The sequence below is a fragment of the Dromaius novaehollandiae genome, chromosome 5 (genome assembly GCF_036370855.1).
Source record: "Dromaius novaehollandiae isolate bDroNov1 chromosome 5, bDroNov1.hap1, whole genome shotgun sequence".
Taxonomy (NCBI): domain Eukaryota; kingdom Metazoa; phylum Chordata; class Aves; order Casuariiformes; family Dromaiidae; genus Dromaius; species Dromaius novaehollandiae.
The window spans coordinates 40120984-40265162 of NC_088102.1; the positions used below are offsets into that span (position 1 = coordinate 40120984).

The 144179-nt window shown below is 40.5% G+C and overlaps 1 protein-coding gene across 5 annotated transcripts; it reads left to right on the forward strand.

Annotated features, from left to right (window-relative positions):
* The first annotated feature begins 9094 nt into the window (after positions 1-9094).
* PCNX1 (pecanex 1) lies at positions 9095-100927 on the forward strand. 5 transcript variants are annotated; one of them, XM_064512526.1, is made up of 36 exons: positions 9095-9497; positions 18045-18253; positions 22586-22691; positions 25752-25797; positions 26666-26755; positions 28499-30196; positions 41901-42033; positions 46734-46918; positions 54251-54341; positions 56285-56342; positions 58492-58709; positions 59851-60004; positions 60823-60855; positions 61884-62055; positions 63497-63607; positions 64105-64196; positions 65496-65605; positions 67409-67514; positions 70201-70293; positions 71649-71799; positions 73980-74121; positions 75492-75669; positions 76078-76186; positions 76775-76904; positions 77944-78002; positions 78707-78922; positions 79381-79634; positions 80595-80825; positions 82299-82399; positions 83676-83826; positions 85995-86225; positions 86681-86955; positions 88706-88947; positions 90026-90462; positions 91897-92037; positions 95949-100927. In XM_064512526.1, the coding sequence occupies exons 1-36, from the start codon at positions 9345-9347 to the stop codon at positions 96087-96089; spliced, it is 7047 nt and encodes a 2348-aa protein (XP_064368596.1). In that variant the 5' UTR covers positions 9095-9344; the 3' UTR covers positions 96090-100927. The 5 variants fall into 5 exon arrangements, with proteins under 5 accessions (XP_064368596.1, XP_064368597.1, XP_064368598.1 ...); XM_064512527.1 differs by having other exon boundaries at positions 41904-42033; XM_064512531.1 differs by lacking the exon at positions 9095-9497 and adding an exon at positions 19955-20011 and having other exon boundaries at positions 18119-18253.
* The last annotated feature ends 43252 nt before the right edge of the window (positions 100928-144179 follow it).

Below are 144179 nucleotides of genomic sequence, written 5' to 3' on the forward strand. Positions count from 1 at the left end.
ACAATTTGCTGGAGCCAGACCTGGAGCCAGGAGCCTAGCAGCTGCACAAGTCATCCATGCAAGTGGCCCTCAAGAAACAGAGATCCCTCTGGGTGCCTAAAGATCCCTAAGAATCTGCCATGAGGGATTTACAAGCTCTTCTGTGATGGGCAAAATCCCTTATTCCTGAGCAAATGATTAAGAAGGAACTCAGCAATGGGTTGCTCATTGTTGAGCATGGAGTAGATGCCAGTTCTTCCTAGATCTCAATAAGAAAGAATTTCCACTTGAATCTTCAAGGATAATACAATGTTTAATTAGAATGTTCAAAGATAGGAGTCGAATAAAAGATTAGCAACTAAATCTTACATCCCTTCTGATGCTAGGAACCCCAAGATGGTACTGCATCAGACGGACCTCTCAACCAGGACACAGTGTGCTGTGGAGATCCCTGGGCCATAGGGTAAACTTAGCTGGCTAATTGTAACAGAGGAGCCTATAGGCAGCTCCCACTTGGCACCAGTGATTACACCACCTGTGTGTCCTCGTCTTTATCTAAATGTGTAGCAACATGTTCTAATGTGAACATCCTTTTGCTCAACAGCAGGAATGATAAATAAAATTGTTTTTGTCCAAGAAAATCCTATAAGACCAAAACGCTGGTGAACCTCACCATGGGTGGGATCTGCACAGCATGCCATGTCCTCATTGAGAGGTCCATCTGATGCTGTATCCTCTTGGGGTTTCCAACTTCAGAAGAAACCATAGTTCTCCATCCAACATAGTAATTCATTGTGCCACCACTGTTAATGAAGGTCATCAGGCCTTACCTGTATGACAGACCTAACAGGTAAGGGGATAAATGTAAAAAACGAAACACAATCTGTTCTAGAAAACAGACTGAAAACTGTCAGATAATGCAGCTGAAGGATTATTTGCACTATCTCATACATGTGCTGTCCACCTGTACTTCAGCAAACTGGAGGACATGCATTTAAAAAAAAAAGCTATTGGCTGAAAAATTATGCTGTTTCAGAACTTGTGGTATGTATGCATGTACACGTATGTGTATATACATGCATGTGTGTACTCTGTGTTCACGGGGACTATCTTACTGGGTTACAGCAAAGAGGTAGAAAGTAGGTGAAGGTAGAGGTCTGTGGAGAAACTGGGTTGAATGTGTGTGTATATGTGTGTATAGCCATGGATTTCCTTCACCGTAGGAGTTTCCTCCACAGTCAGCTTAATATAAAATGCTGTCTTTGGAGGGTAGGTTAAAATCAGTTACCCCTTGAATAGCTACAGCAAAATCTATTCACCCAACAGGGGAGGGAAAGGATCTTTGAAATTGCAGTTCTTTTTCCTAACGAATAATTATGCCACCTCCAACTGGCTGTCAAAAGACCCTGTCTTTAAAAGCCATATGCCCTATCTAATAAAGCTCTCATCACACCTCCTTCAAGCTGCCCTCATTTTGCTGTACTTATGCCTGATTTCATCAAATATTTCATGCAGTGGTATGGCTTAGGATGATGGCTTCCTTAAGGTAGTGTTTAGAGAAAACGTGGCCTAGAGAAAAAGGAAAGCTTGTCTGGGACAGCCTGGGTCTACACTTCTGTGATTCATGGAATGTTACTCTTTGGGTTTTCTTTTTTAGTAGCTCTTTAAAGGGCTGCTGGAATATGAGTTGCTTTAGATCTGCCATGAAGTGGCAGTGTTTCAGGGCACTCCCCTCAGATTAAGCATCATTTTCACATTCTGAAATCTGGTAACTGTACCTTCAGGCACTGCCAGCTCAAGCAAATATAAAAACAGTAGTCACAACACCTCAGTGTATGATGTCATCAGACCTTCTTAGCTAAGCAGGTCTGACCTGCCCAGTATTTATCTGGGAGACCTCCAAGGAACATAGAGAAGCATACAGGAAATGGCATATCTTGTGGGGCAGCTGAAATTTCTTGCCAGCATGAATCATACAACATCTCTGGGAATCTAAATCTTGGTAGTTTAAAAAATGGTCCTGCTTCTCCTGAGACCGACCCATATTGCTGCTGAAGCAGAGTGTGACTAGAGATGTTACCTTCCAGAAGGGATTTGAAACTGAGATTCTGTAGCTCTTTTCTCAAATCCAGTTTGTTAACTATGGCCACTTTCCATCTCAAGGCAATGAATTACATACTGTTTCCAATAGTCTTGAATGTCAAAATTATGCTTCACACCTCCTACTAAAGCACACAGTCACCACCATATTCCACTTCAGACAAGGCTGTATTCAGTGAGGAGCCTTACATACACAGTTAGTAAAGCTGCTGAGATCAGACAGAAGTATAAAGTTAGTATTTTATTTATTCAGAATGAGCTTAAATCTGGGAAAAACCAAGGGAAATAGCCAAGGCACTAGAGCCTCTGAACTAATCCGCCTGGGCAAATTATCTGCCTTCTACTTGTATGAAATCCAGTCACATGAAATTGTGACTTATACTCCCTATGGCTTTTTCCCCCTGCAATGCTGCTGGTTATTCCACAAATTTTCTCTGTTCTGTTACATGCACATTATTTTCAGCACCCTCCCATGCCCCCACCACAATACTATAGCTTCCTTCATAGTTCCCCGCAATAATCTCCCCAACCCATGTTCCCTGTCTACATATTTTTGGCTGGCTAAATGTGCAAGAGATAGTCCATGCTGCGGATAACATGAAATTAAATACCTGTTAATAAGCCAGCCATTTTATGACTATGCTTCAAATATTGCCCACATTTCCTCTTTGTGGATCCTAATTCCATCCTCGTCCCTGTACCCTGAAATCAGTAGGCATTTAATATTTTTAAAACTTCTGTCTCTCTGATTGTGGTTGAAACTGAAACTCTCTCCTGTGCAGGGACTTACCAATCCTAATGGCTTAACTTTCTTAGAAAAATGCCTAAAAAGAGCCATAAGAGAGAGGAATTCTTTTAAAATGGAGAAGATGGTCTTACAGACTCATTTGCATGCCCTATAGCTTTGCACTTCAGACAGAGAGTTTTAATTGTGAACAAAGATCTTAATTAGGAATTTATCCCAGTGGCACCATGAATCATTGTTCGATAGAAATTTCTTACAGTGAGACACTGCTGTGCTGTAGTTTAAAAAATGTGGTATAGATGCTGCTAAAATACTGTCAGCTCAGTGTTCGGATATTCTAATTTTAGCCTTGTTTATTGTGTTTCATCTCCATGGTGTTTTTAGGAGATTCTTGTACCAGAAATGCTAGAAAATGCCTCCTTCTTCATAGAGACCTTCCAGTCACTGGGACATTGATGACACTTCTGTGAATGATTTCTGTATGGACAAGTTCACAAAATTAGATCTTGTAATGTGAAAGTGAATGCTGAAGTCTACTGTGTCATAATTTTCTTGCAAGAAACACTAACCATACCATCTCTCAGAGGAAAGTTCATCTTAAAACTGCAAATTACCCTCTATCTCTAGCAATGGGAGTATTAAGCCATTCCAGTTGATTTTTCAGCCATACTGAAGCACCTGCAAGAGGTTCCTTTAGTGACACTAAAGGGACTAGGCTTTCTAAAAATGTACAGCAGAAAGCTGTATAGAGATAATTTCTAGACAACAAAGAAAAAGGAGTGGAGCTGAAGATGCTGTTGTTCTAGTGATGAATTGGAAGGTTGCTATCACCAAGAATTTGGTAAGAATCCTTTTCTCCTTGGCTGTCATGGGACTTGTTCGTCAGCATGGATCTAATTTAAAATTTATTCCCCTTTGAGTGTTCCTCAATAATAGCAATCTCTGGGAAAAAATCTGGCTTTGGTCTGCTTATTTTGTCTTAAGAAAACCACACGGCCTGGGGAGCGTGCTGAAAGAGCTTACATCCTCAGTATAGCAGGCGGCTGAGACAGACTGCAAAGGCAGGATTAAAGGTACTGTGAGTTTCATGGTCCAGGTGTGTGCAGATCAGTAATTAATATCCTCCATTTAGTGAATTGAACTCCCACTAAGTAGCACTGTGAAATACTATGGAGAGCTATATTAGTCATAGGTATAGTTAAAAAAATGAAACAAAACAAACCACCCTTTCTCCCCTTTCTTGGTATGTGAGTGCAAGAACTTTGTTTTTCCACCCTGAGAGAGAGGGCATGGTACAGCCCACCCCCAATGCTGCCTGGGCAGGGTGCATCCTGAAAAGCCAGGTGAATCTGGAAGCGCAGGGTGTGTGGCCGCTATGATAAAGGTGGATGCAGGCTGTTTCCTGATACACAGCTGGGACTGCAGCATGTGATGTGAGTGGTGAACCTGCTGGCACACTGGGGCGATGAGGCCTCGCAGCATGCAGCCTTCCTGCTGGTAAAGCTGTGCCTGATCTGCTCTGAAGCACTGGGGAATATGCATACTTTTCCCATTGTTTCTAATGGCTATGTTCTGATCGACAGTAGGGGTAATACACAGGAGTGAATTTCACAGAGTGATTTCACAGTGGTTTATTAGTTTGTGAGGCTGAATCTGGTGTGACTTGTCATGAAAGGTTTTGAAGAATGAGGGAACAGAACTGCTAGAAAGGAAATGAAGTCTGTGAAAGGATCTGGCTCTTGCTTAGGAGCTTGTTAAAAGCTGTGAAAATAGCAGATAAGCCTCCATCAGGTGTTAACATCATGGCAACATGTTTGGCAAATAGTACAGCGCTACAGTTATTGAGAACCATTCTACTGTAAATAAAAAAAAAGACAGGAAAAAACACTGGATATGTTTTATAGGAAAACTAGCTATCTTACAGTGAAACCAGGCTAACAAATATTACTGTAGAATGACTTTCTGCTTTCTTTCCTCCTCGTAAATAAGCCTACTTCTCAATTCTCTTCTCAGATACATAGGGAATAAAACAGTTTTATTGCCATCTATGACAATATTCCAAATTTGGATCACCCTTTTTCTACAGGGTTGCACTTACATGCAAATGGCAGAAAGTAAGTCAAGACTTGAAGCTAAACAATAGTTTCTGTTTAAGACTATTAATGCTCAAGTAGCAAGGAAATATTTCAATTTTTGCTTCTTTATGAAATGAACAGTTAGGTATGCTACTTTCCTAAGCTGATCAGTTATGAAGGAAATCTTTTTTTTGGGGGGGGGGGGCAGGGAATGAGGGGAGGTTAAAATTGTAACTTTGGATACTGTATCCAATTCACAGTAAGAAATATTTGTCAGCAGGATTCAGAAGTCAGGGCTGTAATGCTGCTGACTAGCTATAGATCCTGAGCCAAGGGATCAATGGCAGGAAATAAGTAAAAGTCGGTAGTGAGCTATGAAGGCCTTTGTCAAAGTTTATCTGAAAACAAACACTGTATTCAACATGGAGACAGAAGTGAGACTATCTCATAATTGTAAAGTGAGTAAATCAGTGTTTCTTTTGTTTTGTGCTGATTGTTTTACAGGCTATTAACAGTTTGGGATTAAACTGCGAAGATTACAAGAAAGTGCCAATAATATGCTTGTTTCTGGCCATAATAAATTTCACCCAATTCAGGCAAAAATTTTTTTTAACTTCCTGTTAGCCCTTATGTCTTAATTATCTAAGTTATGCTCTCATAGAGCTTAGCAGTTCTCTGGATAACTAACTTAAAAATGATAATTTTGGGTAGTCCCAGAAAAGATTGCTGGGGGGAAAGTATAAAAACTTAATTTCATTGAATGGAGAGATAAGAGAGACTAAAATGTTTCTAATAGTCCAAAGCATGCTGCAGTATTGCTCTCACAAATGGCAACATGCTGAAGCATTTCTATGGCAGGCTTCAGTGTTTTGTTCCTGTTATGATTAACTTCCTGTTCTTGTGATACTATGCATTTACCAAAAAAAAAAAAAAAAAAAAACAAACATGTGTTCATGAGTCTGGTCAAGAAATTGTGATTAGCTCATCTGAGTATTTTGTAAAACCTACATTTTACTATGTACCATATATAGCATTGCCCTGATTCTGCAAATGCCACACTTGAGTGGGTTGAAAGGGTATGAAGTAAAGAAAAACATTGCTGTATATGTTTACAAGATCATTCTTACTTGGCCAAGTCCAAGTCAAAACAGCCATATCTTTAGCATGATGGCATTCCCTAAGACACCCAAAAAAATTAATTTGCTACAGAAGTTCTCCAAATAGCCTGCAGTTGTAAAGGGGGGTACTTGACTGCGTAAATATACCAAGAATGTGAGGAAAAAAACAAACTGGAATGTTGTTTGGCCAAAATAACCTTTATAGAAGAACAGCTGTTGGAGCATAGAATAAAGTTTTCTTCCTTTGCAACACTGGCTTATGCAGCAGAATGACTTATTTGCCTTAATTTTGGCATACTAAATTACAAGAGAAATGCTGGAGAAAAATGGGTTGATTGCCAATTCACTTGAATTAATGCCCTTCTTCTAAATATAATAATATTTAATAAATTTTTCACTCTTCGCCAATGTTCTGTTCTAATTTTCCCAGAGCATGCTTTCTTCTCTCACAGAGAGCAATATCCATCCTAAAGAAGTATTGGGAGGCTAAAGCAGAGCATGATGGTAAGATAGTTATTTGTTGGACTGCAGAAGCTCAATGCATAGATCTAGTCTACTGCTGTTACTTTCTACCCAGACACTGTTTGTTTGTTTGTTTCCCTTAAAAGCTAATCATGATTTTGTTTTCCCTTACTTTGTTAATGATGCTGACAGCTTGACTTGTTACCATTTTTACCTTCAGGCATGGAGGGATTCCAATATTATTATTTGCTATCTCATGTCTTAATGTTTTCAGCCTGTCTGCATTTAAGTAGCTAAACAATGAAACTTAATTGTCCTCACAAGGACGTTATATTCTCTTGCTTATTCTGCTGGACTCTGAATATGTCTTCCCAGGATGCAGTTCTCTTGAATGGGGCTATGTGTGCTAAACTAGGTTGTGCTGCTTTGCATCAGGGTTGAGCCTGTAATATTCATGCTTTGTTTCCTGGGTTTGTTTTTGTTCCCCCTCCTGCCCCCCCTTCTCAGCTTCCATCACTCCATGACTGGACCAATGACTTCTAGGAGCAGGACCGGGGAAGAGGCCGTAAGCTTCCACAATGTCCATCCTCTCACACAAGGGAATTGTTCAGTGTGAATCATCACTGTAAAGGTTGAGGCTAATCTGTGCAGATTTAATCAATGGCTCCTAAACAAAAGCGAAAAGGTTTCTAAAGCATTTAGGGCAGCCTTTAGACTCATTATTAATGAGTGTTATCCCTCTTTCCTCCTTTTTGTGGAGAGGATGAAGAGCTTTTATGTAACATTCATAAAATAGCTGCAGAAAGAACCTACAAAGAACGTTTCTTAGTCTGGATTGTTACAGAAACACAGTATATTTATGGATAACACTTGCATCCTAAAAACTTCATATTTTAATATGTGTATTTGTAACTTCAAATTTTACAGCTATTTTGGAAAATGATGTAGTTGAAACATAGACTTCACAGGGTTGTTTTTGTTTGTGTGTTTGGGTTTTTTTTGAGCCTACTGTAACTGGTGGTGCTTCTCATGCTTGGCTTCATCCCAAAAGAGGGAATTCCCCTACCCAGCCATAATAATTGTCTACAGGTATTTTGTGTTCCCCCCCCCCCCTTATTCCCTTCCCCATCCTTTTTTCGTATCTCAAGTCTGCTTGACAGATGGAAAAAATATTCCCTTGCTAAATACTGTTAGCAGTCTCATATTCAGAAATGCACTATTTGAAACACTAAATTTAAAGATGCTTCTTTTTTTATATGGGGAGGGAGCCATCGTGATTGGGGCTCTTGTGTCAATCCCTTCTCCGTGCTTACCCATTGGGGAAACAAAAAGCAGATTGACAATATCTGTTTAGAATCAGTCACTTCTCTCTTCTGGTTTTCCAAGAACAGCCAAATGCTGCCACTGGTTTAGCTAATGGAGAAAAACACTGTGGAGACTGTGACATTAAAAGAGCCTCTTGAAAACACAGGTCCAAATGCATGTTCATCATGAGTCATGACTGAGTATTTGGATAGTACGTGCATGCGGTTCCTCCTCAGCAGAGAACCAGAAGTCTCTGTTCTCCCGTCATATATCTGGTGGCGTCAGACGGTTACTGGGTTTGGGGCTGGAAACCTAGGCGGGACGTTCCTGCCACCGCAGTAACAATAGCAGAGCATGCTCTCATAGCTATTTTTTCCCCCAATTATGACTGAAGAGTCAAGTAATTTGGTGAAGGCTTCTTGGCATTACTCCCTTGTACAGTTTGAAGGAGCGGACCTCTCCTTTCCCCTGCTTGGCAACGGTGTCAAAACTTCCCTAATCTGCCTCTTTCGGACTCATGGTTTTTGGGATGCATTTGTTTAAGAGGAAAGTTTGAAAAGCCAAGATTCAATGAAAACTAATGACCTCCTCTTGCTGTTCTGCAAAATTCATGAACAGTTAGGTATGCTACTTTCCTAGGCTGATCAGTTATGAAGGAAATCTTTTTTTTTTTTTTGGAGGGGGGGAACTCTGGGACTTGTGATATACCTGTGGTGTGTTGTGTTGCGTTCTCCTTTGTGAAAGCTGGAAATAAATCTAAACAATTCTGGCTCTGTATGTGTTGAAAATAGTAACAAAACAAAGGCCGTGGCGGGAACAGTGCATGGCTTCACCAAAAGCCTCGAGTGTCTGACAGCAAACTGAAGGGTTATAAAAAGGGAGATGTCATTATCTTGCTTTAATTTTAAGGAACCAATATGTGATGGGGTGATGTCATCCCCCTTAGCGGTGAGAAGAGGATGTCATGCCTTATCAGAAATAACTGATCCAGGAAGGGGAAGGAAAGGCCCCCCGGGGCGGCCCCTCTCCCTCCACTTCCTAGGACCACCCCCGCCAGGCCGCGAGCAGCCGCGGGGTGCGGTGAGGGGCTGCGGCCGCCCCGCCGCAAGCGGGTTTTATACGCGGTCCTTCGCGTCACGGCGCGCGCAGGGGGCCCGGGCCGCCCGCCGGCAGGCCGCTGCCCGAGGGAGGCCGCCGCCAGCAGGGCCTGTGGCCAGCGGCGCGGCGCCTCCCCCGGGGCCGGGAGCCCTGCCCGCGCCCGCCCGCGCCGCCTCCTCCGCGCCGCCGGGAGGCGCTGCGCCGCCGCCGCGCGCATGCGCAGGCGCCGCCGCCCCGGCAGCGCGGGGCGGGCGTCCCCTGCCGCAAGGGCTGCCGGTCTGTCGGGGGCGCGGGGGCGGCCGGCCGGCCCAGGGCCCGGACATAAGATGGCGGCGGCGTTGCTGGGGAGGCGGCGGTGGCGGTTACGGCCGTGTGGGCTGTCGCGGCGCGCGGGCGGTGCGCGGCTCTGCCCGGGCTCGCAGGGCGGATAGAGCGGGGCCGGCGCGGCGGAGCGGGGCCGCCATGGGCTCCCAGGTGCTGCAGATCCTGCGCCAGGGCGTGTGGGCGGCGCTGAGCGGCGGCTGGTACCAGGACCCGCACCAGGGCGCGGGGGTCAACGCGCTGCACCTCTACCTGTGGCTCTTCCTGCTCGGCTTCCCCTTCACCCTCTACATGGTGAGCGCCGCCGCGGGGAGCGGGGCCGGCGCCCGCCGGGCCTCGGGGGCGCTGCCGCCGCGCCGGGGCGGGCTGGGGGCCGGGCCCTGGGCAGCGCCCCCTGCCCGCGGCGCCGCCGCCTGCGCGCCGCCGCCCCGGGGCCCGGCCGGGCGGGGGCGGGGGGGGCGCGGTCCCGGCGCGCTGTGGCCCGCGGCCCGGGTGGCCGCCGTGGGCGAGGCGGCCCCGGCGCTGAGGGACCCCTGAGCTGCTGCGCGGGGATGCGGCCGCCCGTGGCGCTGCGCGGGCAGGGTCGGTGCCTGGCGCTTCCCCCGCGCTTCTGCGGGCCTGGGTTTTCTGTGGCTGTAAAACGGGATAGCTCTGGCTTCTGCTCCAGGTATACTGGTAGTGCAGAAAAACCCCCATTGGAGTGGAAGCTGTCGACTATAACTAGCATTTCTGGCTGGCAGGGGCATTGCGCTCTCTCTTGACCTCTGAGACTGGGAGAGGGAGTTCCAAATGTAGAAGTTGATTTGGCTCTAATGTGGTGTACCATGTGCTGGCTGGTAGTGTGTGTGGATTGTCTGTTAGTGACAAGTTACTTTGTGTTTTTGCTTACAGCCAGACTTTGGTATATTTAGCTTGGGACAATGCCTGCTGAATGTATCTTTGTATCTGACATTTTGGTCAAGGTTTTTAAAATCCTGACCTCTAAATCTAGAAGTTTCTTGACATCTGGACTTGGAAGCTGACACATGAAAGGTACCTTTGGTTGTGAGAGAAGGAAGCAGTTTCCTGCTGGTTGCTGCTTGCTTGTCTTTTTGTGTTAGTTGTGTGTGATTTACAAAATAGTGTTTTTCAGGCATCTCTGCAGTAGAACAGTGTGATTGTTCTAGGTGTGATGTGACCGCTCTTGAGCTAATGAATTAGAATGTAATTTGCAAGTCTGCCAGGTCCAGATGTTTTGACCACTTAAAGCAGAAGCTGGCTTGTGAAAAACAGTGAATTAGAATGAGACCTTGGAGGGAAAAATCTGCATGAGTGCAGTTGCAGAGATCTAGAGCTCTTGGGTCAAGAGTCTTTGTTTTGTTTAAAAAGCAATTTGTAAGGATAGAAGATGCAATATGAGCCACTTCATATGAAGACATGGCTAACGTGGAAGAGGAGGTTGCAGCTCTGCACGCTTACCTCTCGGTTCATGTTACTATGTTCTTGGAAAAGGTAGCTCTAAGGCTTTGTTTTCTGAAAACCCTGGACTGTTGGCAAGGAAACTAAAGGCTGAGACAAACTGTTTTTAGAAGCAAAGTTAGTGTGACAGTAGCTAGATCAAATGTTCAGCTAAACAGAGCTTTTTAAAAACTGAGAATCTATCCATTTAGAGCTCCATTGAATGTGGGGAGAGGATCCTTTTGGTCTTGAATCCACACTTTTTCAGAAGTAGTGCTTTTATGCTTTGACAAAATAGCCTAGTTAACTAGTACTGCTTCCTCAGCGAGGCAGTTCATAAAGGTGTCATCACACCTGAGTTACGCTGCATGTGCAGGAGCCTTTGAAGGGGGTCTGATCTATACCTTATATAGATCTCTGACAACTGATGTATCTTAACTGGCACTTCAGCTTCCTGAAGTTAGGAAGCCCTCAGTTAGGCTTCAGTTGCCCATGCTGTGGCATAAACTTCAGTGTTGCTTAAATTTGTTTCTTTTTCCCGTGCGAAGGGAAGATGGGAAAAAGCAAGCTGCTTCAGGTTTTGTTGAGGTCAGAGAAATTCTCTTGCTTCACAGCTTTGGACAAGTTAAAGATGCAACAACAAGTGCCAACTTCCCTGAGAATAAGTACAGAGATTAGTCACAAGTTAAAGTAGATTGAATCATATTTGGCTGTTGTCCCTCTTTCCACCCTCTGCAGTTTAAGTGTTGTCTAGACATAAACTAAACAGGCAGAACTGTGATGGTCATCTCAGCCTTTTAACATCTCTTAGACTCTCTTTCAGAATAACAGCAATGCAACATTTACTGCTGTCAAGACATATATAAACAAGCAGAACTTGCTAAAATCTTGAGTAACTAATCTGAATTCTGAGTATGGCCCACTGGTGTGGGAGGGAATTTCTAAGCTAGTTCAAATGACTTGTTGCTGGCAAACAACCCTGCATGTTAAAAAAAAAAAAAAAAAAGTGTGTGTGTGTATACATAAAAACTTAAAATGCTGTCAAGTTTTACATTGCATGTACAACTTCCTTGCATAGGAATTTCAAGATCACGCTCTTGCTTTGCTGCATCATTAATGACTGTAGTTATTTATAAGTCTTGTAGCAACAAAGGTAGGTAGGATCACTTAAGCACTCTGCCTGTAGCTAGTTCTCAAGACTGAATGCATCTTACAATAGGCTAATCACTTTTCAAGTATTAATTAACCTCCAATAGTAATGCAACACTTCATCTTATCTGGATTTTTGTAATTCAGATGCATTCATTGCTTAAGGACTTGGTTTATTACACCAGATACTGCTAACTTTTTTCCTGTATACATTCATTGTATTGATTCTGTAATGTCAGAATGGGATCTGGTAGTCGTTATTGTCAGTGAGTCCTATCATAAATCCATGTGCTTTGTGCCTGTTTAGTGCTGTTAGGGCTGAGAGGTAGTGGATGCTTTCTGGGTTTAACGTGTGGTGCAAACCTATTGAAGAAACTAGCAGTGGAATTCAGCTGGCTTTTCTTCCTTGGTCCCTGATTTCCCTTCTTAGCTTGGGCATGTGAAAGCCTTCACCAAGGGTACAGACCCCAGGAGAGGGGAAAAGATGTATGAATACAGGCATCTATGTTACAGATAGAGATAGCTCTCTCTCTCATGCTTATTTATATGCTTGACTGTCCTTGGCAGAAATGTGGCAAAAAAGTCTAGATAATAAAGGGGTTGGGGTGTAGAGGAGAAGAGTCTGGATAAGTGAAGCTGCTCAAGTCTTTACTCTTCAATCTGTGGCTTGGCAGCATGCATGCAAAAGTATTGCTTGCTAGACTAGTTTAATCTATCCTCTTGTAAAATTTGTATTTAGTAATAGGCTCAATTGTGCCAGTTGCTTTGCATGTCTGTTATAAGAGTCAATCCTTGCTTTGGTCTAATCCAAAACTGAAGATGGGAGAAGAAAAATATGCTACGGTACAGGCAGACTTTTGTACAAGACGGTTGTAAAAGCTAGTGACAGAGTTAAGAAAAGCTAAGGCATCCTAAATCCAGAGACCAGTGTTGGTCTCTGAGGTCCAGAGACCTCTGTGCTGCTACTAGGAGGGTAGCAGAGGAGCTGCCAGAGCACTCCCCAGTCGGAATCCTGCTCCATCCCCCCACGTGCCTGGGAGGGGGTGAAGTCTTGGCTCTGGAGTCAGGGGAATTTTGCCAGTGACTGAAGAGGAGCCAGAACTGAAGCTTGCTTTGGATGATGGGCTTGTAGCTACAGAACTTGTCTGTCAAAGTTGAGCACATTTAGGTAACAGTCAGTAGGCATTTGATTTCCTGACTTGTGTACATAGTGATAGAAGTAGGTTATGTAAATGTAGCTCCATGTGAAAGTCTCCTCTAGCCAACTTTCTGATAGAAGTGCTGTTTCTTAAACTATCAGTTTAAGTACTCAGAGGTAAACCAAGAGTTTAAGTACTTGGAAGTGGATGTATGGCAAGAGTCCCTGGTATCTCAGCTTGCTCTAAGCCACATCTAGTTTCTTGGTTACTAGCAGTTTGACTTTGCACACATGAAGCTTCAGTCAAAAACCGAGGTAAGTTAAAACTGAATATGCTTCTTAATACCAGTGGTTCTTTAGGGCTCTATGCATTTGAAAACAGAAAATGGTGACAAAACTAGATCTGCTGCTTCTTCATGGTCTTCTTTCCTCTCCTCCAGTATGAATGTGTCTATAAAATATTGGCCTCAAAATGCTTGAACTTCATAAAATTTTACAAGGCAGTCTTTATTGCTTAATGAATATTTGATTGATACCAGTTTTATGTAAGGACTTGCAGTCTGATTTTTGGGGTGGGAGGCTTTTCTATGAATGTTTTTAGTAGGAAACATCTTTATTTTAAAAAGAGTCAGGAAATTCTTCATTGTATTTGCAGTGTCTAGCTAAAGCATGATATGATTAGCTAAGATCAACTTCATAGTCTTCCCTATTTCTTTTTAAGTATGCAGCACAACCTGTGATCAAGTGGAATTCCCTCTGGTTCCTGGCACTCTTCTATTTGAAACATTGAATCAAGATGTAGAGAGACCTTTGTAGTTTAAATGGATATATCTGAAAGCCCCCTAACCGTTGGTCTGAGGTTTCCCTTGTGTTCTAGGCTGACACTTGGAATTTGGGAATGCTTAAGCTTTCCTACCAGCCCTTTCACAAAGGGTGTGCTGTGATACAAGTGAGCTGACCGAACAGCCAGCTGCTTTCAGAAAGGACAGTCCCACTCTTCATAACAGTGCATTCCTGCATCTTCCTTTTCTGCACCACTTGTGCTCATCTGACCAGCTGTTCTTGTGGCCCCCTCCCAACCCCAGGTGATTCAGGAAACTGCAGTGGTAGAAGACTGGGTGCCTGCTGTGGTGAGCTTTCTACTAGCCCAGTTGGCTATGGGCACTAGTAGCCTGCTGCAGAGTAGGACCATGCTTTCGGCTGACAATGGGCTGATAGTATAGCAGTTTAAGACCACACCCAAATAATGTCTTGCAGTAATGTGCTTTAGAACAGGAGAAACTCAAATTTGAGTGCTATTCTTTGCTTCTTGTATGTGGTTTCTATCATATCATATATCATAGAGGAAAGATGATCAGGAGTGAACCAGATCTGAAGAAGCTGTTGATTACTTCTATATCAATGCTCAACATGTATATTATGGATTTCATAAGTTATCTTTAAGGTTTTAAATTTTGAAAGTAAGTCCTGAAGGAAAGGTAATAGACACCCACCACACAGCCTAGACTTTCTGTGTCTTTGGTTTTTTTCTTCCTCTCCTTAGTCTTTGGAGGTGCTAGTTAATGTTCCTTAAATGTTCAGAGAAATACTCTTAGCTAGGAGTTTACCTAATGATTGGTTTTGTTCAACCATTAGATTACTGAAGTTATTAATAGAAGTTTCTCAATAGAACACAATCAAAGTAGGCGGTTTATGTATGGACAAGTCTAATTTGCTTTTTTTCCCACTCCTCATTACAAAAGCTTCAGTTGTGAACAGTCCTGTTCTGTGTAGTTTTCTTCTAGTGCTAACTGAAGTGGCTACACAGCTGTGCACTACAATTGGATGTTCTCTGAAATGCTGTTGCAGCTGTGGACTTGTGGCCAGTTAGTGTCTGCTAACAAGCTCTAGTCTGAGCTTTTAGTCTGTTGGGCCTAATAAGACTGCTTTATCACTTGTGAAAAGAACTGGAATGAGACCTAATTGCAAACAGGTAGGACTTCCAGGCATTTCTATTAATCTAGGAGATGGTATTGTGTAGGATTCCCAGTTATGTTGGCGAGAGACCTGTTTCTTGCTGAGTGCAATAAAATGTCAAGCATTGTTTAAGATACTAATCTCATTTTAATTTGACTTTAACCTGGGTTGTAGAGAAGAGATCCCAAATGGAAGTTAGATGATTCCAAGTATTGTGAGGAAAAATAGGTTAGGTGCTGGTGATTTAGGTTGGGTTGCAGAAACTCTTCCTCTTGAGGCTGTGATGCAGATTAGTTGCTGGTAGCCTGGACAGTACTGCTGTACCACAGCATCAGATTTTGTGGAAAGTATGATCAGATAGCAGAGTATGCTGGACATGCTCAAATTTCTTTAATTCCTACAGTATGCACACTATCCAGAGAGGAGTAATTACTAATAAATGCTTAGAATTCAAAGTATTGAGTTTGGTTCTTCTATTATTCTTAGCTGTCCGCAATCCTGTGAAAATGGAGTATGCATAAAAGCCCTCTTCAATTCTGTACTGGACTTGCTGCAAGTTGTGTTAGTTTCTTGCCTCTTCCCCCCACCCTCCTTGTTCTCAAAACTTTCCTTTGCAGACCAAGATGTAGAATGTGAAATCTCCATTGGATAGATGGTGTGATCTGATTGCTGATAGAGCACAGGGGAGAAATTGAAGAGCTCTGCAGATAGGAAAGCACAGGCCTGTCTATCACAGACTAACTTTTGCCATCAAATATTAAGGTGACTCCTCTGGTATTGGCCTCTGAACACGAGGTAGTTGTAAGGGAGAAGCCAGTTGAAGTAGTGTTTGCAGTGGGTCAGCAGACTGCTTAGCACCTATAGGAAGTTGATATATTTTGCTAAAGTTAGTGGGTTTGCATATGCCTGGGGGAAGCTAGCTGCCTCCGAGTTCTCAAGGGGTAGCATTTCTTGAGGAAACCCTTGTAGGGGTTGTATAGGTGTCATTATCACTGTTGTGGTTTCTGGCTGATTACTGATGCAGTTTTTTAAATAGCTTTGTTTCCTCTTTCTCTTCCTGAGGTGTGCTTGGTAAATGATTCTTCTTCTGTCAGGGAAAGTTAGGGTCTTGTCCAGCTTAGCATGAATGATGACAGGCAAAATCCAAATTGGCATACCCTGGCTTAGTTGGCCCATCCTCCTTCCAACGTTATATTATGTGTTGACTTGTTTTGGAGGAAACGTAGTAGATTAAGTTTAATCTCTTCAAGAAAAGAATCATAATAAGTAACTTTCCTCTGATCAATTCCAGACTCTATTATTTATCTGTGTTTGGCTTTAGAAATGTTTGTCTTTCTTTTTTTTGTTTTGTTTTTGCTTCCTGCCAGAAAGGCAAGCAAGGTGGATAGCAAGGTTAGGGGTTCATTTTGTTCTGAAGTCAACAGTTGATGTGATATTTAGAAGCGTTTATTTTTTTTATCCCTTTCATTGGTACAATATTTTGTTTTTGGAGATCTCTTCAAACAGTGTTTTTTGGTAAACTCATGGCCTAAATTACATGATGAGCAGTGCCTGTTCTTTTGGGACTAATAAGCTCTTGAATATGTAGAAATCTTAATGTTTTAAACAGATCTCTGTAAATGACTGAAATTAGCTCTGTGTGCAGAATATAGAGGGCTTTCTGTCTTGTTCTCTGGTCATGCTTCTGTTCCGCTTCTGCAAAATGTTTATAGGGCTGTGATCATAAAAATGCTTCTCTGTTACTGTGGTCTGTATATGGAGGGTGACTAGGTATATCAAACAACCCGGAATTAGGGTTAGAATAGGAAGTCTAAAAAGACAGTTCATTTATTCTTCTCATATACTAAATTCATGTTCGTGCTGGATAAAATGCTATTTAATTCTGACTGTATCATATTTCTCTGAAGAAGATCTTAGAATTTGATATAAAACTATAAAACCATTAGTAGGTAAAGAAAAATGATGCAGCAAACTTGAGTACGTGGCTGCTTCTTCCTTTTATAAGGATGAAGGCTGAGAATTAATATCTCATGTTGTTCAGTGACTGTCTGGGGAAATGAAGTGGCAAAAGTATGAGTGAAAGCTGAATTAGGTAAAAGCCTTGAAATGAAAGAACTAAGCTTGTTTAGTGCTCTAAAACTTCTTTAAGCAGCTAGTAGCCTGTGCTTCCTCAATACCTGTTGCTGAAGTGACTGCTCCGTAAAAACTTTTTGGGCCTCAGCAAAAACTGGGGGAGAATTCTTAATTTTGAGTGGAATTTCAAAAATTGAATTCAGGCCTGAGGTTTTTCATGTGGCTTTTGGCCACCTTTGACACATCTGAATCTTTTCAGAACATCTGTTTTGGCTGCCTCTCCATGGGCATGTTATAGTCATACACAAGTAATCCTTGTAGCATGTGGTCTTGCAGATTGACCTGGATCGCTGCTCAAACCTGTGAGCCACAGAATGTAAACAGACTCTTTTTGTATGCAAGTAAGGAAGGGTTAAGCTTTTGTGACTGTTTGGTATCTTTTTGTGCAAAAGTAGCTGTTGCAAGCTGACAAGCTAAGTCAAAACCTCCAGGTTGAGTTGAGCAGGACTTCTCCCCTAGCCATGCTTTCCAACTTGTATTGCTATTTCCAAAATGGAGTCACTGCTGTGTACTGGCTCTAAAACAAGGTCTTACCCTGTGCTTGGTTTTAATTTAAGTTGCTTAAAAATCTCTTGGTTTTTTTTTTTTTTTTTTTTTCCCAGTTCATAACAACAGATTTAAAACATTGGGTATGACAAAAATCATGCTAGCTATAAATCTTCTAGTCTAGGTCTTGCATACTGGTAGCCTGGATAAAGAGGACAAGGACAAAACACGGTTCTTAAACTCCTTTAATAGCTCTACTTAGCATGCTGCTCTAGTGCTTTGGTTTCTTGTAGTTGGACAGAGCACCTTTCTCCTGTCTTGCTAACTTTGTTAACATCTCCCTGTAAGATTTGACTGTGGGTTTTTTGCTTGTTTGTTTTTGGGGGGGTCTGTGGTTTTTTTTTGTTTGTTTTTAGAGCCTTAATTATTGGTGCGATCAGTATCTTCTGTGTGAAACAAACTGTTAAATTCTAGATAGTTGTGTGTATTCTTGTGGACTCTTGACCTTGTATTCATTAACTTTTTTTATTCTCTTTTGAAAGGCCCTTCCTTCTTCCATGATGATAGTAGCTGTCTACTGCCCAGTGATAGCAGCTCTCTTTATCGTTTTGAAGATGGTGAATTACCGTTTGCACAGGGCACTGGATGAGGGAGAAATTGTGGAGAGGAATGCCAATGAGCATATGGACAGAGGTGCAAAAACAGAACAAAGCAGTGTTTCAGCCAAGAGAAAAGACAGTAATGGTCCCAGGTAAGGTGACTGCCAATGCTTGTTCATTGCTTCAAATGATAAGCAACTGTGTTTTCATCAGGTGTGTAACTGGATTGGTGGTTGAAAATAAATACTGAAAAATACAGATGCAGACCTAGGTGGTTCTGAAAGACTTTCAAGTCTGATCTTTAAGAACAGGCTCCTTTTTACATACTAGTTTGAGGTCATGGACTCATGTTATTTCCCCAGTTCTTCACCAGTAGAAATTCTAGAATAATAGTGGAAATGCTGGCAGCATTGAAACAACAGCATGGAAAATGTGTGCTGTTTAGGTCACTAAATACTTAATGAATGCAACCAGTATAAGTAATCTTATCTCAGCAGTAGACTTGGTTTTAAACATCTTGCTGGCAAAGACTACTTACTATGCCCTGACTCTTCTGTCACTAAAGGAGTGTCTGATCTGGGCTCAGTTTGCTTAGTTTTGCAAAAGCAAGAGTCAGTTATAATGCTTGACTCTGGTTGTAGACTTACTTCAGGAGAATGCTGTCCTGTGAATTTGGAAATCCTGGAATTGCTTAACTCTAATGAAGCTGATGCTGCTTACGAATCATCATTAGGATTCTTTTCCAGGGCCGTCTTTGCCATCACCAGCATCCAAAACTAGATGCATTCCCTTCCTTTGACCAGGCTGTTTCCTCAAAGAAGAGGCAAAGATGACTCGACAAGGCCATCCTAACCACTCTGATCAGACTGTGCATGTGTTTTGAGCTCTATTATCAGAGCTTCTGCCTGGCTCCAGATAATTGAAGCCATGATAAGAGTTAGACTGTATGAAATAATCAGTTTTTGAAGAATGCTTTTGTCTTTTCTGTGGGTTTCTGGTAATAGTACTCATGAATAGTTTTCAAAAGCTGCTATACTGTCCTGGAGATAGATATATCTAAGTGCTGGTTTAAAAGAAAAAAACCTTCAAACTGTGAAACTTCTATGTGGAGGCACTTGTATGCTATAGGGAAATGTAACTAAAAGAAGTCTCTTAAATCCATTTATCAGGATGCTTAGAGAAAGGAAGTCTTAAAGCAATGCTCTTTAAAATACTTAGCATAGAAGTGAAAGGACTTCATCGCGTGGATGGAATAGCTTCCCTTGTGGTGGATGAAAGTTCCTCTGTATTTGCTCTCAGCCCAGTCATTGCGCTGTCCATGCAAACCATGTCTTATATACCTTTAAAGCTGATACACAGTAACAACTTGTATCAGTCTTTTATAACATGACCCCCTTTTTTCCATGTTGTACTTGGTAACTGAACCTGTTGATGTTAATTGTGACTCCGGTTAGATCATCCATACACCTTACTAAAACTTTATTAAACTAGATTGTCAGAATGCTTGCCTAAATGTAAATTGATGCCTATTTTGTGTAACAAAATTTATGAAAGTACACCAGCAGTCTGTTCTGTTTCAATGCCACCTTGCTAATGCGTATTTTAGTGATCCTTAGATTTTTAAGCTTCCAAACAGTAGCTAAGACTTGACAAGGGGCTTCTTTGCATTAGTATTGTGAATAATTACTTTTGACTATTTTTAGAAGCTTCAGTCTTTCTGAAGAGCAGTCAACATGGGCCAAGTTGCTACATTATAAGCATTTGAGCTCAGAGGTGGAGGTTAGTTTGCTGTGTGTCCTGCTTGCCAACTAAAGTTTCATTAACTTTTATATGATCCTTGTTCCCACTTTCAGGTCTCTTAACTAGAGCTGGGAACAAGGTCAATGCAGAAATTACGGAGTTACTTTTTGGTAAGTGGGGGGTACAGTATATACTAACCTTTGCCTGGAAGCTAACAAGAACTCTGCAGTAACATTCAGACCAGTGGAGGGAATGTAGGGCAAACTTCCAGTATTGAGCTGTCACTTTCTTGGTCTGTTATCTTGGAACAATAATTAAAAAAAAAAAAAATCTTTAAAGTAGGAAGGGTTTGTTTGTTGGTGACTTCTTATCTGTCCTAGTACAGCTTTAATATAGGAGGAGATCTAAGGGAACATACATATGTTATGGTTGCATAATAAGGATATCTGTTTTAATAGCTTGAGCTATTAAAACAGCACATGATACCTTATTATTATAATTTCTAAAACTGTCTTTCTAGAGTTGTCAAACTTACCCGTCTCCTCCCTTCTAGAGCCTACTTTGGATATGAGTAGTAGCATTGTTGAAGGATTAAGTGATAGATAGGTCTCTATTCAAAAATAATGTTGGGCATTCTGTTTAGGTTTTTAGAACAGCTGTTCTTTCTTTCTGAAGTCTTTAGTTGTTTATCTGCAAAGTGGTGCTTCCAGACACTTGACAAAAGTGATGTACTCCTCTCTGTAGGCTTATATGGACTGCTAATTTATCTTCTGTTCATATCAGTTTCTGAATAGGATCAAACTTGGAGTTTTATTCATAAAACTGACTTAATTAATCAAAGAAGTCAACTTGCTGCGAGATGCCCTGTTTATTTTTGTCTCTTCTCCATAAATTTGCAGTTTCCTAGTCAATGTTTTTAAAAGAAGCCTGTGCAGTTTAAAGATATAGAATAAATTGTTGTTGTCTTTGCTTATGTAACTTCTAGCGAGGTTGATTTCATTCTTGCTTGACAGGGTAAAGTCAGTTAAGCTTGTCTGAGATTTTGTGAAAACAAATATTAAGGAATAGGATACATTATCCTGATCTCCTCACAGAAAAGGTAGAAGCAACAGTGTAAGTGTAACTTCTATCTATGTGGGTCCACTGATACTTGACATCTTAAAATATGTTTAAATTTTCCTCTTGCTTTGGGGTATAGGAACTTTTTCTTTTGTCAGTGACCACTATGGTACAACATAGCATGAAGCATTGAACTGACACTGCTGTTCCTGCCCTATATCAACATAGGGGCCCTGTATTCATATTAATATGTGAACTTACCATGCACTTTGTTACAGAATAAAACTTATACCTGGAAAATGCATTTCATTTGTTGAATCTTTAAATTATTTACAGTCTACTTAAACAAGTATGATCAGGAGAAATAAAGTGTAATCTCTACAATTGGTGCCCCAGCTTTGCTATCCATCCTCTTTGCAGTTTTCTCTGATTAGTAGTTCTATTGCTAAGCTTGGAGTTCTGTCCTTTTGGAGTTACAATCACTAGTTCTAGCTTTAAAGAGAAAATTTCTTAATAACCTGAAATTATCTTGGTCTAGAGTTCACAGTATATGTTGTGGTTCTTCTGTGTTTGCCTTACCTTTGGGAAGGAGGGCAGTGGAGGAGCAGAGGCTGTGAGTGCATATTATGTTGCAGCTAGTTCTGTTCAAAGTCTCCTGGATCAAGTTGGTTGAAGGTAATTGTGTTGGTAGAGATGAGAAAAAGATGAACCTATTTCTCCCTCTTTGAATTCAATGAACAAGTCCAGATTTGATCCAAGAGCTGTAGCCCCCAAGTCGTCCCACGTCCTACATGTTCTACACCTGTCCTAATGGGACAGGCCCAGCTTGCTTTTGTATCCTAAATAGCAGCCTTTGAGCTGAACTGTGTTGAATTTGCTGATGTGATTTGAAAGTGTTCTTAAAAATCACATATTCTGAACAGTAAGTTTTAAAAATATTTTCAAATACATCTATTAATTCTGAAAGTATGAAATTGGTAGGGGATATTTTGTGTGTGCATGTATATAAGTGTGTGTATATATATGTAGTTATGTATGGCACCTTAAAATATTTCTTGATGGGGTTGTAAATTCCCTTCAAGTAGCTTACTTCTGGGCAGAAAGAAGTGGTTTGTGTCCCTTGGGGGATACTGCATCCCTATATGTTTCTGCCATTCCAACAGCTTTCCTTGGTAGCGTGTGGCTACTTGGTTAACCTATCTTTGCAGTATTACTCCTAGATCCAGTCTTAGGAAAACTTTCCGGTCTGGATAAAGACAAGGGCATTCATCAATCTGGGTCCTTTTCCCCTTTCAGAAGTGTTGTTTATCACTTCTTCTGTTTGTTTATTTCTGGGTGTTTCAGTTGGACAGGTAATCTGAAAGTTATGCATCTCAGTGTGTGTATGTGTGTGGCAGTATCTCAAAATTCCACGTAGCTCCTGATTCATCCCACTCAGAGTTGGCCACTGACCATGGAGTGCCAAGGCAGCAGCTTCTGTGCGTTGCACTCCTGGCAGAGTTTGCCCTATCAAATGGGCGGTGTTCACTTGAGATACTGGAATATGTCTGAGCCCCTAACACTTGAAAAGGGGAGAAAATGTTTTGAATCTGGACTCAGTGTAGGCAGATGAATTCTTGTATATTCAACTGGTGGGTTGATATTCTAAGTATAGCTTTTGTTTTGTTTTTTTCCCTATCTTTCAGTGATCCTGGTGGAGGGATTGAGATGTCAGAGTTCATTCGAGAAGCAACACCCCCTGTTGGCTGTAGTTCACGCAATTCTTACGCTGGGGTAGATCCAAACAACCAGGTAAGAATTAAAGCTATTGTAGTTGTTGCTTTAGTGCTGCTGGCTTTCCCACCTGTAGGGATAATCTTTGCTGCAATTAAAATAAAATTGCCTCTTACTGTACGTTGTTTCTTGATTGTATTGGGACCAACAACTTATATTTCTGTATTTCTCTACCGCTTTATTGCAGTGGCATTGCATTTTCCCAGTGGCCTCATTCTAGCTTCTTCCATCTCGTGTTCGTTCTAGTGACTGTGGGATCAACTTACTGTCCCAGCAGAAAGTATTCACTGCTGGGTTAGCTCTCTTCTGATTTAGTAAATCAAAATGGCTTATGGCATTGTCAGACAAGAGTCAAGAACCACTGTGGTGAGGTTCTCTCCTCCTTTTGGTATCAGTTAGCCATTAGATAGCTTAAGCCATAATATACAGCTTCATCCTTGAGTTCTACCTTCCCCCCCCCCCCCCCATTAGTTTTGTTTGATCTCTGTCATTTAGGTGCTTAACTGGTAAATTTCAATTGCGTTGGCTTTGAGGAGGCTCCCTTTTAATCTGTTTTTTAGAATGTATCCACTGCTGTTTATCTCTTGCCATGCTACATGGCTCTCTAAAAGTCATTATTCCTGACAGATCTGACTCTGCCATCAAAAACGTTGATTTGCTAATGTCCAGAGCCAGGTAAATTGCTGGAAATGAAAAGACTAAAATGGTTTATTTTTAGATTACACTGTAAGATCCTCGCTCTGTTGACCCTCTAACAGAGAGGGAACAAGGCACCAAATAGGGGCTGCAGTACAGCAAATGGAAGGGCTGAAGAACTTGGCTTTCTTTGACTTTAATGCAGTTTCATTATGCTCTAGTTGCTTTGTAATTTCACTGGGGAAATTGTTCCATTCCTTTATGTATCCACAAGATACATGCATTGGACTTCTGTAGACCTGCGCATGCTGTCCCGTTTATTTTGGCTGTGATGTTTAGCCAGTCATGGCATCTTTCTTTTCCCAGCTCTTCATAGGGACAAGTAGATTAGCTGGTCAGACTGTAAGGTTATGCTGACAGTGAGCAATGCAGCATTGTGTTAAAGGTACAGAAGCTATTTTTGAATGAAGTAGAAACTCTCAGTGCAGTATTTACAATATTGAGTCCATTCTAACTAGATCTCTGGCAAGCAGTATACAAGGTAGTGTAGTGTTATGCTGATGATGGTGTTCTGGAAGAGCTGACCAATACATCTGCATAATGCTGTTACACAGCATAGATATGCTCTAAGAGACTTTCTTTTGAAGAGAGCAGATATTTTTGTAGTGTTCATAGAAACATATTCATGTACAAGAAATATATGAAGTGATGGTACATATAGGAAGAGAACCTAGCTGGGATTGTGTGTCTCTGCTCTTTGTTTGGAATAGTCGTGTTCCATTACCCCCCCCCCCCCCCCATAACAGTTCTGATGTTAAAGCACATGAAGAAGCTTAGTATCCTTTCTTGTGTGCTTTAATGGTGATGTTATAACAGAACCAAAACTAGCGTTAGGGGAAGGACAGTGTTTAAAACATGTCTATGCTGATAAAGTTAGTGCTTGCTAGCCGCCTGTGATGCAATTTTCAGTATCAAAAGGGTGTTTGAACAGTAAATACCTGAGTTCAGCTTTTTTCTTTTTTTTTCCTTTTCTCCAGTGCTGTGCATTTGCATTCAGCTGCACCATCTAAAGGCAAAGAAAGGGGGGAAAAGTAGTTGAAATACAGCAAAATGACTAAGTGCTCATAACAGAGTAGTAAAAAAATGCACTGGATAATTTTTTTTTGTCTTCAGCTTCTGCTTTTCAGCATTATGTGTATAACAAAGCTACTGTTCTGTAGAATGGCTGAATAAAATTTGCACACTTTTCTTTTTGGTTCACTTCAACTAGATTTCTGAAATACAGTATCCCAAGAAGTATTCAGTAAAGCTGAATTGCTAGCGCTTTTATATCTCTCTAGGAGTCAGATTGTGCCTTTGAACACCCTTCTGCTGTCCTATTTCTGAATAATTTGATTATTTGATGCTTATGTTATTTTGTATGTTGTTCAGAGCTCTTTGAGAGAAGCAATATTGGCCATATTATTAAAGAAAAAACTAGGTTTACTTTAGCACTTCTGCAGAGTATCTACTACAGATTGCAGTGTATATGTAGAAAGGCAAACTGTCCTCATGTGAGGAGCTACTTGCGTACTGGTTGGCCACCGAATGTGATTAAAAAGCAGATAGTATAAATTTGAAAAAAGATTTTAACTAAAATAAATGGTAGATCAAGGAATACTGCACAGTCTTTCACTGATCAGTTTGCTTGCTTTGAGGGAACTGTAGTCTGTGTGCGTGGGAACTGTTTTCAAAAGAAAAGTTGCATTTGCAAGAACGAGAGAGAGAGTAATTATGAACAATATAATGATCAAGTTAAACTGATGTAAGTTTATTCAGTAACCAGCAGGGATCATCCTGCCATGTCCTCTATTTGTGCTCCTGCCACTCTTCATGTGCTAACACTTAAGTTCTTTTTGCTACTTGGTCACCTCCTTGATAGACCTGAAAACTAACCTTGCTAAAAATATGCCTCTGTTGCAACTGGATCGGTTTCTAGGTTTAGCTCAGTATTTACTATGTTCGACAGATAAGTGTTTTATTAACTTGCTTTCCTTAAGCATTTTGGGCGACAATAGGCACTGAAGTAAACATTCAGCTTACTATATAGTAGTTATTAGTCTAATACCACACATGTAGTTTGTTTCCATATTGGGTATTTTTGAGGAAAAATCTCAGATTAGGAACTGCATGTTTAAAATCTGTGTATTAAAATCTCTACATTTGTTGGCTATAAACAAAATAATGCAGTGATGTGGTTGGATGCATAATTTAGATATCATTATGTTCACAGTGGAAACGTTCTGAGGTAGAAAAGACTTTACAGCTGTTGTCAAAAGTTTTTATGCTTTTGAAAATCTTCATTATATGTATAGGCAACTACATGTGTTCCAATAATAAGAAATAACGGCTGTATAACTTCTGAAAATTTACAGCTTTTTAAATGTAACTTCCTGTTTCTAGGTTGGGTCTGGGCTATCTCGTCTGGGAACAGCAGCAACAATCAAAGGTGAGTGTGTGTGTGTGTGGTGTGTTTTTTTTTTTTTGTTTTTTTTTTTTGTTTTTGTTTTTTTTTGTGTGTGTTACCATTTAGGATTATCTTACAGTAGCATTTCAAATGAGTAATATTGTTTACTATGTTGCTTCCAAATAAGGTCTACCTTGTTTATCCTCAGAACTTTCTGAGGCAAGTGCAGCGTTTACTAACTGGAAGAAATTCTCGGAGTTGAGTAGACTTTTTCCTACAATTCCGAGTTCCATGCAACCAGTGACCTTTCTGGTATTGTATTTCAATGACTTGGTATTTCTAGTTACTCAGCATCTAGCAAATTTATTGTCCAGAACAGCCACTGCAAACATCTCTGAGAAGAAAAGATGAATTATTTGCAATATGGAAAGCTGCTATGTTGTAAACGTGAGCTGATGAAATGACTAGTAAGACAAAAGAAAATGAGGTTTGAATTCTTGTCACCTTCCTGATTTTTTCTTTATCTTTTGCATCTTCAGAAGTGCGTAGATAAAATCTGTTCTTCACTTTTATGGGCAGCTGTGCTAAAAGGAATATTCAAATATATTTATCTCTAAGAACAGTCTTTACTTCCATTAGGTTCTGTTTAATATAATTTTCTATTTCTTCATGAAAGATCTGTGTAATTGAACAAAAGTTGGCTTGTATTCAAAATGAAACAAATGGTGTAGACAATTCTTTATCTTTAAAAGATCAGAGAAATCTTGTGTTACTTATAACTATTCTTGTTCGACTCCAAATGAAGAAATAAAGGCAACAGTCTGTCTTGTCAGGTGAGAAATGTGCACTGTCTGTAGATACATGAGTTAATATTTTGAGCAATAATACTCTTCTTTCTTAAATTTTACAGGAGATACTGACACTGCAAAGACCTCTGATGATATCAGTTTAAGTCTTGGCCAGAGTTCTAGCCTATGTAAAGAAGGGAGTGAAGAACAAGGTAAAATTTCTTCTTGCTGAATATTAAACATGGTATTTTATTACCAAAGACCCTTTGTTTAAGATGCTGAATAAATCCATGCAATTTATTGATAGAATCTAGAAAGGGTATTTTGAAGCTCGCTCTCTTTTTTTCCTAATTACTGTTAAGTTCCCAGGATGCATAGATTGAATCCTTTGAGCTTTATTCTTTGCATGTTTCTTGTTCTAGCACTTTCTAGCAGGTAACAAGTATTTACTGTATACATGCCCCCGGGGTTGCTGCTGAAAGATAGCTAGCTTCTATGTCTATAGACTATAGTTCTCTGATACTAGAAGTGGCCTGGAATTCATGGAATTCAGTGTAGGCTAATATGCTTTACTTTCCTGTACAGCCAAAAGGGTGTTTTTTACATCAGGCATGCTTTCCTGCTTTTCCTGTAAATAAGCCTGCAGTGTTCTGTTTTTAGAGGTAGACTCTGTAGCTAGACTATGTAGAGTTTTCTAACATAAAGAGTTTTGCAGTTATGTTTCCTAATATGGAAGGAGGCAGCTACCTTGGGTTCTCTGCTTGTACATTTCTGTTTTTCTGTGCTTTGTGTTTTTAGTGTGTTTTTTTTTTTTCTTTTTAATTTCACATTTAGCTTTGTCATGGAAAAATCTGCTTCAACTATTGTAAAGCCATAGGGAAATCCTTTGTTTGCTGATTTAAAGCACCTTGTGGTGATTAACAGGAAGTTAACTCTGGGAATACTGTAGTTCGTTTTGGCTAATCTCAGCGCTGTTAGATTCCTTAAGTGTATTTGGAGTCATGGCTGCATGATTTAGTGCAGAAAGTATGTTTAAGATTTAGTGTTACAGGTAGCAGTGCTATGGTAATGGGCAGCAGGGTTCTACTTTTGGCAAAGTAATGGAACTGTTTGCCAAGTCTCTTAAGTTATGCATATACTAATACACTGTATAAAAACTTTAGCAATTGTAGGAACTCAATTTGGCCTCCAGACCTTCTATTTTTGGTGACAATACCAAAAAGAAAAATAACCTGACTCTCAATACTACCTTTTACAAGAAAAAGCTTGTGACAAGAAAAAGTTTGCGTTAATAATAACAATGATTCTGAGCAAGAACCAACAATAAATCCTTGTGATTTGCTTTAACAGCACTGGTTTTAGAAGTTAGGACATCAGTTTTGTTAGAGTAGTAAGTGTTTGTTTTTGCGAAGCTGGAATTCAGCACTGCTCAGAAGAATCTGTTAACTTCCCAGGCAGTCTAATTGTAGCCCTGATCAACCTGTGCCAGTGCCTGCAGGTCCTTGTTAACTGTGTGAGCTTATTTGCTGTCTGGTAGAACAGGTTGTTTTTTCTTTTGTACCTCAAATTTGATGTGATATTCTCTTATTTCCTCTAATCATTTTAAACTTTATGTGAGACAAACACTTGCATGCAGGAGACATGACAAAAGGTAGGGTTAGACTGCTTTGTATATAAACTTTGGAATACATAATATCATCTGACACATGTGAGCAAGAAAGAAGATTGAGGGTTTGTCACCATTTGTGTTTTTTATTAGCTGCTAGGTTAAATATATTGTTAACAGTTTCTTTAAGTTTCTTTGCTCAAATGCTAGAAAATCTCTTTTTAATGGTAATTAATGCATAGTACTTCCACATGGATTTATCACTTTATTTTCTGATATAAACAAGCAGTTGTAAAGCTAATTGTGTAACTTCAACACTTTAAGTATTTTCAATTGTATACTTAAACAGATTTGGCAACTGATCGGAAGCTTTTTCGTCTCGTGTCCAATGACTCATTTGTCTCCGTTCAACCCTCGTTATCCTCTGGACAGGATTTGCCAAGAGACAACAGTGACAAAGTGTGCCTCTCGAACAACCAGCTTGTGGACCAGTCTAAGTCTAGTGCGTGTGACACAGAAGTAGCTTCGCTTGTAACTTTGCATTCTCACTCCTATAGAAAGGATCACAGACCACGAGGTGTACCAAGGACTTCTAGCTCTGCTGTTGCTTTTCCAGATGCTTCGCTAAATGACTTCCCTCTGTATCAACAAAGACGAGGGCTGGATCCTGTCAGTGAGTTAGAAGCTTCCAAGCCCCCTGCTGGATCCAAAGAGTCCTTGGCCGAGAACTCTTGCATTTCAGGAGTTTCTCAACTAGATGACATTCTGAAAAGTAGCAGCCCCCAACCATTGGCCAAGAGTGGGAAGAGCAAATCCTTGAAAGCAGACAAAAGTGTGGACAGTCTGAGAAGCCTGAGTACTAGAAGTAGTGGATCAACAGAAAGCTATTGCAGTGGGACTGATCGTGACACTAACAGTACCATCAGTAGCTATAAAAGTGAACATACTAGCTCAACACATATAGAAAGTGTGTTGTCGGAGCATGAGGAGGAGTCTCCTAGAGAAGAAAAGGACAGCAAGAAAAAGGACTGTGGTGTTGACTCAGAGGATGACAATAGCTCTACTACTGACAAAAGGACTAGTAGTGAAAGGACTGCTGTTGAAGTGAGCACTAACAGTGGTGTTCAAGAGGCAAAGGGTTCTAACACATCTGATGAGATGCAGAGTGAGAAAGGTCTCAGTGCTTCTGCTTCTGAAGAGGCTAATAAGAACCCCCATGCCAATGAATTGACTACACAGACTGACAGGCCACCTGGGAAGGCTGCTGAACAACTGGATGAGCAGAGTGAGAAACTAGCTGTGTTAGTAGATTCAAGAACTTCTAAAGAAACAGGTGGAAAACAAAAAGAAGGAGATGTTCGACCAAAATCTTCTAGCTTAATACATCGAACAGCCTCTGCTCACAAATCCAGCCGGAGACGGACAGGAAAAAAGCGGGCTAGTAGTTTTGATTCAAGTCGGCACAGGGAATATGTTTCCTTCCGAGGCGTATCTGGTACTAAACCCCACAGTGCTGTGTTTTGTCATGATGAGGACTCCAGTGATCAAAGTGACTTGAGCAGGACATCAAGTATGCAGTCAGCTCATCAGTTCAGCAGTGATAGCTCTTCCAGCACCACCTCCCATTCATGCCAGTCACCTGAGGGGAAGTACAATGCTCTAAAGACCAAATACATTACTAAAGAACGTGGGGGCACAGATGCTGAAAATACTCACAAAACTCACTTAAGCTCTGAAGGAATTAGCAAAAAACGATCTACACGTCGGACTTCTAGCACAAACAGTGCCAAGAATCGTGCCAGAGTATTAAGCCTGGACAGTGGTACTGTGGCTTGCTTAAATGACCCAAATAGCTTAATGGCACCAGGTAACATAAAACAATTAACCACTTCAAAATCTGATTTGGAGGCCAAAGAGGGAGAGGTGCTAGATGAGCTATCTCTGTTGGGAAGGGCTTCACACTTAGAGTCAGTCACTCGTTCTAGGAATAGCTTACCAAGCCAGGCTACATTTCCTGAAGGAGAAGAACAAGAATCAGCAAGTGGAGGTAAGTAACTGAACTACCAAAAGTAATCTTGCCACATTTTGTTAATGAATCTGGTATGTGTGATTTAAGTTAAAAGTCAAAGTGAGTAGATGACTTCCTGTTTCTTTGTTCTTGCCCAGTAAAACTGACAAAGCATTTCCTTCGTCGTCTTCTGGAAGATCTAGAGAAATGGGAGTTGAATTCAAAGAAATATTATGAAATCTATAGGTAGTGGTGTTACGGATTTGTTACTGGCAGTCTTGGTTAACCAGAGCTGTATCTTACAATTACTAATTGTGATCAAATTGGACATACTCCACTGTACTGCTCAAAAATGTCAGATTATATGTTAACAATAAAATCAAGACTATTTTTGTTTAAAAGACTGTGCGGTTCAGAAAACTGAGAATATAGAAACGATTCTTTGCTGCGTCTTAGATGGTTTCTCTACCATGGCTTGAGATGGTACTAAAAAACTCCTACCATGCTGTCTTGAATTGTGCTGTTTCATGATAGTCTAGCTACTAAACCAAATTCTCCTAGGGATTTGATTTTGCTTAGCCTTGCCATTGTTAAAGTTGGCTGTACAATGTTGCTTACATTAGGATTTTTTTTTTGTCCTCATTATGAGAACTTACCAGACTTCCCGTGCCAGGGAGAAGAATGCAGCTTCCTTTTACTTTCTATAATAATTACTTTGCTTGGTATAACGTGAGGAATAAGCTTACTTGTGGTAGCTGATATTAATACTTGCTTCACTCCCTCAGTTTCCCTTGCCAGGTAGCGAGACTGACTGCCTTACCTGGAAAGCTCTTTCATGTCATGCAAGTTCAGTGGGTTTAAAGGATATTTTCAGAGCAGTATATGATTAGTAATCATTTCAGTGTGACTTTTGAGATTGTTTCTTGGAGGGAACACATACCTGTGAATCTGGATCTTGTTAGCTGAAGGGCACAAACAGTCTATAAAATTGCATCTTCTATGAAGAGACAGATATTTTGAAGAACCTGTAGCCAGTTTACTGACCTTGTTACAGTATTTAGACTGCCTAAACAAAGTATTTTGACTGTCCTGTCGTAGAAGAAGAGTCTTCAAGTCAAAGTGAAGTGAGAAATGACTGATGGTTCTTTTCTGACACTGGTTTAAGGGCAAACTTTAAAAATTAATATGATTACTTTCTGGGAAAAATAATTATAAACATGATACTGTGAAGCTCTGCTGTCTATTGATTACTGCTCAAATTTGACTGGTTTATGACTAGCTCTATCCTCTTCAGGTGCTTTCACTATTAAAGGAAAAAAAAGTAATCTGCATATGGGATTTTTCTGTCTTTGTTATTTCTAGGGGTTATGCAGTAATTTTAATGAAAGAATCCAGATTGCTCTTTCAGGACTAACTTTGCAAGCTGAACATTTGAAATGTAATTGTGCATTCTTAAAATGATATCTCTTTGACATTATATCTACTGGGAGCAAATTTGATTAATAAAAGCGCTTCTTTATATACTTGCTGTTTGACTCTACACTTGCCATAGTAGCACAAAGTTTAATTTCATTTTAGTTTTTGTTATTATAGCTTAAAACTGTTTAGCATCTTTTCTGATACGCAAAGGAGATTAATATACCTTATTTTACTGAATGTGTCAAACTTTATTTGCTCACCAGTTGTCAATAGTCTGAAAGAATTAGCATATGACTAATCAATGTATATTACCAAATATTCTAATTAAACAAAAAAAGAGGGAGAGAGTGATACAGTAGAGGAAAACAGACACACCTTTGTATTTATATCTTAATGATATCAAATCTGTGGCAGCTTAACCAGGGAAGTCTTGCTGTTCTCATCACACTGTTCTCTTAAGTCTCCCCTTTAAACTCTCTTCTTCAGATAAGCGTCGTTTTGAAGTTGTTAGTATGTTTTATATATGGAAAGCAACCGAATGGTTCTTACCTATGAGTTTCAAACTGTATTTAAGAAGCCACCTGAGTTCAGGTTATCCAGACCTGAAGATATTGAATGATTAATAACACTTGCTATAGCTTGTTTCCTATTACTGGTGAGATAAGAAACTTTTCATTCATTATTGCAAGAAATGAATGTCATTCTGCCTTTCTCAAAGGAAAAGAAAGATACCACATACTTTTGTCTCCTGAGTCATTGCTTGATATTTGTGCACTCATGTCTAGCATCAAGCCACTATTTGAATTTCTGTTCCTCTCTATCTAAATAATTCCTTCCTGTTGTCCTTTTTTAAAAAAACAAAGACTACTAGAAACCAAATTGAATTACTTACGAGTTTTTTAATGGCTGTACTCTAATTGTTGCTTTCTTCTCCAGTTCTAACTGCAATACTATTAATCAGAGAATTTTTTTTTAACTTCTTAGAATCTGCTAAGTTACTTTTAAAGCCAGCATTTCCCCCTATTGAGTTGTCTTCACCCTTGGGAGTGTTTTTAAAGCCTTACATATGTGTAGCGTAATTTCTGTACATGTGTATGATGTATATTTATTTGCATGTACAAATTGAGTTTTTTCTTTTTTATGTAGCAGATGAATTGCAGAATAAACTTGATGCAGATTTTCGTAAGATGAGAGGATATAGGTTGGATGAGAATCCCAGAGGTCATCTGGTCCAACCTGTTGCTCGTAGCATTGTTCTATAATTTTTATAAAACATTTTTTCAATTTCTATGGATTGCATATGTTAGCTCTCTGAAATAATGAATTATTCTCAGATGCCCACTGGATAATCAGTACATTGATCTCAGTACCCCTGCTTTTTCAGTCAGCAGCTACAGTTTCCTAATTTTCAAATATGATTCAGCTTGATAATTGTGATCTTATTTTATATTTGGGTCTTTAGGAAAGTAACTAAACAGTACATTCTTACTTGCTCATATAACTATTAAAATGTGTTTAATAATGGTTATGGCCTCTAATTTTTTACTAAGCAGGAGGATATACAAATTTATACATTATCTTACTTAAGCAGATATAACTTAGCAGTTTTGTTTTTATGTTGTTATGCCAGGAAATAGTGAATGACTCATTTTTTTACAAGGTAATGTGTATTTGAATAGAAATTGGAATTTATTAGAGTGTAGACAGACAGGACTTGACAAACAGCACTTGAAAAATTCGTTGGTAAATACATTAAATGTGGTAGATGTATAACAAATCAATGGAAGATGTCTTACAATAGTTAGTGGATTTTCTTAAACAAAGAAAGTACTAAGAGTAGTTTGTGGTGGCCATGGGTTGGATTTCTGAAGATGTTTAGATTCCTGAAAGTTTGGGTAGGTGTCTAGCAATACTTTGAAAATATCACGAAGATTCTCCTGTGCCTGGTTTCTTTCAAATGTGTGCTATTTCTAGATCTTAATTTGTAAAGATTTAAAGAACCAACTTAATGCATCATATGACACAGTGATGTTCTGTAAAACTAGAGCTGAGCTCAAAAGTTGTGTTCTCCCCCAATTCTATATTAATTATAAAAGATGCACCCTTTAACTTTTTTGCTCTCTTTTACAGCTTGCTATAACTTCAGATTTTAACAATTTATATTTTTTTAGATACTTGAATTACACATTATTCTGGAAAATAAAATTGCATGTAATACTATTTTTCCTTTTGTGCCTTGTATATGTATAATACTGAAGTAACAGCTTACCCGTTCTCCTGTATTTTGTGGTTTACAGTGCATCTGTACAGGTGGACAAAACAGACTTCTGTGAATTTGGATTAGAATCTTGCCTGTCCTATGACATATGGAAACCTGTTCATCTTTTCAGTCCGAGTGTATTTGTGTGTGTGTCTGTGTGTGGGAATATATATATATATATATATATATATATATATATATATATATATATATATATATATATATATATATATATATATATATATATGCTTAGTGTATCTGTATGTACTCATTAGACGATACTCGTCTCTAAAGCCAAGAACAGGAGTTAGGAATTCTCTGCTGTGTAGCAATTGATCATGTCAGCAGTTACCAATATATCACTTTTTTCCTACTATGCATATGTTACATAGTTTTAGCAGTCTGTGATGGTTACTTATTTTGCCTGTATTGTAGAGCTCTTCCGTGCTTCTGGCAGCTTTAGGTTCATGTGTTTTCTGTGTGTGGAATTAATACAGTTCCACAAGATGGGGTTTCTGATCTGTTCTTTGTGAATCTAATTATCCACACTCAAACTGCTAAACCAGTTTTGCATAGTAAGTCAAACTCTGAATTTAGAAATGGTAGAAACCATAAAATGTGCAACTTCAATGTAATCTAGTTGCGTGTATGCAAGCTGTCTGTATTCATGTGTCCGAGACCCCTGCCATAACTGGACTGAATTAAGCAGATTAGCCAGTAGAAAGGACTGTTTTGCCTTTGAGGTTCTTTATTGGAACCTAAAAACTGTGTTTCATTCCTGGTTCTCTGAAGTCTTGATTCAAGATGTCTACCAGCAGTGTGCCAAATGGTACTCAGCATTTGACTCAAGACTGAAACAGAAATTTGAATCTTAACCCTTCCCAGTATTTTACTTTGGAAGCTTTATGTTCTTGTGTCACTGCTTCTTTGTGTAATGAAGTAAAAGTCGAGTTTACAGATGCACCTTTTTTTTTTTTTTTTTTTTTTTTTTTTTTTTTTTTTGATCTTTTGTTGTTTACATCTTCAAGGATTGAATGGCTACATCTCAACTCTACTGAGACAATGTTAGCAGTAATGTATAAGGCAGAAATAGAATTCTGCAGTTTTGGAATTTAACACTGAAATAACACTTAGAATGAGTTTTGTATCTAATAAACCATTAATCACTATTTAATAAAACAAAATGCAGTTTAAGTATAGCATTTTGTGTGGGGACTCTGTCCTGCTTGCTGCTGCTTTTTGTAAAGGGATTTGCATTACATAGCTTGTGACTGAAATAATTGTCATATTTCCTGGTCTTTTGTGGTTCCATAAAGAAACTGTAGTAAAATCTGTAGGAACTGGTTTAAAAAGAAAAAAAAAAAAAAAAAAAAAGCCAGGTTTTGCCCAACTCTCAGCAGTGAGTGCCAAGAGTCAAGAATGGGTGTAGTTGCTTGCCAAAAGCCCTGAGTAGTACTGGTAAGAGAATTCCTTTAACTTGATAGAAACATACTCCTTTAGAGTAACAAACAAAGAATAGTAGGTATTCTGCCTAAAATGCTACAGGGCTGTGTGATAGAAATTCAGGATACTAAACAAAAAATGCATGCCACAACATTACTCCATGTGCTAAGGGGAAGCTGAAAATTAAGTGAAAAACACTTCATCTGTTGGGGTGTGTGTGTGTGTGTTCTTTCCCCCCCCCCCGGGGATGTCATTTATAAAATTTGACTGAAATCAAATACTATCAAGGTCCCCAAAGAAGCAATTCTTTTAAAATGCCTTTAATCACTATGAAAGTGAGATATGTCTTAGGCTGGCAGTGTTCGTGCAACTTTTCTTGCAAGTGTGGGGTTTTTGTTTGTTTGTTTTTACTTGATTTGGAAAGAACACTTGAATTTTGTTGACAAATAGCATATATTGTTGATAAACTTCTAGATTATTTGTCTCAAATGAGTCGCATAAGATTTTTTTCACACTTGGTGTAAACCAAGCTGCACCTACAGTTAATTTCTGCATCTACAGTCACTTCTTTCATGCCTCTTTGTAGATGTACCTGGATTTATTGTTATGCATGCAGCCAAGAATAGTTCCTGAGAGCGCCCTGTGCTTTAATGGAAGTGTTGAACATTGCTGCCAAATGTAGCTACAGGATGCAATTGCAGGATATACAGAAGTTGTCAAACAATTAACACTTGACGTTATAGTTAATAGAAGCCCAATCAAAACAAACATTATTTTCTATGTATGATATTAACATTGAACACCTTTTATGATGGAAAGGCCATATGTTCTAAAGACTTAGTCTTTTTTTCCCTTAAGATGAATGAATCAAAGTACAAAATCGGTGTGAAATGTTTCATTAATCTTAATGTAAGATATGAACATTGTCTGCTACGTGAATATATTACTGGCTATTGATTCCTACATTCCTGGATAAAGTGATTCCTGGATGTAGGGACTGTATTGGGCAGGAGATCAGAGTAGATGATCATATTTAAGTTGACTCTGAAGTCTATCAACGTTACAGTCAAGAAGGCTATATAGGTAACACTTGCTGTTTCTAATAGTGAAATAATGCAACTGAAAAGTTAAAGTAGTAGAATAACTGAGGTTCATAATTATCTTTGGTATTAATAGAGAAACTTGTCTATCAGATTTCAAGCTAGCCTATAAAAATGTTTGATTTGATATTCAAAACAGATGGTTTCTCATGGTCATAGCTATTCCCTGCTTGAAAATGTTTTCCTTAACAGATTGTTGTAGCAACTGTGGTTTAATGTAATTGTAAATATTCCTCCAGTCTCTTCTTGAACTTGTTTTTTCATGCATCAACCACAACAGTGGAGTCTTGGGCTTTACTCCCCATGTTTCTTTTCTAATTTTCTTCTGTGTGACTAGCTTTTCTTTCTAAACTGTGTACTGTTTTCCTCTGCCCTGTTTTCCAGCAAAAGTTGGTATCTTAAGGAGATGTCTCTCTGCTTTGCAGTGCTTTCCCCTTTGCTCCAATGTTTTCTCAATCTCTCCATTTTTAGCTTTCTTCAGAAATTGTTACTAGGTATATTTATTAAATGTACACAACAAGTTATTGCTATAAGCCAATACTTTATTGGGAAGAATAAGAAATCTCTACAATCATAGGTTATATACTGATTTATAATTCATGGTGATCTAATAACTGTATATTGAAGATATGGACGGAACTGCTTGTTTCTTTCTGCTCAGAAAGCTTCTGCAGTGGCTTAAATGGAACATCTTACAAGTATGATTTTTTTAAAATAGAGTTTTAAGGCATGTGAGAATCCACACAGATGATAAACTTACAAATGCTTCAAGTATGAGAAGAGGGTTGTTAACCTATAAATACATGTGTATAGGAAACTAAGCTTCATTAATTCTGACAGTCACTGAATGTTTTATTTTTACATATCTCCATCACTGCTGAAGAAAGTATGGGTTTTCTCAGATTTCCAGCCCAGAGGAGACCAGATGTAGGTGCCTGATCAAGAAGTGCGAATATTCAGTTATTTGGTTTGGCAAAAATGTGTTCAGTGTTAGACAGATTTCATTGCTTTTGTGGATGCATGAGCCATATGCCATTTATTTCAGATCTTGCTGAGAATTTGTGGGACTGGTCGTTACAAGGAGTTGAAAAAAGTCAGATAAGAATTCCCATTTGATTCAGAAATAGAATATCCAAAGGTCATTCATTCAGGTTTCATGCAGAAGTTTAACTATGTTTAATCTGAATAATGTTCAGAATGACCTAGACTTCAAGTAATGTGACGTCTTCTTTCCTGAGAAGACTGTGTGTGTGTGTATGGGGGGGGGGGGCGGGTAATTGCACTCTCATTTTGTGTGTGTGTGTGTGTGTGTGTGTTTTCTGTGAAAAGTCTGCAATGTTTTGTCCTTAGATTTCTGGCTTTTTGCATTAATACTGCATCTGTCTTACCCCCATACTGTATCTTCACAAGAATCTTCTAACTGGGGAAGAGTTTATCTATATTTCAGAATATTTTCAGAATTTTCAGAATAATTTCACTGTGTTCGGCATGTTTTGCTTAGCGAAAGTTAAATGGGCCCTGTTAATGCAGTACAACTTAGAAAATCTGCTTTTTCATCTCATACTTCAATTTCAGTTTTCAAGTTTGTGTTGAAAACAGTGATACATAATGTGTGATGCCATTGTAAATGTCTGTTTTGGCTATTAAGTGTGACTGTGCTTCTATGAAAGAAAACACTTGCATTTTATATTTCTTAAAGCTTTTTGTATTATATATTGCAGTGTATGACTTAGTCTTCAGGTCTGCCTCAAACTTTGAGGAACTGTAGAGGTTTTCATCAAAAACACTTGTGTATGTGTTAAAGAATGAAGTTTCAGAAAGCTATAGCCTACAGGCAGAGTTCAGTCTGTGTTCTGGTCTTTCCAGCTGTCCGATAGAAGGATGTGAATCACAATTATTGTTGAACTTTCTCTGGACTAAGTTTTAGTCCTTTTATTGGGAAAGTATCATCACAAATGCATAATGATGAAATGATAGCCTCGTGACCTTCTGGATGCTAGTTTGGCCTTCTTCCAAGCAGAAGTATAATGAAATAAAAAGGGAAAAAAAAAGGGATTTTTAACTGATCCATGTCTGTATACATAGTTGCACTAACCAATAGAAAACTTGGAACAGAATTTTTTCTTCTGATATGGTAGTTTAAATTTTTGGTTGGGATTTGTTACTTAGAGTAACTTGCATCTAGTTTCATAGACGTGATAAATTTCCCCAAGAATTAGTTTAATTAAATTGGAAGCTGTTCACACTCCAAGCCCTAGTAACTAGTATGGAAGCTTAAGTGATCACTTGTTTAACTTCATCTGTGGATAAAACCTGAGTACGGATTCATTCATAGCTTTGGACTTTGTTTTGATAAGGGGGGGGGTGGGGGGAAGAAAAACAAAGCAGCAACAGAACTGTTTCCAGAGAAGGCAGGAATAAAATATGGCCAAGTTTTAAAGGGGAAGAAGTAGTAGAGAGTTAAATAGAATAAGTCTACCTTGTCCCATGTTGTCACTTTTTTCTCTTTCTTTCTTTCTTTCTTTCTAGGGGTTTGGGGAGGGAGATGAGAGCTATCCCTCTGAGAACAGTGACAGTTTCATGGCTAAAGATTCTGGGTGAGGGAATTGCCAAGCAGTTGCAGAGGACCGTATGGTGTTACAAGCCCATTATCCTTTATTTTTCCTTCTAATAGTTGGGAATGGGTGTCTGAGGGTTAAGTTTGTCACAAAGTTGTCATTAGGCCTCTACCTGATATATTATATTAATCTCTGTGAATGAGGTTTGTATTTCTAGTGTATGTGCTTTATGAACTTCAAATACCCATTTCTTTTTTTTTCCTCTTCTCAAGAACAGATAATAGAGGGGTCTCAATTACATATGAAAGTTGAAGTGCAGAAGTAATTCATACTTAAATCTCTTAATACTAGTGAAATGCAGTGTTTAAACATAAATCAGAATAAAACAGAAAAATCAGAACACAAAGAAAAAAACATCGCTTTATGACATAAAAGGCTTACCTTGCTTAGCTGGTTTAGTTTAAAAAGCAAGCAGGAACTGTCAGGGTACAACTTATGTTATTTGTCCCTATTGGATCTAAATTTTCTATGGGAGTACAGGTGTTGGATCTTCCATTTCTGGAATCTAGAGTAAATGGTTGTAAACAGCAGCATTGGGTAAGTGTGAATGATACCAAGTCTAGAGATTTATTTAAAAGAAAGAAAATCCTATTGAGATACTCTTAACTTTATTTTTTTAAACTTATTTTTTATCATATTTTGTAAATGTAAAAAGAAGCTTACATATGTAAAAGCTATTTCCCTAGCTGTAATTAGCCGTAAAAGCTAATTTCCCTAAATTGCTTTTAGAGCATGATAAAGGTTGTTTTAGGAGCTGTGCCTTGTATCGCACTTGTGAACCAAAGTTAGGTGTACTGCTGAGGAGTTACTGTTAAATCCTTCTCATTAAAGACATGTAGAAACACAAACAATACCTTTAAAATTGCTTGGGTTTCCATACTGGCATAACTCTTTTAAAATCTGTATGTTCTTTAGAATGAATGAGTAGGTTGTTTGGATTTCTTTTCCTTTTTCTACCCCTCAGTTTTGTGACTTTCCATACCGGTATATATGTGGCCTTTCAAACAAACCGTAATCCTTTCTGCTCAGCTGGCTTTTTTGACTTTCTCAATCATGGTTTCAGCATGTAGCTTCTTTAGAGGTTGCATAATGTTTGCAGACTTGGAGCTATCGGGGCTGAAAAGTTTTGTGGTCTTTTCAGAAGAACTAATAGACTGAGTTAGTAGTCCTGAATGTCACCTTCTGCATTCAGGAGGAAAGCACGTAGAAGATGTGTATTGAACAAAAGTTTTAAAGGCACCCTACCCCCCGCAGGTTATGTGGAAAACTTTATTTAAAAAAAAAAAAAAAGATAAGATTAAAGTTGAATAATAAAAAGCTAGGAAATGCCAGAATTGTTTCCCTGGATAGTTTGAATTCAGTCCTGAAGTGCATATGAATTTTGATTTGAAATATTTTTCTTTTTCTGGGAAAAAAATCTTCAAACGTGACTGAATTAAGGATGTCTGTTATAAACTTTGACATTTTGGTAATGAAATGCTTGTAACCTTTATATTGGTCTTAATGTAATCTTTTCATGTAGCTTCCTAGATTTTAAAGAAAATTACAGATTGAAGTTTCATTATACAGTATTCACTTGATAACCTATGGGTAGAATTAGACTCTAGCTTGTCCAATGTGGTCTTTATTGCTTACGCTGTGGGAAGCATACATAGCAGTAGTAGGTTGTCATTCCCTATAGACCAGTGTTAGAGCCAGGTGATGTTCTTTGCTAGTAATTTTTGCAAGCTTAAATGACAAGAATTTTGTAACTTGGGAAATGTGCTTAAGTCAACATGGACTATTCTGACTGTGATCCTTTTGCTCCTCTATAAAAAGTTTTGTTCCCTCAGGGTTTCTCTCTTCCTTTTGGCTTGACACAGTCCTTAGTTTTCTCACTCTAGGCTTCTTGTCTACCAAGGTGTGATTTCCACCCCTCCCTCCACCCTCAAGATTTTGTTCTTATTCTTGCTCTGGCTTCGGTGAAACTTTTCCCTCCTCCTCCACTTGCCTGCCAAGACCTGTTTTCCTTCTCTTTGTGACCCATCCATTTGAGCTTGCTGGTCCTCTGCTTTTGAAGTGGATAGTAACCTCCTTGGCTCAGAGAAGACTCTTTGGGAGCATAGGCACACCACGAAGCAGTCCAGATCTGAAGTTGCAGAGAAGGTCCTGTTTAGACTCAGGTTGGGAGCACAGGGGGAATTTGACTGTAAAGAGTCTAAGGTGACTCCCCTGAGTATATACAAGCTGATTTTTACAGTGTCACTTTACAAATGGACACAACCTGCTGTATTTTTTTTTTTTCTTTTTAGGGGCGGGCGGGTTGAAATAATAAGAGAAAAGCCTTAAAGAGAAGTTATTCTCTTGCTTAATCTCAATCTGGTGCTCCAAATGAGTGTCGCTAGCATAAAAATAAGCACCCTATTAAGCACTAACGCTATTTTTGTCAAATTTGTGCCTTGAAGAGATGCAATGTAATAAACTTCAACCCTACCACTTCAGCAGAATTGTAAAATTGAGAGCAGATTTTTATGGGGAGAAGTGGCAAACAACCTTACTAGGTTGTCCTGAATCTTTCCCTTATCTGTTAAATGAGAGAAATGGAGAGATCAGTCTGTCTTTTCCTGCCTGGTGTAAAAGGAAGAGTTTTGGGATATCTAACTCTTTTTTGCAACTTGGCTTTTTGGATCTGGGAAAAACAAAGTGGGCTGTATATTCAAAGCAAAATCTCCATCTTTACTAACAATTGTTCTTTGTAGTCTTATCTGAGGCAGGTTACTTGAGTAGTCAGTGCATAAGCTACTTTCTTGTTGCAAGTCAAGTTCATTAACTTGGGGAGGGACAGGGGGAAGAAAGGAGTCTTAAGTTACTGTGTACATAACTAGGATGGGTTCTTATTTGACCTAAAGTCTGTCTTGATGCAGCAGCACAAGCCAGCGAGGAGACTGTCACATTTCGCCGTGAACGCAGCACATTTAGGCGTCAGGCAGTACGACGCCGGCACAATGCAGGGAGTAACCCTACCCCTCCTACATTGCTCATCGGATCACCCCTCAGGTAGGGTATCTAAATGTTCCACCATCTTTAGCATGCATGCAGCAGACCACTTCCCCCCACACCCACCAGTGTTGCCAGAAAAGCACTTTTTTCTTCCCTTCCCACCATAACTTCCTTGAGCTGTCACTGCATGTCACTGTGGGCTTGTTGAATTGTGCATGTATATGTGGCACTATTTTGAAAATGAACAGGATAGCTGATCTCTAACATGTTACAGTTGGTTTCAGATTGATAACAAAATGAACTAATGCTAACAAACTTAGACTCTGTTTTCTCAGTTTTAACAAATACTTTAGAAGTTCTTACTTTCCAGCAAGAAGGTCCCAGGAAAATACTGTTGTTCATTATTCCTCATTTTGTTTTTCTCTTTCCCCTAGGACAGTAAGCGTTAGGGACTAGTAACATAATCACCTCTCAACTCTGTAGATGTTGAGAGATGAGCATTATAACAAAATGGCAGACCATTATAATGAGCTATATCATACCTGGAAAGCTCCAAATCTAAAGTACAAGTAAAGCGTTGTATAAACAGCCTGCAACTTTTTCCAGCAGAAAAGAAATAATGAACTAATATAGTGACATTTTTTTTAAAAAAAGAAAGATATTGTTCAATATTAAATCTAATTGTGTAGCACTCTGCATGCCTCAGCAGTGTATACAATACGCACATATCCCAGGGCTCCTTAAGCTTCACTGGTTCACTTGGTAACAATATCGAGCCTAGTGATATGTTGCAGACAGCAGCATTCTGTGTTCAGTCTGTCAGCCTGAGCAGTAGAAGCAGCAACCACAGTAACGTAAAAAAAAAAATCTTTCAGTCCCGTGGTTGCCTATAGTGTTGGAGAATGTCGCAAGCAGAATATTGCCCTTAGTCAAAGGAGCACTCCCACATCCATATCCAAGTAACTTTTCCTCTGGTTACATGATAAATATGCGCAAATAAGAATATACACCATATATTCTTAATCATCATCCTTCTTATGTTAAGCTAGCTCTTAATAACAGGAGCATTCTGGTTTTGCTTTTTGGCAATATTTGTGCCTTTTTTTAAATGGAGAAAGCCATAGAAATTTGAGCAAATGAATTCAGGAATCCTGCTGTAACAAAACAAAATACTTCAAAATACAAAAATAGAGGATGGAGAGGAGTTTTGTTGCCTGTGTGGTATCACCGAAATAATCAGGGACTGAATTTCTACATTGTCCTTGGGCAGGAGGATTGCAAGAATGGTACCTAAGATCTATCAGATCAGGGATTGACTTTGGCCACATCATGGACTGAAATTAGTAAGATGTATTTTTATTGGTTAGTGCAGTATTTGGTAGTAATAAATCAATTCATTTCAGATAAATCTCCTTTAAACTTCTGATCTTGCTTAAACATTTTAAGTTAGTGAATTACTTCATAGTAAGGGATGTTGCAATAACTTTTGCATTCTCATCAATTTTCTCTCTCTCTCTCTCTCTCTCTCTCTCTCTCTCTCAATAGTAGCACAGTTCTGTCTCTTGGTATACAAGAGGCTGTACAAACTAATCAGAGAGAAAGTAACGAATTTTCTTTCTCCTAGACAGGCAGAAAAGTGAAGTAAATGAAGGACTGTTTTAAACCAAGATTGACCCCTGCCCCCTTTCACATGCTAGTTTCAGTCATTAAGATTCCCCAGGTCTAAATTGGACTTCATTGTGAGAGCATGCGAAAGTTGAATTTGGTAAAGTAACTTCTTATTTGGATGAGATATTTGAGGATGAAAAAAGGAAGTAAATGTTCTGGCCAAATATCATCTTCGTGCATCTTCCCATTATCTGAATTTGTTCCTTTCTAAATAAAAACAAAGCTTAATACTCTATGACCAGTTTAATACTTTATGACCAGCTTAGAGACGCATATTATCATGAATGCTTACATTATAGACATACATCCAGAGTCGCCTACTGACAGAGGTCAAAGCATTGTTTGATTCAGCATTGTGGTGCTGAATGACTGTCCCTTGGTGTGGAGTTTGTCTTAGTCTGTGTCAAGTTTCCAACCAAATGCAAAAATTCTTTCAGATTTGACAAATTCCATTTGAATTGCAGAGTGAAATGTGTTTGAAAATCTGGTTTTGTTTAGATTTTTTCCAGAATACTCATCTATAAAAGTTTGCATTATATGGGTAACTTAATTTTAATGGCTTTTTATGTGCTGCTAGAAGAAGAAACCCTTCAGTATCAGTAAGGTATGAATTTAGTGCATAAGGAAGAAATGTGAGGTAGTACAGGAATTTGTAGCTATTTTGAAAGGATTTTATTAGATGATTATCACTGCAAATATACAGGCATTTCTGGTATATGCTAGTGTGAACTGCCTCAGTCTCATTCCTAACATTGCTAATCCATATGACTTCAGATGTTAAACTTCTAATGTTGTTAGATTTACTAATCTTTATTAGACCTGATATTACTACTTTCTTATTCTTGCCACAAAAATTTAATCTCCTAATTTCTTAACTCTAGCATAAAATTGGATAAAATCAGGATAGCCTCTTAGGGCCTGTTGAGTTTCACTTGAATTTTTCTATCCACCGTTACAAATACTCTTCCCTTCTATGAAATCTTTACTAAAAGAGATGATGGTATCATATACCTATTTGTTTGGCAAAGAAGGACACTTTAAAGTAAAACATGGTCTAGTAAATTCTGCTGGTTTGACACTGAACTAGACACAAGTGTACTTAACTTAAAAAACCTGCTTTCATCCTACTTAAGTATCAACAGTGTTTTGGGCACTTCAAACATAAATATGCTTTAGCATCCCTTGTACTTAATGATGTGTGCATGTGTGTCTGATATGAGAACTGAGTGGACTGTCTCAAGTAGAGTTTTATTTTTAGAATTACTTTTGTAGTTAGGCAGAGAATAACTCTCTTTTTGTGTGTATCCATGCAATCTGTTAACAACAATGTTCTGCCTCTCTTCCCCCCCCCCCCCCCCCCCCTTATTGTGACAGATATGGATAACTAGTGAAAGGACAACTTGTATTTACCTTGTGATATTTAGCTATTCTTTAAGGGAAAGCTGTGTTTAGCATTGTTGTGTTGCTGATAATACTTAAGGGAGACAAGGAAGATTGGTGCGTCTGTGAGCTTCCTTAGGGCTTTTGTTGCCATGCAGCTCACTGAGCTTGTCTATAGCAGCAAAATACTGAATTAAGGTTCAGATTCAAATATATTAGAATATGGTAATGATGGCTTGCAGTTTTGTTACCTCATCAGCTGTGTGCATGTCTATTTTATCTTGCATGAGCTTTTCTTAACACCTAATTCTTGTACATATTTTCATGTTTTTTTCTCCCCCAGTGGTATTCTAACCAAAGAACTGAAAAGTAAATGTTATAGAAACTATTCTATTGTAAGCAAGTAGAACACCAGATAACCCTTCCCCCAACTCTTAGTAAGATCTCGTTTGTTTAGTTTCCTGGTTTGCCCGCTGTAGAACAGCATCATGCTGTAGTCAGTGAAATGTTAAAAGCAATAGGTGATACAGTTTGTTCTTTATCACAGAACACAAAGGGAGTGTTCTAAGATATTTTTCATAATAAAACCACAAAAGAGAAATCCTTTAGTCTTGTATAACAAGATTGGTTTTTTGATTCAATCAAGTATCCCCAGAATGATGTGTGACATGTACGAAATGAAAGATAATAAAACCACTGATCTGACTAGGTAGATGTAATCTTCAAGTGTAAATGTCACTTATTCTGAGACTTTGCTATGTTAATACTAAACAAGCTATTTTTTAAAAAAAATATAAAAAAAAACCCCATTAGCTGACTTTGTTAAATAGCATAGTATATTAGTTCTGGAGTGGAAAGGAGGTAAAGAGGAAAATCAGCATTTTCAAGCATTGTCTACTCACATCTGTAAATCTGTAAATTTCTCTGAAGCCTAAGCTGAATTTTAAAACCTGTTTTTTGGTGCAGATACGTGTTTGTGTATAGAAGAATTTCTTTGTGGTAGGAATACTGAAATCCTAAGTTTTTTGCAATGCTACCAAAATAAAAGTTTAAAATAAGTTGAGCTAATAAGTAGCTTAATCTGATATTGCCAATTAATAATGTAGTTTAAATATGCTCAGAAAAGAATTCTGGATCTACTGACTTGCCTCCAGTTAACTATCAGGTCTGTGACAATGTATGGCTTCTATTTAAGCTTAAAGGCATTTTGTAGTGAGAGTGCAGATTGATAGTAAGAAAGATGGATGATGGTCCTGTTAGTCTGATGAAAAAGCCCCCAACCTACTAAACAGCTGAGCTAGCCATACATCGGCAGGCAGAAAAGACCCAAACTGTGCAACCACTGGAATAGCTGCTATTGTATATAGGTGGTACCTCAGTCTGCACTTAGAATGATCAGCAGCTGCTTGCTTTTGTGCCCACGAATTAACACTTACAGAAAAGGCTTGGGGGACTTGGGGAGAAGCTCAAATGCAATAATAATCTTAAAGTAGTACAGGAACTGTATCTCTGAAGTTATTATTGTACCTGGATAAACTAAATATTCGGTTGTGCAGAACTCATGGGTTATTGTAACCCTAACGAGTGGCTTCTTAATGCTATACTTTCTTTTAACTTTGACCTGTTTAGAAAAAGGTTTTGTGTTGCTTCACTTCTAGCTATTTCCTATGCTTCCCAGTAATGTCTCCCCAATCCATGTTTTCTCGTAGCCTTCAAGATGGTCAGCAAGGCCAGCAGCCCTCCTCCCAGGCCAAAGTGCAGTCCCGCCCCCCCTGCCAGGCCGCTGGGCTCAGCGCTAGCACCTCCTTGCTGGTGAGAAACGGGAGTGTCCACTTAGAAGCCTCACATGCCACTGCATCTGCTGTAGGCGGTAGCAGTTTGCACGATGACCTTGGTATGCAGGCCTTATGTAACCTTGGTGACATGGACGTTTTAATGCGGCAGATGTATGGGTAATAATGCGCTGAAAATCATTACTTAGCTTCCTTTCTGAATCTCGTAGGTGCGTTTCTGAAGAGGCAGTGTTGCTCGTTAATTCCCTGTCTTTCAGGATGGTTTTTCCATGCACTTTCTCTAATAAATGCACAAGGAGAAACATTTTAAAGATTCATGAATACAAATAACGAAGTTGTAAGATCTTTCATGACTTGAACGATATAGCACGTGTAACGCATAAGTTCCTGTCTTAGTCTGCATTGTCACAGATAGCTGGGCAGAGATTGATATCGGCTTTGGGGAGCTTCTGGTTCTTGGGGGGGGTGGGAACGGGCGGATGACACTTATGCTCCTTAGAGGTTTCTTAATCTTACTCCCCCCCTCCCCCCTTTATTTTTTGAGTTGTGCTTGGCTGCTGTTTAAAAAAGAAATTGCCATGTGAAGGAGGATAGTTTCCATGTGCAAATTAATTTAGCAGCTGAAGATCAGAAGAAAATCACGACTTTCTTGTATCAAATATCTTCAGTTCATTTAGTGCCCCATGGTAGTTCTTGTTTTTTCTGTATAGTGCTTCCATTTTATATTAAATATCTTAACTGTTTATTAACTCATCTTTTTCTCTGTGGTCAATAAAATCACTATGGAGAGGGAAGGTTAGGATGGTTGTAATAAGTGACTGATTCATGTGACCCAGTAAAGTAGGGGTAGATATGGGGAAAATTCCTGGCAGGAGTGTTTTCAGTAATCCATACATGACCTGAATTGCTTGTGACTTTTGGCATTAACATAGAATTCCTGCTTAAAATATTAATGTGGCTGTCTTTAGAACTGATACTTATTAGTGACATAGTATTTTGGGCAGCTGTTGGCTGTATATTTTGAGTTACATAATACTACAGGCTAGCTCAGAACACTGATAACACTTCTGACACCCCTTACTGTAATCTGCTACTAAAAGATAACTGAATATAATTTTACTCTGCCAGTGAGGAAAACTTCAAGAATTGCTGTGTTGTGGTGACCCTTAAAATATGAAAATAATCTTAACTTGTTAACCAAACTACACCTTCTAGTTGCAATATAAAAAAACTGAAAACAGCCCAGACATTCTCTGATATGTTTTATAAAATTAACTACAGATGTGGAAAATGGACAGTCAATTTACTGTTGTGTGTTAGATTCTGTGGTTCTAGAAGTTTCTAGATAGACAAATCAAGATTTAGGATTATATAACTCTGAACTATGAAAGTATGCCAGTTTTTAAGCATATTAGGGCCTTTTAGTTTAATTTGGAGCCTTGTGTTTCTTGTTTGAAGGCATTATTTTAATATAACTTGCATGAAATTCAAAGATGCTTGTTATTTCTGTCCGAGGTTAGCGTTGAGTTTTATGCTTAAAGCCATCATTGTTATTTCTGAAAAATATGCTTCATCTTGCCCAAAATAATACAGTAAAGGTTTATACAATTCAAAATATAATACAGAATCCAGTTTTCAACAGTCTGAATTATTTAAGAACTTTGTGGTACTGTGTCTTTCTCAAAATTAAAGTGGATTCTTTAAGAAATTTGATGTTTCTTTCAAGCTGTCTGAACAGTCACTAGGAATGCAGTGCAATGGAGTCTTGAACTTTTCACAATTAAATTAATCTGAAACTTTGTATTTACTGTGCTTATAGTAGGATGGGGTGATACATTGCAAGTGGGAGGCACAAAACTACCAGGATCTGCTTGGTTAAAAATCTGATGTGTAATAGAGATTTATTCTTGACTTAAAGCTCTTTAGGAGCTTGAAACATCTGTTTAGAAGTCTTCCCTGAGTGAACACAGTTAGTATAGGCAAGATTGTGCCCCCCCCCTTTTTTTTTTCTTTTGAAATTAAATTTTCTGTTTGGTGTGACAGGCTTCCTGAAATTCAGTGGTGGGAGCAAATGTGTTTTCAAGGAGATGTATGTTTTGTGTGGCGGATATCCTCTTTTGTTAGGCCAGCTAATACAGTTGGTAACATGGAGCAAGCTTTCACATGCACAGTCTGTTCATCAGGCCTGACAAGGGACAGTGTCTGAGGATAAAAAGATGCTCTGGTCATAAGGAAAGAAAATCAGGGCTGAAACAATAACGCTACTGCTGTATTTGCCTTAACTCTACAGGCTATTGGTTTTGTTCTGTTCCAAATTACGTTAGAGTGAAAGATGACCCTTTTTTGTTTTTAATTCTTATGCTGCTGTTAAAAGCAATGTAGATAAAAGGATCGGGTGTCCCCCCCCCCCTTCCCTCCCCCTTACTGAGATCCTATTAGCCTTTTTTCCAGCTCCTCTGGAAGATAAACAGAGCATGTGCTAATGTATGTGAAAAATATTAGGACTCCTTTTTTAGTGTACAAGGGCAATATCTGCTTCTACATTCTTTCCACTATTATGTTGATGTCAAGCTGCAGCTCTTAAGAAAACATGCAGAATTTTTTGATTTGAAGGTTCATGTCTATTAATTTGATTTTCATGGCTTATTTTATGAAGGGTAAACCTTGCTGGGTTATACCTAGTCTACACTCAGTCCAGTCAGGAAAGCAAGAGTGGATTAATGGAGAGCATGGCCAAACTTTAAGCAGCCCCAGAGTAGAGGTTGTAAGTTAAATGGTCCTGAGCTATTAATGCTTCCTGGTTAGGTGTAAAAGAGGCAATGAAGCTTCCCAGCAAGAGCAGTAGTCTGGTAATGACCATGTAGTCTTCTTTAAGACTTGGTGGGCATTGTCCTGCCAGTAAGAGAAGAGATGCTTTGAGGCATTATCTCTGGCCTTCCAGGTTTAAAGTAGAAAGAGCTTTATAAATTACATTCTTGCTTCATGAGGGATGAGGGGGGAAGAACATGAAAGGGTGGAAAAGGAAGCTTCATGTGGAGCAATAAATGAAGAAAATGATGGGAGAAACACAGGACAGATTGGATGCCATGATGTATTACAGGCAGAATTAATGTGATATGAATCCAGAGAAGGGGACTGGGGGGGGGGGGGGGGCAACAAGCCATGACTTAATTGAATTACGGTCTTCGGAACATAGTCTGGCAGCCCTGATAACCTTTTATTCTCACTAATATCTAATTCTCGGGGCATGTAGATGATGAGCAGAGTTTTTGAATCCTTGTGGCAAAGGCTGTGGCTATAACCATTTGTGAAGGAGTTTGGAATCCAAGTACTGAATTATCAGAACAGATGCCCAGTTTCTGAAACTGGGATGTAATAACAACCTATTATTCTCAGCTAGCTGATTTTTTTTTTTTTAATGTTGGGATGTATAACTGGAGGAATATTGCTCTTGTGATTAGAGATCTAGTTATTCGAAGCTCTGCAATACAACTACTCTGCCATGTCTGGTTGTATCATATACAGGTGATAATCTCAGATTTATATATTTCTATTTATGAAGTTGGTTGGATTTTCCTGTTGAAGATCGAAATTTCCCATATTGCCTCTAAATATTAATCAAACGATTTATTTGAGTATATATTTAAAAATTCAGTATCAGTTCATCAGTATTTTTTTTTAAATGACTTTATTTAGGATGGATGGGGGAGTATTTTCAAAGGTACAGGTAGAAAGAAGATAAATACTTGCTTCTGATTGTCCCCATTGAAAATATTCTTCTTGTAGTTTGTGGGATTCTTCATAATAGGTAAGCTGTTCATACAGAATTTAAAAAACAAACCTCTTTGAAGTGTCCAGACTGCAACTATGTAAGTTTCAATGCTGCAGCTAAAGATAAATTTTTTGACCTTTGAAAAATATTTCCTTGCACAGTAGAGAGTCTTCAAATTCTGATGGCTTCACTGGTTGTCCTGACTAGGTTTTAAAGAAGTACTGCAATAAGTAGTAGATGAGGTTAGACTTCAACTGTTAGCAACATACAGAACTAGTCCATGAGAGGTTTGAAACAAAGTAAGACTTCTATTGAGCAGAAAACTGGAAGATGTGCTGAAAATAGCTTGGCTGAAGAAAACATCAGAAACTCCATTTTAGTTTGATGCTAAGTCACTTAAGTCTCTGCCAGGTTTTATCTGTATAATCTCATCAGTCTGTTGCTTTCATTGATTCCCAAAACTGCAAAAGGCCAATTCATAGTGTATGTGAACTATCACGCTGTCTTTGGACTCAGTGATGAGATTTCTGTTCTTTGAAACAAGTGCATGCATTCTTCTTTTCCTCTCATCATGTCAGGATGAGGTTGTAATCTGGATCCACATTCCTGAATATCAGTGACTTAGTTTTGTCATTTTTCTAACTAGTCTAAATGGAATATTACTTGGGTGACTTTAATTTGCTAAGAATTCACAGCTCTCCCTTTGTGAAAAGTTACAAGCATTTCTCTTTAGTGGCCAAACATGCTACTGGCTGTATTTCTTTATTTGAAAAATAAACTTTGAGTTTGCCTTTTGTTTACACCCTGATAAAACTATAGTCCTTTAAACAGTGATGATAATTCTTGCTCAAACATATTCAATGTGATGCTATTAAATATTTCAAAGAGAATACTGTGGGAGAATGAGGAATGGGAGGAAGAAAAGATTACCAAGATAGCTGTAAAAGTCTCTAAGTAGATCCCTAAATATTGAATCTTGTGAGCATTAGGATCCTTCATTAGAGTGCGAGAGTGCTGTGAGGAAACTGTCAATAACCTTACACAGATTAAAAAATATATATGTTTGATTGATTGGGCTTTGGAGCTCAGTGACGGAATCTCAAGTTACACCATATGGTTAGCTTCCCCTCCAACACTGACTGGTTCCATAAGTAACTTTGGCTACTTCGGATGACGTCAAGCTCTTCTGGAGAGCCCTTTGATTTACAAAAGGGCAATTGTATTTTATTGAGAACTTGCCTGAGTTAGAGTTTTAAAGTCACATTTTTCTTGTCAGTGAGCTCACTCTCATTTTAGTAGAGGAATGCATGCAAGTGTGGCATAACCTGAGTTGATTTTGTAGTTCATGTGCAGATAATCTGACATTGTTTCATCTGTTTGTTGAAATCATTTAATATATCTCAATTTACCAAGTATGTTTTATCCCACTGCAGTCATGCAGTACTTATATCAACAATGTAAATACAGGAATTTGTAATAGACTTAAAGATAATTTGGGCATGAGGGAACTGTAGGTATTTCCTAATGTGAAGTTATGCTGATTTTTTTTTTTTCCTGTAGTTATAAGCTCTTCTCAGAGATGTTGACGTTATTGTGTAACACAGTTCAGTAAACTTCTTTTGAGACATATTTATCTGATGCCTTATCTCAGTCCTAGAGAATGAGAAGATATTTCTTCTAAGTAGTATGTTCCAATTTCTGTGACCATCGCTTCCATAATTTAAAAATCAAAGTTTCATTGCCAGGATCTCAATTCAGCTATATAAAAGCACAAAGAACTTGAAGTATCCCAAACTTACTTTTTTCTTTTAAGAACTGGTTAGTCAGAGGATTTTTTTTCTTTAAGTTACAAATAATGTTGTCCACACTAGAACTTGAAATATATTAGCCAGTATCTTTGTGTGTGTTGCTGAAATTTTATTTTACTGATGCACTTATGAAATATCTCTGTAACTGAGATTCAGTTGTGGTGACAAAGCTGACTAAGTAGTGTGCTAGTTTAAATCTAAAACTTTGCTTTAGTAACAACTGTTGCTACGCTAACCAAAGGACACTTAACTAAAGGGCTTCATTAGGAGATTAATTATTCTAAAAATAATACTAACAAGTGAATTTTCTACTTGTGTTTCCTTACAAGTATCTATAGTAGATATAATTAAATACTGAGGGAAGACTGTTATGTTGATGAATTCTGATGCCTGCTGTCCATGACTCCTAAGCTATGTAGCTGTCCTGTCAGAATGGTCTTTTCTTTCTGAGCACAGCTGTGGTATGCATTTGCTTGGGCTCCCTACCCCCCCCCCCCCCCCCCCAGTGATGATAGGAATTTTTATGAAGATATTTTCATGGTACCAGTATTTTTTCCCTTAGTTTCACTGATTTTTATCCTTTCAGTTCTATTTCTTAATCTCCTCATTTCCAAATGCCTATAGAGGGAACTCAATTTCCTGAGGAACTGAAGAGAAGTCAGGGTAGGAGACAGGGAAAGGAGAGGGAGAGAAAAGAGGGGGAAGGGAAGAAAAGGCTGCGCTCTCATGGATGGAGGAAAGAGGGGAAGCGCTTATCCTTTGTCAGCATGAGGAGAAAGCAAACTCTAGGATGTGCAGCTGAGAAGTGTATGCAATTTTTGCTTCTGATGCTCCAAAGTTGGGTTTTTGTTTTGTATAAGCAGATCTTAAAACATTTCATGTTTCCATCATGGCTTAAAAGACTGGTTGTGAGCTAGAAGAGATGCAGAAATTGGCAGGGCATTTGACATAAAAAGATTTCGACTTTAAAATCTGCTTCCAGTGTTGAGCTGAAATATATTGAACCTGGCCTTCAGGGGATATTACAATGCTTATCTCTCTAATCAGACTATTGTGGAGGGAAGGGCACTATAAGAACATAATATTGCGAGTAAGGTAACCTGTCACTTGGGTTTTCATCTGTGGCTACTTTTATTTTTATGCATAGGCTTGATATTATTCATTCAAAATTAGTTTTTAATACCAAGTTTAGGAAGTTATGGTTAATGGATTTTCAGTAACTCCAAATGGTTTTGCACACTTCTGTTCTTACACTGAAGTGTTTTCTTCTGGTTTGAAGACTAAATCTCTACCTGCTGTTTTTTACTTTTTCCAGAGGTGAAACTAATGAAGCATCTCTGGTTATTTCTTTGACTCTATTTCTTTCTAAATAGACATGTACTTTTTTTTTTTTAAGAAAAGAAAAAACACTTGAGGAATCTCTGCTATAGCTAAATGCCATGGTTCCTAAATGCTGATAGAGAATGATTCACTGATTGCTCTACAGGGGGGGAAAAAAGCATGGAAGCAGTTGGTCATTGCAAGTTATTCACCTCCTTATTCTCTAAGGAAAAATAAAAGCTTCTGTTGTGCTTCTGTTGCATTAATGACGATATCTTTGTAAATATGAACTCAGAGTTTAATTTAGTGTTACAATTTACACTATCTTGTAAACTGGTATGAAAGAGAATTGAGTAGCTAATTTCTTACTCTGTGCTGGTAACATATTACTGTGTTATCACATTTTATATTCTGACATTGATATAAATTTAGGTGTTTAAATAAGTCTCTTTTAAGTTAATGTATAGAAACTAGTGCCAGTGGGATGAAATGTTATGGAATTTTGACCTGGTTCTTGACCTTTTCTTTAATAGGTAAGTTCAGTTCTACGCTCTACGAGACAGGGGGCTGCGACATGTCACTTGTGAACTTTGAGCCAGCTGCAAGAAGAGCATCCAACATCTGGTGTGTGTGAAGGCCAGTCAACAGTGATGGTTCTTGTCTTACTGCAACAAAAACTCTGATTTTAATTTTAAGAGGCCATTTAGTATGGACTACAAAAAACACTTTTTTTGTGTAAAATATCTGTGTATTTTTACTTTTAAAACCTAACTGATTTTTATTAGAAGATCACATTAAATGGATAAATAATCATTTCTACTTAAGCTAATATTAGTCTTTTCCAAGATTTGCCTAAGTAATAAATGTCCACATAGAAGTGCATTTGTCAGGTTTTCAGACTGGCTTACAGGAATTCTTTCTTAATGAATTTAACTTGGGTTTTGGGAATGGAAGGCACTCTTAATCATAATTACTATTATTTACAAATTAACTTCCAATTATGAAGCGAGTGTATACCTGATAAGTTTGTTCTCAAGTTCATAGATGGCATGAAACAATACAGGGTTAACAAGAGTTAACATGCTTGAGGTTAAAATTTGACTTACAGTTGAATTAGCCGGCTATATATTTGAAAATTCACTTGCTTTGAGAAAGATACCCTTTCTTCCTTTGAAGGGACAAGGAGGCAGGCAAAGGAAAACCACCCAAAACCTCCCCACAAAAATCCACTGCATTACACAGAACTGCTCTGAAGCTATTATATCATGCTGAATGCTACTAAGCCCCACCACATGTTGGTGGGATAGCTATTGGATTTATGGAGCAATGCATTTTAAAAACTGTCTTCAAGTCCTTCCTGTTACAGTGTGCAAGTACCTCTCATAGAGCTGAGCTTTGACATTGAGTTCTGTATTCCTTGCACACAGCTGCTGATGCCTGCCTCTGCTGCTTGCGTGCTCCAGATACAGTGGCTTTGGTGATGGCTGCTGCTATGAAGCTGCATAGGCTAGTGAAAGAAGCAAACTGGGCACATCCAAATACCGACATCTCAGCTTTTCTAGGCAATACTTAAAATTTAAGTAAAATAAAGTTGATAACAAAGGCAGCTTTTAGCTCAAGACAAGGAACTGAAGGAAACTGGTTTAAACTTGATACAAGTCTTGGTTGTGTGATATGCAGGGAAAACATATTTATATATATATAATATATATATTATTTATATATATAATATAATTTTTATATATATATATACACACACATGCACACACATATGTATATATAAATAAAAAAGCTGCCCAAAACTGGGGAGAAAGCAGTGGCTGGATATGGACTTTACTAAGAGAAATTTGTCCATATCTCTAAGAAATGGTAATTGCAAAGTAACTCTGCTCCTCTTACCAAAGGTTTAAGAGTATTTAATGTTCAATTTTCAAGAGCGATTTAAGATTAAGAATATCCGTATACTTGTGTTAAGTGTGTAGCATCTTCGGCAGTTTTGAGACTTTGGTAAAATGATATAAAACTAAAAAACTGTCTGTGAACTGACAGCAGACGCAGTGTTCTTTCAGAGATATGTGGTGCATGTCTACATATTAGTAGCTAACTGTTTTTAAAAACAGAATTGCATGTGGGTAGTGCGTGGGTGTGTTCGTGGGTTTTTTCATTGTTGTTTGTTTTGTTTTGTTTTTTTTTTTGTCAAATTATTTCCTTTGCAATAATCCTCATTAAACAACTAAGGGATCTCTAGCTGGTCAAATCATGCATTGAGGAAAATTATAGTAAGGGTAAGGGTAAAAAGCTACCTGCTTTACTGTAGCTACAGAACTTACTGCAATATACAAGCCTGACATCAAGATTTGTTTCCTTGCTTGGTTGTGTGTAAGGCTTTAAAAAAAAAGAGGATACCTGTGTCTTAAAATGTGTGATTGAAGGGGGAGAAAAAAAGTAAAGTTTTTAAGCTGAAATTTGGAAGGAGTCAAAATTGATTTAGATCACTAGTAAATTAGAATGGCTTGTTGAAATCAAATGTACTTTTATAATCTGAAGTCTTTTCCCTGTTCTTATAGTGACACGGACTCTCATGTATCGAGTTCTACCTCAGTTCGCTTTTACCCACATGACCTAGTAAGTTTTAAAGTTTATTTTTAAAGCATGCAAAAAATCAGAAGACTGTTTTTTATAGCATTGATCGTTCTGTGTTTGTTCTTGAGAACTTTTTTGTCTGTGTTCAAATGAAGATAATTATTTACTGTTGCAGTGTCTTCCTATATACATACAACTTCATCTTTTTTGCAAAGCACTTTAAAATCTAAATATAAAGGGTTTCTTCTGAAACTTGATAATTTGAATATAAATTATGTGGAAGTAAGATGTGCTGAGATATCCTATAAAGATTTCCAGAGACTAGATAACTGTCCTTCGGCAGAGTTCTGTTCCTGTGCACAGCTAAGAACGGCAGGTGGCAGAAAGAATAAATGTCATGTTTTTGTTCTGCAGTTTTCTGACCAAACAAATTCAGTAATTCTTCTAACAGGAATTTAAGAAACTGTCATTGGAATCTCTTGCACAAAGTTTAATTCCTATGAAATGGGCTCTTGAAAAAAGGCAGAGGCTTACACGCCTTCATCCTGCAAATAACTTTATAATTCCCTGGTTTTGTGATCTTGGGCCTTTTAAACTGCTGTCGAGTCCAAATGTACCTGTGCTTGTAATTTGGAAGTCCAGTATTGCTGTGCCACTAAAACCCTGCAAATGATCATGGTTCTTAAGAAAATAAAGCATATTAAGCTGTTACTGTTAACAATGATCACCTAATTGAGAGGGGAAATGGAATTTTGATTGTGCGCTTGGCAGAGTAGCAAGAAATCTCCATTTGCCTGACCATGCGTTTTCACAATAATGTGATCCTCAAACCAGATGTTTGCTAGGGGAACTTTGATTTTTCCAAGGGATGCCAGCCTTCAGGAGAGGGAGGCTGGATTACCTGTTATGTGCTGTTGGCTTATCAACGTGGTCTCATTGAGGAAGATGATTTTCAAGAGTTTTCCTTAAACAAAGCCCATATGCCTAAATGGGAATTTCCCCTTGGATTTATTGTTAGTGTCATGAATGTTGCATCACAGTGATATTTTACTGGTTCAGAAAATAGGTTTTTTAAAAATTCTCCAAAAAACCCGTTTTGTGACCCAGCTCATCTTAAATGGTGTAGTTTTTGTATTTTGAAATACCTTTAGAAAGTGAATGTTCCTGATAGTGTGCTCGCTTCTTTTTTAGTAATTTTTTTCTGGAAAGGAAAAGCTGTCTGAGCGTAGTTTCAGTATACTGATGCCTTAAAGAATCACGAAAAAATGTTGAAAAGTTAGAAATTAAATGTTAAAGTTTAAGATAATTGTAAGATGTAAAACTGTACTTTTGAAATTTCTAGGTGACATGAGTACTTAAATTTGACTTTGCTTTAGAACGTTATAAAGAATTTTCATTAAATGACATCTTAATTGTAGTATTAAGAATAAATGGGAATTTGCTAAGATGTTTCTTAGCCTGTTAATGAGACTTTATAAATCTGTCTGGGTTTGACCAGATGTACATGCTTCAGTGACTTTTTTTTAACCTTCTGAGTACCTTCCTGAAATGTCCTTTGTGATTATTAGCATTACTATGATTTCACGAGAACTATAGGGGAAATAATAGCAAGCTGAGGAATAAGTGAGGAATTATAAATAATACTTGATTGGTTTGGGCAAGGTTTTTTGCTCATGTCTGAATATATTCAGAATGTAGTAGTAGAACGTAGTAGTTAAATCACACCACTGATACAGGCCTGTGTTGCTTTGTCTTGCAAAAATCAACAATTTAGCATGAGTGTGCCTGCAAGTTAGCTGACTAATCTAAGAAATGTGTTGTCATTTCTTTGAAGTCAGGACTAGATTCTTGTACTAAGCATTGCTGCTCACCTATCAGTTTACTTGTCTTCAGACAGGGAGTTTCTAGAGTAAATGGAATAATTTGATTAGACAGATTGATACTTCAAATGAAGTAAGTTAGATGATAGAATACTAAACAATTGTGTTGCATACAAACTGTTATTGATGCTGGTACCATTCATTTGCTATGATAAGGGCAGAAAGAGTAAGTAGAAACCTCAGAACTAACAGTGTGTATAACTTCTCAAAACTGAAACTAAGCAATTCTAACCATTATTTTCAAAGTAATATTCAGTAGGATACAGTGATATAACATAAATAGGCTTTTATTAATACAGTCTTTCTTTTAGCTTTCTCTTCCCCAGATCAGATTGAACAGGCTGCTAACCATAGATACAGATCTGCTGGAGCAGCAAGACATTGACCTGAGCCCTGACCTTCAGGACCACATGCAACCTCAAGAGGAAGCAGCTCAAAAAGTCAAGCAGTACTATCGCTTTTGGATCCTGCCTAAGCTTTGGATTAGCATCAATTTTGATAGATTAACTCTTCTGGCTTTATTTGATAGGTGAGATCCTTGTATGTTCCTAGACTTCAGAAAGTAAAGATTAAAAAATGATAATCAAGCTGACTAATACAGATAGAGGTATCCTTAGAGAGCCATACTTACTGTACTCTGAAAGATGAAAGAACAATACAAAATACAATTTTTCTAATATAACGAAAGTTATTCTTCTCTAGCTATGCTAAAATGAAAAAAACCCTCACTTTGTGTGAGTGAGGCAATAACATCTCTTCGAACTGTCAAGAAAGAGATTTGTTGCAAATCTTTAAAGCTATAAAATAAGTGTGTCAAAAAAAATTGAAAGTTGGCTGGGACCTGACATACACCTATAGTGTTTCAGCAGGTAGAAGAAAACTTACCAACTATTTCAAAGCATTTTTCCAAAGGCAGAAAGCGTTATAAAACAGTGTAATGTATTGTCCTTATTTACCTATTGGAATAAAGTGAAAGTGACCCTCCTCTTACCAGCTGTGAGAGTACATACAACACTTAAATTTTAGCCATAAACTTCCTTAAGATGAGCTGTGTAGTAGTGATTCTGTCTAGACGGAAATACTACTAGGTGTCGTTTAGTGCTACCATACCATATGGTATGGTACACATAAATACTGTTTAGTCCACTTTAGATCGTTTAGTGTAGATTGTGAGAGAATACTTTTACTGTGTAGATTGTGAGAGAATACTTTTACCTTCTGTATTATAAAATCATGAATGACAAGTTATTTCTAAGTAAGCTATCATGCATGTAGTTTCCTCAGTCTCTAAATGTGAGGAAAGGCTTGTAATAATCCTGCGTGGAACTCAAATATAGATTTATATTGCAGACCATGCTTCTTCTAGCTGAGCATTTAAATTATTTCTGAAGCTATCAGTGCTGCTTCTTAAAGGTCAGTTCCACAAGATACTAATTGCTTTCAGCTGTCATTGAAATCCTGGTAGCTTCTCTCCTAGCTTTGCTAATAGGCAGTGTGCTAATATAGTCTATGCAAGTTCAAATTTATTCTTAACTACTTTGCTACCAGCAGTATATTTTATTTGTTAACATCTGACCCTAGCTGCTGCTTTGCAAATTTTTCTAAACATAGTTAGCTATTAATGCTATCTCTCTTTTTTTGTTTGTTTTGTTTTTTTTCCCCTAATACAGGAATCGTGAGATCCTTGAAAACGTGTTAGCTGTCATCCTAGCTATTCTAGTTGCATTTCTGGGTTCTGTACTTCTTATAGAGGGCTTTTTCAAGGATATTTGGGTCTTCCAGTTCTGCCTGGTAATAGCCAGTTGTCAGTACTCACTGTTGAAGGTATTTTTATTTCCATCTTCACTTTTTATAAACAGTAGAAATAACTTAATTTGTTTGTGTAACAAACTTCCATGTTCCAAAATGTTTGGAGATTGGGTATTGTCTGCCAGTTAGGGCTTTAAGGAGAACCCTGGGTGTGTGTTTACAATGAAATGAGCAAGCTTCAGCTTCTGGGAAGGTTTGCTGGATGGTCATACAAGGTCACTTAAAATAGTTCTGCATGTTTGTTGCACAACCCTTTATTTGTTGTTCTCATGGACTTTGTTTTCCTAAAGAGGAAAAAAAAAATTCTCTTTGGTTGAAAACAGTCCACTAACTAGACCTGAAATCTTACTGTTTTTCAGTGAATCCACCTGAATACATTCCTATTAAGTAAATATACATCTAAGCATATTTTTAATAAAAATCTTACTTCTCACATTTTTATTAGACAACTGTCAATGGTGTTTTTATGATTTAGGAATGATTCCTTTTTTCCCTTCTTGTGATTATGGTTAGGCTATTAGGATGGAAATTGTATTTAAACTTGAAATGCATAACACATTTTCTAAAACAGTGCAAAATGTTTTACTTTAGGCATTTTGAATAGATAAAACTTTGATTTCTTTAAAACTTTGGCGGTAGACACATACTCTTTGAATATATTTTGTGATTTTAATGTTTTGCTATTTGGAGGCTGCACAGTGGATCATCGTCAATTGGAGAAATTCATTTTAGATACTATTAAAAGAGCTTTAATTAATAAACTGGGGGGAAAAGGAAGGTAGATGAACTTATCCATAAGGTGGATAACTTTTGTCTCTGCATTTTGGTTTCAGAGTGTTCAACCAGATTCTTCTTCCCCTCGACATGTAAGTCATAGGCATGTTCCACTTCAGTAACACTGCAGACATAGACCTTCTGCCACAGAGAACTGATCTTGGTTTGAGCTTTTGGGTTTCTCATCTGAAGTGCTGCTTCAGGCACAAGAGGTGTATGCTGTTTCAGTGCGTGAGAAGTGAATGGAATCGTCTTTCCCCCATACGGTTCTTGCATGTGTTTAGCGTATCATGGCCTCCCCGTTTAGAGCCTAGCTTGTGCTATGGAGTTCTACCGTCATGAGTTTGTCAGTGCAACGCTAGTGTTCAGGCAGTTATACTGAAAAATGTTCTTAACATTATAACTTGCTTTGCCGATGTTCTATACTGCCCTTGTAGACTATTCAATTATTCTAAGTGTGGACGCAGCCTTATTTTTCTGCTTTCTAAAACCATGAGTAGTTGCCACAATGCTCTAATGAACCTTAACGTTTGAGCATGGGAAGGTTAATATGGTAGTGTTGCATAATAAAATACCGACATGCTGTTCATCTGCTAGATTACCAGGACAAAATATTTTTATGTTCTAAACAAGATGCGAGAAAACACTATTCCTCTGCAGCAAGTTTATTTGTAGTAATTTAGGTAATGAGTCATGTTTTAATGAATGCATTCAGCAGCAGCCGTATCTGATCAATAAACCTTAATTGCTGTTTCTTCAGAATTAATGTATTCTTCTCTATTGCTTATGAAGCCTAGTCAGAGCTTCCTCTGATGTTTAGTATTGTAGGAAAAATACTTTAAAACTCAGAGGAGAATAGGGTAAACATAGCTTTAGTCTACCTGCTGTGTATTCATTACATAAAAGCCACAAAACGCATGGATCTATAGCACTGAAAAGCAATACACTGAGGATTTTATGATCTAAATTTAAGGATGTGGTAGGATTGCAGCACATTGTGGGAGTCTAGCTGATGAACAGAAATTAAACTTTAATTATGAAATGCTTTTCTGGTAATAAAACTTTCTTTTGACAATAAAACAAATGTCTTTTTGTTTGTTCTCCCCCTTCCCTCCCACAGGGTCATAACCGTATCATAGCCTATAGTAGGCCTGTATATTTCTGTTTATGTTGTGGTCTTATTTGGCTGTTGGATTATGGCAGCAGAAACATATCTACAACAAGATTCAGGTTGTATGGAATGGCTTTCACCAACCCATTGCTGCTGCTGTCAGCCAGGGACTTAGTTATAGGTGAGTGGCTTTCTTGTGGGCTTGAACCATTTGTTTCACCACAATGGAATGATTTTGTATTTATACTCTATATTTCTGACACAGTTGTATCATCACCTTCTAACTGTAGTTTATTTAGTTTTCTTTGGGAGGAGTAACTTTAGATTTGCTGGTGTTTGTAGGAAAGTTTTTGTTTCTTTGCACACTGTGCATGGCCCCCTGCCCCACGCACACAATTAAGCCTTGCTGTCACAAGCTGCTGGAATGTCAATGTCAACTAAAATGCTGTCATAGTTAAACTAGAAATACTTTTTTTTTTTTTTTCTCTTCCCCCCCCCCCCCCCGCCCCTTCTTCTCTCCCCACTACCTAATAGCTTGATGCTTGGCCCTAAACCCTTACATTCTTTGTTCTTTACTTGGACTGGGATATGTTGTCCTGTGCTTGGACGTAGCTGCTCAGTACTTAAGCATTTCAGATTGGTCTTTTTTCTATAGTCCTGCCTAGAGGGACTTGTCACATTTGAACAGGAACCCTTTTAAGGCAGGTTATTTATATTTAGCAGTTGGGCAGAACAGTAGAGAGACAAGAATTTTTAAATATATTATAGATAAGACATTAAATGAGACTTAATCTATCTCAAAGCAGGCCTCCTATCAATAATACTGAAAGTGTAACTTTGAGCTATGGATGAGGTGCTTTCATGTGAAAGTGCAGCTAAACTACTGACTGCTTGTGTGAAAGGCAGAATTATTTTTGTGTATCTTATTCCTGAAAACATAAAGTAAGGGATATGCACAGGTCTGGACAGACCATTCTCTATGTTAAAATTAAGTGGTATTTGTTTATATTTGTATTCTTAGAAAGCCTGTAGTCTTTAGTGATCTTAGTGGCTCATACCAAGTCACTCTTTTTCAATTTGAAAAATGTCATTTAGATCTGAACAATACAGAATTTTTCAGAACCAGTATGGGAAAATCTGGGTAAACTTGTCATTACTGGCAGCAGAAAATCTAGGAGTGAAGTGCCTGGTGCCCCTTAAATCAGCAGGGCTGGTGTTAGCTTGCTCACTTAACTCTCGGCAGACACTTAGGTGCATAAGAGCCTTAGTTATAATGAAGGAAAACTTGCAAAGCTTTGCAATCTGTAAATACTCTTAGCTGATCTTTGCTAAAGCCTTATACACAACTGCAGCCATCCTGAACTGGCCTATGCCATGTTTTTTATAGTGATTAAAATCAAAATGAAAGAAATAACTACTGGTCTATGTAATGACTCAGCTAGACTAAATAGAGATTAAAGTATAGATTTGCATAATGGCTATTTTCCTTAGAAATTATAGTAGAAGATCTTTAGTGCTGTTGAATTATATGTTGTGTGTTACCCTAGAACTTGAAGGAACTGAAGAGTACATTACAATGCTGTATTTTTCCCAACTCTTTCAACTTTTCTTTTCCTCTGCAGTGTTTACACTATGTTTCCCCATAGTATTCTTTGTTGGTCTCCTGCCTCAGGTGAATACGTTTGTGATGTATCTCTGTGAACAGTTGGATATTCATGTCTTTGGTGGCAATGGTGAGTGTGGTGTTTTCACGTCAGTGACAAAAACTTTTGATTAGGGAAAAGCTATTAGATTTCAGATCAATTTAATAGGATAGCTTAAAATTTAGTGATTATATCATTTGTATTCCTATCCTCTATATTCAGAGTGCTAACTGTATTTTTAAAAAGACTAAAGGTCTTCTGATTGATTACTGAGAAATATAATTACTGTGCCAGTGAGTCTGTCAAAAGTATGGTTTCTTCCTCTTTTGGTTTCTGTGTTGCAGCTGTTAACCATTCCCATGATAATGCTGCTGGGTAAAGGAGGTAAAGCCACATAAATCGCTGTTTTAAAAAAAAAAAAAATTGTAGGGGAAAATGCAAGTAGTTGCTGTGGGTTGGCTTTTTTATATCAGAGGAGTGTTGCAACTGGGCACTGTCATTTTTCTGCAGCAACCTTGAAGTCTTTTGTATTCTAACTTAACTAATGATGTGTTGTTAACTTTTCCTTTCTTTTCTGTGATGTACAGCTACCACAAGCCTGCTTGCAGCACTTTACAGTTTTATCTGTAGTATTGTGGCAGTAGCATTGTTGTATGGACTGTGCTATGGTGCCCTGAAGGTGAGCACGCTTATAGACACAATATACATGAAAGTTTTGGGTTCTGTTTTCTGCTTGTCTTGCATCTTAGATACTTAAATGTGCAAAAAGGTGAGTTAGAAATACTCCTCTGATTTGGCACAGTCTTATACTTGTTTTGCTCCAGGGCAAATGAAAAAGATAGAAAGCAGGAACAAATCAGATGTATGCTTTTAAAAGCGCTATGATTTATTTCAATGAAACGCATGTGCTAACAGGCGATTCGTTTTGCCTAAAGCACGTGGCACTTACCTTCAGTTATGCTCTATATTGGCTTTTGAGAAAATCACACAGCTGGCTTGTTTCTTGCACAGTCTCGATGTATTAGTGTTTCCCTGATATTTTTTTTTCTAGTTTTCAGCACTGGAAAAAATATGTAAATGGACCTTTTGGAGAGAAAGTGCTTTCAAATTAAGGATTACTTAAAAAGAAGGCAAGAAATGGATTGTAGCGTCAAAATGAAATGTGTGCCTACCTAAAAGTAGATTTAGCTGGCAAGAGGACAAGAAACAGCTTTTCCTTGCTTAAAATGTCATTTTGTTTGAAAACTGACCATGGTGTTGGTTCTGTGTCTGTGTTAGTTTCGGGTACATACCAGTAATCAAATATGCTCAGCTGACAATTAGTCTTAGGGTGTGCTCCTTCAGACTCAACCTAGACTGGCTCTTTTCCACTCTGTTGTAGATGGTAAGAAGTTTTTTAGAGGAAATATTCCCATGATGCCATCACCCACAGAACATCATTAGTGTTCTGTGAATTTGTACAGGTGTAACTCATTAGCCTTTTGTAAACACATCTGTCAAAGATAAACAAGCTTTAGCAAAGAATTGTCCCCTCATATCTGAAGGTCCAGTGCAGATTATGAGACTAAAAATTGAATATATATCAGAATTCAGCACATAAGAAAAAAAATAATTGAGTAAGAAGGCAGGCAATTTTTAAAATATAAAGTGACTAAAAATGTAATTCTAAGGAGCTGTGGTCTCAAAGCATGCAGGAAACTCTTGCCACTCCTTCGTAACCCTCATGAGGGTTATGAAAACTGACCATTTAATGATTAAGAAATATAGGCTTGACATATGCTGTATTAAAGGTTCTGATTTCTAGTTAGACATAGGTTAATACAGAATAATATTTTTGTACTGAAATTACTGTTTCATTTTTGTTGAATTGTAAAGTTAATTTTTCCTTTCTTTTACTATTGTATATATAATCCTTTGATGTCAGATAATTGTTATATACCTTGTTTCCTAGTTATTAACACCTCATTTCTGTCTCCAGGATTCTTGGGATGGGCAGCATATTCCAGTTCTCTTCTCCATATTTTGTGGTTTGTTAGTGGCAATATCATATCATCTCAGCAGACAAAGTAGTGACCCTTCTGTACTTTTGTAAGTGTCTCAGTTTGTATTGGTTTCCCAATCAAGAAGCAAGTCTTAACAGAAAAGTATTGGTTGAGGATATGAGAAGTACTATTCAAACCAGTAGTCATCAGCATTATCAAACAGTGTGATGTTGGTCTGGTAACTAGAGGGGGGAGAGTAATTCCCAGATTTTGGACCTCGTTTGGCCTTTCTCTGTGACTTCTGGCAAATAACTTGCATCCCAAAGTCTGATTTAAGTGCCCATTAATGTTCTGAAAATTGCCACTCAGCTGGCATCTTTCTGCTGATGTCTTTGTGTTGAACTCCCTGAATGGTTTAGCCATTCTGTACCTAAAGAGCTGCTGAAAGCACTAGTGTAAGCTGAAGCTCACATGTGGGTTTTTCAAATTGTGTTTTCTCACTTCACTATTGTGTTCTTATTTTGAATGTGTGCTCAAACCTCTAATTCAGATAGACCAATCCCAGATGCAAAAAAAGTCTATTTTGGTGATTGGAGGTCTTATCTAGCATGAGGAAACATGTATTCATGTTCATCTTCTGTCTGAGTTAGAGCATTGATCTGATGATGAGAGTAATTCTGATTCAGTTAATTATTATTTGTGTAAAACAAAATACTTCTGGTAGGAGAAACACCTCCCGCAGAATTGCCAGTCACGGCTCAGTCATGTAACTTGGTTAGTCAGAGCTTGAACTTGGATTCAAATTTAGCCACAGTGCTGGGTAAACTTGATAAGCAGTGGCCTGTTGGATAGTTGGAGGCCTCTTCTGTGGACAGGAAAATATTTGATTGCTGTCTGAGTGCCCATGCAGAAGGGAAACTTGTATCTTTGGCTAGCTAAGTTAGGCAGCTAAACCTTTTCCTGTTACTCTTGGTTAGTTTAGGTAGCTTCATACTCAGTTGGTACGAGGTCCTTTTCCTTAGGTGTCTATTCCTTTCAAGTCCTATATCATGGATGGTTGTCTGGCCTGTGGATTCCACTAGTCAGCAGGCTGTGTCAGAGTTGAGCATTGCAATACTTTGCCTTTGTAGATCTGGGGCTTTGTTCTGTAGTCAGTTTCCTGACTGTAAATTTTTTTATATATGTGAATATATATACATACATATTTACATACACACATGCATATATGTGTATATATTAAAAAAAATTTTCTTTACCGCATAGGGTATTGTAGGAAAAATTCCATTGAGGGATTGTGAGGCATTTATATATGGCTAGCAGTGTTGCATATGGTTTTCTAAAAGCCTAGATATAAGTTTGAGTTTTAGCACCAGTAAGGTCTGCTAAGAAATTATTACTTAGGTCAGCATGGCCCATTCATGAATTAACTGTGGTAGCACAGGTTTTTTGTTTTTTGTTTTTTGGGTGTTTTGAAGCTTGAATTAAACCAAGGAATTCTTGGTTCTCTGATTTATGTATTGACAAATAGACCCCTTTTGAATTTGGACCAGGTTACATTTTTATTTATGCAGTAAGGCTTTGTTTTGTAAGTGTTGTGCACGCCATTTGAAAATTCAGCATTTGCACAGTTACCCCTGTTGATACTGGGGAAAGCACTGTTTGAATAAGATCTGGCTACTGATGTTAAGTTCCCTTTAATGGTAGTCATTGTGTGCAACCAGAGAACAGATTCTTTTATGAAGCTGAGATCTCATCTTTATAATTTAGCTCAGCCTTGTGAAAGTACTTATCTGCCAGAATTGTTTTTGCTTGTAATAAACTCGTAATAATCTTTTGACTTTTTCTTACTTTTCTAAAATCAAACAATGCATGCTTTTCAGTGGATTCCTTTTGTTTTTTTTTTTTTAAGCTCTTTAGTGCAATCAAAATTTTTTCCTAATTCTGAAGACAAAAACCCCGAGGATCCTCTGTCTGAAGTGAAAGATCCTTTACCTGAAAAGCTTAGAAATTCTGTGGTAAGTAGGCTTTTTTTTCCTTCCATTCTAAGCATTTGCTGTGTGTTGTATATGTATTTACTAGTACTGTATCAGTCTAGGTATTACTTCGTTCACAACAGTTGTTAATTACCATGGTGTTGATTAGAGCTGTATAGCAGAGGGGGAAAAATATTATATTAAAGTCTCAGTTGCTTTAAGAATTCCAAGTGCAGTGTATATCCCTTTCTCAGATAACCTGCAACACTTAAGAATACTTATTTGAAAACAAATGCTTAGATTATCTGTATCAAGGGAAGGAAACCCATTTTATATTTTGGGGGAAAGGGTCTGCTGTCATTGGTATGGAAGGGAAAGAGGATGCTATTCCATGTTAAGGGGGAAAAACAGATTAAAGGACTCCTGCTCAGCTCTTTGCTTTGGGAAGCATGTTCCAGTTCATGAAGTTCTCACCATCTTATGCATATGTCACTATATAACCTGTACTGCTGCTGAGCTGAGACATTTTGGACAGGCAATTCATGAACCAAATGCAGGAACATGCAGTGGCTGTATATAACACTGGAGGGAAGAAATTCTTAAGAATGGAGTTAGTTTTAATACGTTTTTGAGTTAGAACTTCAGCATTTGAAAGATAAACTGCAATTGTATGCTTCCTGCTGTTCATCCAGCGTGAGAAGTCTTACTTGGTCTATCTCATACTCTTTAAAAAAAAAAAAAAAAAAAAAATGTATGCGTCTAACCGTTCTATTTTGTTGTTCATCACAAAGTTAAAACTTGGTGTAAACTGAGAACTTACCATGTTGTATACAATGAAACTTCAGATCTTCTGAAAATTTTGGACTTGTCATCTATGAAAACTATAGTTATTTTAAATCTGTAGATAAACTCATGCATTATACTAAGAATATGCTCATAATACAACTTAAGTTATTTAAATAGAGGCATGTGAGAAAGTGGGTGTTTCCCCATGTTACGCTTGGTGATGGTTCATTGAGGGTTTTCTTTTAACTCATGTCAATAATGTGAGTGATAGTTGCTTTTGTGTGGAAGTTCAAGTGGGAAAGATCAATGTCAGTAAGACTATGTTAACTCAGTATTTGTGGTAATTGTGAGGAAAAGCTTCATGTGCTCTGTTCCAGAAGGGGAAAATAAAAATGGTGGATTGGGCAAATGTAACCCGCTCCATTTATTTTAGCATACACTTTGAATCCTTGGTGCAAATTCACTCTAAGTGGTTATGAAAATAGTAATATTTAAACATTATTCTTTTTCACTTAGTAAAGCAGCAAGTATAATGCTTCAGAAGCATAGTAAGTTTAGCTTACACAAAAGGAGGTTGAACACTTAATCTTTTTAGGGCCTGGCTCTAGGGGAATAACTATATAGATAAATTTCTCCTAGTATAGCATTCCTTAGTCTAGCAGACATAAGCATGACAATGTGCAATGTGTGGGAAGTGCAGGTAGATATTTAAAACAGAGAAACTGATCTCTTTAATGGTGCTAACACAACTTGTCTTTCCTCCCTAGAATGGGAGATGCTGGCACTATTTTCATTCTCAATGCAGAGCCATGGCTAAGGAGTGGGAGACAAAGACCAAAGGAGCTGGAACCTCCTCCTTAGCTCTTGATCCCCTATCTTGAGTTGCCTGCTTGGAGGGAGAAAAATCTGAGAAATACAATGTATATTTTTCTTTTTCTTTTTCTTTTTTCTTTTTTCTTTTTTTATATCAAGACTTCTTGTCTTTCCAAAAATAGGCTGCATCCCAACAATTTAAGAGCTTGAAGAAATAATTGTTGTGGGTAATTGTTTGGCCAGTATTAGGGTAGTTAATCCAATAATGCCTTTCTGATCTGGAAATACTAATACTGTATTTACACCGTGTGGGAAGATACCTAAACTTGGAAGACTGACTATAAACTCAAATGGCTGTAAGTCTGTATCGCCCCCTTGTGACCGAGTCTGGCATTAATAATTTTGTTATTTTTTGCCCATTCCTTAAAAAAAAAAAAAAAAAAAAAGCTTGTTCCCCCCCCCCAGTCATAACAGAAAAACTCAAATTCATTCCCCTTGCTCAGCCCTAAGCTGCTCTTCAGGTTCAGGGTCACTGATCCTTAGTACTAAAGCTTCCCTCTCCCATTCTGCAAAGGAGAGACGGGATAAAAGAGAGTGAGCCTGTTTTTTCTACCTGACAGTTAGCTTTGTCTAGGCAGCTGTCATCCAAAGCCCTTTGTTGCCTCATGTTTCTAAACAGTTCTTTGATTGTAACTGGGAGAATCGGTTAGCCCTTCCAGCTCTTTTTTCAGTGCTGTTAGATAGGATCCTTATATCCCTTAGAGAGAAAATATATTGGGTATGTTAGTTTTCCCCATACCACTTCAGGTAGGTGTCTTTCTGGTTAACTCCCTTGGACTAATGTTCTTGGCTGTAGGAATTACCCTGCATTTGCTAATACTTACTATAGGTTTCCCTTTGTAGCTTAGAAATAGGGGATTGAGGAATGGGATTTTTCAAAAGCACATAGGTCGGTCTCCCCTGCCAAAATGGGATGTGAAATTTCCAGTAACTTCAGTGGAAGTAATTAATACTGGCATCATTTGAAAATTCTGTAATTGGTTTGGATGTTACTGGTGTTGAACTTAGAGTTTGAAGAAGACAAAGAGAATGGGCATTTTCTAAATACTCTTAATTTTTTTATTTCCAGAGTGAACGGTTGCAATCTGACCTGATTGTGTGTATTGTCATTGGTGTACTCTATTTCGCAATTCATGTCAGTACAGTATTTACTGTTCTACAGGTAAGATGTTACATCATGTTTGTTGTTCTTTTTTTCTATATCCGGATGCTCTAATGTTATGCCACACATTCAGGTAATGCTCCAGATCTCCTGAATAGTTCTAGAAGATCTTTAAACATATAGTGTGACCAGTGTCTGAAGATCTTCACACTTCAGTTTTACATGCCCCAAACCTCTTCTCTGCCTTCTCTTTCCTACTTTCTATTCAGCTTCTGGATTTTTTTTTTTTCTCAACTAATTTAGTATCTGCCGCAAAATGCCCTCTTTTACTTCATCTACCTCTGTTAACTAGTGTTAGGATCATTGTGCACTGAGGAAAGATGAAACTGTTTGTGTGGTTTGGGGGGGGGGGAGTGTTTGGGGGTTTTTTTTGAGGGGGGAGGGTTGTTTTTGTTTCCTACTTGATAGTGATGACTTGGGACCAGACCTATGCTTGGATCTATTTAAGTAAAGGCATTTCTCCAGTTCTCAGCTGCTGAATTTTTTATTCCAGTATTCCTCAAATGGAGTCACTGGCTTGCTTAAACCACATTATTTCAGGCAAATGAAAGGGTTTTTTTGCTTGGTTGGTTGTTTTTTTTTCCATTTTTGAAGGGTTTTACCATCCTGCTGCTGCCTATAGTTAAAATAAGTTACTCATTTTACAAAGTAGATGCATTTTGGTGATGTCAAACATTTAAGTTTTCAGATGAAGAGTCTTCCTTGAGCAGGTGTGATAGATTTTTCTGTGGGCAGTATCTATTCTGTTGTGTGTGGACTTCAACACTCCTGAATGTTGCTCTTTCCCATGTTTGAGAAACTTGGCTATATGCTCTTCACCAGTTGTAGTTTGGTAGGCTTGGGCTCCCAGTAATTTCAGAATTGACAGTTTGTAACAAAGTAATGCAATCCTGATTTTGCTGTGTGGCGTCTAAATCTTTAAAGACAACTATGTATAGAAAGCGTTACTGTGAAATTCAGTCTTCCTACCATGCAAATATACTGATGTTTTCTGATTTTTGTGGGAGGATATGGTCTTAGTGGAAGGCTTCTTATTCAGCTCTTCCTCAAGAGAACACAAGAGCATAATGATTTCTTTGTCCTTACGCTTTTACCTCTTCCTTCTTTCCAGCAGATGAAAAAGTAAATCAGGTTCAGCCCTTAAAGGATAATAGCCTTATCATTTAAGAAACAAAATGCAGATGGGTCAGAAGCAGCTGACTATGAAATAACACTAGTAGACTATTTTTCCTCTACGGAAGCTGTTCCTTCTACAGGAACAGCTACATAGATGCTGGAAAAGCTATTACTTTATTAGCTAATGATCTTGTTTATAAAATACAAACCTTAATTTGTTCAATTCTTCTTTTGTTTAGCCTATCTTAAGTTATGTTCTCTATGCATTGGTGGGTACAGTAGGCTTTGTGACCCATTATGTTCTGCCTCAACTCCGAAAGCAACTTCCTTGGCATTGTTTTTCTCATCCATTGCTGAAAACCAAGGAATACTATCAGTTTGAAGTCCGAAGTAAGTATCACTAATGATACTTTTTTTTTTTAACTTGCAGTAATTGCTGATCAGTTTAACTACTAGTGTTCCTCACTCTTTGCTTTATTATCATCATCGCTGAAGTATTTCATGATATCCAATTTAGCGATATATTAGTTTTAATTCCTTGTCCTTTGATTGCATGATGTTTTATGTATTGTTTAATTAATGATGGTAATATCTTGGATATGCTAATATTATCTCCAAGCAGCTCCATTAAAGATTTCTCAGAATGTAATGATTCTGATAATGATTGCTTTGATAATTTTTGGTAAAGCTGCAATGCTTTTTTACTAGATATTTCTTCAAGTTAATTTTCAAATGTCGTAGAGGATTAGATATGGTGAATGCTGCCGAAGCTTTCGACTTGGCATAGCTTTGATTCTTATTAGTATCGTTGACATGTTTAACAACAAACATGTAGTGCCCAAAAATCTAAGTGAAGAACTTTTTATTTCATTAAACACTCTTCTGATGAAATTTGTTTTTGAAGAATTTCTGTACTGAAAAGTAGTAAGTATATCAAAGGTCAGTAAGTACTGATCTGTTTACATGCAATAGCATCTTTTCTGTTAAGATCTTAAGTATTCTACTAGTGAAAAAACAGACTAAGGGACCAGTCTTGCTAGTTGATATGCATGGATAGACACTTGCACCTTGTGTTAAAGTCTGTGTCTTCCTGAAATCTTTCCCTGGCAGCTGTAGAATATATAAACATCCTGCTGATCAATTTGCTAACACTGGTAAATGTCGTAGAGGTAGACTGAGGTGTCTTCCTTATTGGAGCTTTTTTATTTTTCTTAAGAGCAAATTGAACACATTTCTATCAAGAAAGGCTTAGATACAGCTGAAGCTGTTTTGTTTTTTCTCTTCAGTTTTTAAGGCAAGAGACAATGGCAAAAACCTGTGTAGGATTCTGCTTTGTCTCTAATCCCTGCTTTAACTTTAAAACAGTACTGCAAAAATATATCATGGAACAGTGCAATTTTGCATGAAATAGCTGCTTCACAAGAGGCCAGATCTTTCTTGTTAAGAACATACCAAGGAATCTTAGCCAATTCTGAAATCCCTATAACTAGGAATTACAAGATAACAGAGCAGTAATGAGGAGAAAGTTAAAGTAGACAAGTATTTTACTTCTCTCAAAAACATGGAATTGTCAGAATGGATTCTTAAAAAACTCTATCTTCATACCAGCTATGCAGTGTGGTCTTTTCAGCAGTGTCTAAGTTGCATTTTTCTGTGACTGGGTATACAAATAAATAAATATGAATACTAATTGTAGTATCATGCCAAACTGTCTTTGGAGGGGAAAAAGTGAAAAGTGATTAGACTTTTAATGTACAAAATTAGAAAAGCTACGGTATTAGTTCCCTTTGATTCCTGACTTCAGTTTCGCCTTATGTGATAGTGTTTTCATCTTAATAAACTTAGACAAGATGAAAGAAGAAACGTCTGACACAGGCTCTTTCACCCTGTATTTGTACTGCCTTGTAAGATTTCCCCCTCGCACTCCCTGTTATCTTCCTTTGCATTAATTTGAAACATAGCAGTCCTGTTGCTTTTTTTACAGTTCTAAAACATTTAGAAGAAGTTCTTAGCTTTCAGAAGTTTGTGTTGGAAGGAAAAGTATGCTCTTCGAGATTGTTGAGGGGTAAACCAGAAATGTTTTAGTTTAAATATCATTGGAAAACATCCTTTTACACCAACTAAAATGTATAGTGTAAAACAATTTGATTGGTATCAATGTTCATGTCAACTTATTGTGTTACTGGCCACATGCAAAAAGTGTGTGGCTAGCAAAATGATGCTATATCATAGTAAATCTTGTGTGGATGCTTACCAGTGCAAGCTCTCTACTGGGCTTTAGATACAATAGCTTAGAAAGATCTTCTTATCTACTGCAGTTAGATGAGAGTATAAAGTCCAGTGTGCGAATTCAGTTAGCGTTTGGCTTCCCGACTGGAACTTTTGAAGGGAGTGAGATGTTAATATAGAAATATCTAACTTGCTATTAAGTACTTCTGTAGGCAAGCTGATAGAGATGTGTGGGCTTTTTAATCACAAATATCTTGGATCAAGGATCTGTATTTTTAGCAGTCTCCTGAGTTTAATTTGATAATATAATCTGTGATTATTTTTTTAATGTGTCTTGATAGATGCTGCACATGTTATGTGGTTTGAAAAACTTCATATTTGGCTCCTTTTTGTAGAGAAGAATGTTATCTACCCGCTAATAGTCCTCAATGAGCTTAGTAGCAGCGCTAAGAATATTGCTAGTCCAAAGAAACTGGATACAGAGTAAGTAGAAAAGGTTATCAAGTAATCTGAGTATGTCCAATATGCTGTAAAATGGAATAGTGAGTTGTAGTCTCAGTGGGAAGACAGTTAATGCTATTTGCTTGAAACTAAGACAAGGAATAAATAACATTTTCCTTTATTTGCAAGCTCTTACAGCACTGAATTGGCTTTCTGGCTTGAAATGAATGGAGTATTTCAGGGTTAAATTAGGTACCCTTGCAAAGAAAATCTTTCAAGTCATGGCATATACAGTAAAGATTGTAAGTTGCAGAATTATCTAGTAGTGTGAGATCAGAATTTCTTCTCTGATCTTCAGAGTCTATAGCATGACTATCCAGTCTGCATAGTTAAGATAGCTACAGTACGCTCTGGTATTGTGTTAGGTGTAAAGTTAAGACTTTGTGACATTCCCTCACTGATGATGTGGTAGCTTGCAGCCCCTCTGCTGCTTTCTGCTCTCATCAAGGAATTCCTCAGGCCTTCCAGCTCCTTCCTAGGTGTAACTTGTGTCCAGACAGAATTGCACAGTGCCTCTTAAATTGAACCTTGGCTATAATTCCCAAGCAGTGTATCCGACTGTTTCAGTAAGTGTGAATTCAGTAATAGGCCCTGCAGTTTATCCCTCTAAGAACAGTGACTAGGTGGCCTTTTTGAATTTGAAGTTCTAATGACTTAAAACAGAAGTGTTGCAGAGAAAATAAATCTATCATTGTGTGTTAAGATTTATTTAGCTGTTCTTTCAAAGCTTAATAGTTCCTGGATCTAGGAAATTCTTGCTTTAAACTTACTGCTCTTCTTGCTCCAGAGGGAGTTTTGGGAAGAATATCACCATTGTGTTACTTAGATTGAAGAGTTATAAAACAGTTTGTTATTAGCTCTGAAAAAGAATACCATCGTATTATAAGTTTGTCGTTAAACTGCAGCACCCCCAATAGAAGTCAGAGCAATATAGTCAGGCAGGAGATGCTGATAATCCATTATTCAGAAACATCCTCTCACTGAATAATATAGATCATTCTTAGTATTTTTGCATCTCAATATTCATAACCTGAATTAAAGATCAGGTTTTTGTTCAGAATATGGGGATGATTTCACCCCTAATTTTTTTAGGGAGACTGTTTTACAAATAATGCTAATGCTTTGAACATTGTTTTGGACTGCTGATTGGGCTTGGCATTACTGATTGAAAGCTTCTGATAGTAACCTTAAAAAATCTGAAGTCATCTTTAAGCAGGGGAGGAGAAAAAAAACCCTAAATCCAAACTTTGAGGTTTTAAAAAATTGGCATCACATAACAGCAATGATTTATGTGGTCTTTAACAACCCTTTCAGATAGATAAATAACTTTTTTGTATGAATTTCTTACACAGGTTGGGTGCTTTAATGATCACAATAGCTGGCTTGAAGTTGCTCCGTTCATCATTCAGTAGCCCAACATGCCAGTATGTCACTGTTATTTTCACAGTGCTTTTCTTTACTTTTGATTACAAAAGTTTTACTGAGACCATGCTGCTAGATCTCTTCTTCATGTCCATACTCTTCAGCAAGGTAACTTTAACTCTCTCTATTTCTGGGTGTTTCAGGTCATCCAAAAGGGAAAACAGATTGAAGTCCTAATTGATAGGTAATCTTCCAAGTCATCAGTCCTATCAGTGCTTTAATCCGTATGCTATAAGACAACTGAGACTTCTCCTTCCCAAAGCGCTTACGATCTTTGCTAGAGGAAAGGATATGTAACCTTCAGAATATGTCACGAGTTTCTGTTAGTAGAACAATACAGTGCATATCATGTTAGTTGTTTCATCATTCCATCCTTTTGTAAATCTAAAGGCTTCTGGCAGACCTGTAAGAACTGTAGGAGGATCAGTAAGCCCTTCGGGATATTTGCTGTACTGCAAAACAAGTTTATTTTTAGCCAAATCACTAAATCGTTTTCCTTCTCTTTCTTTCCTGTAGCTTTGGGAACTCTTTTATAAATTGAAATTTGTGTATACCTACATTGCTCCCTGGCAGATCACATGGGGATCTGCTTTCCATGCTTTTGCCCAGCCCTTCGCTGTGCCACGTATCCTTTGCAAATGCAGATTTAGTTTGTCATGTGTATTTATCGTTTCCGAGTGTTACATTGTAATGGTTTATGCATTATAGGCTGTTTAGTGTATGAGCATGCTTGTCCAGTGAGTATTTATGAAAAACTATGTATACTTGCTACCATGATCTGAATTATACCATAGTAGGAATATAATTCTAACACAGAAGCATAGAATAAGGGTTATTTCACTGCAAAAATGACACAGCTTTTCTTCTGACAGTCATTCCCTTTTTCAAGAGTCACTAACTCTGGTTGTTGGTTCCCGAGTTAGCATTGCATTTTTAGTTTGTGTGTAGACTGTTTTGAATTGTATTGAATTAATATTCTTTGCAGAAAAAATTCCAGAAAAGGAATTGCCACAATGTCTAGTGCCAGACTGTTCTCACTAACTTCTGTATTTAAAAGCAAACAAAAAAAATCGCTATTGCTGAAGATACTGTAAAGATACTTGGTATGCTACACAGAATTTTTGTTCTTATTTGGTGCCACTATCTACTTAATGTACTATTAAAGAACCTTGAAAAAGTAGTTGTTGCTTTCCTTAACCCTGTTATCCTACAGATTCTGCGATGTTGTTTGTCCAAGCAGCTGTGTCGGCTTTCTTCTCCACTCCACTGAATCCTTTTCTGGGAAGTGCAATATTCATCACTTCATATGCCAGACCTGTCAAATTCTGGGAAAGGGACTACAAGTAGGTGACATAAAGCCTTTAAACATCTGTGAGGTAGTGGTGTGGGTGTTAATAATGTAGCTATGGCTAACTGTGTGTTTATCTCCAAGTGCTATTTTTTTCGGGTAGAAACCAGTTTATAGCTCTGAATGTTTCAAAAACCTTGTTTCTGAAATAATGTAGCAGCTGTGGGGTTTTTTTTTAATACTGACAGTATTTACCTTATTTAATTTTTATTTATAGAAATACAGAGTCTTTTTTTACATACATGAAAATCGTAATACTTTAAAATGAAGTTTTAATTAGAAGGTGAATTTTAGGTACAAAAGCTGCTTTGGGGGGGGGGGGGTTCAGAATCGTGTTTGACTTATCTTTGTTATTGCTCATTTTGCAGCTAAAACTGGTTGTCCTTAGCGCTAGCACCAAAACTCCGTTTGAAATCATTCAAGTAAATCTCTTCTGATCAAGAAGCTATCAACAATAAAAGCTTCTTCGTATCAGATTATACCTCCCTTAGTTTTGTTTCTCCAGTATTCCTGGAGTATCAGACCAGTGGAACATTAGACAAACAGCGTAGGGCAAGATGAGCACAGTAGAACAGTTGTAAGTACCATTTTCAGAATTTAGGGTAAAGAGTTAGGGTTGTGTTTTGAGCCAAGAAAATGATAATTTGCCGGAAATTGTCCTTTGCTCAACTGGAATGTTAGCCATGCTTTTAAAGTGCGGTTGTCCTATCTAAAGCTTTATGATATCCACCTAAGAAAATAAATGTATTTATGATATCATGTCTAAAGCTAAAGATTGTTCTATGACTACCTATCGTGGGCAAGTTTTATTAGATATTGGATCATAATGCTGTTATAGCCAGAAAGTACTTTTACAAATCTGAATAGCAAATTAGCATGTAAAAATTATATATATACTAACAAAAAAAAAACCTTTGCAAACTACTTCAGTGGAAATACTTTTTTCAATTTTTGTTTTGTTAGTAGTTCCTTCCCTTAAATTTTATTACAGTATGAAATTTTGTGTTAAGAACACTTTATTTTGTTATTTTCAGCACAAAGCGTGTGGATCATTCAAATACAAGACTGGCTTCCCAGCTTGATAGAAATCCAGGTAGCTTTTCTAGTTTTTGTCTGAAATTGTTTTAAAGAAATAGGAGGAATGGAGATGTGAATGGTTTTTATAGGGTGTGTGATCAGTTTGCTTTCTGGCTGTTATCTGCCTCTCCTCTGGTCATTTTCTTCCCCCACCCCATCCCTTCTATCTGCAGCTGTTTTTCTCCCTTATCATCTTTTCTGCTTAGTTCTTTAAACTGTCATATATAGCTTTTTCTTATCTCTCCCCCCACCTTATGTGTCTATTTGCTTTACTTTCCCCTCTTTCATTTATAATCAAAGTATGCATAAAGGTGTTTTGCTTTTTATTCTTCTTAAGTAGCTAAAAAGAGGCCAAACATTATTTGAGGATATCTCAATGGTATCATGAAGACCAGTACAATTACTGAGATACTTCTGTGCTCATTTGCTTTTGTGCATTATTATATGCAATAGACTGGTGGAAGATACGTGAGTGAAACTGAAGAAATAACTTGGTAAATGGAGGAGTGAGTCAGTAAGAGGGGGAAAAATGGTCAAACTATTAAACTTCACCTAGCATTTATTCAGAATAGTTGTCCCTGAAAATAGAGATGGGACCTTGAAACAAAATTGCTGTTAAGAAAATAGAGGACTAAACGTGAAGCAGTAATTTTCACTGACATTCAAGCTTGAGGTTTTTCTGCAGATTCAGATGGTAACCCAAATCCAATCTTCCTGCAGGTTCGGATGATAACAACCTGAATTCAATTTTCTATGAACATTTAACCCGTTCCCTTCAGCACAGCTTATGTGGAGACTTGTTGTTGGGTCGGTGGGGAAACTATAGTACTGGGGACTGCTTCATCCTAGCCTCTGACTACCTCAATGCACTTGTACACCTTATAGAGATAGGAAATGGCCTGATCACCTTTCAGCTGAGGGGGCTTGAATTCAGAGGTGAGTATGTTATGCTTTCAACAACTGTCTGTCTTGCAAAATGGACTTCTGCTCTGGAAACTGAAGTTACTTTCAGTTCCATTCTGGAAATCACTTGCTTTGAAAATGAGCTGTAGATCTTCTGTGTACCCCCTCACTTAAGAGGAAAGCTATTTTTTTTTCTTGCGGAGTTCACGTTAAATCTCTTTCCATTTTAGTGCTACATGGCTACCATAATTGTTTCTTACCTTCACCAAATTATTGTGTGTCATCCTACAGTGGTAAATTAAGCTACCCAATTTTTTTTATTAGGACAGTGAACTATTGTTAATTGACAGATAGTTGACTTGCTATTCACAGAAATGCAGTTTGAGACTTGTGTGATTCTAAACACTTGTAAATATAAGTCATCTTTAAGTCAGTCATATAAACTTTTCAACTTTCTTCAAATTTATTTTATTTTCTCCCTTTCTCTGAAGGAACTTATTGCCAGCAACGAGAAGTAGAGGCCATCACTGAAGGCGTAGAGGAAGATGAAGGTTTTTGTTGCTGTGAACCAGGCCACCTTCCTCATATGCTTTCCTTTAATGCTGCCTTTGGTCAGCGTTGGCTGGCTTGGGAAGTACTTGTGACAAAGTATGTTCTGGAGGGTTATAGTATCACTGACAACAGTGCAGCTTCCATGCTTCAAGTCTTTGATCTGCGAAAAATCCTCACCACTTACTATGTGAAGGTATGATTCTGATTAATACAAATGTTGGGGTATGTAGGCTGGATTACAGCTAGGAACTGTTTAAACTTAGTGTCTTTCATCAGAAGATCAGAGAATGTTACACAAATTATAGACATATGGACATTTCATTAAAGAAGGACAGAGTTTACTGAGCTAATAGGTAACTGATATCTGGTGTGTGAGCAGGAAAATGATCATATAGTCTAGAACAAAGGGAGGACGCTGTTCCCGGCTGCAACTGGAGTAGAAGCTCAGAAGGTTGTTATCCAAATGTAAAATCTGGTGAAGTAAATGAAAAGATACGTTTATCTAGCCTGTTCCTGTTGGAGAAAGCTGAGCTGATTTGTTGTTTTAAAGCTGGCCAAGCCCATTTTTGTTTAAAAAAAACTGAAGTTGTTACAGGACTCTACAGGCTTCACATCTCCTCAGATAATCAGTTTGCATACTATTCCACATCTCTTATAAGCTCCCATCTTTCAGAGAGAGTAGGAAAACTTCAGATTGAAATACTTGCCAGCTGTTTATACACACATAAAGTTGTGGCTTTTTTTCCCCAAACACACATGCTTTAAACTTTCCTATCTTTTAATTTACCTTAGAAAACTAAATTTAATTTTAGAAATGTACTGAGTGTCCATGTTCAGTAGGTTAAAATTCCCATTTATTTGATATATTTTTTCTATACAACTACAGTGAGAATCCTGTCCCATCCTTTTTTCCCAGTCCCTCAGCATGTGCTTTAGAACTCTTGATACCGCTCTAAGTTTTGAAAAATGTACCTGTATGCAAACCCATTGTGTTTTCTGAGCACTCAAATTCATTGCGTCTGTAAGCTAAATAAACACTACTGCATGCTACTCGTATTTTTCCTGGTAAGGAACAAAAGTGAGTTGAAACAACTGAAATTGTTAACTCTTATTGCAATACGGTCTCATGTATTTTTTACTACTACTGTTTCAGGGAATCATCTATTATGTCACAACGTCCCCTAAGCTAGAGGAATGGTTAGCTAATGAGACAATGCAGGAAGGACTGCGGTTGTGTATGGACCGCAATTATGTTGATGTAGACCCAACGTTTAATCCCAATATTGATGAGGATTATGACCACCGTCTGGCAGGGATCTCAAGAGAGAGTTTCTGTGTGATTTATCTGAACTGGATAGAGTATTGTTGCTCTCGGAGAGAAAAGGTAGGTATAAACATGTGAGGAAAGCTATTCACTGTTCTAGGATGGTCTTATATGTTTTTCTTGTTGGTTTGACTTGCAGGATTCTTTAGTATTCACTTCAAAATAAAGATTTGTAATCAAAACATTAGTTTGTAGTTCACTGGGTTTGTTGTGTGTGTGGGGGGGGTGGTTTTGTTTTTTTGCTCTTGAGACTGCCATTTAAATAACTAATAAAGTACTGTATGATGTAACCTGCTTATTAACGCATTTTCACTTACCAGCTCACATGAGTCAGCTGAATCTTAATCAGGCATTTATCTGCATGGAGAAGGTTGTATTTATAGAATTGTTGTTGCATGTTTAGATATTCCTTTTTATAAATCAACTCTAATTATACCAAAAAAAAAAATCTGTCTCCAGCTTATATAAAACAGAATGCTTGTTACTTAGTTGTCATGCTGTGCCTCTCTTTTGGATCACTGGAACTGCTGGTATGTGATAGTGATCATTCCATACCCAGCCCTTTTCCTCTTTCTGGGTCCTCCTGCATTTTAAATAGGATTATGCAAATTTTTATAGAGGACTACGTGACTTCTTGCTGCTTACCAAAAATCAAATGTGACATAGCTAGTGTGGCCTTTTGAGAATGAGCAAGAATTGATTGAGTTTAAGAGGACAGGGATAAAATTTAATTTCTCACATTTAATGAAGGATCTGAGACTTCAGAATGAAGGTTTATTTTGGAGTGAAAAGATTAGCCCATTTTAAAAGGTATGAGATCTTAAAGCTTTCTGCAGTCAAATGACAAACAACAGCCAAAGATAATCATTTCACTCTAAGTGACTGTTTTGTGAAATATTTTGTGCAAGTAGTGAAAATCAGACTTAATCACTTGGATACATTACCTGTTATCTAGGGCATAACGTATCACTACACATGGCTTTAGTTGAGAGTGAGTTTCCGCTAAGTAAAGCTATAATCTATAGAATTTTTCAGTTAACTCAGTTATACACTTCTAACTATGAAGTGAGAATCCACTTTATTCACTAGAAGTATTTTTCATCTTAATAAAAACACAATTTTGCTAAAAAAAAAAAAAAGCTGTTTGCATAAAATACACAGTATACATGAAGAAAGCTTATGTGTCTGTACAGCTTACAACTTATTTCAAATACAGCTTGATATGTCTGTGTTTGCAAGTATGTAGAACATACATTTTTACGTCTTTAAAATAATTCCTAATGAAAGTCTGAGCAGAAAATACCTGGTGTGGTAGGTACATGTGCACACTTAAGTTTGTGTACCTTTTGTGTGTGTTGGGCTTGTCTTATTACTCCTTCTGGCAGAATGTTTTTTCTTCTGCAGGGGTATATATGTATATTTTTAAACTCTTCACCAGACTGTTCTTCCCCTCCCCCCCCCCTTTTTTTTTTTTTTTTTTTTTTTTTTTTTTTTTTTTTTTTTTTTTTTTTTTTTTTGCTTTGTTGCTACAAGCCACTGGATTCAAGTAAAGATTCATCCCTGGTGACGCTGTGTTACGGACTATGTGTTCTGGGGCGGAGAGCCTTGGGGACAGCTTCCCATCATATGTCTAGGTAATAAAATGTTGTTGTTGTATGTTCCACTTGTCCAGAATCCCTCTGGGCACCTGGTTAGGTAATGGATGAGTACCTCTTCATTTAAAAAAAAAAAAAAAAAAAAAAATCCATCTTTCCTTAAACTAGGCAGATATGCTACATAACCTATTTTCATTATAAGAGCTAGTGAAACTTCACTTAAGGAACAGCAAATGAAGGAGAACTTGAATTTGAGCATTTTATTTTATCAAACTAATGAAAAGTGAGAATTCTGATGTGGGCAAGCATCAGCAGCAATAATTGGTGGAAAAACTAGATGGATTGAGTTCAGAAAGTAAGCTTCATTTCTTGCTCCAAGTATGTGCCCTGTGTGTCAGTAGGGGGAAAAGAGGACAGCTTGTTAAAATGAAAACATGTCTTGATGAAAGTTAGATAGGACCATTGTGTTAAGTTTCACAACTTAGTTGGATCTGTGGCAAGCAGTCTTGCTTCATACAGTTCTCCTTGAACTGAGCACTGCCATCATATGGGAACCACTGCCTTGCAGGCTAACAGCCTCAGCTTACTTTAGAAAGCCAGTGTCAAAACGTGGCTGTATGCTTCAGGAAATCAAAGTGATGATTTATAAACAGAATGAAAAGCGATATAATCAGATGTGGAAGCTATTGGTCAGCTGGATGCCAGCTGCAAAACCTGTTTTACTGCTTTCAGGGAAACTAATTCCTCTAAGTGACAGCAGGTTGCCCCATGAAGATCTTGCAGGTATACAGGCACAGGCAAGCAGTGAAAGTTTATTTGAATTTCACTAGAAACATTAAGTTAGTTTAGTAAAAGGAAATGATGATACTAAGAATGAGAAAGTTGTCAAGATTTTCATTCTGTGGTAAAATGTCCACAACAGAAGCTAAATTTCCTTCCTAATTGTTCCATTGTGGTGTTACAGTCCCTGAAAAATTTTCTCTCAGAATAAAATCGGGCATTTCTCAGAGTTCATGTTTACTTAAGTCCATGTAAATACATTAGGTCTGTTGCATATAAGGTTTAGTAGTCAGATATTTAGTGTACTTCAGCATTTAGTGTCTTGGCTGTGTTACACATGTGCTTGCTTGTATGTTCTTTCTCCTGCTCTCCTTCTGTAAATTGATTTTATAGAGAAGAATTGTGTGCCTTTCTCTGCAGCTCACTGTTAGTGTAAATCTAGAATTTTCTGCTGTTGTCAAAGATGATAAATAATTGTGGAAGTGTTTGTGTTAATGTCTGGGGTGTGGGATTTCTTTTTTTTTCTCTTCAACAGTAATCTGGAATCCTTCTTGTATGGCTTGCATGCCTTATTTAAGGGTGACTTCCGTATATCTTCAATTAGAGATGAGTGGATCTTTGCTGACATGGAATTGCTAAGGAAAGTGGTGGTTCCTGGAATACGCATGTCACTTAAACTACATCAGGTAAGACGTTTGACAGGAAGTTGTCTCCAGTTCTTGTCTTACTTTTGTTTGTCTTGAAAGATAAAGTGCTGCAAGGGAATCATTTAGACATGTGGTTCTTTCTGCTTGCTTTGGATGAATCCCACCTGCCCCCAAGATGTCTAAAACAAGATTTGTAGGTAGAGGTAATGCTGTATTGGACCAACTGGAATAATTGAAAAGATTATCCCAGCTTTTGGCTGTGTGTTCTTCAGGTCACTCCGCCCCCCCCCCCCCCCCCCCCCCAAAAAAAAAAAAAAAAAAAAGTAGTTGGTACTTGGTAAAGTAGAAGGGGGTTTGAATATGAAGGAGACAACAGTGGTATGGTAGTTATTTCTGAGGGGAAATACACATAGAGAGAAGCAGTTTAGAGCTTGCGGATCACAGAGGTTAGGGTTGGAGGGGTAGGACAAACTACAGTATTCTTAAAAACCTTTCTCCCCCAACATGCTGCCTGGTCTACAGGTGTCAAATACCTTTCCTTTTTTTTTAAATGTCTAACTAATATATAAACTCTGAGCTATGGTTCTCCATTTGCATTTTGCTTCTGTTTTATACCCGAAGGTCTTGTGTGTTCAAAACCTTGTCTGATTTTTCCAACCATGCCAATTGCCTAATGAAAGACACCCAACAAGCCTTGTCTTGCCTATGTTGTCACACCTCGCCGCTGAGGCATCTGATTCAAGCCTCAAGGGAAAGTAGGGAGATGATAATACTCAGGAAAAGAGGAGGAAAACAAAAAGGGATGGGGCATGCAGCAGAGATGGACAACAAAAAAAAAAAAAAAAGAAAAAGGGGGGATAGGCAAAAATCATGTGTCTATCATGCCTTGCCCTGTGTTCTATTACAGCTCATCTGTAGTGTTACATAGAGGGAAGGGAATGCACTTTATGCCTAGGGCTAGAAAGTTTCCTCAAATGTAGAGGAGCAGAAGTTATGTCAAGCAGTGTTTCATGTTCTTCTAGAAATGGTTCCCTTATGAGTAGCCTTCTTAATATTCTTCCTCCTCCTTCCCCTCCCCATATATATGTAGTTGTCTTAGGACATCATGCTATTCAAAGCTGCACAGCTCTCTCCAGTTGCCCAATGGGAGTTGTTGATTTTCTTTGTTACAACACTTCAAAGAAAATAGACACTTTAGCATGACTCATTTATCCCATCAGTAAGGTTCCAATTGAGAATGAGAAGCTTGCAATTCAAAAAGCTGAAATTGGGGTTGGTCTTTTTAATGAAGTTAGGGTGAAGATGAACAAGCTCAAATTCTGTCCAAGGAGTCTGTTTACTAAACTCAACAAGTACAGGGAACTGTGTAGTGGGTGATAAGCACCCTGTGAGAAAAACGTCAGTACTCCAGAAGAACAGACTGCTTGAAAATCATAACTCAGTAAATCTGAGTTGTATTTGTTAAGTAATTTAAATCACATTTCTTCCCTCACTGCAGAGTCTGGAAGTCCCCCAGATTAACAATGCTTGAATCAACTCCTCTGCTTAATACAAAGAACTCCCTTAATTTATCAGAATGCATATAAATGTGAGAAGTATAGAATTGGGAACTTAAGCTATATCAGAAGGTTCTGTGGCTAAATACAAAACATGCAAGTTCAATTCAGTATTCATACACAACTAGCAAGTTTAAGTTGTGTTAAAGTATCTGATGCTGCGACAGGCTGTTATCAAGTATTAATTTGCATTTTAATAGAAAATAGAGAGAATTTTTATTATATGAAAATAACTGTAGAAAGGAAGTCCCAGTGAATAATAATGCTTTACTTAAGTGTGTTACAGTTGGAGACTTGTGAGTAATTAAAGAAGCTAAAACCAGAATGCTTCTACAGGCAGTGTGAATAGATATAATATAAAACTAGTGTAAAGCTTCACCAGAAATGTACTTGAATCAATAATAAGCAAGTCCTTTCAATCCTTTCCTTTTTAAGTTAAAATGGAAACAAATCCATGCAAACAAGAATGGATCTGTTGGGTAAGAGGTCACCCTTAACTGTGTTTTTTAGTAGGTATTTACTATTTTTGATGTCTAATTTTGGGTAATATGATGAGCTCTTCATGTGTTTGAGGTGCAAGATGTTTACTTTCTGTATACAGTTTATATCTGAAGTACTACCCATTTTTTTAACCTTTGTTCTTGGAAACAGGATCACTTCACATCTCCAGATGAATATGATGATCCTTCTGTCCTCTATGAAGCCATAACAACCCATGAAGAAAACCTGGTTATAGCACATGAAGGGGACCCTGCTTGGCGAAGTGCTGTTCTTTCCAATTCTCCCTCTCTCCTTGCTCTGCGTCATGTAATGGATGATGGCACCAATGAATATAAAATCATCATGCTGAACAAACGCTATCTCAGTTTCAGGGTCATTAAGGTAAGCTTTATGTGTACTTTCCACAACATAATGGTGTGTTGTAGTATATTGCAATAACTATAACAAACTGCTATTTTTGACTCAAATAGTTACTTTTTGTTACTAATCTGTCATTGCTGGGGCATCTGCTTTTCATGTAGCAGAAGTATTTTTATCAGAAAATTAGGTCCTACCTTCAAATATATATATTTTATATATTTATAAATATAAATATATATATATATATTTTTTTTTTATATGTGTAAAAAATTTTTTTCTCCCCCCCCCCCTTTCCCCCATGCTGTTCTTGGATTTGCTTTACTTTCACTGTTGTACTTTCAGAGCGGTGAGAATGTGAATGGTTGTAGCTCTACAGTGCAGAGGCCTATTTATAGCAAAGCAGTCTTTGCGTGCTCTCATCGCTTCAGTTCCTGACAAAGCCTTTCTACTTGGCTTCTGTCTGTCATCTTTTGCAGGTTAATAAGGAGTGTGTGCGTGGCCTGTGGGCAGGACAACAGCAGGAGCTTGTCTTTCTGCGTAATCGTAATCCAGAGAGAGGAAGTATCCAAAATGCGAAACAAGCATTGAGGAACATGATCAACTCCTCTTGTGACCAGCCAATTGGATACCCAATCTATGTCTCACCTTTGACTACTTCCTATTCGGACAGTCATGAACAGCTTAAGGAGATTCTTGGTGGTGCTATCAGTTTAGGAAATATCAGAAACTTCATAGTGTCCACCTGGCACAGGTGAGGAGAGGAGTTTTCATTAGTATGTGTTCATGCTTCGTACTTCATTAACTAGTCTCATGCATGCTAGCAGAACATAATTCATAGTATTCAGTCACACAAATATGCCTTGACACTTACTTCAAGCACATCCGTAGCATATGGCAATTTTTGTGGCACAGGAGTTAATCCTTAAGGCATATAAGTAATGAGCCACAAACTGTAAATGACAGCTCAGAAAACAGAGGACAAAGTCTAGATGCAAGAATTACAACTTAAATTCTAATGTCAGGTCTGCTAATGAGAGATAATGCAACTTCTGTGTAATTTTTCAGTACCTGCATTTTTCCTGTCTATAATACCAACCTCACGGTATCAGGACTATTCATTAAGGTTCTAGCCTGGTAAACATTTAGTGTGCAAGTGCCAACACTAATATTGTTAGGGTATGTTTCTGCATAGTTACTGAAGCTTTAATCGTTGTTGTTCAGAATTGCTTCAGTGCTTAGAAATACCCTGTATGTCAGAGTCAGAAAAAGTAACTGTAGCAATCATGATATATCCTCCCTCCATACAACTCCTTGGTAACCCAGCATAAACTTTTTTCCTGCTGTGTTTTACTGCCTTAGAGAACTTTTACTTCTCTTGTGGCCCGTTACGACTTTGGCCCTGAAAGCAGCAGTGACAGTTGTGACACATTCAGAAATGTGTGTCCCAGTTCTTGCCATTTCCTGGAGCTGGTACTATGGTTGGAACTCTCTTGTTGCTGTTCTGATAGTCATATTTATACCTAAACATCTACAAGGTATCAAACCAGAACATGCTGCTTCCCCCCAAAACATGCCATGTTTACTACAGTCTGTGGTGTGTATGTCTATTCTATCACTATCCACTTGTCTGACGTGTGGATAGGATAATAGGTGAAGTGTAATGCAGGACAGTGTTTGGATACAAGCTGGGTATGCTTCAGAGTTATCAGTCCCAGGGGCAAATAAAATTGGGAAGGATTGCTCTGTGTATTTGAATGGGATCGAAGGAAAAGAAAAATAAATAACAGGAATTGAAAGGAGGAGGAATGTGCTGTGTTTTTATGTCTGTCTGAAATTTGTTTATGCAAACAATACAGTGAAATGCCTCTGTGCAGTTATATGCTCTGTAAAATATTGGCTAACCTGTCAACTGAATACTCAAATTTCATATGAGAATTTGTGATTCAAAGAACTGCAGCATGCAATATGTGCTTCAGAAAGCTGAGTAGATTACTAAAGGTAACAAGAAAACAAATACATTTTTTTAAAAAGTCAGCTTTCTTTCTGTGCTCATCTAAATTAGAGAGAGATTTTTCAGTACAAGACCGGCTATGTGGGTGGTATCATAAGGAGAGTAAAAATTGTGTTAATACTGTTACCAAATAACCAGCGCATTCATCCAACATTTTGTATCTAGAGTTTTATCACTTTATTGTACTTCAGATGCGGCTCAATTTTTAAAAAAGGCATTTGTGTATGAAGACTTGGCATGTCATAAATAACTATTATTTGAATAGCTTGAAAATCATGAAGAAAATGGTCATCTCCCAGAATGCAAGCTTTAAATTGACAGAGCATGTTCTTAGAAAATTAAATCTAGTTTTACCTGATTTTAGGGAATGTTACAGATTGTGCTGAGTGAAGCCTTTTGCTTGTCGTCATAAGGCATTTAGGAATCATCAGAAGGAGTCCTGATGTTCAGGAGGCCTGATTATATTTTGTCAATTGCCTTATGTTTTCAGACTAAGGAAAGGTTGTGGAGCTGGCTGCAATAGTGGTGGAAATATTGAAGATTCAGATGCTGGAGGTGGGGCTTCTTGCACAAGTAACAATGCAACTATCAATGAGTCACAGAGCAGCATGTCGCAAGGAGGAGGGAATGCAACTACAGGGCAGGGACCTGGAGCAGTACAGCACCCTCCTGTCACAACTCATCCCACAACTCATTCTGCAACTCATCCTCCAACTCACCCCTCAACTCTGGGTAAAGTTAAACAAAGTAACAATTTTATGCAAGTATAATCCTGTAGCTAGAACTAGCCTTTCAGCTGTGTAGTAGGCCTAGGTTACAAGAAAAAAGTTAACTTGATTATGTAATATTAACAGCTGTTGGATACACATCTCGAACTACAGTGCTGTTCTGTGCAATGACAGGTTCCCAAACAGAGATTAGAGCACAAGGGCTGTGGTTACGCTAGCAAAATAGATGAAATAGCTTTTACAATACCTTTGTTTACATGACTGACCTTTTGACTTCTGCTGTCGTTTTGTCTGTGAACACTAAACTTGCCATTTCTTATAAAATATCTTTGTATTTCTTATTTATACATTGGAATGGATTGTCTGCTTCTGTGGTATTTTAGCTGAATCCTGTGCAAGACTGTGTAGTTAGTGATCTGTAGTTAGTGAGGTGATAAGCAGCGAGGCTGAGCAAATATGCTTTCCCAAATGTTGCCTTTGCTCAAAAAGGTTATAATTGTGTATAGTTGAATGTACTGAGGACCTTTTGATTTTAAAAAGTATCTTTAGGTCCTTAGCTATGGAGAGGTGTTCAGTATACAGGTGCTTAGTATAGGAAAGGTAGTGACACTGATGCTCATAGAAGTTGCCATTTTTGTTTCCTGCTTTCAAGTCCGTTAAACAGATTTTCTGACTCAATCTTTGAATGTGCAGTCAAGCATATTAAGAAAGAATATATAGTATTTTGAAACATGGACACTTGCACGAGCTGTGATATCTTCAGTATGGGAAACTTAATTATTCACATTAAGAGACAGATTGTTCGTGTGGTAAGAGCAAGGCCGAAGCATTTTTGAAGCCATTTGTATTGTTGGGATTGTAGATAGAGTAGAATAACAATTTTTAAGATACAATGAATTGAACAAACTCGGATGCTTCACTATATGAAGTGCAACAGATCTCTTCTCTGCAGTACTGCTGTTTCAGATGTTGTTGATAGATCCATCAATTTTGTATCTACATGCTAAAACATTTGTGTATAGAAAATCTGATGTGTGGGAGGCTTCATCAAACTCTCCTGATTCTGTATCTTTTATTTTTAGGCACCAGTCACAGCTCTCACTCTGTGCAGTCAAGCCTTGTCAGACATTCCCCTGCCCGTGCCTCAGTAGCTAGCCATTCATCTTATTGCTACGGCAGTCGTCATTCATCTCTTCGTACATCCACAACAGGTTTTGTGCCTTGTCGGCGCTCTTCCACCAGTCAGATCTCCCTCCGTAACCTCCCATCATCCATCCAGTCCCGCCTCTCCATGGTGAACCAAATGGAAGCTACAGGCCAGACTGGGGGCAGCGTGCAGCATGGCCTACCTTCTTCTAGCAGCTCCAGCCAAAGCATCCCAGCCTGTAAACAGCATGCCCTTGTGGGCTTTCTAGGGACAGAAGGAGGGAATAATGCAACTGAAGGTCAGTCAGGTGGTAATGCAAGCCCTGCAAATCAAACGCAAGCCAAAAAGGATGAAGTTATTTACAGAATCCAGGTGAATAGTCCAGAAGAACAAGTAAACTTATGGTTCCTTAGCCATATGTTTTTGTTAGTGTTATCTTTGTCTTGTAGAAACTACTACTTCTAAATACATACATAGTCTGAAATGCGTCAGCATTCAACTATTGTGCAGTTATGCTTGGAAAACTAATGTAAACGTAAGCTTTTGTGGACAAGCAGCCTTCCTGCATGCTGAGACATGCCTGCTTACATTTCTTTCATGTATTTCTGTAGCGTAGGTTTGGAAATGTCAGCTGAACTCTATTCTGTTTCACACTTCAGCTGTTTTGCTTGTACTGTCTGTCTATCTTCATGACAACATGTAAAGCTGAACAGCTTCATTTGCAGTGCTGAAAGCAAGTATCTTTTTTTCTCCTAAGCTGAATAATTTTTCCACAGAAGTAAGTATAAAATGTGTATTTACTCTCTAGTTATTGCCACAAGCTCGGGTCACTGAGCAGCTGACAGTACATCATTGACTAAGTTAATTATGGCAGCCTTACTAGTTTCTTGGAAATTTGGAAGTTTGTATTCTTGCCTATTTAGCTTTCGGTAGGCCCACATACATGTCTTTAATAGTGTGTTAGTGGGAAACATCAGGAAGTAATTAATGGGACAAATCATAGGAAACTTGATTTCGTTGTGGACATCACTTCATTTTAGAGGAAACCAGGTCTTAATCATAACGAGCGAAGTTGACAAATTTGGCAGGTCTGAGCTTAGTAGCTTTTGTTTGCAGACAAGGGCCCCTTCTACAAAGCTGTTTAATTCCCCTGTGTGAGGAGAATGCACACAAATTTGACATGTACCCTTCGATAGTGGATATTATACAGTTCTTTCTGTCCTTGTATAGGAAGACATTGAAAGAGTTTTCTCCTGTTGCCTTTTTCCAAATGTGGAAAGCCAGTTTACTTCAAAACACTGGGTGGGTCTTGGCTAACCGTGCTAATAGTAAATAGTTGCCTGGCCTACCAGCAAATTCTCCAAGCTCATGATTCGCAGGATATCATTCTGAGAAGTGGTGAGCCAATTCTAGCAGCTTGTCATCACTGAACTCCTCTTCCCTCCTACTGGGCCGTGTGCTGCTGATGCTTGCCTTGTGCCAGCTCCTCAGACTCTTCCATGAGCTGGTGTAGCTGCATGAGGGGGGTGGAAAAAGGAACCAGAGCTGCTGCTTCAGACAGCAGTGAACCAGTATCTTGTCAGCTGTCTCTGAAACCACAGTCCGAACTTCCAAATTCTGTGCTGCTCAAGCTTTTTTGTAACCTGGAGCTTGAGTATGCAACACTGAAATCAGACAGAAACTGCTTTCTGTGGGGTTTGAGGTCAGTTCTCCAGAAGTATGCAACAGGATAGTTATGGTTTATCTATTTCTTTTGAATTTTGGATGAACTAATGGTCAAAACTCAATTCCTATTTATAATTATAGATAATGGATCCTAGTCAAGTACTGGAAGGGATCAACGTGTCAAAAAGGAAAGAGCTGCAGTGGCCAGATGAGGTGATACGGCTAAAAGCTGGAAGAAACAGCTGGAAAGACTGGAGTCCTCAGGAAGGCATGGAAGGCCATGTAAGTTTCACTTGGAACCCAACCTACTAATCTTTATTTAAAAGAAAAAAAAGTGTAGCAGGGGCCAGAGAGACCAGACAATCACTTGGCTGTATGTCAGACTGCCTAGATGTCAAGTCCAAGGATAGATTTAGTAGTAGGCTGGCTCAGCAGCTCTCCCCTAAGTTACTGTTGCTGGAAGAGCAGGTCTAGCATCCCAGTCTTGAGCAGAAGGATATTCCTGCAGCTGCATCCAAAAGATGCAGGATGATTCAAGTGTTTTCAACCACCTCTTCATATGTGCCTTCTTCCCACTCCTCTCATGAACTCATCTCAGGCACTGTGCTTACTCATTCAGCCTTCATTTTCCTTTCCTTAAGATGTCAGTCCTTGAGCAAATACTGAAGGTAAATTTATCAGCTAGTGCTTAACTGAATTGTTGACAGTATTTTTTTATTAAATTATTCTGATGAAAATAGAGCTATATAGATTGTCTTTAAGTGTGCCTTGATGGTATAATAGGTATGTAATAGGTGTTTCCTTTTCTTTAAAAAGGAAATAGCCTTTTGCAAGTTTTAGTTATAGCGTATGACTTACCTCCATCTCCCTCTTCTGTAGAGATGTTAACTGCATTAAAAAAAAACTGTATTAGTTGAGAAGCACGTCTCTGTATAGTCTCTTTTCTGAAGGAAAAAAAAAAGCTCCATCTTTGAGGGGTGGTTTTGTTTTTTTTACTGAAGCATACTTTTTTTTTTAACCTCTAGGTGTAAAGATTCTCCAATGAATATTCTTTCATTGGTAAATAGTGCCAGGGAAGACTCATTGACATTTGTGTCTGTATTGGTTCTTCGGTGCTACTGTATTTTCATTTGGAATGGGCCAGTGCTGACACTTCGTAAGAATTTGCTTTGATTGACTGCCTACATCACTTTGAGGTGTCACTTATTTGTTAGATTCAGAGGGGTTGGATTTTGCATCTGCAATCAGATTTCTCTGAACATGTGCAAACTTCAGATAAGAAATGGCTATATGCTGATAACATTTTGTGTGCCAAATCTACCTTGATGTTGTATGTTTGTGAAGGAAGTCCCTGGAAATAAGTTCCTTCTGTGAATAATTGCATCATGGTTGACAGTCCATCCTTTGGAATTGACACGCTTCAGGTGAAGATGGTAGGCTTACCCTCTGTGTAACAGTGAGGAGTAGGATTCTGATGTAAATGTTCATGGTTATTTAGGGCTTAGAGATTATGCTTAAAGAATGTCATAAAGGTGACAAATGTAAAGGGTCATATCAGTGTGTCCTAGAAGTTGCCTAGTGTCACTTGACAATTTTTTTAGGAATTCACTGATGTGTTTTGCAAACGCAATGTGATGGCCTGTGCAGTAATTGTTGCAGAAAAGTTAAAAATGAGAATTTGAAGGTCAGAATAAGCTACTGTTCTAAATGTTTTTCATCTACTTTTGGTGGTGGAATTTAACTTAATGACATAAGTTCCACTGCCTGCTTCAGCTGTCTGTAGTAAGCTTACCAGTATCAGTAAAGCCATTAGTTCTTAGGACAGTCCTACCTTTCTGATCCTGCAGTTATGGGCCTTTCTGCAAACAGGCAGAAATGATTCTTAACTGCTAGGAAGCTGCTCATCAAGCAATTTACCAGCCAAAGCATTACATCAGTGCTCTGGGTATGCAGTTTAGCTTCAAAAAACCCTGTGTCCTGGTACTCCTTACGTATCAATAATTACGGCCATGTACTGAGTGGCATACAGATTTTCGGGTGCATAACAAGGGGAAAGAAGCAACAGTCAAAAGAAGAAGCGAGTAAAAAGAGTGGAAGAATGGGAGAACACAGGAGTGAAGAGAAAATACAGGCAGCCACATTGTTCCTGGACTTTGCACATAGGTATAAAAGATAAAGATTCAGTCTTGAATTATAACAAAAGGTTGGGAGCCATTGCTCTTAAGATTTGTGTGTGTTCTGTATCTGGTTTCTTGAGTTGTGCAAAGTATAAAAATAGACTGTAACTATTTTGAGGACGTTGTGTTAGTCTTGACAATGATGATACCACCCTTAGTAATATTCATTTAAGTGTGATATTACAGAAGTAACTTTGAATTTCCGAGCACTGCATAGTCATAGTGCACCTTTCCCAACTATGCCTTTTCTTTGGCTAAGCATACAGTATTATGTATGTAATATACAAAAATATTGTAGAGTTTCTTTAAGGAAATGAAATTTAGCAATCCCGTTTGGATTGTTGCTTCATGTTCTTCAGGCTAAAGCCTACTCTGCATTATGTTTCTATGGGATAGAGAGCAAGAAACCTTCCCCCCCACCCCAAGGTTCTTATAATCTCTTTGCTATCTGGTGATGTAATTTTGCATGTTATCTGTCACAGAAAATGTGCAGTTGTCTTATGTCAGAGTTGCTCCTTTTATGGGCATCAAATAAATGCCGATCATGATACAGCAGGAGGTGAGACTGAGACTGGAGGAGTGGTCACAGCGAGTTACACTCTGTACAGCTTGTGCGTATATGCTGTTGGTTGTTAAGGAGCCCCAATATAGATGCCTCTGAAGTAAGCCATTAGCTCAAAGGCACTCGTTTAAGTTGGACTACAAGGATATAATACTTGGACTTCACTGGAAAATGTCTTGTGTCTCTGTGGATGAAATACACTTGTCCTCACTCTGTACAACAACATAAAGTTTATTTGGACAGGTTTTGATAAAATTGGGCTTGAGAGGACTGCTTGAATACTGTACTTTTGCATCAAGCAAGGGGAGACTAAAGATGCTATGCTTCTGCAGACAAAAGGCTCTCCCCATGGATGCAGCATAGATCACGTGCTATACAAGGCTGAGTCTTGTTACACTGTATTAGAGAAATCTTTAGCTTGTCAGCTGGGTACAGTGATAATTAAGGGTGTCTTTTGGATTTGATCTTGGGTAATGTAGATTACTTAGTTCTCCCTCTCTCTTAATTATCTGTCTTTTTTAGAAATCCTAAACTATGCTGGGGCTTGCATTTTGTGAATAGAACTTTTATTTGCTTTTCACCTTACCTTGGCTTGAATTTAGAGTTCTCTTCTTTCAGTGCGGTAACTCGAGAGCATTCTGTTCCTGTGGAGGTGGCAATACCTAAAGCCACATTACTGGACCACTCCTGTTGTTGCTTTGGTACATCCAGAAGTTAAAGGCAGGGTGCTTTTTTTTATGGAGGGAGCTGAGCAGACAGTTGGTCGCACAAAGACCTGGATGGAAAAGGGTTCTTTGGATGGCCAGTATCAGGAGGGATTCTTGGAAGCAGCAGGTGAAAATACCTGAATGCTGTTAGGTCCAAGGGAGCATTTGATAGCAGTTTGTAGCACTGTTTCTGAAATCCTTCCTTTTTGTAATAGTTTTTCTCCTTTTAAATGATCTTTGAGTAATTGAATTTAAAAGAACATCCTTGAATTCAAAGTGAGTAGGAAACAAAGTTAAGTCAACATGTTGACTTAGAGAGATGAGTGTTTCATGCTGACTCCTGATAATGGCAAAGAACTGTAGTTTGTGCTGCAAAACACTGAGATATCTTGAAGCTATTTCATTACAGCTAGAGCTTCCAAATATGTAAATTCCTTATGTATACACTTTTTCTGTAGTTATTCACAGTTTGCATGAACTGTTTGGTTCTGATTTGGGTCAGTTTTTCTTACCACTAAAATTCAAATGACTGGCAGTTCTCAGGTAAGCTGCTGCAGATCTCTAGCAAAACTTGCATGAATAGCTCATTTGTGGGTATGTTATCACTGAAAAATGAGTGGCTAAGACAGTATAGCCTTTTTATTATTGCTCTCTTTGTCCTGAAAAGGTCCTGAATTATCAGACACAGCTGTGAAGTGGCAGCTCTCCCCTTGCAACTCATGTTTTATTATACTTGATTTTTTCCAGGTGATTCACCGCTGGGTGCCTTGCAGCAGAGATCCAAGTAGTCGGTCCCACATAGATAAAACCATCTTGCTGGTTCAAATTGAAGATAAATACGTTGCTGTTGTCGAAACTGGAGTCCTCGAACTTGGGGCTGAAGTGTGAATCTCTCTGACAGTTAAACTTCCCCTTCTCCAAAGATTTGGAAGAGAGGAGGGGCCAGAAGAAGCAGCTCCCAGGGCATGAAACTTTGGTCTAGTTGTAGGAAAGGACTTGAAACACAGATTTGTCTAAGCCCCTTGCCCCAAATAAACACATGTAAGAAATTTTAAGTTGTTAGCTGCTGAAGAAACATTTGCATGAAGGATAGATTTGTTGAGACATATCTTCTTGTTTATAAATTTTGTTTATGCATTGCGTAATGCTTTAAATCAACAAACTTTTCAGTTCTAAGATCAGAGCACCTCATATTTTTCTAATTATTTTGCCAAAAATTGCCATGTCTTGTCACAGAGTATGTGAAATTCATTCATCTTATTTTAAAGAAATTGACTAGCATACAAACCTTCAGTTTGACGAAACACAATATAAACATTTCATGTGTGGCAAGAAGAGACTGAACAGATGTATAGATTCTTATTCCTTATGAGCTAAAACATTAATGAGAACTGCACTAATTTTTTTACAGCAATGCACTAAAAACAACCCTGAGATTGCCGAGAACATTTATTTATATATATAAATATAAATATATAAAATACCATTATTTAAATTGCCTTTGGGATTAATCCCCTCCCTCTCAATATACCTGTTGATGGTAAGGGCTGTGCCATGGGTTTGGTTCAATGTTCTGTATTTCGTACAAGTGCATTTGCTGCATCGTCTTCACAATAAATGGTAAAATAACAAATGTCTAGAGATGTACCTGAGTATCCCTGTACTACATCAGACTTTACTGTGGTGGCAGTGGTACATCAAGTCTGTACAACACATCTAGCTTTAAAATGGACCCCCAGTATACTCTTTCTTCTGTCCTGCACTAGCTAGCCATGGCTACTTTGCTGCTTTACACATGGAGCTGGCTATGTTGTTTTGCTGGCTCTTCTCTGGCAGAGATAGTTATTTTTGTTGTTTTTTTTAATGGGGAGGGGCAGGTCCATTACTTCATGGATTCTTGAAGGTTTTTTTGATTCCATCCGATTAAAAAAAAAAACTTGACTTTACCTTTTAAAAAGCTTTTATAGAAGGCACAGCCCTAAACTTGTATCACTTTTACCACCTTGCCTTTTCTTTCCCTTTAGTTGTCTTTCTTTTCTATGACTTGAATTTTATTTTCAATGATTATATATTCTATGTAAGTGTAATTTGAGTATTTATAACTGTGAAGTTGAATTATTCATGTGTTACATATCCTAGGTTTTATTGTATTTTTTTTTAAATGTGTGTATTCAGGGAAACAAGTAACTCAGAACTATCATGGGAGTGTGAGAGGGAAACTGCGGTTTGTTTTTTGACTTGCAGCTCCTATGACTCGCTTCTCTTAATCCATAAGAAAGAAAATGTACCTGTTGTGATTGTTTCCTGTTTCTGATCTGTAATAATGTAGGACTTTGTGGGGAAACTGCACACAGTCCTAGCTTTTGGAAGCAGCCATCTTCTTCCTGGTCATTTCCACTTCTTCCTAAATAACATAACCAGACAGAGGTTATTGTAATTATTTCTCTGACATCAGAGAAACCTTGTTCATTATATACCTAATGTAAGAGTGAAATTATATGGGATGAGAAGAAATGTAGGAAGAAACAGCCAGCTGAAAAAATGATATTCTGACTCAAGTTGCTGTATGCTTCCTAGCCATGAGAAGGTAATTCTGGATGCCTGGTAGCTAGTCAGTTGTTAATACTGGTCCCAGTGTATTATACTGGGGCCTTGCTTATGTCACACACTATGCAAAGCTTGTACTCCATGTACTGTGCATTTTACAGTTGCATATTACTCTTCTGTTTATGTATATGCAGTTATAGTTAATCTTGGTATAAATGCACAGTTCTAGATCTGCCACCTTTGAAGTAATTTTGGTGTTCCATGTAATTTATCAGATGTGTTACATTATAGTGTAGTTGAATTCATCTCTTCCATATCTGAAAATGTAGCACAGTAGATGAACCTTTCTTCAGCAGTCTTGTAATTTTGCTGTTGGGAGCAAAGAAAAGGTGTATGTTTGAATTGAAGCCATTTTAATTAAGGTTTTATTCTATGTCCTTCCCTTCAGATAATTGCAGCGTTTTATGTGCCACCAGGGATGTTGCTTCGTAAAGATTCTTTAAAAAGAAGAATTTCTTTGGAAATAGGCCCCCATTTGATATTAGTTGCAAAGTTGCTCTTCTGTATTGAGGTCTGGAGATAAACAAATTACCAAGCAACAAAGTACACACATAGGAGTTGTTTAAAACTGGATTGAAGAAACACTTTCAATATGCTAATGCTGACTTTGTCCAAACTTTTTTACTCTCTTTAAGGCAAGATAGTGGCAATGTCCATTGCTGGTAATGTACATGTTAACAGGTTATTGATTCCTATCATAAAAAAAAAAAGAGAGAAAAAGTAATTGCCTGGAATTAGATTAGGAGACGGTAGATGGGAGAAAAAGAAAGACTTTTCCTAAAGGGTAAAGAGTTGATGAATCCTTTTTTTTTTGTTTTTATCTTAAGGCTTCTAGTGTGCTGTCATCAAGAGGTGGATTATAATGTGGCCAGTTAATGGGTTAATAGCTTCTTTCAGATACTCAGCAAACACCTGTTGTGAAGTCATTCAAATAGTGCTTGTGCCTATTGCAGATCTGCTCAACTGAAACAACAGAGTTGCAATTTCACTCTTCCATAAGGTTTTGTGAAAACTAAGTTTTTAAAGTTTTCTTATATTCTGAACTCTAAGATTTGTGTATGATTATAATGTTGGTTTGTGTGAACTTGGTGTCTTGGTTCCACTGTAAAAGTGACAAAATCCATAAAATATTTTCCTCTAACTCCCAACAGGATAGGTTTGTCCATGGAAGACTATTCCAGATGGATATAACTTCATTTTTGTTCTGTTCTTTGGCCTTAGTCTTGATGTGTAGTATTTTTCTTCTGTTGTGAGTATAGAAGGGATAACTGTTTTCAAATTAGTGTCCTATCAGTGTAGATTGACCTCAGCACAGAGTAGAGCGTTTGGATCTTTCTAAACTTTCATGAAAACCCTTTACAGAAGAAGTCACACTGTGTGATGATGTTCTTTTGCTATACGAACATTCCAGTTAAGTCTTGTTGTTTTAGCCTCCAGGTAGATCCACATCTATTTTGTTTCCCTCAGATTTCTTTAAAGGTGGTATCTGTGGATACATGCATAAATACTTACTGCTACACTAAAGCAAATAGTTACAGAAGAGTGCTTAATTAGCCCACTAAGCAGCTTACGTTCATCAGTAAAATGGTTGTTGCTTAATTTTCTTTAATTTTTCCCCACTTCACCTGCCTGTGAAATCTTTTAGAATGTTCTGATTTTAAAAAAAACCCACCCCCACCTAACATGCATACGTGACGCTGCTGCTGATGCCTGGAATTCTGAGCCCCTTGTGCTACGTGGTAGTTGTGGAGTGATGGATTCTGGGGACCTCTGCTGTGGTTCAGCATTTGTGAAGTGACTTCAGAGTGGGGAGGGTTTGTTGTGCGGGTGGGTGTTTTGTTTTGTTTTGGATTTTTTGGTAATTCCATTCTAGGGTGAAGGGTCCTGTAGCCAGTTTGCTGAGACATTTGCTGTGTTTCTAAGTGTTGACCTCAGTTTTCGTATCAGCTGTGTAGTTCATGGCCAGGCATTCCTCACCCCCACATTCACAACCCATTTAGGAAGTGAAGAACTCCTATGACAAGCCTCTATGACTGAGATGAAAGGCGAAAACAGTTGGGGCACAGGTCTGTGCCCTTGGCTTTCTGGCACATGGCCATAAAGCTTTATCTCATGCAGGCTGGCGGGGGGAGAAGAGATGCCTTACAGTTGGATCCAACTTCAGATCACTTCACTGATAATACACACAACACCATACAACCTGGGAGTGTAGACACAAAATTCCTTTAAAGATCTTTCTCAATTACAGGACTCTCCATTCACAAAATGGAGCAGGATAGATTGCATTTCTTACAATTAATAATATTATTCAGAATATGTAACTTATATTGGATTTGGGGTTATACCACCACAGGTTTTATGTACTTGATTTTATTAAGGAATTTTATACCTATTATATAGGCATCTACTTTTTTTTGTCTGGCTTAGTATTTGATAACTTAATGCAGTACATTCAGTGAAGCTGGACACTCAGAAATTATACTGGTAATTACTGGTGCCTTAGTAAAAAAGTGGGTACATAACACCTTGGTGGAAAGTAAAGCATGTGGCTTGTTTCACCCCAGCATGATATGCATAATTTCCAAAAAGGTGATTTAAGATGGCTGCTCCAAAAGATTACAGGAGTATACACGCACCACTCACAGTCACAAACATCTGAATCTGAGCAATTTTTATGACTTCTGGTATGTACAGTTTGAATAGATAACCCCAGTACATTTAGTCCACAACTTTGAAAGATGGAGATCAAATAGCTGGATATGTTAACTTGTTATATAAAGACCCTAAGAAAGCCTGACAACAAGATGTTGCTTAGGAAATGGAGGAAGAGGGGAGTAGAGCCATAAATGAAAGAGGATGGCTTTGCTTTTAATGGACAATGAAAATATATATTGCCTCTACCAGCAAATGGATACCTTGCCAGGGATAGGGATATATGTACCTGCGTGTCTGTGAGTGTGTATGTGTCTGCGTGCGTTATTGGAAACAGCCTGTAAATATTGTAGCTGTTTAAAATGGAAAAGGCTGAGGGGTTTTTTGCAACATGTTGCAGCAAAAGGACAGTATTGACAGTGAAGAAACACTGAGAAATAAAATAAAAAAGAAACAAAGTTTTTTCACTTGTTGTCATTTATTGCACTTTCACTTTACATTTCCGAAGATGTCACTCTCAAATTCCCTGTAAGCACTATTTTAAAGTTTACTCTGCTCAAATCACCTTTTAATGAAGGATTTAAGTTGATTTTTCTTATGTAGCTGTAGTAGTAGAAAGAAGCTTTTTTCCAGGTGTTCCTATCTGTTACTGCTAGCAGTATCTCAGTTGGTTATGCTTTTATATAAATATTGTGTGCAGTAGTGGCCTCCTTTCTGTCATTAAAATGTTATTTCTCTTGTCTTTGTTCAAGTACACTTTCTGTGTTTATCATAGCTAAATTGAGATTCAGATGAAATTCTTCAAATACTCTTTCAAAGCCCAGAACACCGTTCTGCTGTGTTCATGCACAATAATTTTCCATTCTTCATGCTTTGCAGGGAAATATTTTGCCCTGTGTAGTTAATCAGTGATTTCCAACTTTCTGCTATCCTTCATCTGATAGCCAAGTGCAGCATCATGTAAAGTCTGGATGTGTTCTACATTTTCATGAATCACTTGTTGATAAGATACTAACTTAAAAATATTCATCTGCCATCTGTATGGTATATGGTTTCGGGCATCTCAACTTTCTTCACGCTAGCACACAGAATTGCAATGTGATCGTGTCCCTCCAAGTTTAGAAGGGTTTTTTAAACACATTTATAAAAATAATCATGTTTTAATCATTGGACAGCTGTAGGTATTCAAAAATCAAGACGATGTTTCTCAAAATCCTTCCACCTCCTGAAAGTTGCTTCTGTTTGCCTGCACTGGATGGTGATTTTGACCAATAGCTTATTTTGGCCTTAATTTATGAGTAAAGGGGGAAAGTACAACTGTAACAAGTGTTATTCCACAGATTCTTAAGGAAAAATTAGGTTCTTTTCCTAGCTTTTAGTAAGTTTCTTTGAGAACTTTGAAAGACATCTGTAACTTTTCTGTTTACAAAAAGCGCCCAAAGTTGCAGCTGTATCTAGAATAGTGATAGTATCCAAACAACTTGAGAAGCTCCATCTGACCCCTGCTCTAAAGCACATCGTAGATGCTGGTAATAGCAGTGATCAGACTTCCTGTGAGATGCTTCAGATATCTTCCAGTTGCTGCAGCACTTGTGGCTTTCCAAGGCAAATCCCCCAGTGATTTAGGGGTGGTAAAGGAGAGGATGGATTTGTGCTGTAGTTCCTGATTCTTTGCTCTGTGTCAGTTTAGGGAATATAACTTATAGGTAAAATCCACTGCTCCACAGGCACTACACAACGAGCAGCAGTACAGTGCAATCAATAGGCCTCTGAAGAGTGTCCCTGACCTTTTGACTCCTGGCTCCTTTATTTTTGAAACATATAGGGGGAAGGAGCTTGCCAGGTCTGCCACCAAGAAGAGCTATACCTTGCAGTGTGGGATTTGTAGGTCACCTTGAGCATGAGGTGAATGGTAATCTCCAAAACAAGAGAGAAGCTTGTAGAATAACTGCTTGCCAAATTCAGCCCTAGGGCAGGTAGGGATAGTGCAAGCACAGGAAAGGCATGGCTCAACATTCTGCTCTAGAGCAAGTGTCAAGTTAAAAGCTGTATTTATGTTAGTGGGTAGTGCTGCCTAATAGAAACCAAGCTGTAAAGCAAAATGGTTGGTGTTGAGGACCTGGTGTGCGCAATGTATGTGTTTTGGGGGCTTTACAAGCCCTGGTTTCCTTCTGTGGACTGAATGCCCATTAGAGGTTGGAGTCCATTTACCAGGTTAGTTTTGCCTGAAGGGAGTCCAATGCACATGCTCCAAGACTACTTTGCCATGGGAACCACAGCATGGTAAGAGGGAATAATCAGAAAGTTTACTTCAAAAACATTCTCCTCTATGCTAGTGTAATGCCTACCACGTGGCTTCCTTGTCATGCCAAAGATGATCCTGTATTTTGTTTTTAATCAGCTTTCATCTGAAAAATAATCTTGTATAGAAACAAGCAGATGATTGTGTTTGCAGCAGAACATCACCCCACACACTTTGAGTATCTCTTGAAGAATTTTTTCCTTTTGGTTGAATGAATTTTGCTCTGACTGTCATAAAGTTTTATTTTAAACAGCTGGGAAGAGCAAACCCTTTGAGAAGTGAGTTGGCTTTGTTTTATTTTTTCTTTTTTTTCTTCAAGAAAAAAAAAGATACTGATATGTAACAGCCTGTCATATCACAGTACTAAAAACGTACGGAGTTGGTGATGCAGGGCACCCAAATGTTCTTGGTAGAAAGTCAAGTTCCTGCCACGTACCAAATCAACTCAAATAGTTAAACTGCTTGTGTAACACGTCTTTCTGTTTTAACTTTTTTTGTGAGAATTCACCCCTACAGGACAAACTTATGGTGTTATTATAGACAAGAGAAAACTTTGGTCAGACAGATGTTTTAGCTGAAGAGAAGCTGTGGTTCCTTTCCAGCTCTCCTGCTGGCATCTGTTCTTCTGTCGCTGTGAGAAAAGTCAGGGTATTTTTCTTTGTCTGTTGTGCCAGGCAGCGTGGGCCTCAGGTTCAAACTGGGGGCTTCTGCCATCTTATCAAAAAAGTACTAAACATACTATTTGTTCATCAGAAACAAGTCTGAAAAGGATAGGGTTACAGAGAAGCAGGTCTTTCCTGGCGCCAGGTATTTAGGTTTGTTATACTATGTAAATAAGCACGCAAGCTGAGGTGGGATTGCAAAGCCCCAGGAGGATGTTTAGGGGGAAAAAAAAGTCCTTGATTGCTACAATGTTGAAGAGAGACAAGGGCACCTCACAGGGGGTCAGTGTCGAGGTGGGGGTGTAGGGGTCCCCAGATCACCTGAAGGCTGTCACGTTTCACCTTGCAGCGAGAACCCGTGTCGCATTTAACCTATGTAGGGCCTTCAGCCGTCAAGGGGAGCGCTCTTTACTTCAGAGAGCTTTACTTCGGCTGGGCCTCACATTTTAGTAGTGGCTTTTTCAAAGCGTTGAGGATTTTCTGAGCCACGAACAAGCTGTGAAGAGGGAGCATAAAGCTTCGAAAGGTGGGTGGAGCATTCATTTCTCGCACGCCACGTATATAGCGTGTCGAGGGCTAGATGATGATCTCGCTGAGCACGAGGTGTGTCTGACAGACGTTGATTTCCCCGGGAAGACCCGTGTTTTACCGTGGCTGAAGCCCGCGGTTTCGCCTCGGTTGCTGCAGCCGCGGCGCTCGCCCCCCTTGCAGCGGCTGCCGGGGCGAAGGCTGCCGGCAGGGGGCAGCAGCGACCCGCCCGGCGGGGCTCGGCCCGGGGCACCCGGACCCGGCCGCGCTGTGCTGTCGCGCGGGGCTGCAGGTGCGCGACACCCCTCGCGCCTTCAAGCGGCGGCGCGGGGCGCTCCCCGCGGCAGGAACGGGCAGCCCGCAGGGCCCCGCGGCAGCCCGTTCTGGCGTCTGCCGGAGCCAGCCCCTGCAAGCCGCCTCGCGGGGCGCAGTGATTGAACGCAACGCCGGTGACTGCGGAGTGCTAATTTTTAAATTCGCACCCGGTTTTCTGCTTGCTCAACTATGCTATCCAGCCTTTTGGTTTTCTTTCTTTTTTTCTGATGATGTCACTTTAATCCCCACCCCCCATCAGAGCATCCAGATGTTTCTGCTAAGCCAAGCAGCAAAACTGATAGCAACGTTTACACGCACTATGTCAGTGCTGAGCTTCCCAGTTAATCCTACGCTGAGAGGAATATTGCTGTTCTTCCCCTTCAGCGGATGGATATGCTGGAGCAGATGCTCCAGCTGGAGAGGCCTGGGGAGAAAGTTGCTGCTAGTTTCTGCCTTTCTGCCGGGGCTGCTAGCTCTTTCCCCAGTCAGTCAGCACAGCTGTTTGCATGGCCATGGTGGGTACGGACACCAGTTTAAAAACAAAAGACACCCCCCGCCTTTAGATATGGGATGGGCTGGCTCCCGAGCGGGGCTGCTCAGGCCCGCCGAGAGCAGCAGCAGCACATGCAGACTAAAAGCGCTCGCGGGCCCTGCTGCTGCAGCCCGGGGTGAGCTCAGGGCAGCTCTCCAGGAGCCCGTCGCCCTGCTGAAGCTCTGCCCCGGCCCGGCTGGCATCGCTCTGCCCTTGTCCTTCTCCCAGCTAGGGTCAAGCCCTGAAGCCCACCCTCATCGGAGCAAAGCAGGTGTGAATGCAAACTCCGCAAAGGCAAGATTTCATTTTCTTGCTCCATTAGGCACTTTGCTGCAATTTTAAAGGCCCCAGGAAGCTGCAGGACCCAAGCCGTCCGCCTGCACTGCTCTAAGCGTTTGGTTTGTACTGCTGCCTGCCACGATCGCGGTGCTCAGCACCGGGTCTCCCTGCCCTGGGCCCTGCCTCAGCCAGGCCCTGGTGCAACTCTCCTGTTGCAAGAGAGAAAGCAAAGTCAAGCATCACTTTGCCTATGCCATGTGAAGCGCTGAGCGTACGGTAAGTCCTGGAAAGGGAGCTTTTGCCACGAGGTGGATCTCCACCGTTCCCCTCGTGGATTCTTGTGGCTCAGGTGTCATCAGTGTATCCACTTTCTTTTAAGTTACTAAAGGATTGGCTGGAAATCACCAGGCAAGAGGGGTGAAAGAGTTGAATGCAATTCCCTGCGGATTAACCAGGCTTTCCTTGCGTAGCCTTCCTCCCAGAGCAGGAGCTGTTTTCCCACAACCCACAGGATTTTCCAAGGAGGGGGAAGTCTGGCAGCAGCAAGAGATGCAGTGGGGAGTTCTGATATCATTTCTCAGGCTCCTTCCAGTAATTGCCCTGTGTTTAAGAGATTCACAGGTGAATTCCTCAAAAGTGTCAACTAATTTTGAATAAAATCTCGAATCTTTTGGAAACTACTAAAATGTTTGTAATAGGCTGCTTTCCTCATTGTGGTGTTTCATATATATGATGATGCCCTATCACTTCCTTGTGATATTGCAGCAGAAACCCTGACCTAAGAGCATGGAGTCCTGGCTTGTCTGCAGTGGGCAGCAGTGATGCTGGGAGTGAAATGGCTGTTGTTTCTGCATGCAGTTTCTGGAAACGCAGCTAATTTCTCTTGCGACTGAAATAAGTCTTCATACTATGGCCTCTCAAACTGCAGTCTGATGAGGAGTCGGGCAGCTCCTGCTGCTTTTTCTGACATCCCCATCCCTTCCTCTGTCATGCCAGGTTTCACAGGACTGCTTGGAGGACCATACTGTGAACTGGCCCAAGTTAAACGTCTCTTTTTCACTCCTGCCATGGAAAGAAATACTTGCAAACTGTGCCCTTGGGAACCTCCCTACCTGCTCCATCTGATGTGCACTCCAGAACACACCGGCAGGAGATTGTCGTTGGTAAGTCAACACTGTCTCTTTAGAAAACAATTTCCTTCTTTGTCAGTAGAGCATGTTTTACACGCACTCGAAGCGGCTGCAAGGCTCTGCAGGAGAGGTTGTAGTAACCTTCCCCGGCAACAGGAACGAGTCCAGTCTTCCTCTTTTTTCACTGTGGGAATATCAGTTTTGGAGCAAACCAGCTTTCCTTCCCCTGCAATGTAACTGCCATGGTACATTAACTTTTTCTCTCTTGCACACTTCATATTTACCAGCGCTTTGAGTGATTAGCCCTTATTGTTCCCTGACACCCACTGAGAGAGGAAGCCAACCCCATTCGAAATGTCTCTCACTGCCAGAGCAGTTGCAAGCACATGAATTCAGAAGTGAGGAAAGCAAAATCCTTAGCAGCTCATCCCTCTGTGAATTATAAGACAACAGCTTTCCCTGGAAGAGCAAGCACTCTGATATATTAAGAGCAATTACAAACTACAGCTTCCTCTCTTGTTGTCATTCTTAGTTCAGTGTTGTTTGCTATTAATGGCGCATTTTGTTCCATCAAAATATATTGTGTACATCCAGTGCTGGACGGGGGCTGTTTCCTCCCCTGGAGCTAAAACGAAGTTAGTCCAGTTGGGCTAGATATAATTGATTTCCCTGCCTCACCCAGGCTCTCATGTTTGGCCGCAGTTTGGAGCTAGCAGCTTGTATTCATTGGCTTCTCAGGATCTTTTCTAGTAGTAACAAGGCATCCTGCTTGCTCGGTTTTCATGCTCTCCACCCACCTTGGCATAAAGCTTTGAAACTTCTGGATTGTAGTTTCCTGAAGCGATCTTTTCTTTTATCACCGAAACTGTGAAAACAAGCCCTAAAAATGACCCCTGGCTATGACCAGGGTGGTTTGTCTTATGTTTTGATCAGCTGCTCTAGGGGGGGAAGGAAAATAAAAAAAAGGCATTTAAACACTGCCTCTATTTCAAGGTATTTGTTTTCATCGCCATCTGGGAGCAGCCAGGTACTGTGCTGACACAGCTCACGGAGGCTCACGGATGGTCCATGAGCAATAGCTGATCTTGAAACATCTCCTAGGCATTGGCCCGTGGCCCCCAAGGCCTCCATGGTCCCAGCAGGGCTGTGCAAGCGCCCTCCCGACGGCGGGTCCCCCGGGCAGGTAGCCTGGCCGTGCCCTGCACCGCGGCCACGCTCCTCGTGCCGGTGCGGACAGTCCCCTCGGACCGCTGTCCTGCAGGGCAAACAGGGCCGGCACGCCAGCCGCTGAGGGCAAGGTGGGCAGAGAGACGAGGTGACCAAAGACGAGTAAGCGCAGCGACAGCGACGCACTTGTGCTGGGCCGCCCGCTCCATCCAGCCCTACAAACACATTTGCTGCTTCCGTGTCGCCTGCTGAGCCCCGCATTTTTGCTGCCCGCCAGTGGCTCCTGGCACCACGTCTGCCAACCCATTTGCCTCCCGCTGCCTCGCAGATGGCCGAGACTGAGGGCTGAGTGCAGACCTGCTTTCTCCATGTTCCTCTCCCGTTCAGCATGACGCAGAATGTGTTAGGACCGGAGTTGTTAGCGTTAGTCGATGGATGGGAGACACCCCTAACGCGCCTGCCGCACTGCGATATTAGTGCTTTGGGTCCGGGGGTCACACAGGCACCCTGAGCACGGGGTGCTGTTTCCTACCCTGCACAGACTCCTCCAGGATTAGCTACCGTCTTGGGCAGCGGGAGTGCTGGACAACATGGGAGCAGGGTACCTGACGGCTGCTGGAGGTCTGGAGAACGGGTGCTACTCTTGTGAAGCCGATAAACAACCAGGATCCATGTTAAACAACCAAGTGGAACCAGCCCGAACGGCGAGGAGGTGAAGTGGCCTTGCCCTGCCGCCTGCTTTCGTGTGTAACCGGACATGGGAGGCCTTTGCCTGCGGAGGTCTGTGTGCGTCGGAGGAGCGCCACGAGCGAGGGCCTGTCAGAGGCACGTCCCGCAGCCTCCTCCAGCCGCTCGCTTTGCGCTGTAAGAGCCCTCTCGTGTGTGATAACGAGTGGCAGTGACCCGTGTAGTGAGTAATTGGTTCCGAATGCGGTGTTGGCTGTGATTATAAGCTCATCTGTACATTATGTTACACTGCATGACTCTGTGACTATTTTAGACACAATTGGTTTTCATTATGGAAAACACACTGGCTGAATGGGAAACTCGGCAACATCGGCTGGTGCTTTAAAATGGAGCGGCAGAGCTGTGCCTGGTCTCAGACAGTAAATACCTAATGTAAATACGAATAAATGTCAGAGGAAGTCTAGGGGAAGCTGTTCTTCCTCCACTTCTGTGCCAAGACCAAACTGCTTTTTCGGTTTTATTTTACCCTTTTCAATAGCCAGCGAACTGTCAGCCCCTGCGGGCACTAAGGGAAGGTCTCTCCCTCTCCCCCCGCGCTGTGCCCTGCCGGGCCCGGGACCACCCGCTCGCGGGCCTCGGTCTCCCCGCGCTCCGGAGAGGGTTAACGGCGCCGCTCGTCCGCCCCGCGGGGCTCCGGGGGCCTCAGCACAGGCACGGCTGGAAAACTGCATGGACCACGCGCCGTCCGCGGCCGCCAGCGCAGCGTTTTGAGGCATGGCGTGACTTGCTGCTAAGTTATTCGTTGTTTTCTTAAATATTTAGAAATGGCTGTTCAAGAGATTAGTGGTGAATGATAGAAAAAAACAGATGACTTATACAGTTCAGTTTGGTGTACCAGTACTCCCACGCCAATGTTTCTCTCTCAACAGCAGCCAAATTACATAGCTTTATGTAACCAGCTATAAAGAGAGCCTTGAAGGAAGGTGAAAACGCAGCCCAGTCCCGCTGCCGTCAGAGCCGGCGCCCTGGTGCCACCCCGGGGGGACACCGGCCTTCCCGGGGGCACCGGCAGCCTGGCCTCCCCGACGCCGCTGCGTGCCCACACGCCCTCCTGCGCTTCGGTCCCCGTCTGCGCCCCGTGAGGCTGCTCCTGGCTCCGGCCTGTGGCTTCCCGTGATGCTGGCGTGGGCAGAGGGCAGGTAGCGATGGGGAGTTCGCGTGCGCCGTGCAGAGCAGGTGGTGGCGAGCGCGCTGGGCGCCTTCGCTCGCCCGGCCTCGAAGGGCACCCGGAGGGGATGCGCTGCGGTTCACCCCCGCGGCTGTGCCTTGCTCCCTGCAGAGGAATCTGCTTGCTGAAGAGGCCCCGGGCTGCGTCGTTCTGTGCACGTACACGGCGGAAATCGAGGCCGTCTCCCTACGCGCTGCCCTGGGGTGTCTGTAGCAAAGCAGGCGCTGCAAGAAGGTTTCGGCAGAGACTGTGTGGGTCGGCCGAGCTGGAGGCTCGGAGGAAGCTGTAGCTGTAGCTCGTCGTTCCTGCCCGAGCGTGTCGCAGGGACGTGCTGTCGGGTGCGCTCGCTGCGGGCTTAACTGCGGTTTCATTTTCCTCCTGCAAACGACGTACGAACAGTGCCTGGAGATAAGCATGGTTTTACCTTGTTTCCTCTTCTCTCTCATTCATAAGCATGCGCAGGCTCAGCTTTCCCACCTCTTCGCCGAATGTTTTCCTCACCACTTTCACATGAAGACTCAGGAGATGAGAAAGGTGGCAGTGAAGGGAACTGTGCCTCCATCGTGCACATAATTACAAACAGTCATGTAAAACACATAATTGCTTGAGCGAGAACGGCTGAAAATATGAGTTCTGACTCAGCTGGCAGCTGCTGCAACAGGGGCCAAATGTGCCGTGGGAGCGAGCGGCTGTGCGGCGGTTCAAACCGAGCAGGAGGGCATGGGGCTCCTGGGGCACAGGCAAAATCCTGCTGCCATGGTGACTTTTGGATCATTTAAATTCTTTGCACCTCCATTTTCATACCTTCTCATAGGTGAAAGCAATTTTGTCTACCTCCTGGGACAGAAGTGTTGCAGGAAGCAATTTATATAGATATAAGTCATGCTATAAAGGTACTTACGATGTAGATGGAGGCTTCACATTCTTCCCGTTCGCGGTGGGCGGGTGGAGGGGCTTCTGAATAAACACAACCACTCAGCACAAAGCTAGAAACTACCCAGGAAAGCCGCCTAGTCCTCCGAGGGCTGCCATGCTCAGAGGCGATAGAAACCCAAACTCTGATCCAGCCATGAACTTTGCCTTGCCTTATAACAGACCGAGCCACAGTTCTGAAGGTTATTTCTCTTCAGCAAATGCACTTTGCAAAGTTTATGGAAAAAAAAAAAGCCTTTGAGCGGGAGTAATATAAACAAGTGATACCAAATGTCAACATTAGTGTAAGTCCAGTTGTCCATGATAGGGCTGGAAGAGAGAAAGGCATATCGTGGAAAAGGAAATGCCCTAAGCTATCAGGTTTGCGTGGGCGGCCAGAGGAGGAACGGAGTGCACGAATAGCCAGTTCCCCCAACAAACTGTCTTCTCAGAAGTTCAACTCTTGTCCATCCGACTTGGTCACAAGGAAACCAGGACTGCCAGCTCTGGACACGTTCTTGTCAAACGAGTGGCATCCCGTCACCAGGCAATCAAGGTCATTACACAGCCTGTCCAAACACCGCAGTTTGGCCAGACGTGCTGAAAAAGGCAGGCGGGGGCTGCGATAGCGGCAGGCGGACAGGTGGCACTCCCCAGCTCCTGCAGAAGGAGGTGAGAGAAAGTGGCGTGCTGAGACTTTGCTAAACTGGAGTCAATGGCCCGTTGAATCTATGACGGTTTATGGCCAAGAGTTAGAGGTTGATTTTCTGTGCCAGCTCTGCTCTTGCCTCTGAACGGGCCGTCCTGCACCCTGATGCTCTCCCAGTGCTGCCGTCCTACAAGCTCAGGCTTTTTTCACTGTCTCTCACTTTCCTTCGTGTGACCCCTTGCACACCGCTGATCCCGGCCACCATACGGCTCCTCAAGACATGTTCCTGCTGCTGTGCTTCGACCGAGCCAAAGCCGCGGCTCCCCAGGCACCGCTCTGCTAGCAGCAGCCACTTTCTACTCCTGATGGTATCTCCCCCAGCCTCTCCCTCATGCAGCTCCTCCTCTTGGTGGGCTTACAGGGTGAACCGGAGCAGGGAACTGGGGTGGATTAACAAAAGACCTCTTCTTTGGCAGGTTACTTTTAATCTCTGCTCTCTGACTGGCCTGACTGACATGGGAGGGAAATAACTAGCCAAGGGCATCTGCTGAGGCTGGTATCACCTCGGAAGTAATAAACCCTGCAACTGTTCGCTCTCATCCTCCTTCCCCGTATCACTGCTTCTTACTTTTTCCTTCATCTCCCTTATTATACCTTGCCATAAGATAGATTTCAAGCTTTTCAGTGCACAGATCTTGTTGTCTTTTATGTTTGTACAACTCCTTAGACAGTATGGTCTTTGAGCACTTATCATAACATGATTGTTCTACAGCATCAGTGGCTGTTCAGATTTCACAGGCGCAATCGTAATATTGTTTAGAACCTTTTTCTTCAAACACAAAGGTATTGGTAATGCAGATGGTACTGTAAAGCCAGTTTATTTCAGTATGTAGGAGATTTCTTCCAATGAAACACGGGAACCTTCCCGAAGTTGAACACGTAATGAGTCATTATGCCTTTATAAACCTGCCACGCGTCGTTCCACACGCCTGCGTGAGCTCAGTGCCGTTCCTGACTGTGCTGCTTGCAAAGAGATGCTTCTGTGTGTGTATGTGTGCGTGCTTGCCTCTTTCTCCCTCTCCCCCTGCTGCCCTTTGCTTTCCACTGTAATTGTAATTCTGCTCTGTTCCCACAAGTACAGTGAGGTCCGCGGGAAATCATATTGCTAATTAAGCTATGTAAGAGAGTACAAAAGCTCTGAACTATAAATACTCTGTCTGCGTTAAAACCCAGTGACACTGGCTGTTGTTACTGTTGTTATTTAGAAGCCAGCACAGCCTATGGAGTAGATTTAAACTTCTGCGAACAGGCAGTGCAGAACGGGGCCTGTCTGAGGGTCCGCGCTTGCTGTCTCCCAACCCAGACTGAATTTACAGTGCTATTGCAGCAAGAAATCAGGAGCACAAGCAAAAACCTGATTCCTCCGCTATCTTGCTTTTCTAAATACAGACCACATCAAATTGCAGGTCTTGTGGGTAATATCGTAAAATGGTGTTGGGTTTATAGCAGCTTTCTAGCAGCAGTGGCGGTGACGGAGCAGAGCCATGAAATGCTGCTCACAGCCTCCGGAGCACCGTCCCGGGACAGGGTGCACGGCCCCGTTAGCTCGCCCAGGGCTGCCCTAGCGCAGCGCCGGTTGTGTGCACGCTGCCAGCCGTGAGGCGCGCTGACGGGGGCAGAGCCCACGGCTGCAACAGCCCTGCGGTAGCGGAGCTGGTCGGCACCCGCCGGCACCCCCGCCAGCAGCTCCTGCCTGTTTCCCCAAACTTGCCTCTGCCGGTCACAGCGGAGGCGGCAGGGCGGCGGGCGGGGGGCCGGGCAGACCCCGGGCTCGCAGCCCCACGTGCCCTGGCCTGGCCGCAGCCAGCCGCTACCTGCTCTCTGTGCAGCCACACGTCATGGGAGGCTTTTGGTTTCGTGAACAGATCCGTTTGCCCGGCAGTCCCAAAGCGCGTGGCCTCCCCAGGGCTGTGCAGCAGCTGTCAGGCCCCAACGAAACGTGTGCAGGGCGTTTCTCCCACTCAGAAACTCTCCTGGTGGAGCAGGACGGGCACAGGAGCCAGCGAGCCGGGCTGTTTAACTCAGTTCACGTCACCAAATGCGACGTACCACTTGCCAACTCCCCGTAAATCCTCTGTTTCCGCTTGAGGCTGCAATGGCATAATGCGCGGATCTGCACTTCATGCCACCGTTCGAACTCCTGTGCGTTGCCTGTAAAATCCTTTGGAATTACATGTGCTGGGTTTTAAACCACTTCTTGTTATTTTGTACTGAGGTAAACGGCTAAACATGGAGAAAGGGAGTTGGGAGTAGTGTCTGCTGGTCGGAGCAGCCCTGGAGGGCTTTACTGTCTATTTTTGAATCTAGGGAATACAGCAGGCTTATGGGTGTTCCTTCGCAGCAAGAACAATTAAAACTTTTCCCCCTTTTTGCTGGGATTTAAGATTTTTCACATTCTTCCCACGCATACGTTTTAAGAAAAATACCAAATATTCGGAGACATACAATAAACCTTGAGACTAAGCAATGCCGTACATCCAGGGAAAAATATTTCCTAGGTCATGGAAAGAGATTATTTCAGCTCTTAAAGTCACTGAAATCTGGCCAACAAAAGTACTTAGACAGAAAATACTACTGGCCACTATAGGTGCTGAAGTTCAAAGTTTAGATCCTCAAAGCCTTTGCTGAGATGTTGCCCTGCAAGGAGATGGTTGATGTCCCCTGATGGTTAAATGTTTGCCTTGTTTCTAAATGTCTGCACTGGACCAGGTCTTCCAAGTCTAGTAGTGCTGAGTGCTAGCCATCTGGTTCATGTTGTCCAGACACCGGAAGAAAGCAGAGCCCACGCAGGTTGTGTGCCTGCCATCTCGGAGGGTTCTCACTACGTGCAGCCCCATGCAATGCTGGATGCTGTGCGCCTGTTTTCCTTGGTCTCCTCCTGTCTTTGACCCAGTAATCTGGGGGTGAAAAAGTCAAGCTGCATATGGCACCTTTAAGTTTGATTCCTTCTTCTGTCTGAAGAGATTTTAGCCTGCATCTCTGTTGCCTAATGTACATCGCCTCTGACCATGAGGCTCCAGGATGGTGCCAGACTCCCTCCATCCTACTTCTTCTGATCCTTAGAGATTAATTGCAAATTCCCTGCTGTAGGTGTTGGAACCGGGCTCCTCCCCCAGCTCTCCCAGGAACCAGGCTGTACTGCAGCTCTCCCGCTCCTTCTCGACCAGCATGTCTTTTATTACGCCTCGTGAGGTAAATACCTTGCCTACAGGCTGCCGTCACAGCTTCACAGGGCAGATGTTGGTTCATGTTCTGTGGGCAGAAGCCGACACTGAACCCCAGCTGATGAGCCCAGGGCAAGTTTTCTAGCAACGCAAGGAGCACGGGAAGGTGTCCCATCCTCATCCCTGCTCGAGTTTGCAGGAGGAATACGGTTGCGGGGGGGGGACCAGGAACTTATTTGAAGGAACATGCCACAACCCAAAATGCTGTGCAGACCTAGGATCCTAGGGTGACTTCTGGGAATCCCCTTAATGTGCAATGTGGGTGCTACAGGAGGGTAATGTATTAGCCACCAGGGAAAACATACCCTGCAGCAAGACATGGCACCAAGCTCCCTACCCCAGTCCCCTCTGGTTCGTGGGTGCCCCTGTCTCCTCCCTCCCTGCTACTGTGGTTTCTTCTGCCTGTCACTGCCACCATGGACCTGCAGGTCTTCCTGGGCAGCAGGGGCTGGCAGGGCCTGGGTTCATGGGTGCCTGCTGAAATGCTTTGCCCTTGCTACAGCACATCGCACTGAGCGGGCTGTGGCACGGCATCATTGACAGGACATGCTTAACCGCTTCTCTAGTTCTGCAGGGTAAGATCCGCTGAACCCATCAGTATTTCAATAATGGAAACTTGTGTCTAGGTTTGCAATAAGGCACTAACCATAATCCCTCCATCCTTTCCTCTCTCTCGCACATGCGTGCATAGATTTATTCAGACCCTCGTGCGTAAGTGACTCACCCAGAACACCTCCCCGCCGGCTGCCTGGGCTGGGAGGGGTGCGAATGTGCAATTCCCTGCCGCCACATGAGGTTCACGTGCAGCAGCTCAGCAGATGAAGCTGCACACCCGCAGCTGCACAAGCGTAAGGACACCACGTTGGTGGGGGCGGCCTCCGTGTCATGAGGCCACGCTGCAAAAGTGGGATTTGGCAGGCTGCGAGCCATGCAAAATCCCACCCGCCATCCAACCGGCTGCCAGGGCAAGGAATATACAATTACTTCACACGTCTGGAACATGCTCTTAGAAGTGCAAAAAGCTCCTGGAAGAGAACGTGGAAATTTCTAGCCAGTTTTCCACAGCAACTTTGCTGCGATCAACTGTGAATTTGCTTGTTTAGCTCACTTGATGGGTGTCAGGGAAGGGGAGGCAATCACACTCTTCCAATCTGAAAGATTCATGTCTTTCTACCTGACTCCCTTATACCTTGAAAAGCAAAGTCACTTGATTTCAGTGGGACTACTTTCTATGACTAACACTAAGAAATTCTGACCCATTAACCAAAGTTACACGAAATGCCTGCAGCACACTTCTACCTAAAATGTTCCAAACAGAGAGTGATAAATCAACTAAAAGATCCAGCTATTATTTATGACAGTGGGAGCCACAGCATGCACTCTCAAATAATACCATGAACAACTGGAGATTACTTCTGTTTGGTAAATCATTCTAGTGGATGCAGTTTCTTAATCATTAAAAATAGGAAGTATTATGCAAAAGCTACATGTAAAAGGAGAGATATCCAAAGGGGAGCGCTCAGAATTAAGGCATTTTTAGAAATAAAGTTGTGTTTTCCTCCTTAACTTTGTCATTCAATGCCTGCTTGTTACAATGGTGCTTCATTACTTAATTTATATGTATATTTTGCATATGATTCTTGCCTAACTGCCAGCTCATGCTGAATGTTGTTCAGTGAATGAATCAAAATATTGGACAGCCCATCATGCCCAGTGAATGGGGCAGGTGTCTTGCAGGAAAACGGTGCTCTGTTCAGCTTCTAACATTATTCCCCAGGAGCTCGTGCTCCAGTCCATCACGAGCACGACCCTGAGCAGAAAGCCTATCAGGATGAGCGACTGCCCTGCCTCAGCAGCCCCTGCTAGGCACTTGGAGGGAACCACGTGCATCCCAATAGCCAGCAGCATCTGCAGCTGGGTACAGAGGAAAAACACGGGCTTCCCACAGCCATCCTCCATGAGCTCCTTTCCATCAGCTGCTAGCTGACACAGTCACTCTCACAGGCCACATGGTATCAGCCCAGGCTGAATAGCTGATCGGAGAGGATTTGACATGTTGTATATGCACCATGACATCATCTTTTTCGCAACATAATTAGAGGGTTTTTTTTCAAATTAGCTCTCTGCCTCATTAAGAGTCCACGAGACACACACTATGAGAGAGAGTTATGACAACCCAGAAGACTGTCAGTTAGTCCCTTCTTAGCTTTCAGATGCACGCAGCCTGTGTTAATTAACCTATGTCAGCCAGGCTGTACTATGGTGCATATGCACATACACATCCATGCATATATATAGTGCATGAGAAGCATATATTGAAGGGCAAAGATCAGAAGAAAACCCGCACAAGAATGCCCACATCATTCTGCTAATGGAGAAAGTAATTTTGCATGAGTTTGGACATGCACTTGTATCAGAATTCTTAAATAATTTATGTGCATTTTGTCAACAATTTTAATTAAATACTATAATTCATACATGCCTTACCTTATAGCTGAAGACATTAGGATTTATAAGGATAATTCAGATACAATGTAGGCATAATACAAACTGTACCCAAAAGAAAACAGAATCCTGTTCCCCAGGTTGGGCTGTAAAGGGGACTTCTGCAAGCATGCATTGATTTTGCCTGATGGAAAGATTTAAGCCTATTCAAATGCCTTTGATCCGGGTAAGAGGGAAAAAGTTCTTACATTCTTGTTGGTGTGCTTTCTAATAAAATATCAAAGAGTTGGAAAAACAGAGGCCATTTTGCCATGCCAGGTATTGGTATCTTTAATAAGCAGGTCTGTATGTCTTTTAGTCTGGCTGGGAGAGCTTTTTCTTTCCCTTGCTCCAAGGTGAGAGCTAGTTAGGAAAGCTGGGCTAATGTTCTCCATGCAGATAAATGCTGAAGGTGGCATTTCACAGCTGTTTCAGCATTCTCCCCTGAGAGCTGAGGTTAGTCAGAAGGGATGATTCATTTCCACCTGTGAAATTCCTGGGTTTGGTAACTGAGACTGTACTTTTTCTCATGAGTGCCTGCAGTAGTTATGCCACTTGCGGGTGAGGTAATAATGAAAATGAAGGAAAAAGCAGTAAAAAATGTACCTACAGGTTTTATATCTAGACTCATATAAAAATCCTTTCAGATCCCCAAAGACTAGCTCCTTATGCTGAATATTAAGTACAGTTCTCTTAGAGAGCCACTGCTGTGAAGGGTAGGATGGCAACAGCGGGCTCGAGGTTAGAGCAAATGCCGTTGCAACTGTCTGAGAAATGGATGTTTATAAAATGTTAATATTAAGAGAAAACAAAAGCTTTCAGCAATAATTCTTATTGAAAAGGGCATGGCATGGCTAGATCAAAGAGAGGGTGGCATGATTTATCGCACCTGTGCAAGTCCTAAATCTATATATTTGATGCTCTATACTATAGATCTCCCAGCCTGTTTGAGCCTGCTGTAGGGGCCACCTGGGAGCTGCACCAGCACTGCAAGGTATTGCAAGGAGCTGTGGGGCACCAGGCAAGAGCAGTGCTGCAGTGTGTTGGTGCCCTGTTGCAGGGTCTACCTCACCCCAAGCATCGCTTTTTACAAGAATGTCAGAAACTGCTCTGTTCTCTTTGTAAAGAGCAAAGATTTTCTTGTTGGTGGCAGGGTCTAATGAGTTTTTGCCATTAGCTTTTCATCTATCCTGGTACCCAATTTAAGGGTGTCCCACAGAATGACATCCTTATGTGTGAATGGATAGGGATGCTAGATAGAGCGTCTGAGTCTTTCCACAGTAATTGCTCAGATTCAGAGAGTGTCGGTTCTCTGGCCAAGATGACATTATTAAAATGTCTTGACCTTCATGAAAATCTTGCTGATTAACTGAAATGGGCAGAAAGCAGGCAGGAGTGTAACGTTCCTTGTGTTGCTGGCCAGTTTTTCTGTCAGATGTACTTCCTTTATTGCTCTCAAGGGGTTCAAAGATATTAAGGAAAATCTAGGTGATGGATGGATATCATTGCGTTGCTCAGAGGGCATCTGGCATTTGTTTACTTGTGTGCTGAGAGCTTGCCTAAATGAACTGCTGATGGAAGCAGTAGGCATTTCTTTGCTCATCAGAGCTGTTTTATTTGTTTAATCAGCAGCTCTGTGCTCTTGGTTCCCCATACCCTGTTATGTGCAGAGACTGCCTCCATACCAGTATTATATGAGGATTACGTTACAGTTCAACTTGATCTTTCCATTCAACACGTAGCGCTTCTTTCCTTTTTATTTGTGTTAGGCCAGACCATGGCATTTTAACTGAGCTACATCCATTTATGCCTGCTGAAGGGCCCTGCAAACGCAGGGTTCTTCACAAAGCAGATACTGATAGATTAATTGCCCACAGCACTAGCAATGACCAAAACAACCACTCTCAGGTGAGGCTCTGAGGAGAGATGGTCATACCATTGCTTGAAAGCAGAACATGTACCTCTCCCTGAATTCTCCGGGGAAGCACCCATCTCTGGAGCCTCATTTTTGTAATGCCAAAAAGTTGGATAAGAGCTTCATAGGAGGCACGAGAAGATTCGCTGCCTGTCTCCCAGCGTCTGCATGTTGCATTTGCCAGAAGTCATAGCAGGTGATGATGACAAAGAGGAACGTTAAGACAGGATGAAGAAAGAGATCTGTTGCCATCAGTGAGGGTGCATTTTTTTCCATGGGTCTTGTGATGAGTTACATTATTTAAAAATACATTAAGAATAAGACATTGCCTGCTGTTTTTTCACTGTAGAAGGGACAGAAGGATTTAAATGAAGAGTTTGTATAGGTCAGGAGGGGGCATTTTAGTCAGGAATGATAATGCCATGTAACCATAGCAAATGTACTTTTCTACACACACACACGTGCGCGTGCACACTTGTTCGTGCTTCATTATCTAGTCTCACGTAGATGTCTGACCATTTTTGCTGATATTTTCATTAAGTCTTTTTGCTCATAATTGAGGATTGTTACATATCTTAAAGGAAGGCTGGGGAAATGGCAAGACTAACAGACTGATCCACTGGGTTTTCTGTATTCATGAGGCTCTACTTCCATAAAGGAGAAGTGGAAATCCTTTTCACTGGGGAAGCATGTACGAGGCTCAGAGTGGATGAAGTTTGTGTGCTCTCTTTAATAAGCGCTGCTTTTCTGTCTATAGACACTCCAGCTCTCTGAATTAGAACGCAGCCTGAAGGGACAGGTATTATGAAAAGAGCTGCCAAAGCCTTTGTATGTCAGTGGGAAGCTCCTGATTATCACAAGAGGATCTAAATGTGAAGGTGACATTCAAAAGACCATTAAGATAAAAGCCAGGGTGAATTTCTTTCCAACCTCACTTAATAGAAACTTTTGTTTAAAATCACCTTCCCTGAGAGAAGGAAGAAAAGGCGAACGTATGTAATCTGGAACACACAGCTCACTCCTTTAATTAGGTGCAGTCAGCTGCTCAGAAAGCAATAACTTAGTCAGGAGAGGTAATAAGATTAATGGCAGAAGTAAAAAGAATGTCAATATATGTCACAAATATGTATTTCTAATCTTTCAGCCATGAAAGTCTAATGGAGAACATGGTACCAGCTATTTCCAGATGTTCTTCCAGGACAACAGAAAAGGTACGGACAAAATCATCTCTACCAGGAAAGCCAGCTTTCCATGTGCACAGCTTGTGGAAGTTTAGCAAATCAAAATAGAGTTTTTTCTTCTCCTGCTAATTTCTGAGTTATTGTTTACTTGTCCTGTGGACTCTCTGCAAGGTTGTTTTTTTCAGTATACTCTCCAATCCTTTTGGCAGTCTAGCTTTAAATGAAATATGAGACTGGGCCATGTCCTTTCTGCTTGGAAACTGTCCCACAATTTAACAGGTCTCCCCACTTAGGCAAATTGTAACCAAAAAAAGTTTCATTTTCACCCATTTTTTCCTGTTATAACCCTGTGACTTTTCCCAGAAAGACAGATAGATGAGTGTGTGTATGTGTGTGTGTGCATGCACATGTGTAACTGCCTCTTAATTCTGAATATTAACCAATTTGTAACATTAGCCTGAGACTTGAAAGTATGGGTATAGGAAAAAAAAAAAGTCACAGCTGCTAACAGTGACAGATTTCCATCTGGCCAGTCCTTTTCCTGTGCAGCCAGTGCCCTTGTCAGCTTAGCTGGGCCCAGGGAGCTGCTGCTGATCCAACTTACCCTGAATTTGTGGGATGAATCTGGCCGAGATCTCAAGACTCAAACGAGTATCTTAACAAAGCTTCTCTCTGATGTGATAACAGACATTGGCAGTGGCAGCAATCCAACTAGCTATGTCTTTTCTCTTCTGTGGTATACTTCCCATGTGTATCTCTCAACAGAGGCAGAAATGAGCAGTAAATGGATTGCTTAACTTATGAAAGCCAGGTCTATAGGTATCCACTTAGCTGTATGATGATGTGTTGCACTGCACAGCTGGGCTGTAGAGTTCACAGCTATTGCTGAAGGAAATGCATTGAATGAGTAGGTTGCTTTTGCTGCGTAGGATCCATGCCAGTTCAAAGTCTGCCTGCTGCCTTTGTGAGTTAAAGCCAGCTTTTCCCACAACAATTTCCTTCTTTCTTAAGGGCTGTCCCTCTTATGCAGTGCAGATCAGGGGTCCTAGAGCTCAGCATCCAGCCTGCAGACAGGTACAGGGCAAGATCCACAGCGAAGGTTTCCTCACACTGCGCCTTAAAATGTACTCGCGGAGGGTTGTGGCGAGAGCTGCCTCCCTACCCTGTCTCCCGGCTGGCTGCTCTGCTGGGGCTGCCTGCAGCCCAGCCACTGGCTAACTCAAGGGAGCTGTTTTTCCCTTTGGGAGCTTAAATGTGACCCTTCGGGCACCTGAAAGGCCATCAACAAGACATGCAATGGCAATAATCTGAGATGCATTTGAATTTGTTAACTAGCCGTGAAAGGCTTTCCAGTCTAGCAGGTTTCTATGAGTTGTTTGGCTCTCCTAGAGGTAGCTCTTGCACACCCTCCAGCCCATCGTTTGCCCTTAAAAGCACCCAGGAGTTTCCCACCACAGCAGTTTGTCATTTTGCTAACAGCTCTTCACTAATTTCCTGCTTCTATGTAAGCCTCTAATAATATTTACTTATAGCTGGAGAGTATGGGCTTCAGAATAATTTAGGCATGCAGCATAAGATGAAGTACACTTAAACAAACCTGTAAACCCTTATGTTATCAGGGTTGCCCACTGGGTAAAGTGGGAGGTGGAGGAAGCTATTTCAAGTCATGTAGGAAGGCAGTGGTAGGATCTGTAACAGCTCAGACTTGGCTTCGCCATCGCCACGAGAGACTCTTAGCAACACCTCCTGTACAAAATGTCTAATTTGTTTTGGGACCAGGAAGTAGCGATGATGCATTGCTTCTGCATGGCATGCTAGGGGAATATCATCCACAGTCCAGGGGTGTAAATTCTAGCTCAGATGCTATAGCAATTGTTTATTATGTGGTAAACTAACTATATCACTACATATATCTCCTTTCATTTTCTTTTCCATCTAGTACTGAATCCGTCCCTCACACAGTATCTATTTTAGAACTTCATTTTGTGTTGGATTTTTTCTTGATTTAGCACAGAGATGAAAGACAGTCTCTGCTCTCATGGTTTTTCCTCTTCTCCATAGATCTGTCTTGAAAAATGTCTTAAAATTGCCAGAGTTAGTAACAGGGTACAGGCATAGCCCTGTGTTACCTGCTATTGGGCAAACACTTCCAGCTTCCTGTTTAGAAATAGTCATGCTAACAGCTCCGAGAAGTTGAAGATGAAAATAACTCAAGCCTGCCTTCCTGCCAAAGCAGGACTGTTATCTTGCATACACTCACTATCACTTTGTCCAACTTAATTTTAAATGTACCAAGTATTGGAGCTTCTGCCACTTCACTCCTGAGAGATAATTTAGCATATCTCACTGCCAAGAAGTCCTTCCTGATACTCCGCATTTTCCTTTCAGTCTTTATCCTTGAATACTAATTCTATCCTAGTCCATTCTGCTAACTGGCTCCTTGCTCTTCAGTGTGTTTAAACCCTCTTAGACTTCCTCTGTCATCACTTGACTGCTATAAGTGTTAACTCTTTGAGGCTTGGTCTTTTTCTGCTTGCAGACAAAGTTTTGCCACTGGCTTCAGGAGTCAACACTACAGATCATAAAACATTCTTCATAGACAAACCAGTGCAAATTATTCTTTCATTCATTTCACTGGCTGAAAAAAAAGCACAACAAAAAATCAAGGAGAAAAATAATTTTAGTGTGAATAGTTTACTTGCTTTTCAGGAAGAATATTTTTAATTCTGTGTACGTAAATGTCTAATCAGAATGTAGTTCTTAAATGAAAAAAGCTTTTATTTTTAGCAGTCCACCTAAATCTTTCTTCCCATTAGTCATTGCAGTCTCTAGTTTGTTCATATATCTCCACCAGCTTGCTTGCAACTGCGTGAGCTAATGGAGGGGTGCTTAGCCATGTCTGGAGTATCCACAAGTAAGAAGGTTGATAGCTCAAATAACTTATCATCCACAGTGGTATGTAGCATAAAGGCTTTCTTTTGCATTTTTATCATGTAAAAAACCACAATAGCTCATTGCAAATACTGTGAGGAGGTGCGTTTGGCATGTGTTGGAGGAAGACACGTGCTTGCGCTCCTATGTGGCTTGCTTCTTGGGGCAGGTATGAACCACACCAGGGGTGCAGAAACCAGAGCTGCCCCATTAGCTAATCACTGAAGCAACTGGCTGAGGGAGAGCATTTCTAGTACCAAGTTGTTTATTCAAGCAGAAGCCCCCAAATTGCCTTGGGGAAACAATACGCAGAGGAATTGAGATGTGTAGAAAGTAATCTACCATGATTAATTGTGGTACATTAAAAACACTATACGCATGGTGACAGTTTCCTTTCTGTTGCTAACCGCTTGTTCTTACTGTGTTTAGGATCAGGCTATTTTGTGACCTACTCTTCGTTATATTGTTACCCACTGGCAACAGCATCAACAAAAAGCCTTCCCTTACGCAATTTTCTGAATCTTCCTGTTGCTTCCTGGCTGGGATATCTGTGTGCCTGGCAAACGGCAGGGTAGCTGGGGTACAAAAATGCCTGCTCCAAGAAAACACATCAAGGTGGATACTGGCACATGGATGAAGTCGTGAGGGTCAGGGATCACAGGCAATGGCATCACTTGGGATGACTGCAAGGTGTGGAAAATGCAAGGGAAATGCATTCCCCTCCCCTCACAGGCTGCACAGCTGTAACCCGCTGTTTTCAGCACGTGTGTGCCCACACCACAGGGGCTGGATGTGCACTCAACGCTTTTGGACTTTGGTCTTTAGACTTTGCAGCAACACAAGTTTGCCTAAGAGGCAGTTTCCTCAGAATATGGCATAAGCAGTCTCACAAATGTACATATGTTCTGGCAAAATGAATTTTAAATGAATCTACCAGCTAGAACTGCAGGCTTAAATGTAGGGGCATGTGATAGGATGGAATGTATTTGGGTCTCAGTAAAATATTCAAAAAGACTCAAAAATCATTCAGATTACCTTGTCTCTGACAAAGACTTTGCAATTTAAAAAAACTACCCAAAGCCCTACTAATAAAGGATAGCAGGTGGCAAAATATCGATAGAGAGCCCAAGAGAATAGTGGGGTGCTGAGATACGCGACATTAAACAGTTTGCAATCTATATTCAGAAATATCTCCACAAAGGAGCTGGGTGAGGGAATAAATATTATCTGACTGCTGTTCCTAGAGAGTACTGAGTAGAGAGGAGCTGCAGGCCTCGGTGGGCTCACAGAAAAAGGAAGCATGGCTAGAAATAATGAAGTGAAATTCATTTGTGGGAAATGCAACATGATCCCCGAACATGGATACTCACTGGAGGCAGAAATGTTGAAAGATGTTTAAGGCTGGCAGCAAATACTAAATGATAGATGGATCTGTAATGCAATGGATCTGCTAAGATAATATTCTTTACTTATTTCCATGGTATCTGGGCACTGGAGAGATTATGTAACTAGACGTTTCCTGGAGAAACTCTTCTCTCTGCTAGGCTATGATAGGAATTTTAGCTGTTGACTTTCATTTTGCATTGAAGGGATGGGCTAAGCTGAGAAAGCAGGGGCTTGTGTTTAGGCTCAGACATAGTAAGGTCGTCCCATTCCTGTGAAAGAAAAACCAAGGCTATACTGATAATACTGCTGGTGACACTTCTCTGGCCCAAGCTCACTCCCGAGAGTGCCACTGCCCTTGATAAATGCTGCCGATGTGTGCCTAGCCCTGAAACGCGGCCCTTGTTGGGCTCAGGAGTCTCATCTTGGAGCTAACCTGCTGCCGAAGGATGAGCCAGAGGACTGCCCGAAGCGCTGGGGTGGTGCCTTCCCTGCCGTCTGTGTGGGAGAACGTGTGGGCTGCTGGATCTCGAGGGAGATGACATGATCTCTTATTCCATTTCTAGAAACCCCAAACCTTCGTTCCTAAGCGGTGTTCGGTGGAGAAGTGACAGTGGGAGGTGGCGAAGGCATGATTCAGTGTTGCCCAGGTCTTTGCCGTTCAGTGGAGGGCACAGAGTTTAGGCCTATGGGAAATGGGGGTCCTGCTCTTCAGCCGGTGTGGGAACGGGCCGCGCAGCAGGCGGGAGGCCGGGAAGGGCCAGCGAGCGGCGCTCCCTCGCAGGGGGGCACGTGCCTTGCGCAGGACCGGCTCTGGAGAGGAGCTGTAAATCCTTCCCCCTTCCCACGCCGCACACCCGCACCTGGCGTTTGGTACGTTTTAGACTCGCTTCCTACGGGAGGAAGTTTCATGTGATCTCTTAGGCTAAGTGTGTTTACATCGGTCCCATCTCGTCACCCTTTTGTTTGAAGCGGTTAGCCAGGTTGTACCAAGTCTGATTAAAGGGGCTTCAGAGTTAACAAGGGTCCCCTAAGCTTCAAAAAAGTAATTGTAGGCAGGAGGGGAAGCGTCATTCAGGGGTTTGCCTCTCGGTCACCAGGGCCGTCGGTTAGAGTGCTGCAGCATGTGCCAGCCTGCATATTGCCACTGAAATACACTTGAAAAAGGGGAGAGTTGTAAGGCAAAATGAAGCCACGTTTTATGGGGATAGGAGGAGATAACAGAAAATTATAGTACAACTCGGTTAAAAAGTCAGTTCACACAAGACACAGATCCACAGGGCAGGCTTTATCAGCCCTGCTGCTCACTGGGCCGTTAATCTTGCTCCAGATGCAACTTGCTCCCAGACAGCTGGGTGGTGGCAGTCGCCACATAGAGTGAGGATCTGAGGTTACGAATAATTGAACAAACGCTGTGTCTTAGCACAAAGATATCTTAATGGGAAGAGGAAGCATCCAGGATGTCCCCAAATATTACACTGATGACCATGAATCTAAATTGCTCTGGAATCACAAGGCCAAGTTCTGTCCTTTTTGCCCCAGTATAATCCTATTAAAGATCACAGGGCTGCACCATGTTATTTGAGAAGAATTTGACCTATGCTTCCCCAAAAGCTGCCATAATGAGGGCTATTCTGTGGCAGGGCTTGTTGCTATGCTGAAAGGAAGTCAAATGAGGCAGATGTTTGGGGGAGATGTCGTATTTTCTTAGTTTTAACTGCTATAGGGTAGCAGAGGAGAACAGCATATTGGCTGATTCAGTGTATCCTGGGGCCTGAAACGCCCTCTCTCTGCAGCTGTAAAGCTGCTCAGTTCTGTTAACCTTCCTTCCTGGAAAAAAACAAGAAACCAGCTGAAGACTTGGGTACAGCTTCTGTGTGTTTCCTTTTATGTAAAATTATTGTGGTGGGCTTATTCCATGCTGCCTCATGCTGACTACAATTTAAGTAAAGTGCATTAGAGCCCTGCTCTGGAAGATGATGAACTGGAGCTGAAGCATGAACATTAAGTAGCACAGCAACAAAATTACACTCTTAAGTCTGCTGGCCCATCACCTCTCAAGCAGCACAAGCTTTAAGCAGAAGCTGAGGCAGAGAAGGTTCGTATCAAAGAGGACTGTGCAAATCACAGCACATCATTCCATGAACCTTAGAGGTCAATTAATATCAAGGGTCATTTTATCCCCAAAGGGCTTTGAGCTTCCTGCCTCTCTGTAAGTCAGATGCCTGCAGGGGTGTCATGCTTCATGGACACTGCCATCTGTGAAACAGAAAAAGGAGAAATTGGCCAAATGATTTGTAACAGAATAATCTATAGATGATAAATGATGGACAACTGCAGAATTATCAGCTCTGTCTAAGACCAGCATTAACTGTTTCTATGAGTGCCAATAAGCGGGAAAAAAATAATACTCTATGCTGCCTTGGGACACTCTATTTGTACTTTACAAACACCGGAGCTGCCCTCCCAGCCTCTCCTGCGCGGCCCCCAGAGCACAGCATCCAGGTGCTTGGATACATGGGACTACGCTGGCAACTTCTCAGGAACCGGAGGGCTGCACTTAATGGGCATGTAAATGTACAATCTTATTTAATTAAAAGTAGATGCCCACAGTGTTAATAGCAGCTTGTTGTTTAAATTCACGGGTAATAAAATCCAAAGGCTGATCTCTTTTATTCTGCAATCAGAGACTGAAATGAATGTTTCCTGGGGCAGCACTTGGCCCTCCGGCAGCTCTGAGCCTACCTGGGTGTATCTGTTAGTGAGGTAATGCAGAAAGATAAGAACAGCTCCAGCCCACAAAGTCTTTTTCTCAGGTGTTAGCATTTCTAACTAGAAATTGCAATGCCTTAGCATAAGAAGAAAAGAGACAGAAGAGAGGGTCTAAGTGAGAGAAGACATCTGGGGATATGCACAGCCCTCCAAGTTTAGCATCTGAGTGGCTCACAGTAATAAAGTATTTTTGTTATCCTCATAACACCTTAGTGGGAAATAGACAGCCATCCTACAAGGGTGAGGACTTGCGGTGCAGGGTAGCTTATGTCCTTATGCCCAAGGAGGTTGCATCGGAGCTGGGACCTGGCCTCAAACACTCTGAGTCCCAGCCCAGCTTTGACCTTCAGGCACTTCTTTTTCCCCTTCTTTCCTGAGAAGTCTTGCACAAGCTCTGTGACTCAAACCATTAGAGAAAACAGGGGAACTGGGCCCTTGCAGCTGGTGTCCAGGCAAAGCTACTCCCCTACCTTGAGGACATTGCAAAACCTTGGTTTCAGGCTCCAGAATGATTTAGGCAGGTTGATTCTCAGCAGGATTTTGGACAGAAATGAAGTGCTTTTAGACACTTCAACTAACTAGAGCAGCACAACCTGATGCTACTGGGAAAAACAAGCTGTGCTTTAAATAAGCTATTGTTGGAGCCAGTGCTGCTTCAAACCTCGCTATCCTTCAGGGCCACTAAACTAAATTCATTTAAACTGCATTTGGATGCATTACAAAAACCGTTCAAAGTGCTTTCTATCCTCCTTTCCATATAGCCCCTTCAAGAAGTGATGGCATTTCAGCTGGACTGAGAAGCCACTGCATGCCTTGGCTGTGCCGGGACTTTTGTGCTGCCTGGGAATGGCAGAGGGTGCTCCCCTTGGAGCAAAGGTGGTTGTGATTTATAGGAGGTATTTCATGTGGCTAGGAATGAGCATGTGCAAATGACTGCTTAAAACTTGGGATTTACCGTTTGTATGAAGCCTCCATTCTTGGTTTTGTTCCAGTGCTCAAATGAAAATACATTTTTCATAACTGCCCGGGAAACAGAAATCACAGGAAATTCATGTTTCACACACAGCTACTTTATTTTTTGTCTTCTTAAATGAAGCGTGCTTCACAGACCCGTGGTAGCTGCTGCCTTAAAGCAACATGGTCTCTGCTGTTACACTGGTTGGATTTCACTGCAGATATTCAGCAGTAGGGAGCAAAGGAAATGACAAGGACCATACCAGTTTTAGTCTGCAGTGTTCAAGGGCTTCCTGAGTCTGTGTCTCCCAGGAGACAACTTAATCGAGTGTGAGGAAGTCCTGTATTTCATGGAAAGGCTGCAGAAATGTGGCAAGTCATGGTGGGTTCCTGAGGAGCAAGTAAGCTTGCAGGAAAATCTGTTCTTGATACTGACGCAATACTGCTTGCTGAGCACATTTTGAAACCTGCCTTAATGTTATTTGAAAATTCATGAAAAGTAAGTGGTTTCTGAGAAATATTGTTATTTTCTCACTGGAAAAAAATTCTTGCAAAATTTACCACTATTTCTACTCATGTCAGTAGGGGTTTTATTTGCTTTTGATAGGAAGATGAAGACATCAGAAGAAAATGTTATTTTCAAGTGGGGATAGAGCACACTGCCTTCTTCGCACGAGCTAGGGTTAAACCCCAGGTAGCTGTGGGCACAGACAATTCCTGTGTAGAAGGGATCCTGGAGCATGGCAGCATTTGCAGGCGAGCAGATGCATGTTCTAAGGCTAGACGTCAGCGCAGAGGCGAGTTTTATCCTTCTGCTTCGCTACCCAACTTGCTGTCTTATGGAATAACTTGGCTGCAGCCAAACTTGGCTCAGCTACACAGGCTTTTTAAAATAAACTTAAATCTCCATCAGAGTGCTCCAAAAGGTTTGATACTACATCACTGCTGAATAAACAGAAACCAAGTGGATTTGCTGTAGAGTGCATTCAAGACCTCAGCTATAATGCCAAAGGTCTGAACGAATCAAAATACCATGGCTCTCATGATTAATAACCATCAGGGATATCTAATCATAATTATAAAGCAATTATGGGCTGGCAGTGAAAGCAAGGGTGACCTACAACAAATATGCTTGCCCATGAGAAAGAGAAAGAAAGAAAAAATGAGATGGCACCATTCTGGAAGCAATCTGAAGCCCTGGTGTGACCCTAGATACCTACGTGAAAATTGATGCACCATGACCAAAGCCTCATAAAGGTTGTGGCGTATTTGCATTCATTTCAACAGTGTGCTCCAAAACATATGCTCTCCTGTGTAACCCTTCCTGCAGCACAGAGCAAAGGTGGCAGTAAACCGCAGCAAGAACTAGGAAAAGTTGTCATTAATTGGCTGCGGTGCTGTCTTTCAAAGCCTCTTTTCCTCTTCGCCCCTGAAGACCTGAATCACTGTATTGACTGGCATGTTACAGGTACTTACAGAAGCAGGCCAAGACCAGCTGTTTTGAAAAAATGTTTCTAGGCTTTCCATAGACACAAAAGTTAATTGTCAACTGAAAAAAGGAAGCTGTATTTTGTGGTTGAAACAGTATTTCCCAACCTTGTGGTTGCTAGAGTAGTCCCAAAGGGGCCACAGACCAGAGGAAAAGTGCACAGCAAGTGCAGACAGATAGGGGAAGCTGGGGCAGTGCAGCTTGTGCCTGATGAATATAAGCTTCCACTGCTTTGGGTGATAAAAGGATCTTTCTTCTCCTTCTGCTTTCTGGCTGCCTCTAACATACAAAGATACAGGTTTATCGTGGCAGGCTGCTGCCAAGCATCCCTCTGGGACAGCACCATGGGTGACTTTCAGGGACTGCTCTTTCAAGCTGCCTTCAGATAAGGAGCACAGGAGAAGGTGCACCTGAAGGAAATATCAGAGACAGAGAAGTAAAAAGGAACAAGCTAGGGAAGAGGACCAAAAAATAAAGGAAAAAGATGCTGGAAAGCCAAAACAAAATGAGAATGGAGGATGATGAATGAAATCGAGCAGCTGAGGAAGGGCACACCAGCGAGCACAAGACAGACCAGGGAGCCAATGAAGAGGTACTCCAATAAGGAGAGGAAAGAAAAAAAACAAAACAACAACAGAAAGCCACAGGACTGTGTGGATGACTGGGAGACATAGTTCCCAACTTAGGTTTAGACTCTTGAGTGAGTGTGTCAGGGCAGTTCGTAGCAAGGTACCTGAGTGAGCTTTAAACTAGCTTGGAAACAGCCAGTGGTATTGGTGCTGGCTGAGAAATGCTCTGAGCAAGCTGTAAAAGCAGCAGAGAAGCTGGTAAACATTTGGATGGCTGCTGCTGCCGCGTCCTGTGCTGTGACAGCTATGCAGCAAGCAGCCCAAGCTACCATGCGTGCCGGGGCTGCAGGCAGCTCCAACAGCAGGAAAGACCATGTTTAGCTCGGGCTCTGACTGGCCGTCCTGGTTGCGCGGCCTCTTCCGACACTCAGTTGCTCGTTCCAGCCCAAGGACACCTGAACGCTGCAAGGCTTCTTGCTCCAGCGAAGCAGAAAAGAGTTAACTCCCCTCAGTTCTCCTCCAGAAGAGAGAAGATGGAAATGTTTCGTACTGTGCTATTTTTATACTGTTCAAGAAACGTATTACTAACAGAAGAACAGCATAACTGACATTTCCAGAATCAGCTGATGAAAGTGCACAACACAGCTTCTCTTGGCAGTCCAGAAAAGGTAGAACAACTTAAAATAGGTTGCAATTAGAAGGAAAAAGCAGGAAACTATTACAGAGCTCTGTAGGCAACACCCCAAAGTCCATTTCAATTGCTAGCCAATGTACTTAAAGCAATAGAAAGCAATTAAGCAATGAGACCGGGGGAATGCTTGTTTCCCCATTGTATCCTAAAAATAGCCCCAGCTCATTGCTGGGAAAAGGCATCCCACTGTGGGGCCAGAGACCACAGGCATCTATCCAGACATTACACAAGCCTCCACCACAGCAGTTGTCTTTAAAATGAGGGGGGGTCTCCACACCGTTGAGCCTGCAGTCTTTCTGGTGGGATGGATGCTCTATGGATGCTGACACCTTTCCAGTGTGGGCTGGGCTGAGACCCACCAACTCACTTCACACGATTCACCAAATGATTCATATGTTCCCTTATGGAGGCAGCATGTGGCATAAATTAATGTATTTAAAACTCACCCAGAAACAGACAGAGACACGACAACTCAAAATAGCTGCGTGCAAAAGGGTCTGATATGTCCCATGTAATCAAATATTCACTACTATGCTTAGACAGGAACATTGTCTTTCTAAGGGCTTATTGTTTGATTGTTAAATATAAATTTTGCAGTGATCATTCTGGAGTAATTTTCAAGTAGGAAAAAAACCAAATAGAAATGAATTCAGGCTATTCTATAGACCCAGGAGGTCAGGAGATGAGGTTACCCTGGTCTCTTCTGACCTTCTAATGCAGGAAGAAATGCATCTCCTTATCCAAATACACCAGAGAGCAGTACAGCAGGCATTGACAGGAGGTGTGCTGCAGCTAAAAACAGGTGTTATGAAAAGTCTGGCAGAAAATACCCTTCCCGTTGGAATGCTGGTAAAATTTCTACCCAGATCATAAATGTGGCTTCCCCACTTCCCTTTTGTTTTCATTACAGGCTAAAAAAAAAGACCCTCTTCTGGCTTGGTTTTGAGGAAGCGTTTTGAAGTGCAGTATTTTTCACTTAGCCAGCTCTCTAGCTGAGAGGCGTGAGCAGACTCTAACATAAGTGTCTCCTATCACCTGAGGAACGTGATCAGTTGGCAGTTCAGGATGCCCTGAAGTGCTTTGATGCTGTTTTAAAACCTGACCTGCACAGCAGCCCCCGGAGCAGTGCTGTGCACTTGATGACCCAAGTGTGAGTTATGCTCCTATCACTTGCCTCCTGTATTGCTACGATGGGGGAACGCTGGGGAAAAACATCTCCCCATCTTTGAAGGGTTTGCGGAAGAGAGCAAGCTAACAAGTGTGCAAACAGTACAAACAAATCTAATATGTAACTTGATGAGCCTTCCTTACTGACAGACTAAGCAATGCTTGTAAATATTTGCAGAGATGTCTAGCAAGAGGCAGGCAAAATGCACAGAGAAGGGGGAAAATTTTCACTTGCAAAGAAGAAATATCAGCAGATACTAGTGGTAGCAGGGATGTGTCCTTCGACAAAATGCAGCAGTTAGGAACTGGCTGTGGGCCTGGTACAGGTTATACAATGAACAGCTACTGTGCACAGAAGAGCAGTATGTTTTGATTCAGTCTTTCCTCTGCAGGGCACCTTTCAGATGTAAGGAGTCTATCCACTGCAGGACAAGTCCTGCAAGTTAGAGATGGTTGTTATAAGATCACTACCACGCTTTGTTCTCTACTAGAAACTTTGCATTGATCTTACGAAAGGGATCCAGAAGCACCATAGGGACATTTTCAGTCTGCCTGTGATGTTACTACATCTGGAGAAAAAAGTGCTCCTGCAAGAGAGTTTAAGATTTGATGCTCTCCTTTCAGGAGGCACGTCTCTGTACAAAACCAAAGTTTTCTTTCATGATGAGATTCTCTAAAGTGTCAGACAGGTCCATGAAGAATGACTGGGCCTATTTTCCTGTGTACTTCTATTCACCCACATGGCTTCTACTAATGCAGGCTGCGAATTACTCCCTGATACCTGTGGGCACCTCATCGATGAGCGGAGTGGTGAGGTGGGAGGACACCGCTTGCCTCCACATCACAAATGCAGAAGCTATGGCAAAGAGGGGGTAAAAAATCTGTCCGGGCCACAAAACCAGTGGGCAGCAGAATCAGGAGCTCACACTCCCACTTCTTTGTTCTAATCGCTAAAATGATCTTCTGCCTGTGGAAGTGACACTAAGGACAGCAGAGGAGGAACGGGTGTGGCAAATGCTGCATGCAGAAAAAAACGGAGTGTATCCATTTTTATTCTACAGTTTGTGTGCACAAGGGAGAAAGAGATCGTGCAATTTGCCTAGAGGGTGGTTTCCACAACTGGAAATATTTAATTAAGTGAATTATTTTCCTAATAGTACTTTAAAAGGTTATATCCCCAATTAACAGTGCATTAGACCTAGCCTGAGCCCCATTTTGATATGCTCAGTGGACTGTGAGGAATTTACTGTCAGCTTAAGAGAGATGAAAAAAGGTAGAAGTTAAATCAGTGGCAAAAAGAAGTTTCTGGCTCCTTGTCAAGGCACCCGCATGCCTCATTACTTTGGTTTAAAGCCAACAGACTAGCTTAAGAGGGCTGTTTATTACTCCCCCCCCCTTTCCATCTATGCTGGAAAGAGGGTTCTAGCTACAAATCCTCTCTTTGCTAAGTTGTACTTCTGTTTTTTTGGGTATGCATCCTTTCTTAGGCTGCGTTACTCAAGTATGGTGTTTGCACACAGCTGATAAAATGCCACCTGGTGACTATGTCTCTCGGGCTATTTCAAACAATATCCTGTCTCCAAACCAGCTGTTTCTACTGGGAACATTATTATACCAAGCTGCTAGACTTGGAGCCAAATGATCTGGGGAGAGGGGTGTGCTGTTAATGAGATAATAAAAGTGTACGCTCACTATTTCCTACTCCAGAGTAAATGTGGCTTTTTCTTGACTGTGAAGTCTGTTCAGCAATTGGAACATGGCTCTGTCAAAGAGAAATGTTGCCTCCTCTTTTTATTGCGGCCCTCACAGTATCACACCGCATGAATTCTCCAGCTCTTTCTTCCTCTGTTTACCAGAAAGCATCTGTCCTGTTTTCCTTCAGGTCCCCTGTAGCACAGGCACCCAGCACAGTGCTTAATTCACCACAGTACTCTGGCCCCTTTGCACCAACCAGTGCACCGTAAGGACACCACCAGAAAATGTAAAGGACGGACATAAACACCCCAGCTAGAGCATCACTTCTTGCTGCCGGGGCCTGTTTATGCAGTGGGAACAAGTGGATGTCTCCACATCCAGCTTGGCTTCAGAAAAGAAATTAAGTGTAACATGCTGACATTTTCTGCCTGTCTTAGACACAGCAAACTTTCAATGGGGAAAACAAAGTCCTGAAGCACTAGTGCCACTGTTAGCAACAGAGTGGGTCAGTCACAGCTCTGCTCTCATTGCCTTTGGTACAGGCAAAGTGGTTTCACTTTTAGGAAGAGAGGAAAAAATGGAAGCAGCAAAACCACTGGCCTTTCTTTCTTGTTAATCGTTAATTTGGAGCTTGACTGCCACCTCTGAACTGCCCACAGTGCCATTAGCCATTGGCCTCTAGTTATGTTTTCAACCAAATGCTTTCTGCTATACCGCTGCAGGGAGTCCTCCACAAGCGCTGTCAAAGCTCTCCTCTCTTCTCTTTCTGCAGGCTCTGCTGGAGAAGACCCTGCCTTGCCTGTCTCTGAACTCCACCGCACACTGTTTTGTAATGATCCGGCTCCTGGCGTGCTGAGACCGCGGTCTGTTGTACTGGCAGAGACAGTCTCAGCATTTCATTGCGGTCTCTTTCTTATCTGTATCTTTCTTTACTTCCTGTCTTACCCTTCACGTGTAAACATTTTGCAGCAGGACCCTTCTCTGTACGCGCCAACCACCACAGAGCCCGGCCGCATGGCGAAGGCTCCTGAACCACAGAATACTAAAAGTTAGCAATAACAAGAACAGTCCTCTTAGAGCAGCAGTGTTCAAAACAGTCAGAACTAGGGCTGAATCTGCACAAGATTTTGGATTCAGCTGCCCTAAACTTTAGCAAAACTTAGATTTGAACAGTCCTGATATTCCTACTTCATACCAAATTGAAGCAGAGCTCCTGGAGAAACAAACTGCCAGCTCGGTTAATTAGTCAGCAGGTTTGGAGGAGGCAGGGATTTACACGTGGCTTCATCCAGGCTGATGAGCTGTCTTCAAAACCTGTTTGTGAGGCCGGGGAGCCGTTCAGCCGAGAGGAGGTTTAACAAGACCTCTGCACTCCTGGCCCCGGGCTGAGCCGCGAGGGCTTTGCTAGCACTTGCATCACAGCGTGTGCGTAGGCACGACATGCCGAGCAGGATGGGGCCTCAGAGAGGCCGGACTGTCCCGGCGCGGAGCGGTTGCTGTTAACTGGTTGATGTTGCCTAGCAGACAGAGCAGGACACAGAGATTGCTCTGCCTTCCTCACCTATTTCCCCTAAGTTTTAGTAGAGACTCCTCACAGCTGCACACTCCAACTCAGTTCTTAAACCCTGTGAAAGAATGTGATGATGTAGCTTTATTATTTTTAGCCTGCTTTCCTAAGTGAATTATGCTTACGTAATTACGTCTCTGTAGCCCCACCCTCCCTGCCCCTCACAGCCAAGCACTGACAGCTTTTAAACCCATTAACTAACTGTAACCAAATTTGATAGGGAGCAGGAGTCTATGAGCTGCGGAGGATCACTCTCGAAACCGGCACGTGGGCGGACGAGCGGCGGACGCCCTGGCGAGACCGCTGCCGGCAGGCAGGCAGGCAGCCGCGCCTCAGCCCGGGCCGCGCCAGGAGGCGGCCGCCAGCCCCCGGCACGTTCCTGCTCTCAGAGCTGCCCGGCTGGAAGCTGTGCTCCCAGACGTGGCGGGGTGGAAGAGACCTGAAAGGGCCAGGGACAGGACACCAGGGAAGTTGCAGGGAAGGTTAAAGGATATGGGACGCAAATCTACAGCGGACCAGACTTAGTAGTGCGATCGGTGCCTTCAGCACAGGCCTAAAGCAGTTTGGCTGAAGTAATTCTCAATAGGAGTGAGATCTGCTTGGCCGGATGAAGGAAGCAGTGGTGGAACCTGCTGCGGCATGTTTGCAGATTCTGATTCTGGCTTAGGCGGGACGAACGACAACTTGAGCTGAGGGAAAAACAAGGGGAAAATGAGTGTGTCGGTCATTCATGCTTTCTCTGAAAAGTGAGCCTGCAAATGTAAAACAAAATCCAAAAGCTTGAAGTCCCAGGCTTCCTCTTTCCACACTAAATTACTTCTCTCTTAATGTGCAAAGAATACCAAAGCTGTCAGGCATTTGTTAAAACACGTGCAAAGCCCCAGTGAGGTGAAAAATAATTTGCACGGTAATTGCTAAGAGGATGAGTGAATGTGCGCGTAAGCTGCTGCCCTGCTGAGGCTCGTGCAACATGGTGCGATAATTATCTGGAGCCCACCTTTCTGCTTCTGTCGGAAATGTCTCTAAAACCCAAGGTCAGGACACGTGGCAGATTCTAGCAACAGCCCTGATTAATGGAGTAGAGCCCGAGCAGGTGAATTTTCCTTCAGTTACCTCAGCTTTCCCACAAATGAGAACGGCAATTGGTCTCTGGGGTTTGCAGAGGGCTGGTGGTGGCTAGGTTACACTGCACTTGAAAATATGTATCAAACTAGCAAACAAATAGGGGGAAAATGAAGTGAAAGCTTTTAGTAGCAATGGAATATGGTAGAAACATGGAGAATTCAGATTGTGAAAGAGTTTGCAGAGTAAAAGCAGAATCTTCTTGAGAGCTTGTCTAGGATTTGGGTTATTTCAGAGGAAGGGTAAAGGCTCAGTAAATTGAAGTGGAGCTTCCATGCCCTTCCCACACCCCAACCTCTCCATAATATTAAAGCCAGCCTGGTAAAGCAGAGATACTGCTGTATGTGTGGCACCTCCCAGGGACTCTAGCAACCTGTCTCTGATTTCTTATGGTTGGATAGAGAAGTCACTGGGGCAGCAGTGTTCAAATACGAAGGCGCTTTGCTGGCTTGTGAAGATTCACAGGCCATGGTGAATGTGTGGTGGGACTTTCTGGACATAAATGTAGGCTACATGAGCACCTGTGTCACCATTCATCATGGCCTAGGTAAAAGGTGTTCGGTGTTTAACATCTGCCTGAAGAATGATGGTCATTAGACTTAAGATTCATTGTGTATGAAGAATGAGAGACAATTATGTGCAAAGGGCATATGATGAGTTCATGAGATAAATCATTCAGCATGTGTATACATTGTATGCAGCATTTATTTATTAACCCAATTAACCAATAAATGTCATAATTTTCTCCAAAAATGAAACAAATTAGGTATTTAGGGAATACTGCACAATTGTGTCATAGGTAATGTGATGGGCAGCTGATGGCAGAATTACACCTTGTCTTTGCCTCCTGGTATCAACATGGTATCCAGCTGTCTGAGCAGTCCAAGGTAGTCCCTGTTCTTTCACCATCGGCTTCTAATTTTCAAACTGTGTAGCCACATCAGTGTTGCCTTTTATTTCTGCTTGAGCATTCTTCAATATTCCCTCAGCAAAGTGGTTCTGCTGGCAAATATGGCTTTTTTGAAGGGGTTATTTCTTTGATGGTGTTGGATACAAGCTGATATCTAAAGGCAGAGCCACAGCTAACACCAAGCCTGGTTAGATGATAGAATTAAAGGCAGCTTGACTATAATTTGGTTTTGTCTATCTTATAATTCAGTCTTTCTTTTTATTTTAAATTACTTGACCAATAGCCAATCTTTCAACAATTAGAGCATTATTTCGCTCCATCAAGCATAAAGCTTACAGGAAACTCAATTCCATCTGAAGCACCATAGTGTAAGAGAAGGAGAATCTTACCTTGAAACTGGAGTGCTGCTGATTGCCAGGAGACCTGAGCTGTCCATGGGGTCAGCGTGCTCTCGCCCTGGAGAAATGCACTCAGATCAAGCTTTTTCCTGAGTAGTCTCTCATTTTTGAGGCCTCAGTATTTATGTACCTGTCTTGAAGGCTTTGATCTCTCTTATCTAAGCTGCTGACAATTTTCAGCTTCTGTTAGTTTTGACTGCTTCCAAAAGTATGACATGTGCATAATCCTTTTTTTTTTTTTTTAATTTTTGGCTACACCAGCTTTGTGTAATTGTGCTCCTATGAATATATTGCAGTTGACTATTATCATAAGAGGCTCAGAGTTGAAGAGAAATGTAAAACTACTAAAATATCAGCTTAGCTATTATTTTTAAACTAAGGCAGGCAGCAGGCACCTATATGGGAAATGTACTTGAAAACATTTGATTTATTCTGACATTGAGATTTCACAGTAGGTCGGATCAAAAACTTATTAGAAATCTATGAGAGGACACCTCAGTGACATAAAGCATAAGTGCTATTTCTCAGTAACTAAGAAGAGTTCAAAGGCAGCCCTTCATGCATTCAAAATGCCAAAATCTGCTACAAAAATATTTAGACTAGTGATCAAAATAAAACAAATCCTCTTTCCCTGCCATGACTGCAAGATACTATTCCTTTATATTTAGCCTATTTAGGCCGTAAACTGCCTACCACCCTGCAATGCCTTTCCAAGGAAGACAAAATACGAGCCATTAAAATCAAAACAATCAGGTAATCAATGACTCAGGCAGATAAAATCAAGGAAATTAACTGAAAGCACAATAGCTTTTAAAGCCATAAACCACTACAAGCATCAGTTTCTAGCCGGTATGGAGGATGATAAGGGATGATAATATATGTGTGCCTCCTGCTATCACCCCTTTCCAAAGGGGGAAATTGCCAAAACAGTCTGGGAAAGGCTGCCCAGTGTGAAGGGGATTTGCAGGGATCTCGCAGGGCAGCAAGTGAAACTGCAGGGCGTGACGGGAGCTGGGACTGCGCAGCCCCTTTGCCAGAACTCCCTCCTCCTGTCGCCCCATCCACCCTGGCTGAACCTACGAGCGACCTGTGCCAGCTGAGCAGTTTCCAGGCACGAACAAAAGTCAGCCGCGACTGCTGGATGGGGAGGATCTCTGAACTGTGTATGTAAAATGTCGGTCTTTTCATGTGCACAGAAAACATGATAGAAGAAGTATGTTCCCCTTGCCCTGATCAGTCTGCCTGCTCCCATGCTCTGCTGAAGCAGCATGGCCAGATCCAGAGACACCTCTTCATGTCAACGAAGATGAAACATCAGCTCTGAGAGCCCCTGTGGCAAGTCCTTTGAACCAGAGTTCAGCTTCCTCACGCTGAGGAAAAGACACATATTTCTGACTAATAGGGACAACTTCACTGGTATGATATGTACCCTAACTGTGTTTGAATGTAAAATGAGAAAATCGCCTTATGGTCTTTTCCCCTTAAGCCCTATATAGCAACAACTTTATCTCCCTTTTCCCTCACAGTTACAACGCCACCAGTAAGGGAGCTGTAGGCTCATTACCTAGCTGCATAATGAAGGACATTAGCAGGACAGATGGATAGCTGGCATTAGAGGCTGAAACAGGAGTTCACAGTGCTAAAATCCAAAGTGTTCTGAAATATGCCCTTGGGCTTTCTCCGAAGGCTATTTTTTTTTATTAGAGAATTTTAACAATCAGAAGTTTATAGGAAGCTTGTTCGCTTCCAGAAGGTATCATCGTTCATGGCATAGAAGCTACAACTGTTGTTGGATTCAGCATTTGTGAAGTAACTCTGCTAGTCACACGTTGTCTCTGAGATTTTAAAGTTAAGTCATCCAGAAAGCAGCACAGTTAGTGCTGTGGGCTGCACTCTTACCTGGGCACTTCCAATTTTGTTCTCTGTGCTACAAGAAGTCCAGGTGGTGACCAGCAAGAAACCCCACAGAGACCACCTTTGGAAGAGACTCTTTTCAGAATGATCCTGTGGTCCCCAACTTCAAAGTTATATTTTAAAAAAAAGTTTCTCTTGAACCACTTTGAAGAAATGTCTGTTGTGCCTATTCCTTTCTCAGGAAAAGAGGAATGTCTGCACTGACAGGCAGCACAGGGCTATGTACAGACCAGCCAAGGGAGGTGAATCCCATCATCTTGCAGTCACCCTACAGTTACAGCAAGTCTCTTTCTTGCACTGATTTTCTTTAACTTTTTCTTATAACATGCAGTGATTTTCTTGCACCCTTAAAGACACAGGCCGAGTCCTTACCAATCCCTTTAACCATTATATAATGACATTTATGTCATTGGCAAAAAACATGCTGCTCTTGGACTACGTAGATGTTGCCTTGTACAGAGACGTACGAGGCATCTCTCCACTGCCTATGGGGGCGAGATGTGCTCCCTCTGCAGAGCCAGCTTTCCGCACTGTAAACAGCAGGCTGGTGCTGTTTTGCTTTTAGCCAGAAAAGGGTCCAGCCTGGCGCATCAGCAACAGTTTCTACTATCCTGAATAAGGATGCAGAACTCCTCTGCTGATTCACATCAAGCTCAGGGGCTGCAAACCATTGGGAAAATAAAAAGTTAGGCAGACAGTAAAGACAAACTGATAGCAAAATGAGTGCTATTCAATATGCATAAGAAGAGAGAAGAGCAGGGATAAGCTCTGCCCCAGCTCCTGAGGCTGTGGATACAAGTTGGCAAGGCTCCAGCTCTTCCTTCAGTCTCACATGCTATGGAAGAGCCATGTCCTGGGATGTGATTCCTTCTTTTAGACTCCATGGTTATGCCAGGGTGAGGGAGCAGAGGAGAGGATCCTTCCGCTTGTTGTGGTGGAGTTCCCCCCGCCACGCTAAGACAGTTGGGCCTGGAGGTGGATTTCTGTTACAGACAGTCTCAGTGAAGTGCAACTGACACCATTTGTCACTGCTTAGAAAGCAGAAAGCTCCATCAGCTGAGGCTAGTCATGCATATGTATCGGCAATACTGAGGAGAGGAAACAAATGTTGCATATGCAGTATTCCATCCAAAGGTATCAAAGTGGTTTGCAAATCCTGTACTGCTGAACTAACCTCCCCTAATTCCTCTGCAAGATAACTAAATGTTACAACACCATTCTGCATATCACTAAAGTAACATGGTAGATCACCAAAGTAACCAGGTAACTCACCAAAGTGTGTCCCGTGCATGACTGGAGGTAGATAATTCCAATGCTATCACCCAGTTCCTCTGTCAATCATTTGACCATATGGCTTCTCAAGTATATCTTCCTTTGTCTATTACTTCAAAAATCTTTCTTTTTGCAATGTTAGCTTGAGCTAGAGCACAGGTGTTGCCCTACTTTAGCTGCCATCTGCACACAAAATCCTTCTGTAGCTCGAATTGGTTGGCCTGTATGGCCAAGTGGGCATACTACACTGTTCTGTAGAGTGGCTGCAGGCTACTGCAATGTACCACCCTCAGTCCTCCGTGCTCTTCCCAGAATTCCCTGCCAAGTTTCCAAAAAGGACAACTAAGTTCTCCCACAATACTGTGAAAAGGTTTTACTGTTCATTTCAGCCTACGAAACAGCTAGTATTCAGGCTAGCTGCTCCCAGGAGTCCTGATATCACACAGAAGTAAGTGCAGGACTAGTATGGACCATGGGCTGCTGTGTATCTGCTTTCACAGGTCCGAGGCTCATTCAAAATAATTAACATGACCACAAGTAACTCAAGTTACTTCTGCAGTGAGGACCTTGCAAAAATAAAACAACCAAGAATATGAATATTTTTATGACAGGGTTTGTGTTACAGAACTGCTTTGACCAAGAAAGAAAAAAGGAAAAAAAGAGGAAAAAAAATACAAAGAGGATTCCTTGAAACCATAGCTCTGTAAAGCACTTTATTTATTAACATGAGTCTACATAAATACTAAATAAAATGAGGAGCTTTAGTCTAGGAGTTTTAAGTCTGACTAGGGCACTTACCCCTCTTGTCAAGCATTTGGATGAAGTCCTGAAATAACGTATCTGGAAAAAAAAGAGAAACTGTGTTTTGGGAAGGTAGAGGGAATCAAGCAATTAATCTGCCAGAGGCAATCCTCTTCATTACAATGAGTAAGTGTTTACTGTTCCTGAGTTAGGTATAGGTGACGGGGACTTTACAGAAGACAAAGATAAATTATCTGGAATAAATAGCAGATATCTGAGCTTATCAGGGAAGTCCTACTAGGGGTCTACTAGTTTTATCTGCAACTGATTCTCTATGGGGCTGTGAATAAACTAGCTAGCAATTCAATGCCATACTAACCAGTCCGAAAGAGAGATTAACTACATATCCCCCTTACTAAGGCAATAGTGCACAATAGTGGATTCAAATGTTGTTAGGAGGGCAAGGCTATGACTCAGGTTGTTTCCCCTTTGGTTTGATTTGTTGATGAAGTAGTTGGCCATGTTCCAATCTGCTTGTAAGGAACATGCTGATAGCAAGCTAAAAATAGTTTTGGAGGAATATTTTATAGAAGTCTCTATAACAACAAAACATATAGGTATGTTGGAATAAGCCATCACTAAATGTTTAGTGCTTTATTATCTAGGAAGAGACAGGCAGCAATAATGAACTGAATGCAGTCCATGTAATTTCATAAGTGTTGCTTGTTTTTAAGATAGAGGATGTATTGATGCTTCTTTCTGATTTTTATCCAAAAGCTTACCTTTTCCTCCTTTTCCATTAAACCTGCCACAGAATATCATTTGATAACAATACATTTTGTAACTGGTGTTTTTGTTGTCCAAGATCTAGACTTCAATTAAAGGACTGATGTGATTTGTAAAGTAAATTGAAATAGTCTTGCCTTTACTTAAAAAAAAAAATAGTAGTCTTTTCAAATATTGCCACTGAGTAATATTTTCAGAAGCTCTCAAATAACTCGAGTGCCAGTGTTACATTGAAAGTAAATATGGCTCAGGCCTCTAAATCACTTTGTACGTGTTCCCTAAAGGTTTTAAGGGTCAGATCAACTTCCCTGCAGAGGGTCTGGGTGAGATTCTTTATACCCTTTAGTATCTGCCATGTTTTTTAGGACCAAAGAGTGAGAAAGGAGTCATAGAGGGATGAAGGGAGACTTCTATCAGTTACAATAGGCTGCTCATAAGTAAGTTTTGGAGGAGATGGCTGAATCCATGCCTATAATGATGTTTTCTCTTGTTAGGATGTGTATGAAGATGTGCAGTGTTTGGTGGTTTTCCTTAAAGTTGCAGCTCAGCAGGGAAATGATTAGGTGAGACCCTTAGCTTGCCTGCTTGTTTCCAGGTTTGTTTGAATATGGAGAAGAGTGAAGACAAAACACAGTGGCTCAGAAAGCAGAAAGCAAAGAAAAAGAACACACTGCTTCTTAAGACTCTCATAATTAAGCCATTGAAAATTTGCTGGGGTTGGCAATACCATGTCTACAGGGAGCTAATTACTCGTATTACTGGTAAAATACCATGACAACAATAAAGAATGACATTTTATAGACAAGTAACAATGAGAAGCTCCTGCCCTGAAGCATGCAGTTGGAAGGCCCAGCCTGTACCCTCACAAGTCAGTGGGATGTCTCAAGTGAATAACAAGTGAGCAACTTGAAGCCCATATTTCTGCTGTCAAGGTGATTAAAAAGGAATCAATAAACACTAATATAGTATACAGACTAGAGAAGTGTCAATCAGTGAAGATGCGCTGCAGCCCTCTCATCTACCATGGCTGGATATTGCTTCAACAGCAGAGCATTGGGCCCAGGGGCTTGCTGATTTACTCTTTCCTGTTTTTCATCTTGTTCTTTCGTAGAGATCTTGGTTTTGGTCTGCAGCTCCTGCCAAGGGCATCTGCTTTGGTGTTCTGTTCCCCCCCCACCACCACCAATAGCCCCAAAGGACTTCCATTTATTTCCCTTTTTGTGCAGCAACAACAGCACAGAGGCTCTAATTTGTTTACTGGAAGCAGATTTTCTTGATAAGAATGGCATGTCCTCCTCTGAGACCTTTCAAAAGAGCCCCGCTGTGCACAATTGCAGGATTTCAGCCAAGTTCTGACTGCTGAAGGATCCCATTTTACTAAGTAACCCCATATCACTTACATTTTCCTTTAGCTATAAAAGCCTTGATTTTTAATTCATGTAATGTTCCCATTGAGAACAGAGACTAGTTAAGGCAACTGCTAAAATCTATTAATGTAATTATTTGGCAGAAAAGAATTCAAAAAGAATTTCTGTGTAAAAGCCTTAAGGGGACAGGCAATAAAGCATCCAATTTCATTTATAGGACACCTGTCCAAATTCAGGTACCCTCAGTTGTAACAGTTATTTGACTATTATTAAATACGTATTTCAGAAGGACAGGAATCAGCATTACCTCTGTTCCTTCTGGTGACAATCTCAATGGGCAGGCCACTGGCTGGATAGTACGGAGATCCCAGTCATACCTTCAGGGAAACTGAACAAGCGAAATGCCCCACTAGTTCAGATCAGTGGTCCATCTAGCCCACTGCGCTGTCTCTAGCAATGGCAGCAGATGCTATTTAGGGAGAGTATGTGAACCTGGCCACTTTTTGCAGTTCACTCCCCTTTGAATTTTACTGACAACCACAAGTATCGTATTCAGGATGTCAGAGGGCATATAACTGCCTGTACACTTCAGTATCCATGTACGGACCTGTTGTCGGCAAATTCATCTCACAGCTTTTTGAAGCCACTGATGCCCTCTGACTCCACAGCCTCCTGTGGCAGGAAGGTCCAGAAGTTCACACCCTCTCTATAAAGAACTTAAAAAAAAAATTCTATT

Bases quoted from the DNA above. Each gene is read 5' to 3' on its own strand.
- PCNX1 (XM_064512526.1), top strand. From the start codon at position 9,345: ATGGGCTCCCAGGTGCTGCAGATCCTGCGCCAGGGCGTGTGGGCGGCG. The intron at 42,034-46,733 runs GTAGGGTATCTA...GTTTTCTCGTAG, and splicing joins CTCATCGGATCACCCCTCAG to CCTTCAAGATGGTCAGCAAG. The intron at 54,342-56,284 runs GTGTGTGTGAAG...CTGTTCTTATAG, and splicing joins AGAAGAGCATCCAACATCTG to TGACACGGACTCTCATGTAT.